The sequence below is a fragment of the Cryptomeria japonica genome, chromosome 8 (assembly GCF_030272615.1).
Source record: "Cryptomeria japonica chromosome 8, Sugi_1.0, whole genome shotgun sequence".
Taxonomy (NCBI): domain Eukaryota; kingdom Viridiplantae; phylum Streptophyta; class Pinopsida; order Cupressales; family Cupressaceae; genus Cryptomeria; species Cryptomeria japonica.
Window position 1 is genome coordinate 310264710 of NC_081412.1, and position 144179 is coordinate 310408888.

Consider the following 144179-nt stretch of genomic DNA (forward strand, 5'->3'; position numbering starts at 1 on the left):
CGTGCTGATCTGGAATAGATAACACTTGCCAGTCCATAACCTAGACCCATTTGTCGGTAATAACAAATATGTTAAACCGATTAGACCAATAACCAAATCTCCAAAACCAAGTGATCTCCAGATGATAACAAGTCATCCTTAGTGTCGGTGAACAATATAACCTGTTGGTGAACCAGATACTAGTGACTGTGCATAAGTCACTGAGTGTTGTCGGTGAACATAACCAAAGATCTCCAGAAGGATAAGTGTTGATAAGTGTTGACATCAATGACAAAACCAATGCAACATATCCATAATACCAACAATCTCCCCATTTGGCATTGATGGCAACACAAGATGGAAAAACCATCTAAGTGCCAAAGCAAAAATGCCAAAACCCAAAAACCAGCAATCTCCAGAAATCAATACCAGAAATCCTTAGGATAATGATTCCTAAATACAAAGTTGTTAGGACCCGGAGGCAAATGAGAGGGGGGGTGAATCAGTTGTCTATTAATTTCAACCCAAATATATTTTAACCAAACTTGATACTTAATACTGGTAAACCAAACTTAATGTCGGTAAACAGATTAACAATTAATAACAGTACCAGTGAAACTTAATGTATGAAACAGAAAGAGAAACAATATCCACAACACATAACACAAATTTGTACGTGGAAACCCTGTAAGGGGAAAAACCACGGTGGGAAACCTTACCCACAATCAAATGATACTATTACAGATAGTATGTGTATACAAATGGGGTCTGCACATGCAGATAGGCCAGCTGCCTAGAGCTCACTGCTCAATCAAAAAATGAGAGTCACATTGACTACAATTGGATGATTAAATCCAATGATAATGTACTACTCAAAGTAGCATCTTCAATGCTGGATTTAGTACTGGTCAAGCTCTGATTGTCTCCTTCAAACATTCCTTGAATCTTCAAATGATGTCTGCATGAGTATCTCTTCTTATATTCACATATATCGAATATCACAACCTTACAATACCTTATCTCATGTCCTATATCAATCTCACAATTGAGATCTTACATATATACCAAAACCTAAGACCAAATGTGTAGGTCGGCTTACTAAGAATAATATAATAAAATCTATTACAAGTAAGTCAAGATGTGATGCATCATGTTGGCTCAACAAAAATATTAATTGATTAGACCATATCCATAACGTGTCGTGCTGATCTGGAATAGATAACGCTTGTCGGTCCTTAACCTAGACCCATTTGCCGGTAACAACAAATATGTTAAACCGATTAGACCAATAACCAAATCTCCAGAACCAAGTGTCCAAACCATGTCTTCGACATAACCAAGTGATCTCCAGATGATAACAAGTCATCCTCAGTGCCGGTGAACGATATAACCTGTCGGTGAACCAGATACTGGTGACTATGCATAAGTCACTGAGTGTTGTCGGTGAACATAACCAAAGATCTCCAAAAGGATAAGTGTTGATAAGTGTTGACATCAATGACAAAACCAATGCAACATATCCATAATACCAACAATATCCTCCTTTGGCATTGATGGTAACACAAGATGGAAAAACCATCTAAGTGCCAAAGCAAAAATGCCAAAAACTAAAAACCAACAATCTCCAGAAATCAATACCAGAAATCCTTAGGATAATGATTCCTAAATACAAAGTTGTTAGGACCCGGAGGCAACTGAGAGGTGGGGGGGGTGAATCAGTTGTCTATTAATTTCAACCCAAATATATTTTAACTAAACTTGATACTTAATACTGGTAAACCAAACTTAATGTCGGTAAACAGATTAACAGTTAATAACAGTACACGTGAAACTTAATGTATGAAACAGAAAGAGAAACAATATCCACAACACATAACATAGAGATTTGTACGTGGAAACCCTATAAGGGGAAAAACCACAGTGGAAAAACCTTACCCACAATCAAATGATACTATTGTAGATAGTATGTGTATACAAATGGGGTCTGCACGTGCAAATAGGCCAGTTGCCTAGATCTCACTGCTCAATCAAAAAATGAGAGTCAAACTGACTACAATTGGATGATTAAATCCAATGATAATGTACTGCTCAAAGTAGAATCTTCAATGTTGGATTCAGTACCAGTTAAGCTCTGATTGTCTCCTTCAAACTTTCCTTGAATCTTCAAATGATGGAGTCAAACTGACTACAATTGGATGATTAAATCCAATGATAATGTACTGCTCAAAGTAGAATCTTCAATGTTGGATTCAGTACCAGTTAAGCTCTGATTGTCTCCTTCAAACTTTCCTTGAATCTTCAAATGATGTCTGTGTGAGTAGCTCTACTTATATTCGCATATATCGAATATCACAACCTTATAATACCTTATCTCATGTCCTATATCAATCTCACAATTGAGATCTTACATATATACCAAAACCTAAGACCAAATGTGTAGGCCGACTTACTAAGAATAATATAATAAAATCTATTACAAGTAAGTCAAGATGCGATGCATCATGTTGGCTCAACAACAATATTAATTGATTTAACCATCTCCATAATGTGTCATGTTGATCTGGAATAGATAACGCTTGTCGGTCCATAACCTAGATCCATTTGTCGGTAACAACAAATATATTAAACCGATTAGACCAATAACCAAATCTCCAAAACCAAGTGTCTGAACCATATCTTCGACATAACCAAGTCATCTTCAGTGCCAGTGAACAATATAACATGTTGGTGAACCAAATACCAGTGACTATGCATAAGTCACTGAGTGTTGCCGGTAAACATAACCAAAGATCTCCAGAAGGATAAGTGTTGATAAGTGTTGACATCAATGACAAAACCAATGCAACATATCCATAATATCAACAAATGATGGACCTACTACCAGTTCCCTATCGGATTCCCCTTTCTTCTCCTCTGACGATTTATCCTTAATAGCTTCCTCACTCTCACCAGTGGCTTTGCCACTTGGTGTAGTCTTTGTAACTGTCGGTTCCTCTCTAAGAAAAGGAACCTCAACCTGTACATTTGTATCCTGTGCATTTTTATCCTGTACAATATCAACCTTTTTACTCTTTGTATTTGTCGGTATTTTAACATTTGTCTATACACTTGTATCTATCGGGGGCTTAATTTCCACTATCTTAGTGTTCTTCAAAATTGAGGGTGAAGTACCCATAATACCCTTTCCTTTCCCTTCAACTAGGGTGTCTGCAGTGTCTGTCTTTGATTCCGGTGAAGTAAAGAAACCTCTATTTTCCTCAAAGAACTTAGCCCATGCCTTTTGAGTCTCCTTTATTATCTCATTTACCCTTCCTAGCATAAGACTGGTTATTTTATGTTTGCTATTAAAGACTTTTCTATCTACAACCTCAAGTGTCTTATCCATTTCCTCTGGAGTAATAGAAACACAAACAGATAACAGCTCTTGAATTTTAATATGCTCGTCTTCTTGTATTACTGATAGCCTTCTAGCATCTAACATATCATACAATTCTGTCGGTATTTGGTTTTCAATTTCTATCAAGGCTTTCTTATAAATATCCAAATATAACAAAACTACCTCTATCTCTTTTTGTTCAACATTATCTAAACGATGATAGTAAAACTATACATTCTTTAACATGTCATCCTTAGTGATTTCATCTACTAACTTTGCACAAGTTTTTGGTGGAATGAGAGTTACATTACCAGTTTGAATAGCCATGTCAATGTCATTCTTATTCTTCCTTTTTGCAGTATCAGATGGAGTTGAAGTGGTTACTTTTGGTGCTTGCTTCTGTGTCGGTAACTTGAATGTAACCTTTCTAACCGGTTGCTTTTTAGCTTCTACTTTTGTTTCCTCTGTTTTCTTCCTTACAACCCTCTTGAATGCCAGGGGTGTGTCATCCTCAGATCTAGACTTTGTTGTAACAGGCTCGATGTGTACTTTTCGATCCTTCCTCTTCCTACCTTTCTCTGGGACAACATCAATTAATGCTTTGATGTCTTGTGAAACCTTCTCTACAAACTTGCTTTCTTTTCCTTCCTACTTCTCTCTCTTCATCCAGTTGAACTATGTTTCAACCTCTTGTGTCTTTTGTTTTGTAGTACAATAGGGCTTCTTAGCCTCATCAATAGGTGCATCAATCAATATTTTTGCATAAGTATCAAGGATATGTGCATCAACTTCATAGCCCATTTCCTCAATCCAAATCTTCTCAGGCTTAACCGCTTCCATAAGTGTTTCATCTTTCTTCACCATGAAGCATATGTTGGTTGAGTATTTTTCAACAATATGCTTAGGAACCCTTTCCCTAGATTTCATAGACTTCTGGAATCCCTTAAAATATCCCCATACCTTATCATCTCTCTGACTACCTAAAGTAGCAATTGACTGTTTCAATTGTCTCCCTACCAGGATATCAAATGCCCATTGTCTCTTCCCAAAACCGGGAGTGTCATTCATGAAAAATAACATTAAGCAGACAATTAAGTTGCCATACCGGAAATTCCCTTTCTTTTCACCTTTAATCTTTCCTACGTTTATTAACTGTTCATCTAACATCCAACCGCATAGATCCAATTTCTCATTTTCTCTCATCAATTTGTAAGCTGGGAAAATGTAGGAACTAGAAACAAAATTCAGTCGGTTTGACTGAGTTACCTTATAACTGATGATCATACTACCGAATCTGATGTCTGTATCGATAATAGTGCTTATTCTCATAGATCTCTTGTCTCATGTTGCGCTAGTAATTTTGTTGACATAATCATTAGAAACCTTCTTGTCTGGACGTTACCCAACCTGTGGTAAACCAGTGATTGCCCTGATGGCTTCCTTGGTAATCTTGTAAGGTCTATCCAACTAGATAAACTCTCCATGTACTCTTCTCAAAACATACCTTATGATTTCATCTTCAAATTCCAGAATGTCGATAAACCCTAAGTCTTCAATGTGCTTGTATGTCGGTTTAACCTTTCCAGAATCTCCAATAAGCTCGCTCATGTACATGCTCTTTATATCAGATTTCCCCAAATCCTCAATGTGACAATGTATGTATTCCCTAACATCTTCGACATAAACAACTCCCTCCGGAACACGGGAAAATGCTCCATCGAGTCATCTAGGATAGCCACATGCAGATACCGCTTGAAAGTTGGTCTGGGACGGTCTTTGACCTTTACAATAGTCATATTTGCAACAAAGATAGGAATAGATGATGATCCTGCTTCTATGATTAAATAAAAATACTTGTTGATCGCTTCCAGTGAAAACCCTTAACAAATTCTTCTAGTCGCCTGTGAAATCGCTCAAGAAGAAATCTTATTGCTTTGAAATGCCTTTGATCGCTCTTAGTCGCTCTTAATCACACTGAATCACTCTAAATGCAAGGTGATCAATAATGGAGTGAATTCGACCTTTTAACCTCCAACAAAAACCCTAATCTTCTATTGACATCAATGACTGTCAGTGAAAGATACCGAATCTCGAACAGAACACCTCCATGCCGGATAAGAATCTCCAATGTCTGGAACATCTTCCAGAACCTCTTCCCAAGTATATGTAGTATCCTCATGAATTTTTCCTACCCATAAGGCATCTACCTTAGTTATCAGATGAGCTACACGTTGGTGCAGGAGCAACCTCCTCTGTCGGATAAGTAATCGGTACATTCCCACCTGTTGATTGTTCGTTAGTCTTCCTGACCCATCTCTGGATATGATCTTGTCAAATTTCATTGACCTTTTATTTCCCTTTCTCATTTGATCCTCCATTACCAACCGGTGGATTTATGCTTCTACAAAATTTAACAATATGTCCAACCTCATTACATGCGTAACATGTAACATTGTTCCTTTGAATTGCTTTGCTAAAAATAGTGAAATTGCTTGACTTGCACTAATTAGCCATATGTCTAAATTCTCGACATGCATAGCATTTAGCCATATGTCTAAATTTTCGACATGCATAGAATTTAACATTCATTTTGCAATCTTCTACCTTATGACCATACTTATTGAATTTAGAACATTTGTCGGGAGCAGAATCAGGGTTTTGATTTGCTTTGTTTCTACATTGCCTAGCCATGTGACCAAATCTATTGCAAACAAAACATCTACCATTAAATTTATAAGCGTTAAATTGCCTTACCGATGCCTTATGGTTTTGATCTTCATTAGCAGTATCGAAACTCTGTCCTTGCTCAAATCCAAGTCCACTGGAATCTCCAATCTGCCTTTGTATCTTCAATAACTTATCTAGTTGTACTAGACTAATCTTGAATTTCTCTTTGTAATCACTTGTAGTAGTTAGATCATCTCTCAGAATTATCATTTGTCTCTCAATCTCTTATTCATTACTATGGGATTGTACTAAATCAGTTCTCAACATATCATTCTCATGAACCAACCTACTACATTCTTCAAATTTGTACATCAAGATTTTCTTCCTTTTTCTTTCAGTCCTCAATCTCTATAGACATTCTCATAGTTATATCCTGCATTTCATTTCTCATAACCATGTTCTCCCGACTTAGTTTATGACATTGTTCCTTAAGTGCATCTTTCTCTTCATCATCCTGATTTTGCAAAAGTTCCTTCATCCTAGCTTGAACAGATGATAGCCTCTCATGTAGGACAAGAATGAATTCCTTAGCAGAATTCAATTCATCTTGTAGCTTTAAGTTCTTCAATCTTTCAGTATCATAATCTTCATGTGTCATCTCAAATTGCTTCTCCAAGCCCATGTCCATGGATTCCGGATTCAAGATCTTCCTCAAGTTGTTAAAATTTCTCCAAGGCACAAAGCTCTGATACCAGTTGTTGGAATCCAATAACACTAAGAGGGAGGGGTGAATCAGTGTTATACCATAGAGTTCAATTTTAGCCTTATTAAAACATGCATACACCAACCGGTATACCGGTACATGTAGAATTGAAAGAAGTAAAGCAACCAATAAGCCAATCACATAAATGAGAACCATAACATACAAAATTGTACGTGGAAAACCTCAAAGAGGAAAAAACAAGGTGGAATTTGTGACCCACAATATCAATCCACTGGCCATATGAAGAGATATTACAAAATATAAGGAGCGGAAGGCTTACAGCCTAGAGCACACTGCTCAGTCACAAAAGGAGCCTCAATGAATACATGTAAATACATACTACAATCCGGAGAAGTGGTGAACTGCAAAAGATAGCATCTTCTATGCCAGAATACTGTTTCTGTCTAAAACCCTAAACCCTTTGCTGGAATAACCCTTACATAAATATCCTCACATACACAATCTCTCTAATATATTTTGCATCATGTCACATCCACATATTCCATTACATTTTCATTTCCATGATTATATCAAAATGATCTAATCCAATTGACCTATACACCCTATACAACTTATCATGCCTTATGTTAGCTTACAAAGATTATTACAATGTTAAATTACGTGTCAGCTAGATAACATAAATACATGAATATCAAAAACAATTGCCAATGTCGAATCCAAGAGATGTCAGCCTCCAATACCGATAACCATATTCTAAACCATGTCGGCTTGCATTGCCAGTAACCAAATAAATCCTTCTATCATGTTGGTGTCGGTGTCGGTGCCAATGTAGTGTATGTGAAGTGCCTGGCGGTACATAACTGAACCAAAACATGAAGCCAAAACAAGATACCATGTTGCCATCAATGACAACATGGTGAAACCAACCAATTGAGTGTCAATTGCTAACAGAAAAATCACTCAAGATAAATTACGAACCATTGGATTTTGGTGTAAATTTTCCTTGTGTATAGATCAATTTTTCAAGGGAGTATTTATGCGGATATTTGAAAGGCTAAGGTGGAGTGTGGGCGTAGTGGCAACACATGAGTGTTGCTACCCTAATGACAGTATGACAATGGCTATGCAACTTTGGTGATAATGGTTGCAACTCTTGTGGTAAGCGTCCATGCAACTCTAGTGATAATGGTGCAACAAGTGGAACCATTGCTATAGTGCATACTACACATTAAAATTTTGTTATTATTTTTTGACAATTCTATATTCTACATTATATGGAGAACTATAGAACTTGAATAAAAAAAATTGTCTCTTAGGACAATTTTGTCAAAGTGGAATGAACTTTATATGAATATAGGGTTTCTTGTCTTTTTATCATAATGGTAGGGTCTATTAGACCTCAAAATAGCCTATAAATGAATATTTTGGATCTAGTAGAAAAATTCTAATCTTCAAACCTTTGTAGATTCATCTTTTGGTATGCTATTGGAACCAAATAAACTTAATAAAGTGTAGAACTACCTATAAACTTAATGAAGCGGGGAATTAGATATAAGAAATAAACTAATTAGAAAATATACTAATTGACATTATCATATGTTTTTATTTGTGTAGGAAAACTTGCATCATGATTTGGAGCCAAAATAAGTTTTGAATCTTTTAAACAATAAATTTAATTTCCAATTGGTGCCTAATCATTATTGCATAGTTAGTTGAATAATATAAAATCAATGGATATTTTTTTAACAAATACAATTTCTAGTGTAGTATCATAAAATTGTGACCCTAGCAATTTTCGATTGCATTAGGGTCCTCACGCATGCGAATTCGAATCCTCTAGCCTAATCGAAGACTAGAGATTGCTCAGCTTGCGGAAACAACTTCTTTCTTGGACTCTGCATCACCATGTCCACACTTTTCCCTGGAGAAAGGGGTAGGAAAGGGGCGTGGTGCCACTGTCCCCCCTTGGATAGGGATGTGGTGCCCCTTTCCCTTCCCTATTTTGGGGCAGGACCCTTCCTAGGGTTGGATTGTTGGTTGTGCCTCGAGCAAGAAACTACCCTAATGTCGGCCCGTGACGAAATTCAAATCCACTAACATGTATTTAAGGGAGATTTGTCATCTCATTTGCATAAGTTGAATTTGGATAAGTGGAAATTCGATAATTTGGATAGGTCGAAGTTGGAGAGATTCAAGTGTGCACAAGCGATCAAGCATTCAAGCATTCTTTTCCAGCATTGAGCATCCTCAAGTCTTCCTTCAAGGCTAAGTGTTGCATTCAAGTCAAGGATTCAACCATTGAAGAGGAGATTGATTTCAACATTCAATTCCACACAAGCATTTCTATCAACATTGCTACTACAACCTCCCTTGAGGTGATTTACAATTCAGTCTTTCATTTGCATATACTTGCAAGTACTTTCTTTCATTACTTGATTAATTCCAAAACTGGGGTTTGACCTAAAGGCAAACCCCCAATCCCAACCCATTTTCCTCTCTTTTATGTGTGTAGGTTGTAAGTGCACAACTGTACTTTCGGATTCGGGCTTCATTTGTAGAGGCGAAAAAACCCTTTTCGTTTTGTGGATTTTTCAGAGGACTGTGTACATTCCTGCCACGGTTCGAGCAACTTTTCCTCAAATTTACAAGGCAACTTCGTCTCGACATTTTACTGCCAAATCCATGTGCACAGCTTCATCCCATATTCCGATCTCAACTTATAATCAATTCTTTGTCACTTTTGCACTACATAATTCAATCAATTCCTTTCCAAATCAAACAAGAAAAAGGGAATCAACATAACATTCGGAATTCAATCTACCATATTTGTGTGGAGAGATTGAATCTAGTGAATTATCCTCTCCTCTTTCTAATGTAACATGGTGAAAAGTGTTTGAATGGTAATCAATAGTGAGACTCTCATCTCTCTTTGAGGGAAAGGGTAGTTTTCCTCTTGATCTATCATTCACCATTTTCCCACCATTACATTTTGGTGAACCTGACATCTTGAATGCTTTCCTTGGAACAACATTGCATATTTTTCATTTAAAAGTTTCAAATTTCTGCAAACTTAGTGATTAAATCATTAAAAACCGTTTTTAAAATTAAAATTGAACTTGTGATTTATAAAAATCGCTTGAGGTTATCTTAGATCTGAAAATTGTGTTGATTGTCAAATTCAATTTCCTCATTGTCTTGTTCAATTTGCAATTAAAATTTACAAAATTAAGAGGTTACTTGTTAAAACCCTAATTTTCAAAAATCATCTTGAACTTGTGCAAAAATTGGATTTCCATTTGATTTTCAGATTTCTGATTGTTCTCAGATTTGTCTTCAATTGTAATGCCCAAAATTTAGGGCAAAAACGGGATGCTTTTTTTTTTTTTTTTAATACTAACCAATTAACAAAGTTCGCTAACTCGATATGCACTATCATGTTTGCCATATCTATATTCGAGCTAACTCTGATACTAACCAAGTAACGAAATTACTTAAAATTTATTTGCGGAAAACTAAATGATTTAATTTATTTTCTCATCAAACATAGACAATAGTTTAATTAAATCAAATTCATTAAAAATAGTAGATGAGGATCAAATTAATCGTCAATAAGACTATATTGTCTAAAAAATTTTTTTTTTTTAAATCAATAATTAAAATAATCGATTAAAGTGTCAATTAATTTACACGAGCAAAATTAATTACGGGTAGCTATTAATCGATTTTTAGAAAGCTAATTTAAAATTATTTTTCTAGCATGCATTCTAACCTCAAATGAAAGGTGCTTAAATTAATCCCTTTTAAATCCAAACTTAAAAATAAATACTCTAATCAGATTAACTAAGGCACATTTAAGTATTTACCACACTAAACAAATTTTAAAATATAAGGTTAGGCTTTATTCTTTAAATTTTCCCCAACTTCCTATTGAATATCATATGTGGATATTTAAATACTTGTATCTACATATAAATACTTACCCAAATATATATATATATATATATATATATATATATTAGCCTTCTTAAAAGATTTCCCAACTTAATAACAATTAAGCCCTTCCAAACCTTAATTAGGGGTTTTCAATTATAAAATGGCCCTAATCTAAATGAGTTATCATTTTATTTTATTTATTTATTACCCTAGCCCTACTCGGACTAGGTTTTAATATATATATATTTTTTATTAACACTTTGAAGCAGGGCAAAATCTAGGGGAGATCCGGCGGCGCAGAGGTGGAGATATGGGAGGCGGGGGTTTTCTTAACGCAACGCGGTCATGGCCGCCCACTGTGCATTGCACAGTGTTCGGCCTTGCCGCCCACTGTACAGCGCACAGTGTGCAGCCCCACCGTCCACTGTGCAGTGCACCGCCATCCACTGTGCATTGCACAGTGCGCAGCTTGCACGCCGATCACTGTGCGATGCACAGTGCTCGGCCCCTTTCCCCCCATATTTTTTTTATTTTATATTTTTTTTTTGTTTTATTTAATATATATATTCCAATATATTTTACATGCAATTTTTTTTTAAACAAAAAACAAAGGTAATTCATTAAGTTTAGTAAATCTATATATATATTTTTATATATATATATACAATTTCATATATATATATATATATATAGGTTTACATCTACTTTTGTTTTGCAGGTTATTTTTATGATATGTTTTATATATAAGTATATATAAATATATACATGAATAAATATATATATATATATATATATATATATATATATATATATATTTATTTATTTATAACTTATATTATTATTTCTTTTCTTAAAATAAAACCGAAATCATGGAAGATTCTGATTTACAATTGTAGGAAAGGAAGTATAGTAATAAATCTGTTTAATGGAAGGATATTTTCCAGAATTATATTGTACTTTATTCTTTTTTTACAGAAAACAGAATTATAAAATTTATTTTTAATCTACAATATGCATGCAAATCTAGTTAATGCCTTTCCTATTTATTTTTATTTTAAATGCCTAAAAATTGAATAAATTTCTTGCTAAACTATTTATCATAACACATCGGATATTTTTTTTTCTGAACTTAGGGAATACATTATTCTTTTCTGCAATAAATACATTTACTGATTCTGCAATTTCTACTGCAACTGAATAGATATTTTTATTTAAAATCTAACAACAACTACAACTCAACTTTCTGCAATTAAAATGAATACAAATTCACAGATAAAAGAAAAACACAGAATTAAATAAAACTGATTTTCGTATTACAATGACTATTGCATGCAATTCAAAGGTATTTCTTTTCAAATAGAAAATATGGATGTATCTATCTTTTTACAATCCTAAAGATATTCTGCAAAATTTACAAGATGTTTCTTTATTTAAATACAATAACAAATCTCATGTCTATATTTCAAATTTGCAACTTGCCTCTCATTTCAACAATGAGGGTATATTTCTCCTTTTAAAACTAATAATTATAACTGCAAATAAATTCCTGCAACAATAATTCCTGCAACCTTCCACTTGTTCTATTCTTTACTCCCGACATTCCTGCATATTAAATCACAACTATGACCATGGAGTGCTCACCTCCCAGCCTAGGCTAACTCGTAGCCACCCCCGAGCTCGGAGAACCAAGCCCTAGATGGGTAACAAACATGCAAACACATAGAAGACAGAAAACACACAGATTTCAAACACACTCCCAACTTGGCTACACTGCACCACACTTTGGTGATGACCTTTTCAAGGGTGGTAGTGGACCAATACCCTGAGGAGAACTACAAGTATGGAAAACATGTAGCCACCTCATGGTACCACAAATACATCAAGAATTTCAACCCCTTATTCCTTATGCCCCCCAAGGTATTCTAGCCTTATATCCCTCCTTATGACCCCCATTGCACAAACAGGCCATGCAGCAAGGGTCACACAAAAATCCCTTGTGATCGCTCTCATAACGAGAGTCTCTCACTCGAGGGTTGTCACTGCTACCACCTACAAGATCCTCCTCTCTCCCAAGAGTAAGAGGTCTTGAAAACTCCCAAAAACACATGCAAAACAATATACAAACTATACCAAGTGAAATTTCCAAAAAGGACATACAAGAAAACAGATTTCTTACACCAACATACTTTCAAACACATGCAAAAAGAAGTCATTTTAAGAATAATGTAACCAACCTTAATCTGCCCAAAGGTAGGATAGTATTTGAGGAAGAGCTTCCCAATTCCACGGATCTTCTTCTTCTACCCTTAGCCAAATTTTACTATTCAAATCTATTCTATTCTTTTTCAAAAATTCTCGTCTCCAAAAATGGAGAGTGGGTGGTTACCCTCAAATTTTCAAATTCTTGCTTAAGAAGCTCATTCTCCCAGTTCTCACAAGTTTCTAAAAACTAAAGAGGAAGGTAAGACAGAATGGGAAAGAGAACTCTCATTCGAATAGGAAAGTTTACAACTAGGTTCAAACTTCTAATTTCAATTTTCGCACAACTCAAAAAAGCCAAATTTTAGAGTGTCTAAAAGGTCACTTAGGAGTAGAAACTTGCCTAAAATTACCCCTAACCCTTAGGTATACCTTATGGGCTTTAGGAAACCCTATTAAACTACCCCTAGGTGTTCATTTAACCCATTTTAAACCCCTCTGAAGTTTATTTTCGGGTCAAACATATGTTGACCTCTCCAAAGATTCTTTTCCCAAGGTATTAATGACATCACGTTACACTAAATGAAAAAAAAAACTATAGTTGAACACTTTCCCACCAAGAGACAAAAATAAAACATTTAACTTAAATCCACACATGTGTCGAGTGACACAAATAAAACACTTTTACAATTTAAAACATGAAAACGTCCCTTGTGGATTTTACACAATAATTTTAAATAACACTTAACACACATGCAGCATATACTGTTACAAATAAAATACAACACAAATGGAGTGTTGTCTCTCCAAATAGACAACCCCTGGCTTACGAACATACATAAGTCTAGGTTTGGTTCTCCGTAAATTTTCCATGGTCACATGGTTATTTTCTTACGCATCTCAATTTACACATTAGTACTTTCAAATATCCACATATAATATAATTCAAAGGAATAACAATACACATCATCACTTGCATACAATTTACATCTGCACAGATTAAATACATCTTTTATCAAGCAATTTCACATAAGCAATTTCATCCTAATTCACATAAACTTAACCATACATCATAGTTCTATTATCGTAGTAAAGTCCTGCAAATTCAATAACGACATCTATCATCACAATATCATCTTATCTAACAATCATGTAGTGTTCTATCTCATAAAGCATATAAGTAAATCATCAAAATTTAGCAATGTTATCCAAATCCTGAAATCATATAAGTTCTAAGTTTCAAAATGCATCAAAATAAAGTATCCATAATAGTCTAAATATAAAATCCACTGAAATGTCAGACTGAGTCAAGGTGAGGCCTCACATCAATCCTAAAATTCAAATTTTAATTTCCCCCCTTTTTCCCAAAATTCAAATTCCAAAATTAAGTGGTTGGGTCATCAAACCCTAATTTTTAAAATTAACTGGATTTTGTGTGAATTTCAAGTCAATTTTATTTACATTCAAATTTCTAAACATTTTCTAAGGTGTCCCTATCCATTAGGTTTGACCCTTTTCAAAATTACAATTCAATTCCTCTTTTTCTTCAAAACCCTAATAGGGTCCTATTTTCACATTTGCGCCTTCATTTTGCCCATCCAGAGATCGTAAAATTCGCCAATTTTTTGGGGGTTAGCTTTAAAATCATCATAATATCCATCCCTGAAAATTTCAAAAAAAGTTGGTAGGACCATGTGCGTTCCCACCACGGTCCTCGACTTTTTTCCCAAAATTTTGGGAGATTGTTATGACTATATTTAATAGCCTAAATCCAGAAGATTGGCTGATTTTATCAATTTTTTATCCCTCTAGAATCAAAAATACCTTCAAAATTCAACATTTCAAATTTCAAGAAAAATTTTAAAATTAAGAGGTTAATTATAGTCTGCCCTGATCTTAAAAATTCTGATTTTAAGATTAAGTGGTATCCCCTTGGCCCTAATTTTAAAATTCCAATTTCCTTTCATTTTTGGAAATTGTATCACCCCCTTCCTCCAACAAAGTTCAAATTGTGTAATCATTATTTTCTTGAATTTTGCATTACTCAATTTTGTAAGCTTTGTTCTACAATTCAAAATTTCAATTTATCCTCTAGTGCATGAGTTTTACAGCTATTAGTCCTACCTATCTTATCCCCGTTAGACGAAGTATTAGAATTAAGGTTTCCCAAGGTTTAATTACTGAGGAGATGGAGCCTAATTTGGGTGACTTCTTTAATGAGGATCATGCTAATTCTTCACATCCTAATCATGTGCCTAATCACCCCATTGATGGATCCCATGATGAAGAAGAATTTTTAACTAGGGTTTATTTAGATCAACTTTCTGCATTGGACGATCAATTTGATAGCTTTCAACAATGGATGTCCCAAGAATACCCTAATAGTGAAGCTCTTCCATTAATTTAAGGTCTTAAGTGCATGCCTCTAAGTGACAAGAATGTAATTGATATATTGTGTGGCATTGCACATATTGTTGATTCTAATGCCATGCCTATATTGTTGATTCTAATGCCATGCCTATCAAGAGTTGTGTAGAAACCCTAGGCTAATCACAACCTTGAGCACATGTCAATTATTCTATTCCTTTAAATAATCCTATGACTAGTACTCCTACTTTCACATCTAATATCATGGCCACTTCAACTCAAAATGTCATTCCTACAACCATAGGTCATGGGGGTAATCCCTCTTCTTCATTTAATCCTTTGTCCTTACCCATGTCTTCCATGAGTGTTCCTATTATTCCTCAACCAATCAGTGTGACACAAGGGGGCAATTCCTTCAACAACTTTATTCCTCCTTTAAGTGTCCCTTTTCCTACCCAATCATCACCAATGCCTACTTATCATAATGTCCCACCACCTTATTCTCAGTCCATGACTTCTTTTAATAACATCATACCACCTTCTCAATCACCTATGTCTAACATCAATTCTTCTACCAAAATGACAATTAACAATCTTGCTCAAACCATGTCTTCCTTACAACAACAAATTGCTTCCATGAGTCAATCAAAGTTTAGTGTGCCCACCTTTGATGTTGTGAGCCCACTTTCTCTTGATATTGTTAAAGTCATGCCACCTAAACATGTTGAGATCCCTCAATTGGAACTCTATAATGAAAAAGGAGATCCTCTTACGCATGTCAAAACATTTCAAACCTTGTGTACTGATTTTGCTTATGATCAAAGATTGCTTGCAAAATTGTTTACAAGAACACTAAGAGATAAGGCTTTACAATGGTATTTATCTCTGCCTTCTTATTCTATCACTTCCTTTCAACAAGTAGAAAATGCTTTCATCCAACAATTTCAAAACAACATTGGTCCTAAAATCACTTTGATTGATTTAATGCATTGTAAACAAGGTGTTAAAGAAAAAGTGATTGATTTCATTGGTATATATAAGCATTTGTGTGCTCAAATTTCTTCTCATGTACCTATAATTATATTCAAAGAATTTTTATTTCTAATTTACAAAAAGATATTAGGGAAAAGCTTATTTTGTCTGAGTTTACTTCCTTTCCACAGTTGTGCGCAACACCACACAATTATCAATTGGTTGTGAGTCAAATGGAGCAATCCATTCCTATGGCTTCAAGTGATAAAGGGCAGAGTGTTCAACAACCATTTGTGAAGTTCAAACCAACAAAAACCTTCATCAATTTCAATGATCCGATCAACAACAACAATGTGAATGCTACAACAGGTGTGCCTTCTATTTCTAAATTTTTTTAAAGAGAAAGACAGTTTACTTCCTTGAATAAATCTCTTCATAGTATTATGTCTCAGTTATTGCATAGAAATGTTATCAAACTTCCTCCTATAAAAAAAATTGATCCTTCCAAACTTGCATCTCCTTATTTTGATAACAATTCCTTTTTCCAATTTCACCGTCAACCTGGTCATGATAAAGGGAATAAATCAGTAGCTCCTCCTGATCAAAATCTTAATATTTTCACTGATCCCTTGCCATCTCATACCTCTAACGTTATTGAAATTGTGCCTAATTCTCTCTCTTCTGAAGAATTCACCTCTATGGTTCCAAACTTGTTTAATATGGTAGAAACACAGGATATGCTTAAGGATCCTTGTATTTCATTTGACCCTAGCGAGACCATTAGAGAACCCGATGGCCCTTTATACATAGTTGCAAAGGTTAAGGATATCCCTTGTCGTGGTGCCATGATCGATCCCTCTTGCATGGTTAATGTCATAACCAAAGAGTATCTTTTCACTTTATGATTGCATAAACCGCTATATGATGCTTCTAATGTGATTGTAAAATTATTTGATGGCTTCTATTGTCCTACCATTGGCTCTATCACCCTTCCTGTTGAAGTTCATGCTAAATCCATGGATGTTGACTTTGTTATCATACCTTCTTCTGAGCAATTTTGTGTGAAGTTGGGCTATTATTAGCTGTCTTCCATGAAGGCTATTGCTTCTCCAATCCACACATGTCTTAAATTTCCTCACAATGGATAAATCATTACCATGAACCATAGCTTATTTCATCCATCTAAAAGAAGCCCTAGCGTTCCCATTGATCTCTTTTGGCCTAAACAATTTTAATCTCTTCCATCAAGGAGCAATGCTCTTTTTCAATCTTATCAAAAATGGAAGAACGATATGATCTTATCCTTAAGTCAACCTAGATCTCCAACACTTGACATTTCTATTATTCTTCAAGATGAGTTTCTTCCCCTCATAGATAGAACTAATCTCCCTCCTAAGAAAGATCGTCCACCTACCCCTGTGGATGTGACTTTACCTTCTCTTAAGAAAAACAACAATATTCTTCCTAAGGTTAGACCTATACCTCCTCATGATGGACTTGATCTCCTTCCTACACCTAATATTCCTCCTTTCTATGGCGCAGTTCCACCTCCTTCCTCTTATCGAGAGAAGGGGTCTGCTTCTCCTATTGTTCAACCAAAAAGACCTCAACCTAAACCTTCCACTATCAAGGAGAGAAACGTTCCTACTTGTTTAAGTGTTCCTCCTTCTTCTCAGCCTTCCACTAAGACTCGACAGAATCGTTGTACGAGAGAACACTGACTAAGACGTCGTGTTCGAGCTCATGAAGCTATCCCTCAAAATACTCAATCTCCTTAGACTTCGACAGTTGACATGATTCCCTTTTCTCCTAAACAAGATGTTCAACCAACATCTCCAAATCATAAGTTGCATAAAGCATGTGATGGTTTTACTCCTATTTGTGTTCTTGCTCCTCTTTCTCTAAACTTTAATGAAGAAATGGGTGAAATTGTTATTCATAATGGTAATACAACTCCTAATGCTTCTGACAGTGAGTATGAGTATGTTGATGTGGACAAACATTTATCAGATGAATTTTCACAAACCCTAATCCTAGCTCCTAGAATCGAACAAAGAGACTTGCAACATGAGCATAGTCCTTGTTTGGATATTGTGATAGCTCCATCTGTTGCGCTCGATGTTGCTCCTCTGGCATGTTGCTCGCCTTCCCGAAATAGTGATCAGCAATATCGGGAACCTTGCTTTCATGACTCATAGTAAAGGGAAATTTTCTACTTGCAATCATGGTACTCCCCTTCTCGATCTTCCCTTTTACTTTGTCAATCGAAGTCGTAAGATCCTAAGTCTACTAGGGGCTTGGCACATCTTGCCTCCTTGATGTGGTAAAAGTCTTTCAATCTTGTTTCCTTGTACTTTACTGATAGTATTGGTGTATGCTTATACTACCACTAAAGTGGGGGCTAAATGTAGTGTCACAAAATTGCGACCCTAGAAAGTTTCGACTGCATTAGGGTCCTCATGCATGCAAATTCGAATCCTCTAGCCTGATCGAAGACCGAAGATTGTTCAGCTTGTGAAAACAGCTTCTTTCTTGGACTCTGCATCACCCCGTCCGCACTCTGCCCTAGAGAAAGGGGTGGGATAGGGGTGTGGCACCACTGTCCCCACTTGGACAGGGGTGTGGTACCCTTGTCCTCCCAGGATAGGGGGCATGGCGCCCCTGTCCCTACGCTATTTTGGGGCAGGACCCTTCCTAGGGTTGCATTGTTGGTTGTGCCTCAGGCAGGAAACTCCCCCGATGTCGTCCTGTGAGGAAATTCAACTCCACTAACATGTATTTAAGGGGAATTCATCCTCTCATTTGCATAAGTGGAATTTCGATAAGTGGAAATTCGATAAGTTGGATAGGTTGAAGTTGGAGAGATTCAAGTGTGCACAAGTGATCAAGCATTCAAGCATTCATTTCCAGCATTGAGCATTCTCAAGTCTTCCTTCAAGGCTAAGTGTTGCATTCAAGTCAAGGATTCAACCATTGAAGAGGAGATTGATTTCAACATTCAATTCCACACAAGAATTTATATCAACATTGCTACTACAACCTCCCTTGAGGTGATTTACAATTCAGTCTTTCATTTACATCTACTTGCAAGTACTTTCTTTCATTACTTGGTTAATTCCAAAACTGGGGTTTGACCTAAAGGCAAACCCCCAATCCCAACCCATTTCCTCTCTTTTATGTGTGTAGGTTGCAGGTGCGTAGCTATACTTTCAGATTCAGGCTTCATTTGCAGAGGCAGAAAAACCCTTTTTCATTTCATGGATTTTTCGGAGGACCATGTACATTCCTGCCACAGTCTGGGCAACTTTTCCTCAAATTCGCAGGGCGACTTCGTCTTGACATTTTACTGCTAGATCCAGGTGCATAGCTTCATCCCATATTCTGATCTCAAGTTATAATCAATTCTTTGTCACTTTGCACTACATAATTCAATCAATTCCTTTCCAAATAAAACAAGAAAAAGGGGATCAACTTAACATTCCAAATTCATTCAGAATTCAATCTACTATCTTTGTGTGGAGAGATTGAATCTAGTGAATTATCCTCTCCTCTTTCTAATGCAACATGGTGAAAAGTGCTTGAATAGTAATCAATAGTGAGACGCTCATCTCTCTTTGAGGGAAAGGGTAGTTTTCCTCGTGGTGTGTCATTCACCATTTTCCCACCATTACAGGTAGGTGTAAAATCAAATTCAAATATCCTCCCCCCCTATACTAAATTAGAAGCTTTCATATAGGTTATGAACATACACCAAAGTATAATAATCATTTAATACTTTCAATAATTGTCTACATGCACCAAAGCATAGAAATCATTTAATACTATTAATAATTCTCTCTAAAAGGTCAAAGTATGATAATGTGACATAAGGGGATTAAGTTGAGTAATATGTAATTATATATACCAAGAGACCATGCAAAAAATAAAATGTATATATAGGATAAAATAATTTATTTTTAAAAAAAATCGTAAAATAATTAAAAAATTAAAAATTATAGTGCATTTTAGCATTTAATATAACTTTTTTTAATATAAATTCGTACTATTGATATGTTTTGTATATACTTGAATATATGTTAGAAGGACAACCTAAATAAGTTGCTTAGGTTTGTTAAAGAATATTAAAAAATAAAAAAAATAAAGAAGACAAATTATAAAATTCTTTTAAGTAGATAAAATAAAACAATTCTAATAATAGTTTTAAATAAATAAATAGCTCTTCAAAAAATAAACATTATATATATAATACAATTGTTAAATAATTATAATACAAAATAACTCTTAAAAAGGAAAAATAACTCTTGAGTAAATAAAATAACTCAAGACAAGATGTATTCAATATATCTATACTAATTTACATAGAGAGATTGTTAATGTTGTGTAGCTTCGATCAGATAATTCTGATCGTCAAAATCAAATGCCTAAATGGCCAATTGGCCTTAAGCATTTGATAGTTGCTTTATCCTTACAAGTTATGTTAAATTAGCTTATATGTATTGTCACCGAAGTATTTGTAATTGATGATTGGATTTAATACTCATATATTAATATATATTACAAATGTATATATGTATCTATATATCTATGTATACAATAATGTTTGTGATTTACATTATTGATATATATGTATATATAATATATACATATGTTTTCGTAATAAAGAAAAAGCTGATTATTAAATATGTTTATTAAAACCAGTAGTCGATATAATCTACTTGTTACATTTAATCGCTTGACAAACATTAGTCGACTTAAAAGTCGAATTGGTTAATTATACCATCTTGCATCTTAGCATATTGTCTTCAATTTTTATCAGTCTAACCCTCACGGGTTCGTGGAGACATGTCTCTACGTGGATGCTATGCCTCTACGTAGGCATGCCTCTACGTAGGCATGCCTCTACGTAGGCATGCCTCCACACCATTGTATATATGGTGTATAGTTGCAGTTAAGGGACAATATAGAAATAGGAAATATTGAACCAACAGACCTGCACAAAAAAATGAACATTGTTGTTACATATTCATTAAAATACAAATCATAAATTCTGATTGTTGTTTCTTACTTGCTTATATCCAAAATAGATCAAATCAATGTATGATAAAATAAGTACTTTGATAAATAAAATAACCCTTAGCATTCTCAAATCTAATAAAATTAACATGGTATCAAAGCCAGTCTAAGGAAGATCATATCATATTTAAATCAAGAATAGAAATTATATTGAAATCACATATAAACTCCCCTATCTCTTACTTACCTCAAAATGGCAAATGGGGTTAGATTTGAGGACCGCCTTAAAGGGGCATCAAATTTCGTTTCATGGAAATTTAGAATCATGACTACACTAAGAGAACAGGAATTAGAAACCCCAATGCACAAAGATTCATCCATGCCAGAAGATGAAGATGAGCAAAGACTATGGATAAAAAGCAATAACAAAACTATGAAGATATTGGTAGATGCAGTGAAAGATCACATAGTGCCTATCATCTCCAAATTGGATACAACAAGCAAAATGTTTTCAACATTTGAAAACATGTATGAAATTAACACCACTAGCATGGTACTATCCTTAAAACAAAAACTTCATCATATAAAGATACATAAGGGTGAATCTATCGCCTCATATTTCATGAGAATTACGGAATTAAAAGACCAACTCTCTACAATTGGTCATACCGCAGATAATAAGGAGCTAACCCTGTTAGCACTAAATGGACTGCCAGGATCATGGGAAGGATTCATACAAGGAATTAGTGCTCATGTCGAACTACCTGATTTTGATAGATTAAAGATTGGTTGCATCCAGGAGGAATCAAGACTTATTGTAAGGGGAGATAATCAAACCACTTCAAATGAAGACATTTGTGTTCTAAATTCTTCCTCACACAAAAAGAGAAAGAAAAGAAATTTTAAAGGGAAGAAGGGCAAAGAACCTAAAGGAAACAAAGGAGAATACTCTCACAAAAGGAAACGAGATATGACCAAAGTCCAATGTTTTAGATGTGATGAATATGGACACTATGCCATTAAGTGCCCACACAGATTAAAGACTCAAGTCTCCATTACAGAAGTTGGAAAATCAAGGGAAGATGAAAAATCAAAAAAGCTTGTATTCTACTTTGCCCTTTCAAGTCAAGTTTCAACAAACCCTAATACTTGGGTAATTGACAGTGGAGCATCCAGGCATATTACTAGATTCAAAGAACATCTTGATGACTTAAAAGAAAATTCAAATGAAGAAGTAACCATTGGGAATGATTCAAGCTACCCTGTGAAAGGGATTGGGACTTGCACCATAAATATGAAATCAGGGATTTCTCTTCAACTCTCAGGAGTACCATATGTACTAGGGATAAAAAGAAATCTAGTCTCCATTTCAGCACTTGAAGACAAGGGTTATAGAGTCACCTCCATGGAAGGAAAAGTCTTGGCTTGGCCAAAGAATTCAACCATAAAGAAAGCCTACACAATTGCAGTAAGGCACAGATACCTTTATAAACTATGCACATCTCTCCCTCAAGCTTTGTTACATGAATCACCAGACTCAAATGAAATGTGGCACAAGAGGTTAGGGCATCTACATTTCCGAGCTCTTCCCACAATTGAAAAGTTGGTGATTGGTCTACCCAAATTAAAACAAAATCATGAAGGTATGTGCAAAGATGTGCTCTTGGAAAGAACACAAAAGGCATGTTTCACTCCAGCACTAGCAAAACTACAAATATATTAGAAATTGTTCATTCTGATTTATGTGAACCAATGTTTGTAACCTCCTTAGGAGGATTTTTATATTACATTTTTTTGTTGATGACTATTCTAGGAAGACATGGATCTATTTCCTAAAATGTAAAGGGTCAGAAGTAGGCCTGGAATTTGACGGTCACCCCTACCTGTCATGAATTTTTGATGACGGTTTAGTCATTTCAATGCCTTTCATTTGACGTTTTAAGAAAAATATTAACTGTCAAAAAATATAAAAGTAGAAATTGAAGCCACACCAAAATGCAATGCACAACTTTCTTGGGAAAAAAAGGAAAATCATTGTCTTAATGAGAAAATAATGATAAATTAGTAATATATGCAAAAAATTTAAATTTACTAAATAAGTTTCTAAATTAATACACTAATATATATATTATGTATTAACATTAAATGATAATCAATTAATAATTACTAATTTAGTAATAATAAACATTAAAATTTTAAAATTATATATATTATAACAAGTTTCTATAACAATCTTATTAAATATATTTAAAAAATTAAATTGACTAAGTTTCTAAATTCATATATTAAAAAATAGAATATATTATAAAAATTCATATTAAAATATTTTATCAATTATATTCTATCATTTCAATTATGACAAGTTTCTAAATTCATATGAAAAAATAGAATTATCCTAAAAAATTATATTAAAATATTATAAAATTAGAAACAACTACATCCTTCCATATTCTAAATCCTTCCATTTCAAGATATTCTAAATAAATTTGTATTTTTATAATAAACATTCTAAACTAGTATATATATTACCTACTATATCATTTTACGGTTTATTTATAATTTGAAGTGTCATATATACGGTTTTATAAAAAAATAGCATGTCAATGCATACGTTCTACTAATTTTTTAAGCTATCAAATACGGTTCAAAAGTGAAAAAATGGGCATTTTGCCTATCAAATTCCAGGCCTGGTCAGAAGAAATCCTTATGAGATTTAAGGAATTCAAAGCCCTAGTAGAAAATCTATCTTGTAAGAAAATAAAAATCTTAAGGACAGACAATGGGGGGGAATACACTTCGAAAATATTTAAGATTTTTTGTAAAAATGTTGGGATTAAGAGGGAGTACATTGTTCCCTACAACCCCCAACAAAATGGGGTAGCAGAAAGGAAAAATAGGTCTATTGTAGAAGCTGCTAGAGCCATGATGTATGACCAAAATTTAAACACCTTCTTCTGGGCAGAAGCATCTACCACTGTTGTATACATTCAAAACAGGAGCCCTCACTCTCTCCTAGATAATAAAACCTCGGAAGAAGCCTTCTCTGGAGTTAAGCCTGACATAAGTCATCTAAGAATATTTGGTTGTCCTATATATATTCATATACCAAAATAAAAGAGGACCAAGCTAGATCCCTCAAGCAGAAAGGGCATTTTTGTAGGTTATAGTGAAAACTCCAAAGCTTACAAGATTTATATTCCAGGTCAAAAGCAAATTGAACTTAGAGATATGATATTTGAAGAAGATATTGCCTTCATGGAATCTAAAAGCTCTCGAGATTTAGAAGACCCTCATCCTCCTCAAAACATGGAAGAAGATCTAGTTCCTGGGATTCAGAGGGAGACTCCAGAAACTATAAACAATGATGATAATGAGAATAACTCAAATCCTCAAAATCCTATCCCCCTTGAGAATCGTAAAAGGCCTCTTTGGGCCAAAAAAATGATTCAAGAAGCAAAAGACATATGTTACTCAGTTAATGCACTTAGTCAGTTCATGTGTGAACCAAAGGAAATACATTTGATGGCTGCAAAACATATTCTGAGATATCTTCGAGGCACTGTTGGTTATGGACTCAAATATGCTAATGTTGAACTAAAACTACATGGGTTCACGGATTCAGATTGGGCTGGAAGTGTGGTAGATAGGAAAAGCCCATTAGGGTGTTGTTTCAGTCTAGGATCAGCTATGATATCCTAGATAAGTAGGAAGCAATCTTCAGTAGCTCAGAGTTCTACAGAAGTCTAGTACATTGCAGCTTCTATGGGGACCAAAGAAGCAGTATGGTTAAGGAAACTACTTGTGAGCCTGTTTGGTCAACCACTGAATCCTCCTCTTATTCATTGTGACAACCAAAGTTGTATAAAGCTATCTGTTAATCCACTATTTCATGATAGATCCAAACATATAGAGATTCCTTATCACTATGTTAGAGACATGGTTGAAAGGAATGCTATCCAGCTAAAATATGTGAGTACAGGCAAGCAGACTGCAGACATTCTCACCAAACCTTTATCTAAAGCAAAGGTTGATTACTTTCGTAAGAAACTTGGCATGGTTGAAAATATAAGTTAAATTGATAATGTAATTTTTGATCTGTTGTACTATTTCTTATTTGTCATGTGTGAAACTATATGACTATTTTTGTGTGACTTTGAAAGATGACGATTTTTCAAAGTTTCACTTATTTTGGTTAATATTGTAGAGTGACGACTTCACAGTACTCTAACCTTCCTATCATGAATAGATATCATGAGACTTGATATCTACAACTTTGTCATGATAGTTTGCATCTCTGCAGGCATTATGATTGATATCATGAGACTTGATATCTTGAGAAATCATAATGATTGAGATGATCATGGCGAATATTATGAGACGTAATATTCATGGATAGGCCATGATTTATATCCCCATGATAGCTATCATGCGACTTGATACCAGTGCACATATCATGGATCTTGGATACTCTTTGAGAACCATGACAAAATATCATGAGACGTGATATTTGTGGTTATGTCATGATTCTTTGATATCATAAGAAGGTAATGTCATTTGTTGGGGATAGAAATAATCTTCCCTAGCTAAGAGGGAGTGTTAATGTTGTGTAGCTTCGGTTAGATAATTGTGATCGTCGAAATCAAATGCTTAAATGGCCAATTGGCCTGAAGCATTTGATAGTTGCTTTATCCTTGCAAGTTATGTTAAATTAGCTTATATGTATTGTCACTGAAGTATTTGTAATTGATGATTGGATTTAATACTCATATATTAATATATATTACAAATGCATATATGTATCTATATATCTATATATACAATAATGTTTGTGATTTATATTATTGATATATATGTATATATAACATATACACATGTTTTTGTAATAAAGAAAAAGCTAATTATTAAATATGTTTATTAAAACCAATAGTCGATATAATCGACTTGTTACATTTAATCGCTTGACAAACATTAGTTGACTTAAAGTCAAATTGGTTAATTATACCATCTTGCATCTTAGCGTATTGTCTTTAATGTTTATCAGTCTAACCCTCATGAGTTTGTGGAAACATGTCTCTACGTGGATGCTATTCCACGTAGAGGCATGCCTCCACACCATTGTAGATATGGTGTATAGCTACGGTTAAGGGACAATATAGAAATCGGAAATATTGAACCAGTCGACTTGCACAAAAAAACGAACATTGATGTTACATATTCATTGAAATAAAAATCATAAATTCTGATTGTTGTTTCTTGCTTATATTCAAAAGAGATCAAAACAATGTATGATAAAAGAAGTAATGTGATAAATAAAATAACCCTTAGCATTCTCAAATCTGATAAAATTAACAGAGATTAGGAAAATGGTGTAAAGAATATCAATACGTTTAAAACTTCATTTCAACAACTTAAAAAATTAAATCATATATGATAAAAAATAAAAAATTTATATGAACAAAGTATAATATTTATATATTATCTCAAAATAACAAATTATAACATGTAACATTTATATTAAAGTTCCACAACCATCCTAAATGAATTTTGTATTTATTATATCATATGTATATATCTTTATATGTGATACATATATAAGAATCTAAATTTAATTATAATTTCATATCGTTATATAAACTAACGCTTTAAAGAATGCTTAGAAAATGGTTAATGATTCAAAAACCTAAATAAAATAATTAATTTTTTGTAAAATACAATAGAATTTTTAATGTCTTATAAGGTTCAAAAAATTATTGCAAAACACACATTTACACAAAGATAACTCGCAAAGCATTATTTTACTATTAAAACACTTGTATTATTCTTTATATCCAACGCACAAAATTTATAAAAACTTCATTCCATTTCCATATGACCACTAAAATCTCTCGTAGTCCACATTCTTCAATGATTATTATACTAGATATATTATTAGTAACTAGTAATCGCACCTTAGTGTGCAATGGGTATACCGAAGAGGTGTGAAAGGTCAATTAGGACAAAATTGGTCAATTTTTTGCATAAATTTGTGTAGTACAGAGATCAATTGGTAGGCCAAATTTAGAAAATAATGTTGCTTGTGCAACAAAGGTCTCAATGGAGAAGTGATAGTTTCAAATCCACTTTGCATCCTCTTACAAGGTTCCAATTATAACCGAAACAAAACTTTTCAATTAGGAAGATAATCAAGTTCCATAACCAACAGACTCATGTTATGCTTGCAATCAGGTGTGTGTGTGTGTGTGTGTGTGTGTGTGTGTGTGTGTGTGTGTGTGAGAGAGAGAGAGAGAGAGAGAGAGAGAGAGAGAGAGAGAGAGAGAGAGAGAGAGATGAATATGAAGATGGAGAAAAGGAGAGAGATATGGAAGGAAAAAGATAGAGAAGAGATAGGACGATATATGTGGAAGCTCAAAAAATGAGAGAGAGAGAGAGAGAGAGAGAGAGAGAGAGAGAGAGAGAGAGAGAGAGAGAGAGAGAGAAGACATAGGATTAGATATATGTGGAAGCTCAAAAAATGAGAGAGAGAGAGAGAGAGAGAGAGAGAGAGAGAGAGAGAGAGAGAGAGAGAGATGTATATAGATAGCTCGATAGAAAGGAAGATAGAGTGAGAGAGGAAGAGGATAAAATAGATAGAGAGATAAAGAGATGTAGAGTTCGAGATAAAGATATAAAGATAGGGGGATAAAGAGGTTTATAGAGGAATATGGAGTGATAAAGAGATATATAGATGGTGAGATAGAGTGATAGAGATATCAAGATATAAGGAGACAAAGAGAGATACAAAGATTGATATATAGATATATAGAGAGGACTAGAGATAGACAAATAGATATGAAGGGAGAGGGAGTGAAATATGGGGAGATAGAGGAAGAGATAGACATACATTGGAAGAGGAGCGAGAGATAGATATATACAAGAAGAGAAAGGGAGAGAGATGTAGTGATAAAAAGATAAATTGTGGGATACAGAGGGAATGAGGGAGGGAGAGAGAGGGAGAAATAGAGAGAGAGGAAGATATATAGATAGAGGGAAATATAAAGAAATGAAGAGAGATAGGGAGAGATATAAAGATAGAGAGAGGGAGGGAGAAACAAGGAGTGTGTGTTTATGAGTTAGAGAGAGAGAATAAGAAGATAGAGATATAAAAATAAAAATTTAAAGATAATTATTCTACAATAAATTAATAATTAATAAGACAAATGCATAAATTAAATTAATTCTATTATATTTTAAAATTATTATTTGTAACTTCATAAAACAAAAATAATTAAAATTAAATTTTAACTTAATGTAAATTAAACCTTAAAAGAAGAAATATAAAAGAAGATTAAATTAAAATATATTCTTATAAAAAAGATAGAAATAAAAGATAGATTTCTAATTCAAAAAATAAGTATTCTACAATAATTAAAATTTTAATAAGACAAATAACTATAAATTAAATGAATTCTAATTATTTGAAATTATTATTTGTAATTTCATTAAAAAACATAAATAATTAAAGTAATATTTTCACTTGAAAAATTAATCATTTAAAAAATTTAAAAAAATAGCCAATTCTTTTTTTTTTTTCAAATAATTTTGTCTATTCCACTTGTCAAACTTCAAAAAAAAATATGGAATATCTAAATAAAAGAGGATACCATTAAATTTGCATAACTAATGTGCATGAATGAATAGAGTTATAGTATTTATTTGCCGATTACGTGCAGCACTCAATAGTATGTCTATCAAAGGTAAAATGTCACATCTGTAACTAATCCAGATAAAGGATTCGTTAAATGGATCCAAAGCCCAACCTTCAGTGCGCATTTTAGCATGTACACTTGAAAGCAAAGACAATGGTAGACAAGCAAACACTATTTAATCTGAATGCTGATCATAATGTCTTTTCAGATATTTTTTATTTGGGTTGATGTGTTTTTTTTGGTTGGTGTTCTGATTCTTGAGGTGTTTTCCCTGTCAACTTTGTTATTTCTTTTGTTAATTGACTTTCCTCTGTTTTTTTTCAGCATAAAAACAAACATTATGTTTGATACTCAAAACCCTGAACAATCTTGAGGATAGCAAGAGCTTATACCTTTGTCTATGGGTTTGAAGAGTTCCCTCTGTCCTACTAATTGTTTATTTTCAGTTTGATAGTCATAACCCTGAACAATCTTGAGGATAGCAAGAGCTTATACCTTGTCTGTAGGTTTGAAGAGTTCCCTCTCTCGTACTGATTGTTTATTTTCAGTCCATCTGAATTTTCAAGATGTTTTAGAATTGGTGAACGGGTAGCCTTTTTAAGACTGACAGACCCATTTTGTAATGGGTTGTTGTCTTCACATTATTTTAACTTTGTTCACTATGTTGTTTTTTATATAGACAGGGTGAATGTAGGCTCTTCCATAGGCAAATTCAATACAGCTTCCTGAATGGTAACAAACACTTTTTCTTGAAATAGCAGCAAATAACAAACTGTAGAAATATATGTCTATTAAGTACTAAATAAATTATATTTACAAAAAAATGTTTAACCCGCCAACTAAGGGGTAAGGTGACAGAAGACCAAGATAGTTCTGATAACAGGTAAAGATTGTTTGCACAGGAATAGCAGTTGCCGGTAGAATAGAATATTATTTTTCTTCGAAAAAGACCTGTCCTTGTAAAGAGAATTTTAGTCCGAGTATTGCATTAAAAAACCGCAATCAAATTATCTTACTGAAAATAATCTCATTCGACAATCTCCATAAAGTAACATACCGTAAAGCCTTACTAAAGCCTAGGGCAGTTATTTCTATCAATCCATTCATAGAATGATTTGTGGGGAAACCATGTTGCTTGAAAATCTGGCGCCAAAGAAAGGTCTTTACCATTGAATGAACCCAATGAGTGGCTCTATGGACAGTTTTTAGTCCATGTATTTCACATCACTCTCACATGAGCTTTTAAGATGCTTGGTCATGTTGTCTGGTACCAGTGAATCTGAGGCTGGCCTCTTTGACTTCAACTGCAATAAGCGAAAAAAAAAATTGGGTTACAAGTTCCTGATTAAACAGCTTGTCCAAAGCAATGATATCTATTTAAAATCCATTTTACAACTTTTCCAATAATGTGGATGCACCTTTTCCCTAGCCAGTAAAGATTTATTTTGAAACAACGTATGCTTATTATATGTACAAGATTGAAATGAGTAATAACCATCAAGAATTTAAAGCATCAAACGTCACAGAATTTCTGTCCTTTCTAGAGTATATCATCTAGTACCCAATCTGGCTTCTTCTATGTCTTTTCACTAGGCAGAATCACCAGCTACTATAGCAAGACCCCCAAAATGGAATTGCTGTAATCTAAATATTATTTGTGTGCATCAGCAATGCTTCATATGCAAGCACAATCCCAGTTGAGCACGTTCTTCAGACTAATTTTCTATCTAAGGAATTCTTGCAAATATCATTGTCTCTGTAGAAATAATCAGCTTATAAGGTTACGTTTTGCCTAGTCTAGCCTTCTGACTTCAAGTTCTCACCTTCAATTATATTACACCGACCAAACAATGCAAATCTTTCTCGACATCACTAGCTAGTTACACTTGTATAATATCATAAAACATTCCTTATTTTCTATCAAGTATTTATTTTGATAATTCGTGTGAAATCAATTGTACTTTTTTGCAATTAACAAAAATCAGTATGAATTATAAAATGCATTTGTAATGGCACAAAAGAATGACATAGTTTAAAAAATCAGCAAGTAATCCACCAACTCATGACCCTGCAAGTCACTCACCAACAAGTACTTGCCGAGCAACTTGCCTAAAAACTCACGAGCTACAAGTCGGCAGAAAACTCGCTTGCTGGCAGAAAAATAAGCAGCAAGGATATGCACCATGAAAGCCCATGTGATCTTGAATGCCTTAATTTGGGTTTGGTGACAGGCTCCACCCCTTGACCTAGCCCTGTATTGTGATAGGAAACATGCTGGGAATCCTGCCCCCAGACCCCAGGAGGGGAGTTGCTCTTCAACCCCATTGGGGGTAGTGTAAAAATAAAAATAAAAATAATTTTGGGCTGTGAGGATGGAAAAGCAGCATGCCTTGAAATTTTAGAAATAACATTTGTTTCTTTTTATGAATTTTTTTTAGCATTTCTTACTTTCCCAATTAAATCCTAACTATTGAATTTCATTTATATTTTTGAATTGTGTTGGTGTAAATAATTATTCATCATAGATATTATTACACTATACTTAAGTTTACTTAGGATAATGCATGTCATAGTAGTTTGGGTATGAGACACTTGGGTGTTTGTGCCACATTAGGATAGTGTGTAGGAGAATTTTCACCTTTTATAGTGTTGATTTTGTTACTACTTTATCATATCCACTTATTGTGGAGTAATAATTCCACCTTCGGTGGGTGATCCACCTCATGTGGAATATTTTATTGTTTCTCCTACCTACCACACCTATTTCCTACCTACCCTTGTTTCTTATTGAGTCACATGTCATGTGTGTGTGCTCACATATCCATATAGCCTTGCCTATATAAGCAAGCTCATCTACATTGTTTGTACGGACATTCATTGAACAACGATTGATGATCCAGTTGATCACATTTTGCATCTTGATAGAATACAGTTTATTCCTATCATCTATTTTGTTCTCTCTTATTTGTGTTTTCCATTGCCTCTAGATCTTGGCAAAATCTCACATGATATCAAAGCCATTAGAGTGTCATTGGTTTGCCAATTGAGAGAAATTTGGGGTTTTCCATTTTGGAGCTTTCTATTGCAGGTTATTATTGGAGTTTGTTGGGTCTAATCTGAGGTCACCATTGGATTGAGGAGGTTCGAGAAAGTCAAAATCGCCTTTTGTTTAGTCCAAATCCGACATCCAAGGCCAAATCTAGAGCCGTTTGAAAGTGGAGGGTGGTGACTTGTCCCGACAACGATCTGCAATTTTGGAGCATTTTTTGCCAAATCCGTCATCGCCATTGCGCTCAGAAGGCCCAAAAACCTCAGGATCGATTGTCAATTCGTCGAAATCGGCCTCCATTACCCCAAGTTGAAAAAATTCCCCCTCCTGGCCTGCCGTACGAACTTGCAGGTACAGGTCTGAAAAAAAAATTTATTTTTTTAAACATAAATTTGCTTTCTTTTTTTATAATTTTTTAGAAATTAAAAAAAAAATTAAATTCGAATTTAATCAGAGGGAGGGGTCGTCACCTTTTACATTGTTTAAAAAAAATTTCAACTTTTTGTGGGGGAGGCTCTGCGGTCACCGCAGAGTATCTGAGGTGGTCCTGCATGGCTCTACGGGTCCCTTCCCATTGGGGGGGGGGGGGAGGGGGGGTGTACAAACAAATTTTTTGTTTTGTTTTGTTTTTTTGAAGTTTTTTTTAAATTAAAAAAACAAAAACTTTTTCTTATTTTTTCATAAGTTTTTTTTAATTAAAAAAATAAAGTTTTTTTTATAAAGTTTTTTTTCTTTAATAAATTTTTATTAAAAGTTTTTTCTCATTTCAAAAAAAAAAAATTGCCTTTTTTATTTTTTAATAAAGTTTTTTTTTATGGGCATAATAAATTGTTTTTACTTAGTTTTTTAAAAATCTTTTAAAAACACAAATATAATTTAATAAGTGAAATTGGGAACACAATTTTTTTCTTGTCACTTTACACCTGTCTTGCAATGCTTCCAACCGGCAGTCAAGAGGGGGGGGATTGATTTGCTCTTTTATATCTCTTGGCCACATCCCAATTGGAGACATATTTTTCTGCAGCATTCTACAGGGCTTCTTGGTGGCATCATTTTCATGTTTCCAGATTTGCACTATCATGTGGTATGCTCTTACATGAGCAATGTTGTACTCGCACTATCATAAAGTGTCACACCTCTTTGTATCTTATCATTGTTGAATATTTGATGTAATCTTCTTGTACACGTAGATTAGGAATATCTTGTGAGACTTGGTGCATGGCTCCAGTTGAGACTTAGATTGTACACATTTGTGCATGGCTCCCATGAGACTTTGATTGTACCAGTATTTCTGCCATTTATGAGTATCCAGATGATGCTCAAAGCAACTTGTCTCCATGCCAGATCTTCATTTTTTGTTGTAGCGAGTGATTCATCGTCATCGACATTGGTACCTGGTTTTGTCACACTTTGACATTATTGGTGCAGCATTGGCTATCTTTCTTCCTAATGGGAAGGTATTTTGGTCAAAATCATTGGACCATCTTTGCAAGAGATTCGACATTGAGGGGGGGCTTCATGGTCTCTTCTTCTCTCTTATGGGGGGGACATATTTTGTTCTTCTCATTCATCATTGAGAGCATTGTGTGCTTTCATCATCTCTTTTCTGGTGGAGGGTTTTTTCCCATTGGGTTTTTTTTTTTTTTCCCCACTTTGTGAAAGATTTAATTGCATTGGTTTACATGCATTTGCATTTGTACATGGGTACCTAACATGGCCTCGTAGTCGAGACCTATCTTGCATTGCTTAGTTGCATTGTAGACTTAAATGCATTCCCCTAAGTTGCACTTAAGGGGGGATGTTGGTGTAAATAATTATTCATCATCGATATTATTACATTATACTTAAGTTTACTTAGGATAATGCATTTCATAGTAGTTTGGGTATGAGACACTTGGGTGTTTGTGCCACATTGGGATAGTGTGTGTAGGAGAATTTCCACTTTTTATGGTGTTGATCTTGTTATTACTTTATCATATCCACTTATTGTGGAGTGATAATTCCATCTTCGGTGGGTGATCCACCTCATGTGGAATATTTTATTGTTTATCCTATCTACCACACCTATTTCCTACCTACCCTTGTTTCTTATTGAACCACATGTCATGTTTGTGTGCTCACATATCCATATAGCCTTGCCTATATAAGCAAGCTCATCTACATTGTTTGTACGGACATTCATTGAACAAAGATTGATGATCCAGTTGATCACATTTTGCATCTTGATGGAATACGGTTTATTCCTATCATCTATTTTGTTCTCTTATTTGTGATTTCCATTGCTTCTAGATCTTGGCAAAATCTCACAAATTGCTACGTCAGCCCTAATTATAAGTAGTTCTACTATGATCAAAATAGACTTCTGTGTTCTCTAAATTCATTTTTTTTGGGTGCATTCTCTAAGTTTATTTTACTATTGTGCATTTTTTTAATGTGCCTAGTTTGTGGAATTTTTCTTGAGTCCCAGCCAGATATTAGGCCTGCCAAGTTTGCATTGTACAATATTTATTTACAAAAGTTTCCTGACAAGCATATTTTGAGAATTGCAAAGGTAATCTCAGAGTAACTAAAGGAATTAATTGAGGACCCATAGCCTATTCTCTATTTCGCATAGACTAAGGGATAAAATAAGGGAAATAATGTAATAATAATATTTTAAGTTGGGCTCAATCACTTTATTTTTCAAAAATAGCAACTTAAATATTATTATAGGGCCTACATAATATTTAAAAAGTTTATGTAATTCAAAAAGTATTTTTAAATACATGGAGGGAAAAAGTGAATTCAAATAGAGGGCCCCAAAGACTACAATAAAAGAAGGCATTGTTACAAGCAAATTATCCAATTTTGTCATTTTGCTATTCCTTCCAATTTGGAGATTGAAGCATTCAAGCAAGAAAATCCTTGGTATTGTGAAAATTGGGGGACAAAAACCACCTTGGTTTCCATTGTTGGACTTGAGGACAAAAACCCTCTTGTCTATTTGACACGATTCCATCTGGGGATCTGGGGATTGCACTGTAGTGATTGTTGAGATTTAATTGAAGATTTCAGTTTGAAAGGGTTTTTATAGAATTTTTGTTGCTACTGTTGTACTTCTGTATGCCTGCTACAATACATCCATACTGCTACTACACTGCTGATTTTGAAAGGTGGTAGTTAAATAATTGCTGATTTAGGAGTTTTCAAGGGTTCAAAGTTCAAACTCAAAGTGTTGTTTCAGTAAATAATTGCTGCACCCAGGCTTTAACTATTGTTTGCAGCCATACTTAATGTTGTGCCTAGAGTTTCAGACTATTAACCATTGTTGATGAGGTTTTCAGTCATTGGATCTGCTAATATATCATCATCATTTCTGTTGTACCTTGTGGGTTTCAGAGATTAAGGTCAGATCTATTAGTTACACTAATTTGATAGAGGTTTCAAGGTTTACCAGCTGTCATTAGTCATTTGTGGCTGTTGAAGAAGGCTATCAGATCTATTTTCACCTAAATCAACATCTCTCAGACAGCAACATATCCTCCCAACTGATCACGGCCCCTTCTCATGCAGCTGTGCTTCATCTAACATCAGCTCTGATGCTTCAGCATTCATTCCAACTCAGTCACAGGGTATTGTGTGAGTACATTTGCTGATTTGTATATAACAGTTCATGTGTGAAGGTTTGTTGATTTGTGTGTTCAGAAAATTGGCTTTGGGATTGGCATATCAGCACCTTGTAATCAATGTTCAGCTGCAAAAAAAATTCTATTGGCATTTTATAGCTGCAGTCAGAATAATTCCAGCAACTAATCATTCAGATCTACCATCATATAAGGTTAATTTTGGTGCATGGGGGTTTTGTATAATAATTTATGCATGTTACTGTTGTTCAGAATTCATTAACTGGGGTTTACATCCATATCTTGTATTTTACAATTGATTTCCTGCTAGTATAATCAGAAAATCCCATGACAATTGTCTATTTCCTAAGGAAGTCCAATCAGGGGCATTATATAATAGAATTATAGACCATCTACAAGAAGGATACAACATTAAACATCTAACTGAGAACAAGGCATGCAGTATATATAAAGAAATGCCTGATTTGTGATAGGTTCGAGATACGTTGTCCATATACAAGCATTTGTGCCAGAGAGATTTATTACAGGGATTTTCAGTTCAAAATTTGCAATGTTCTTACATGCTTTAAGCCAAAAAAATCTTATTGTATTAATTTGCACCTCAAGAGAAATTAGAATAAAACATGTTACCCACAGAATAGGTCAACTAAAAATCAAAATATATATAAAGAAATATATTATATTTCTACCTTAAACAGCAATGTGTATTGTCGTTAATGCTATCTACAGAAACTGATGCTATCACAAATTGCAAAAATAAGTATGATATGGTATGTTGAGTATTAAAATTGAATGCATCTGCTATAAACATCAGTGGCATTTTACTCAAGGCTCTCACTATCAGGTAAAATACACAACTTTACACATTCTGCTAATGTTTGCATCCAAATCATTTAAATAAAACTGAAAAAAATAATAATAATCTTTTAACCCCTTTAGCCATGTCCCTGGAACCATTTCAGTCATGGCTAAAATAGTTAAAAATAAAAATAAAAAAATTTGTCCACAGTCAAAATGGTTGTTAACTGTTTTTTCCTTATAGCTGGCTGACATGTCTCAACAAGTTCCTAATTCACCTTTTCCAAAGGACAACCACAATTTTTTCTTACTCACATTTACAGCAGATGGCTCCACAGACAACTGACTTACAAGGACATAGAGACTTTATCAAATGAATACTGACCACTAAAATGGAGCTTGAACCCAAGAATAGAGAAATACCAACAACATTCACCTAAGGCATAAGAGGAACCCAACCTGATCTATTAAGCCTTTATTATCCCTCTCTAAGATCAAAGTGGCAACAAGTCTTCTTGGTAAGTACCCCTTTTCCCTTCTCCATTCTAAATGTGATTATCATAGGGTAAGCCTGTAAGGCACCTTGCTGGTATAATAAAAGCCAAAAATAATGTACCTCTTTCCCTATCCCTTGTCAATTCTATAAATTCTTCCATTGATTACTGCTTATTTGAATGTAATATTACTTCGTTTGGCCTCTCTTTATACATTTAGAAACTTACTCGAGATCCTTTTCTATATGCATAAGCTTTGATGAACCCACATGAATTCTCCTTTTTGCTAGGTATGCAACATCCCTTACAACCACTTCAACTTTCAAGCACACCCTTTCATCTATTTTGTTGCATTTTTTGTCATTTAGAACTCCTAAAGGTTGCTCATCTATCCCTACAATGGAAGCTATCAATAGAATTGGAAACACAGCTTGCATTGACTTTACTCAATTTCCCATGAAATTTAAATCATTCTTGGCATCTCGACACCCACAATGATCATAATACAACCTCTATTAGGAATCACACAAATCAGCCTAAGAACATGCTCAATCGTGTAGCACACTTACCAAAAAAATGTCACCATTATTAATTTTGAACCAAATTATCCCATCAAACAACCAATTCGTGTCTTGTATAGGGGAGAATCTCCCTCTCCATAACAGTGCCAACATATCAACGAAGTGCCTAGTGCAAACCAGAACAAAATCTGTTGGCCTTTAGGGTTCTAACCTTGGTATAACTCTAAAGATTGCTACCGCCTTCAAGGCCTCTAAACCCTAGCCTTCCAAAACCACCACCCCATCAGCACAATTATAACTGATTCATAATTAATATATTGTAAGTATTCCATTATTAATTCACCAACCTGAATCTTAGCATATAAACTTGTTGCCTTATCTTCTTTTCTTGGAAAACAGTAAAAAGCTGTGCTGGAAATTAGTTGTCTGAATGCCGAAAGTAGCAGGAGCAATAGAAACATGTAATGAACAAAAAAAAGAACTGAAATACCACAAGAAATTGATTAAATTTATTAATGAATTTGATTGAATATTTTGATTAAATTTGTAAAGCCCATTTCATTTTGATTTGTAACAACAATTGGATGGCATAGCTGCCAAAAGTTGATTTATATAATCCACCAATTTAGCATTGATCCAGTTTTGCATGTTATTCGCCATTTGGCATTAATCGAACCTATTGTTTATCATTGTAAACTAGATGGCTTGCCACCAATATCTGAAAGTGATTATTATTACTCACCCACATCTTACTTCCGTATGCTCTCCTCTTGCCCACATCAGGATCTACGTGATCAGAAGGAACATGAAATTGTGTTGATTTTAAAATTTGGTGATTTTTCAGTTAACAATCTTGCTAAGAGCATTATAGTGGTATTAGAGTTGGTGGTCTTGCCAGCCTATTTTTGGAAAGCTAGTCATTTTCATGCAGAGCTATATTTTATATGCATCACAATGACAAATCAAATAGATAATCTCAAAGGGAAATCATAAAAAAGTTTCAGTTTCATAAAAATACAGAATTAGAGTTTTTGTCTACAGAATTTTGGGGACAATAGACTAATATGGTAGAAATAGAAAAGAGAACCATGGGTGGTGATGATTTGGTAGAACAGACTTGTGAAAGGGTAAGAGCGCCTTAAAGACATGCTGATTTAGTTGATTCACACCATGCTGAGTAATATGAATATGCTAGGAATCATGAGAATAGACTTCATAATGGTCAAGGGTTCACTTCTAGGGCCTATAATCACAATAACAATCAAGGGATTGTCATTGGTTCTACGGCTATACCTTTCCAACCTACTTTCCTTCATAGGAAGGAAGAAGTTCCTGAAGTCGAAGCTTAGAATTTGGTGGTGGATGACATCACAAATTGATATTTTGAACATAGAGATCTTCTAGATGAGATATGAAATGAAATGTCTCTTACAAATTTTATGAATACAAAGAAGACAAGAAATGGCCCTAGACCTAAATCCTGGGCCGCAAAAAAATGAGAGAGATCTACTTAGAGAAAGTTATCACTTCCCACTTTTGATGGATCTGGCAAGCGTATAGCGTAAGCATGGATACAAAAGCTAGACACGTAATTGTCACTAAAGCCACTGTTGGAAGATGAGACCATCAACTTTGCCACTCTCCACCTTGAGGGTAGCACATGAATGGTGGCATGGGCTGATTACTCATGGACACAATCTTATCGACTCCTACAATGAATTTATTACGAGGTTGATTGAAACGTTTGATAGAAACAACCTTGAAGTTCGTTTCTAGGAGTTGGCACAATTCGAGCAATATGGATCCGTGGAGAGCTGTGTAGCTGATTTTCAAAAGTTGTTCATAATGGTTCCTGCTATGACAGAGAGAAGGCTGATTATGCTATTCACGGAAGGGTTATCTGAGCCTCTCAAAGACTTGGTCAAAGCTTTTGAACCTCCATCATTGTAGGAGGCCATAAAGAGGTCTTTAGCACTTGAGACTTCTTGAACCTCCATCATTGCAGGAAACCATAAAGAGGTCTCTAGCACTTGAGACTTCAATTGCAAAAAGAAAATTTTAGCAAAAGTATTTTCCTCCAAATAAACCTTTCCACAAGGGTTTCAACCAACCAAAGAATTTTCCTTCAAGAAGGGACGAGGAAGCTAAAACGAATTGAGGAAAAACTTTGCTTCACTTGCAAAGCACCTAACCATAGATACCTCGGGAAGGGGCAAGTTAATTACATCAAAGTAGTTTTAGATGAAGAATCTAGAACTTGATCTTGAAAGTGAAGAAGTAGAATCAAAGCATGAGGTTCAGCAAGAAGAAGAAGATACTTCAAAAGGTACCCTTGTCAAACTTTTTAGCACTCCCAAGTACAATCCTTTCAGATGTTGCAAGGTCTTGCATGGCCAAAGAGTCACTATGCTCATCGATAATAAAGCTACTTCATTGATGAGGATCTTGTGGCTAGAAAAGGTCCCAAAACTATAAAGACTTCAAAGAATTCAACGTGATGGTTGCCAATGGCTTCACCATATAATGGACAAAATTTCCCAAAAGAGTCTCACTTTAGGAATCCATGAAATGAAATATGACTCCTATGTAGTATCTAAAAATTCTACATGCTCACCCAAAGAATGCAACCATTGCACTCCCAAAGGGTTGGGTATTGATTCTTAATCGTCTTCTTGTTTAGGGCTTGGTACTCAATGCACATCCTCATGGTTCTATCCTTCTTATCTACCAAGACCACCAATAAAGAGATTGGACATCCACATGATATGATTTTTTGCTTTTTGGAGAGTTTGTAGTGGTCACCAAATAGTGGGCAGCCGATGCTACTTGCCCAGGACAGAATGTTCTCTCCATCCTCTTAGCTAAAACAATTCTTGGTATTACATTCGTCATTCCATGAAGTGCCATCTCTTTTCCATTGAATTGGCATGACCTCTCCCAAAGAATGCAATTGTTGCACTCCCAAAGGCCACATCTATATCAGCACATCCTCGATCGTCTTCTTGTTTAGGGCCCAATAGCCAATGCACATCCTCATGAACCCATCCTTCTCTTTGACCAAGACTATTGATGAAGCAAATGGGCATGAATTAGGTCAATTGTGCCCCATATCGAGAAGCTCCTTGATGGCCTTCTCTATCTCATCCTTATGGCATCTAGGATGAAGCAAATGGGCTCCCAAGACCACATCTATATGTCCTAGGCTAACAACAATAATGTTTTCAGCAATCCCTCTAGGGAGACCCACTCATAGGGGCTTTAAGAACAACATAGAGTTGGAGGAAGGTCCTAAGCCCATAATCACTACATCATATTGCCATCCTAGATGACTTAAGGAAGAGGTAAAGAAGGCCATCAAGGAGCTTCTCGATATGGGGCACATTCAAGCACATTCACTTGATTGATAATCTTGGTCAAAAAGAAGGGTGGGAGCATAAGGATGTGCATCAACCATTGGGCCCTAAACAAGAATAAAATCAAGAATTGATACCCACTCCTTTGGGAGAGATCATGTAAAATTATCAAATACACGTGTAACTATTTTGCTGACCTAAAGAACAATGCAACGATTGAAACAATTAATCACCCTATTGATAGTACGTCATCACAATAAGCCATAAAAACAAGTGATCCCAAAGCAGAAACATGGTGCCTTATCAAACTAAAGCAGCAACAAGAATTCAACAACCAAATCCCATTGTTTTATGATTATAATTTTCTAACATGTCTTTTTTGAAATTTTTGTTTGTAGATATGTTTGTTCCTTCATCTCACCTCTTGTAGATGTCATTAGATATGTTAATATGGAATCTCCTAGTCTTGGAGAGGCTTATCATACATATGATCAGAGAAGCATAAATCCTCAAAAATTCCCAATTTTTGCGATTTAAAAAAAATCTAGCTAAAACAAATTTTTCCCCAAAAAATCCCGATTTAATCAGCCGCAATTTTCAACACCATTTAAAGGTTTAAAATGCAAAAAAAAAGGCCAAAAAATCGCCCAAGAAACGCATTTACTATCCACCAACCTATCGTGTTACACTTACCACGTGAAATCACTATTTAATCAAGTTTTTTCATTGATATTTAACAAAATATTGAGCGCCAGCCACTAGGACGTGGTTTACCATCAAAGATTCACCAAATCTCATCAGGTTGTTGAGGCAAATGATAGGTAGGCGACCTTAAATGGACATATATTTCTAATAGATGTTAAGGACACTAAAATAGAGACACATTCTTTGGTATGCTTCTATGTTTGAAATTAAGGACATTAACATGGAATGGTTGAGAGATGTGTTGTTTCTTTCCTCAATATTCCACACTACCGTCATTTGTCTTAGGCTCGTAGTAATGCTTTCCATGTATATAAATCCAAAACACAATCTAGAGGGAAATCGTAGACAATATCATAAATACTAAGTAAGACTTCTATCTGGTTTTTTAAACATATCTGAACCATATAAGAGTACTTGCCAAAAGTAAATATAGAAAGCCAGACGAAACTGTAGACACCCAAAAATGGTCAACGCTTGCAAGGTCATATTTTAACATTTGCGCATTGCCTCATTTTAGGTTTTTGCGTCGCATTAACATTTCTCCTATGATTTGCACTTGGTCTTTATCATTTGTGAACATCGAGTCATTCTTCCACATTCTTCATTCATCTCGTCCTCAAATTTGGTCTTGTCGACAACAATATTCAGTCATGATTTTGATCGATCTTACTCTGTCGCATCAATGTGCGTATTCATTTGTCATCAATCATTGCTCTCTCATCAATGTTATCATTTTGGACATCGTCAATCCTAATTAGGGTTTTGTCCTCTTTTCAGTCTTGTCATCACGCGATCGATTTGTCATCAATCGTTGTCATGTTCAATCTTGTCATTTTGCGATCGATTTGTCATCGATCGTGGTCATTTTCAATCTTGTCATCTTGCAATCCATTTTGTTGCCGATCCTTGTCCTCTTGTCGATTTTGTCATTTTGCGATTATTTCGCTATCGATCATTGTCTGTCTCAATTATGTCAATTTGGATCAATTTGTCATTGTTCCTCGTCAATTGGCGCATTTATCGATCAAATCATTTTGTTGCATTGATCATTTATCAATTCAAAATCATGACATTAATTATCTTCAATCAAGACCTAATTGTCATTTTCGCATTTCTAATTTGTCTTCTAGGGTTTCATGATTTATTCATTTAACCTAATGTGTCATTTCTTCCTTTAGGATTACTAAATTATTTATTAATCCTAAGTTTCCTCATTACAATTAAATATTCATTTAATTGGCTAATTATTCCTCTTTGTGAGTGAATTAATTAATAAATGAAAAATTATTGATTAATTCACTAAATTCTAATTTTCCTTCAATTTCTAATTCCTAATTTGTCATCAATTTCAATTTCCTATTTTCTTAATTTCTAACTTCTTTTCCCTCCTATTTCATCTCCTAATTTTATGGGAATGACATTTCAATTTGTCATAAATTGTCATAATTGACAATCAATCAATTTGACATAGAATGTGTCATAATTTGTCATCAAATTGTCAATCAATCAAATTGTGCATGGAAAGTGCATAATTTGTCATAATTTGTCATATTGATTTGCAATTTCCATTTGAATTGCATCATGCCAATCTTGTCATTTATCCAATTTCTCTATAAATTGGATGTTTTTTTCAATCAAATCCCTTCAATCCCTTCATGAATCCCGAATTTCTATCAAACTACCGAACTTTCGTTTCTAGTACTCTTGAGCATTTTGCTTTCAATTGCGTGAGCACTTGTAGGTGAGATCCACAAACCCATTGAAGAGGAAAGAACAACAATGGAGCTGCATGGAAGAAGCATCCGAATTGTTATATGGTTTGCATGACATTTTCTTTTAAATGCTTTGTTTTTGTGCCTCTATTGAATGTGCTTTGGAATTAGGTTCATTTCAATGAGAGTTCTTTTGATTGAGCTAGCATGTCTTGTGTTTTGATTGATTGATCTACTTGTTTTGATGATTCCTAATTTCAACAAAACTCAATTGGCTTGATATCAACCTAAGGAGGTTTGTTTTCTTGGAATTCTTGTGATCTTGACTAATCAAAATAATTTTAACATATAATTGTCAACAATAATACCAAGGTAATTTTTTAGATTATCAAGGTTAGGTTGGGATAAATTTCTTTTTCAGATGCTAACAAAATGTGATAATTTGGAGCTTCAATTTGACATTGGCCATCAAGTTTTAATGACAAGCAAGTAGGGTAGTGACAATTGTATTATAAAGTGGGAAGTAAAAGTATAAACCAGAGTTACCCGGGGACGCGTCCCCGACCTAAAAACCCCCGTCCCCGTCCCGGGGACATTTCGGGGACTTGGGGACGGCCAAGGGACGTTTCCCCCCATCCCCAAATTGCCCTGTTTTTTGAGGGGACGTCCCCGAAACGGGGGGACGCCTGCCCTAGCTCTGGGGGACGTCCGTACGTCCCGGGGACGGCTGGGGACGACGGGGACGTCCCCAATCCGTCCCCGGGACGGCCAGACGTCCCCCATTCTAAGGCCCTTAAAAAATATTTAAAAAATTTAAAAAGTTGTATTTTTAATTTTTTATTTAAATTTTCTAATAGAGGCCCCTTATTAATTCAAATTGTTATTAAAAATAAAAAAAATTAAAAGATAACATTAATTAAATTTTAAATTTATAATTTAATTCATAATTTTGACAATGAAACTATATGGCAGCAGTGTAGCCTTTGGGCATTTTGACACAGAGATTAGAAAATCTCCAAACTCGGCGAGTCAATAGAAAAATAACACCCAACGCCTTTATTAAAGAATAAGTTTTTTTGGCCTCGTGGGGCGCTGCCCCTCGACCCCACCCTGTATCGCGACAGGGAGCGCGCAAGGGGTGATGCCCCTTGACCCCACCTTGGGGACGCTACCCCCAAACCCCCGTTGAAAAATATGGGGGGAAACTGCGTCGATAGAAGTAGGGAAAATTTAACCTCCGAGTCTATTGATATGCATATTGACAATGTGAATGAATTGAAATTCTAATTTATGAATGCATAATTGCATATTGTCTATTGAGTATTAACAATGTTGTATGTTCAGAATTTACATTCTGAAATGTTTTCAACTTTTCATAGTATCATACACATGCTATATCCATGTTTTATTGTTTTCATATGAATATAATGTATGTATGCATGCTTTATCCATGTTTTCATATGAACATTTAGAATTTGAAATTTTCCTATATATTTTAAAATTTTCCTATATTTTATATAGCCGTCCCCTTTGCCGTCCCCCGCCGTCCCCAAATTTGGCAAAAAAATTTGCCGTCCCGGAAACGCGTCCCGCCGTCTCCGTCCCGGAAACTCGGGGTGACTTTGGTATAAACATAATAGTATATAGACATTGTGGAACTAGAAGCAGAATGGCTCCTATCAGAAAGATAAAAATCAGATTTTAGTGATGAAAAAATGAACTGTAGCAATATTTTATATCAAAATGAAGGATTTTTTTGGTTATATTTAACTTTCCTATATATTCTATAGGCTTAATGCTTTGTTAACTAGTGGAACTCATTGCTTAAATGCATACCCTACAATTGTTAGGGAACTACATTCCATTTAGGCTCATCCTATACATGGAGGTTCAAAAGGCCTACGAGGAGTACAATAGCAGTACATGAATTATTTAGACATCTAGAGTAGCATTCCATGCAAATTAAATAGGTATTAGGCAAACTAATACATGCCTTGAGAGAAGTCATGCCCTAGTCTTGTGGGTATATCTTAATCCCTCCTGGTGTAGGCCTCATATTTTCTTTTTAACGATCTAGATAGATTTCCTCATGCTTTGATTTTTCATGGAAACTTGTACCTATGATCTCTCAAATTCTCAACTCGAAATCCATCAATGTTTTAAACTCCATCATCCACTTATACACAAAATCAAGAGAAATTTACTTGAATAATAATAGCTAAATTTGTGGCTCAAATAGTTGATCTCTTCTTTTGTACTAGCAGGTCTTTATTATCTAATGGAGAAATATTTAATACTCCCTTTGTTGTTTTACAAATCTGCTAAAATAGTTATCAATGAGAACATTTCAATATCATTTATAGTCTTTTGAGATGTAAGATTCTATTTCAAAAGCCTTTTCTATTACTCTATCTTGAGCTATTTAATTCAAAACCTATTAAAATGAACTTTGTAATTGCTTCCTTTGTAGTATTATTTCCCTTTCACAATCTTAATATAGTTCTCTTTCACATTGTTCTAGAAATCACAAGTTGATTCCCATTTTGTAATTTATGATGTTTGCTTAGCAAAGGAAAATTGTCTTTTTAATGACTTTTCTTGAGCTTGAGGATTTTGAGATCCTAGAGGCCAACTTGGATAGTCATGAGGTTGGGCAACTTAGGAGAGGCTTTGAACTAGGAGCTTCATCATTTGGACCTGCAGCCCTCTACCATAGCTCTATTTGTAGTAGCAAGAGTCATTGGCTACATTTGATTTTTGGAACTTTGTACTTAGTATATAGGTTGCTTTGTACAAACTAAATTGTTATTGAAATTTTATCTATAACCATCTAGTTATTATTTATGCATGATGAAGTATGCTTTGTGCAATGCAATGCAATTAATGATGTGAATATAAGCAACAATATCCTATTTTCTATAATTTATGGGTTAAACTCTATTTTATTTGCTCTCTATATCTCTTTGCTATGGAAACACCGTTAATTTTTTTTAAAGAAGTATTTTTCTTTTTTTCTATATTTTTTAAAAATTTTAAAATCTAATTTTTCCTCAATTTTTCCCCCATTTTTTCAAAAAATCTTATACTTTTGGTTTGCAATTTTTTCCCCAAACGATTCTTGCGACTATGCATTTGATAGCATGCTTGGGTGGATGAAGTAAGCAATTTGTAACAGGGATCTATTGGTGTCTGTTTTATCATCTACCAAACATTAGGATAGGATACCCGAAGGTATTCTATCCTCTCCTGAAAAATTACTACTGATTCCAAGGTCTATATGTGCGAACAAGCGACTTTAGTGGAATAGCTTCTTGGGTAGTGTATGCTGAAATTTCAAGGGGGACTTACGTTTGACAAGTATCTTGAACTACTGGACTTAGATGGGTTTAGCAATTTTAGGCTCTTCTTTCTTTTTTGGAATTTTCTGGGATTTAGACTTTCACAAGAAAGGGAAAAAGGGATAAGGTTTAGGAAGGCTAATCTAATCCTACGAATTCTGGAGACGATATCAACTGGGTGTTCTCGAGAAACCAAACCTTGCTTCGCCACACTAGGGACAACTACACAAGGCCGGTGCAATCTTCAATGGGTTGTGCTTATGATCGAGATGTTGGGATGCACAAGGGATGGGCTCAGACTAACTTTGCATGGTAGAATGGAAATCATCCATTTACCAAAAGCATGAGCGGAGATACACCGTCAATTGATACTTATCAAATCCTTCATTCAAATTAACAACAATGAAAGCAAATCTAGATTAATATTAACTAAGTGTTGAGGCAATTGAAACCATGCAAATCATTCAAATAATAGAGATTACAAAGCAGCGCACAGGCAATATATTATCTGGAAATGACCTTAAGCAACAATACATCAAAAACCTCACCCCTCCAAATGAGAGGAGGCAACCTTATATAGTTTTTCAAAAATCAATGAATGGCCGAGATCGAACAGTGATCAAGGGCCAAGATTGAAAGCTACAAACCCTAATTAGGGTTTCCCAAAACTAACTACCCTCGACCAATGAGAAGATTACATTTGGGACACTTGTCCTTCTTGCTAAAAATAAACCATCAATGAAAATAGAAGGTTGTTGCATTGTGAAGTGTGCCTTTCTAGAAGCTTCTGGATAAGTCAGGTTCATTGAACCTGGACATGCTAACTTGGAGCAATCTGATTGGTCGAAAGATGACGAGGCGCCACCTCAACGTGTTGGATGTCTTCCTTGAATTCTTCAATTTGTGTCAAGAAATTGTCCAAGTATGGAAATTTGATTCCTTCTTGTCACCATTTGATTTTGCTTGGGAGCTTGTCCTCTTCAGGAGATGAAATCCTTCAAGAAGTTGGAAGTTTATCTAACTTTTCCATATTTTCACCAAGTCTGAGAACTTTTCTTTCTTGATGCCTTGAGATTCTTTCGAGTGCCTTGAATTTGGAGAAGAAATCCCCTCGTGAAGTTTTTCTCATACTTAGCCAAATTTTGGCCCTCTCTATACTCGGACAAACCTTGCCTGTGGTCCCGTCTTCAATTCTGAATTTGGCTTGAAACTCCATTCGTGTTTTCTGTGATGATCCTGCCTTCAGTTGCCATTTTATGTTGCGTGGGAGGAGGGTAAAAGCTCTAGATAACCCCTTGCAAATATGAAATGATGGGATCAAGTTGTTCAGGCATTCGCTGTGATCATGTCCTCCTTCTCGATACCCTAACATTTGGAGAAGAATTTATCCATGCCTTCATCATAATTGAGGAAATTGGAATTTTCTTTGTGAAACATTTCCCATACTTAGCCAAATTTTGGCTATCTTCACGCTCGGATGAACCTTGCCTGTGAACTTGTCCTCAATCTTTCGTTTGGCTTGGAACTCCAGCTGCGATCTCTATGATGATCCCACTTCTATTTCCCCCCTGCGACCTGTAAAACCAAAGGAAAATAAGTTAGAAATCGATCTTGGATTAAAGAAAATTGAGGCCGCAAACGGCAAGTGTTTGGAAAATTTCACTTCATTTTCATACTTAGCCATATAAATCGAATTTTCACCTTAAAACCCTCAGTCTTAAGGCTGGTTGTGGTTACCACCAAGTGTCAAAACTTTCAAAAAAAATTTCATCCTTAGCCAAAAAAAAATGATTTTCTTCCTCCAAAATTTTCGAAAAAAATCATTTATTAAATTCTGGAAAATATTCAGAAAAATCACAATTTTAATTTCACCTCTGACTTGGATAGAAGTAAGGCTAGAATTTTCTCCAAAATATTCAGAAAATTCAGAAAAGTTTGGATGATTCTTCCTTGTACTAGTTGCCTTTCTCCAAAAATCTGTAAACCTTTTGCCAAAAAATATTATCCAACTTCCAGCAATATCTAGAATTTTCTCCAGATGACATACTTTACTAAGCTCTCCTTAGTAACTTTGAGCTTCTTGGTGTAATAATGAAGTTGATAATGAAACATTTGTAGACAAGGTTAAATCTTCAAGTAAAACCCCTAAAATCATCCAACTCATACTTCTAATTTTAAAAAAAAACTTTCCATTTTGATTTAAGTTTGAAGATATTCATCAATTCTCCAATATTCCCTTTCAACAAAACTTTCCATTTTGGATTTATTTTGAGGATTTTTAAATAATCCTTAGATATTTTCTTCATTTTGGATTTAATTTTGAAATCTCAGTGGATTTTGTGACATCATGGCATCTTTGTTGATTTTGTTTGACTTTTCAATGCGTAGGTGGACTTTTGAAATTTATCTCCATCTTCTCCAAGGTATGGCGGACTTTGGAGACCTTTCCTCATGGCTCTCTTCAAGGCGAAATTTTTGGCTAAGGCATGGGGTGGACTTTAGCCTTTGCTCCTCCATGGTGAAATTTTAGCTAAGGCATGGGGCGGACTTTGAAGGTCTCTCCTCATGGCTCTCCATCAAGGCGAACTTTAAACTTGGCACCTCCTACCTTGCTCTCTTACTTTGGCGGACTTGGGAGACACCTCCTCATGGCTCTCTAACCTATGGAGGAGTTTAGACTTGGCTTCTCATCACTTGGCATGCTTGGGCGGACTTTAGGCTACACCCCTATGCACCCTACACATACATGGCGGACTTCAAGCATCTCTCCCACCTTGGGCGGACTTTAGAGTGTTGGCCATCATGGCCTCTTCAACACATCGTGGTGGGGTTTGAACCTGCAAAAATACTTCAAAACCCTTGTTAGCCAGACTTAGAATAATTTTCAAAGAAATTTCAAAATTTCACAGTTTAATCTCATTTAACCGGATTAACTTGAAATTTGAAATCCACGCCTAGGTGGATCATCTGGGAAAGCAAAAAGCCTAAAATCTAGGGAGTTAGCTTTTCTAGGTCAAAACTTGGAATTTTTGAGTTCCGGTCGGAGCTGGTCAGTAGTGCAGGTGTAAACCCTAGGTTTGCATCCCGAAAAAGCAAAAAGCCTAAAATCTAGGGATTTAGCTTTTCTAGGTCAAAACTTGGAATTTTTGAGTTCCAGTCGAAGCTGGTCAGTGGTGCAAGTGTAAACCCTAGGTTTGCATCCCGAAAAAGCAAAAAAGCAGACATCCCTAAAAAATAGGAAAAACTTTCTAAAAATAGCCATACTGGGGATCGGGCTGAAAATGCCAAAAACAAAACTTCCTAAAAAATAGGAAAAAGCAAAAAAGCAAACTTTCTAAAAATAGAAAGTTGTCCAAATTCGTCCAAATCAACTGTGATCTTCGTCCTTTGGCCTCTCTAAGCACTCTGGTGGTGTTCGCATTTCGGAATCACATAACTTGCAAAAACTAACTTTCAATCGTCAAGGCCTGAAATGCTCTGAACTGGACAAGGCTTGGTGAAACTGCAGCAAAAGGTCATAGGACACTAACAAAACCCTAGAAAGCAGGAAAAGAGAGGGTCCCCATTTGGAATGGGGTGATGTGTGAAAAAGGTCACAACAGGATCCTAATTTGAGATTATGAGCAGCATATTAAGCCCTTTGTGATGCGGTGGTGGAACAACATGAACACCACACTTCATATAAACCCCAAATGGTATGCACTAAAGACTAGTAGGTTGCCTCCTTGTGATGATAAAGTGGTGAAAGGAGTTAATGAAGGCCCTTCAAAAGATGTATTCAAGCAAGGAGTTGACTATACTCACACAAAATGGCTTGCCTTACCTAATCTTCGTTAATTAACATTCAACAAACCAATTGCAAAAAAAATAGAACTACACTAGCTTAAATTGATCCTATTGGATGTTGGACATAGCACAACATTGATCCACATACAAATTCATCCACTCTATCAAGAGGAATAGGTTTATCTCTAAACAAGAAAAAAAGTCAGTGGCTATGCATAGTGCTTTGCAACTTCAAGATCGTCAGACTTTCGAGTATTGATTTACTCTAGCTTTACGGTGAGATGTTGATCTCGAAGACGCTGCCTAGATTGATGAGGAGACACAAGACGGATTGGTTGGAGTTCCTTTGGATGAGGTAGTCTCTCATAGTGGTAGTGGCTCAAAGCCAAACTCTGATTTTGATGTAGTGTCGGTAGATGTTGATTAGGGACAGCATCATACTCTCAGTGTTTATGTGACTTTGCCATCTTGTATTTTGTTGTAGTTTTTTATTTTATATTATTGCACATTGATAATGAATTATGGAAGCAATTAAATTTTGATTTTTGACTTTTATTAATTTGTTGAACTCTCAATTCAACTCCGATATTGTGTATTAAGGATCTATAATGTATATGATGAATACCTTATCAATATTATCATATGAATATTTACAATTTCCCTATATTTCAAAACAAAAAATTTATATAGCTGTCCCCTAGAATAGCTTAAAATTGTCCTTCCCCAAAATGTGTACCCTCATGCTCTACCATCCTTGACCTAAAAACTTGGTGGAATATAGCTATAATGCCAAAAATAAAAAGTATCAAATCAATTGAGCATTGTTTATCACTTCTGAAACATGTGGCTTTTCTCGCTTGTGATCATGTTTGTAGCCTATCCAACATTGTATAATTGCCATCAAATTTTAAAGCAGGGGCACCTTAAGCTCTCCCCCTCTTCTATTTGTCACTTTTTGGTATACATGGATTATATACAAGATATATCATCCTTAATAAGGTACAATTCTAAAGGCATCTCAGTTTGAAATCTTGGGGTAATTGACCTAAGTATGTCCAAGCTGTTGTGTTCTAAAAATTCATGCCCCATAGTTTGCAGTTCAATTTTGTATGGAGAGAACCTATTTGTCAACATCATCCTTTGCGAATCTATGAGAAGGACAACTCAATACAAAAGTCAAATCATAAAATCAGCATAAATAGGTAGACATTTTATGTTCAATCTAATTAATTGACCTCACAAAGAGCCAGGGGTCTTGAGAAGCAATACACAAGTAGATCAAGGCAAAATGTCTCAAGAGTCGCATATATCTTTTATAGAAAAATCAAATCCAAATTATGGCTTTCGGCTTGGTTAAAAATATGAGGAATAGGGGTACAAACATTATCATTACTTTATCAACTTGCATGTAACTTTTATCCTATTCTCTTGCTTCAAATTTGATTCTCATATAATGGCTCTTGGCTGTAGAATTATAAGATTTGGGGTATGCATTTAACCATCCTGCTTGATCAAATAGCATATTGACATTTGTAGTGTCATAAATTGTAACTCTTTACAATTTTACACTCCTTTTTGTGCCCTTGCCTTAGTGTGTTTTCTCCTAGCTCTATTCCAAGCCTATTTCTGGCCTTTGCACTGTCAAACTATCATCATATGCTCAAATGGTGATCTAGGTCTCTGTCCTGAGCCTGAGTGCACCAAAACCACCTTTGAATCACCTTGTTCTTGGTGGACAAGGATGCTAGGCATACTTGTCCTCCAAGATTGGGCTCATTTTTAAATATGTTGATTCCCCAATTCCTACCAATTGATCCCCAATCCCAATATTTCAACATGACTATTGAAGGTTGGCCTAATTTATGAAATACCTTGGGAACCCTATATAAGAGCATCTTTCCTCATATTAGAATAATATTTGAATATTTAATTAATTAATGGTCAATAATATATTTTTCGTTTGTTTAAGTTACTTTAGATATTTTCTAAATTTACTTCTGTAAACGATTGTTTCTTTTAGTAACAATGCTTTGCAATTGCCTATATGTACATTGTTCCTTCAATCAATAATTTAAGCAATTACCGAAACATGGTATCAGAGCGAGAATTTTTTCACCTATTCTAAAAAATATCTCTTGAATTTTTTTCGATTTTTTACACAAATCGAATTTGAAAAAATAGCGGTGTCTTTCAAAATTTTCAAGCATCACGTGATTTTTGAATCATGTCTGTGGATCATATCTACTATTTTTTGGTTTTGGTTTTGCGAAAAAAAAGTACTCAGTTTTTTTTTGTGAAGGAAAAAATCGTGAGTTTCTTTTATCGTGTGGGTCTTTGCTACAGGTCGTGGTCTCTGCTTCACAACCTGCGTCCAGGCCATGCGACAAGTTTATTTCTAGTGGCATGTTTCTATTCAAGGGCCCTTCACATTTTTTTATTGACTTGTTTTCTACGTTCACATGGGTTCGCGTTTTTTTATTTCCGTGGCCCACGTGCCTCCACATTTTCTACCTGTTCGATCTGTTTTTTTTGCACCGCGATTCATCTTTTGTGTGTTGTGTTTCCTTTCTTGCCTGCAACAGATTTTCTAAAGTGACAAGCTTTGCCCGCATCGAATCAAGGCGGCTCTCTGTAACTCTTGCGCGATGTATTTTTAGTGTTTTTTGAAGATCGCGTGGTTGTTTGACAGGGTTCTTCTCTAATCGTCGGGATTCTTTTTTTTTTACAATTTTTACAAAAAATCGTGGGTTTTCACTCTCAGGCTAGGGTTTTTTGCTATTCATGGCACATTTTCTATTCCTGGGTTTTTTTGACCTAGGGTTTCATGAGTTTTCCTGTTCAACAATGCTATTTTTTCAATTCGTGGATTTTCCTACATTTCAACCTAAGGTTTTTTGGGTATTTTTTTGCACCTAAAATCAATGATATTTTCTACAATCCTCTCTACATTGGGATTCATGCCAAAATTTTGAGCCTATTGTTTTTTGAGACTTGGGATCTGTGTTGATTGTTTCTTTGATTTTTTTTGTCTTGTTTTTTGTGCCTTCACAAGGTTGACTTGCTTTGACCTCAGTGTTTTTAATGGCATCTTTGACCAACATTATGTTGGAAAGCAGTCAAAAGTTCAATGGCTGCAACTACAACACATGGAAACAACGGATGCTCACCATCTTCAAGCATCGGTGCCTAGATAAAGTCATGTTGGGTACTATACCTCGTCCTACCGCCGCCGATAAATATCAGGACAAGTATGATGAGCGCAACCATGAAGTTGTCATGCTCCTCAAATTATCCGTCATTGACAATTAGTTGCCACAGTCTCTTCTAAGAAGATAGCTGCAGAGATCTTGACCCACTTGAAGGATCTCCATGAAACGCCAGACAAGAGCAGAGCATTCTTTCTCAAGAACATGCTCTTTTCGATCATGATGGACAAGAAGATGTCTCTCCAGAAGCATTTGACAAAAATCAAAGATATTCACAACCAACTAGAGGCTATCGGTCGAAAAATGGAGGAAGAAGATATGGTGGTCATCACTTTGAAAAGTCTACCTCGGTCCTATGAGCATTTCATTGAAACGCTCAATATCACATCCACCAGTGTTGATCTCAAGTTTCCTAGCCTCTGCAATAAGCTTCTATAGCAGGATAGATGGAAGGAACAGTTCGAGACTAGCACCAATACTTCCTCATCTGAACAAGATTTCACAGCAAAATCCTCGGCTAAGGACAAAGGCAAAAGTCAATCCCCAGACACCTCCAAGAAGAAGAATGTTCAGTGCAATTATTGCCACAAGTATGACCATCTGAAGAAAGATTCCATGAAAAGACTAGCGTCTGAGCAATCTAGACAGGGAGAGTCTCAGCAAAAGGCCCATGCTGCCATGCATTTTGACCAAGAGTCAGCCTTTTATGTGTCCATGGCCAAATGCCCATTTGATCATGTGAAATCATCTACCTGGTACATTGACTATGGCGCCTCTCGACACTTCACACATTGTCGGGATTGGTTTACAAAATACACACCTTCCACTAATTCAATGATCTTTGGAGGATTATACTATTTTCGGAAAGGGCAATGTGCAAATTCAATCTGGAGGGAGAAATTTGATATTTCTCAATGCATACTTTGTACCTAGCATGGAGCTGAATCTACTGTCAGTCAGTAAAATTATGCGGCATTCTCCTAAGCTGGATATTGTCTTTAGTTTGCACAAGTGTAATTTTGTTGACAGGGAGACTCACACTACAATTGTTGTGGGTCTTGAGGATCATGGTCTTTATAGACTTGTTGACACTAGTGATTCTCAAGAGCATCCCATGGCAGCCAAAAGTACTTCCATCAACAATTTTTGGCATCAGTGATATGGGTACCTGAATGTGCACTATCTCTCTCAGCTGGTTCGGGAGGGTCTGGTTGTTGGCTTACCTAAGATTCAGACTCCGAATTGTGGAGTTTGTGGAGCTTGTCAGGTTGGAAAGCAACATCGGACTCCGTTTTCAAATGGTGATTCTTGGAGAGCCTCCAAAGGATTGCAGTTGGTTCATGCAAATGTCTATGGACTGATGAACACTCCCTCAATCACTGGATCCATGTATTTTCTATTATTTGTTGATGATTTTAGTAGAAGAATGTGGGTGTACTTTCTTAAAAACAAATCAGAGGTGTTTAGCATGTTTCAGAAGTTTAAGGCCTCAATAGAAAAAGAGTCTTGTTGTCAAATAGTCACTCTTAGGTCAAACAATGGGGGGGAATTTTGTTCTTCTGATTTCTCCAACTACTGTGCAACACATGGCATTAAGTGTCAGCTTACCACACCTTACACCCCTCAGCAAAACGGTGTTGTTGAGTGGCAAAACCACACAATCACTGAAATGGCCTCGTCTATGTTGGAACATAGGCATGTCCCAAAGAAATTTTGGGCTAAAGCAGTTTACACTGCAGTCTACCTTCTGAACCGGTCTCCTACACAGGCCATTAAGAAGATGACTCCAGAAGAAGCATGGTTTGGACATAATCCTAAAATCAGCGACCTAAAAGTTTTTGGCTCCACTACTTATGTTTGGATTCTAGATGCCAAACGTACAAAACTGGATTCCAAGTGCCAAAAACTCATGTTCACAGATTATAGTGATAATCATAACGCTTACAGACTGATTAATGTAGACACTGATCGTTTCATCTTCAATCGTGATGTTGTGGTTGATGAAGAAAGTGGGCCCTTTTATCTCTTCTCTCCTACTCTGAGCCCTAAGGATCAACCTCTGAAGGCTAAGGATTTGGGTGTTCGCCTTCCCCTAGCTCCACTTGATGGGAGGGAATCCAGTGACTCTGACTCTGAAGTTGTGGAGTCACCCGAGCATGATATTGCGCCACCCAACTTTCCTCCAGAGAATCTAGATCAGCATCCAGATGAATTTATTCCAAGTACCCCAAGTGATGTTGATCCTCCTGAATTGGATGTTGGAAATTCTACTCTCTGACCTAAGTGGTGGGCCAAGACCATTGGTGATCTTCATGATGATGAGCTTATTGAGGGTAGATCAACTAGAAGCAAGCGCAAGTAAAAGAGCACAGTTAACTTTGCACTCATGGCTAACATTCACAGTGTTTATGAGCCTCAGACATATTCAAAGGCTAAAGGAATACCTGAGTGGGAACAGGCTATGGAAGCTGAACACCATAGTCTTCTGAAGAACAACACTTGGATCTTGTTCGATCTTCCACATGGGAAGAAACCCATTGGCTGCAAATGGATGTATAAAATCAAGTATAAGGCTGATGGAACCATAGAAACGGGACTCGCCCAGACTCGGCGAGTCCGAGTACGAGTCAGGCTCGGCGAGTCCCAGGAGCACGGACTCGGACTCGTCCGAGTCTAGCGAGTAAACTCGCCAAACTCGGCGAGTCCCGAGCCCCAGACTCGATCGGCGTCAAGCCAAAGAAAAACACAAAAAAAAATTATTTTGCAATGTTTTTTAAGTCCGTTTTTTTTTTTATAATTATCTTCTATCCCTAAAAGTGACTTTCATTTCATTCACTTGCAAAAAAAGGAGTTAAGTGAGTTGGGAAGAAAAACAAGGGTGCATAGAAAAAAAACCAGCAAGGAGGAAGCTCAAGTTTTCTTCAATTTGTCACATTGGAGCTGCATTGTGTTTCGATTTGGTGCATCAAGAGTTGGATAGGAAGACTTTGCAGCTCGTTTCAAGCTTGTTGTAAGAGGTACGATTGTTTTTTTGAAGATTAGTTTGTTTCTTGTATGCAAAAAGTCCATTTTCTATTCATTTTTTTTGAAAGTTTTACATTTTCTTTCAAAATCTTTTGTATGTTTGTATGTAGCATGTAGTATGTAGTTGTAGTGTTGTACTATGTAGGGTTTGTAAATTTTTTTTTTTTAAAAGTAGTGTTTGACAAACCCTACTTTAGTTTTTTTGAATGTATGTAATATGTATTAATTTTATTTTGTATTTGTAACGTTTTATTGCAGCAAACTTCACTTTATTATTTGCCTCAACTTCAAGTTTCACAAAACTATCCTAAAATGTCTACTTCAGCTTCTAGACCCCCCATTAGAAAGGACCCTGCTTGGAAATATCATGAGGATTTTCCAGGGCAAGGAAAGGGGCAAACAAAATGTATGTTTTGCAAAACAATATTCCATGGAGGTATATATAGGCTGAAATACCATATTGTTGGTGTGCGTGGACATGATGTCGAACCATGCCTAAGAGTAGTCCCCGAGGCCGTACGTGAATGTTATGTAATGGTTGAGGAGATTGAAAGGAAAAAGAAACAAAAGGAGGATCGAGCGGCCATTGGGAGAGAGACAGTTTTAGGAAGAGGGACACAGTTAGGTTGTGTTGGAGGCCCTTCTTCCTTACCTCCATATTGTCCCACTCAGTTTGCTATTGCTAGTGCTTCCGTTTCTGCTTCTGCTTCTATAAGTGGTAGTGCCACCGCCACTTCTCATGCTCCTAGCACTAGTAGTTGTAGTGGGAGTGCTACCATTGGACCTAGGATTCGTAAATCTAGGTTGGATTCCTTCTTTGTGCCTCGCACTACTCCTGGGTCCCAACCGTCGCTTGAGGGCATGGGTTGGAACAAGGAGGTCCATGATGCTACTAAAATGGCAGTTGGCAGGTTTTGGAGCTACAGCTGTATTCCATTCTTTGTAGCCAGGTGAATGTTTTACTAACTTTTATGTTTGATAACTTTGATTGTTTTAATTTTTATACTTAACTTATCTCATTAATTTTTATACTTAACTTATCTCATGAATTTTTATACTTAACTTATCTCATTGGGTTTCTTTGCAACAGGCCTCCTTATTGGCAACAAATGGTCGATGCCATTACCATATGCGGGGCGGGGTTCAAAGCCCCTAGTGAGAGTGATTTGAGGGGACCCATTTTGTCTCAAATGGTGGATGATGTGAAGAAGGATTTAGATGAACAACGCCAGATATGGAGCACTAAAGGTTGCACCATCATGACTGATGGTTGGACGGATAGGAGAAATAGAACTCTCCTTAATTTTCTTGTTTCTTCCGCAGGTGATTGATTAATTTTAGTTTCATATAGTCTTTAATTTTTTATTTTTTATCTAATGGTTTATTGAATGATCATTGACCTAGCTTTATTTTTTTATTTCAGGGGGCACCGTTTTCATCAAGTCCATTGATGCCTCCGCCCATTGCAAGAATGCCACCTACCTGTGTGAGCAGATAGAGGAGGTGATTGAAAATGTGGGTGAGGAGAACGTGGTACAGGTGGTGACCGACAATGCAGCAAATTATGTTGCTGCGGGTAAACTTTTGATTACAAACTAATTTTGTTTGCAAATTAATTACTATCTTGTAGTTTGTACCTCCATTAATTACAATTTACAATGCAACAAATTATGTTGCTGCAGGTAGACTATTGATGGAGAGGCACCCATCTATAGTTTGGACTCCATGTGCTGCTCATTGCATTGACCTCATGTTGGAGGATATTGGAAAAATCCCATGGGTCAAGAGATGTGTAGAAAGGGCAAGAAATGTCTGCAAATTTGTATATAATCATTCATGGGTGTTGGCTCTTATGAGACAATACACAGAGCAGAAGGAGTTAACTCATCTAGGAATCACAAGATTTGCCACAAACTTCCTCACATTGCAGTCCATGCTTAGGTCTAAGTCTGCCTTGAGACGTATGATTGTTGGTGAGGAGTGGTCTTCCTCATCCTATGCTACCACCCCAGCAGCGAAAGATATGGCAGACTGCATTTTTGATGAGCAAGGCTTTTGGGTCCCTTGTGATGAGATAGTGAAGGTAATTTTTTTATAAATTCTACAATTTAACTTCATGTTTTATAACTTATTATATGTATTCTCTTATTTGCTCATTTTTCTAAATTACACAATATTTTCAATTTTGCAGTTTGTTAAGCCCTTGGTGGTTTTGTTGCAAGTTGCGGATGGAGATAAGCCTGCAATGGGCTATGTATATGAGGGCATGGATTGGGCGAAGGAGGCCATCAGATTCGTCTATGGAGGAGATGAGAACAAGTATGGTCCCATTTGGAAGATCATTGATAGGAGATGGCATCATCAACTTCATAGGCCCATCCACGCGGCAGCCTATTATCTGAATCCGGCATTCCATTTTATCCCTTCTTTCAAGGCTGATGTGGAGGTCCTTAATGGGCTATATGCAATCATGGAGAAGATGGGACCTGCTGGTACTTCTCTGATAGACCTTTTTTGAGAGCTACAGTTGTTCTCAGATGCACAAGGGGAGACCTTCTCTCGTCCTGTTGCCAAAGACGGTAGGACAACTATGATGCCAGGTAAAAATAAATTGTAAGACTTAATTTTAGTTTTATTCAATACTATATTGTAACTTGTTAAATGAGTTCATGAGTGAGACTGATTTTATTTATTTTTCCCATTTCAAACTCAGATCATTGGTGGAACGTTTTTGGCCCAGAGACACCAAATATTCAGAAGTTGGCCATTCGCATCTTGAGCCAACCATGCAGTGCATCAAGTTGTGAGCGCAATTGGAGTATGTTTGAGCACATACACTCCAAGAGGCTCAATAGATTATCTGTGGAGAAGATGAATGATCTCGTCTTTGTTCACTACAACCTCCGCATGAGAATGAGAAAGAATGCAATAGTTGACATGTCTCCTATCATTCTAGATGAGGTTGATCTTGAAGCAGAGTGGGCCAATGAGAATCAGACAGCTCCTGGGACTCCTACAGCTGTATTTAGTGATGATGATATTGATTGAATCGACCAGGTAGATATAGAGGTTGAGGCTGTAGCCATGGCAGAGGAGGAGCAGAGAGCACGAGCAGAGATAGGAAATACTGAGACTCAGAGTGACACAGCTGTTCCTGATGTTGGTGAGCATGACACAGTTGTTCCTGATGTTGGTGAGCATGGCATGGTGTCACGGGGAGCGACTATGGCTGTTGAATCATCCAGGACCTACTTTAAACGCCTTCGCAAGGGGCCAAGGCAAGAGGGTGCACGACCCTCTGAGCCATAGGCTTGTACACTTGTAGTTGTATTTAGTATTTACTATTTACCTTTGGTATTTGTATGAAACATTTGATGATGATCATATGATGACATGGATTTTTTATTCCATGAGTTTTGTAATATTGTATACATTTGACAATATTTATATATCTATGTTTGTTATTTTCTTCAGCTACAATTTGCGTTTATGCTTATGTGATTGATGTATACTTGTGTATGTAATCAAATGAGCCAAGTTTAATGATGTTTTTGTGTCTTTAAGGTGTATTCAATAAAGGGTGTCTGAAACAAGTTTTAAATCTTTAAAAATCTCTAAATTTCTTGAGTTTTTCACTTTCCCGAGTCCAGCTGAGTCTGACGCCAAGTCCCGAGTCTGAGTCCGAGTCGGCCTTGCCGAGTCCGAGCCGAGTCCGAGTCCCGTTTCTTTGGATGGAACACTTGATAAGTATAAGGCTTGGCTGGTTGCTAGAGGGTTCTCACAGAAAGAGGGAATCGACTATGAGGAGAAATTTGTTCCCACAACCGAGATGAGCACCATCTGGCTTGTACTTGCCACTGCAACTCAGTTTGGTTGGAAAGCCCATCAAATGGACGTTAAAACTACCTTCCTCAATGCTGATTTGGAGGAAGAGGTATACATGATGCAACCTCCAGGTTTCAAGGTTGCTGGTAAAGAATACCAAGTATGTCAAGTAGTAAAAGCTCTCTACGATCTCAAACAAGCTCCTCGGGCATGGTACATGAAAATTAATAAGTACCTAGTTGATGATGGTTTTCAGAGGAATCCTTATTCTAATTTGTATGTCAAATAGTTTGGTGATGATATTCTTTTTCTTGTTGTCTATGTTGATGATCTGAGTATTACGAGGAGCTTGGCACATTTGATTGAAGAGATCAAATAGAATTTGTGTCACTCCTTTGACATGACAAAATTAGGACTTCTGCATTATTGTCTCGATGTAGAGAAAGGGCTGATACTATCGGCCAAATCAGATTCACCCGTGGTTAATGAATCCGCATTTCGACAACTAGTAGGCAGCCTCATTTATCTCACTACTACTAGACCTGATCTTAGTTTTGTTGCGAGCTACATCTCTCACTTGATGACAGCCCCTAAAGCTAAACATTGGGTTGCAGCGAAGCGTGTGCTGAGATATGTGAAGGCCACTCCTGACTTTGGCATTTTGTACAGCAAAAGGAAAGATCCCAAGCTCATTGGTTTTACAAACTCAAATTGGGTGGTAGGTTCTATTAATGACAAGAAATCCACCTCTAGGTATGTTTTCAGTCTAGGTACAGGTGCAATCACATGGACCAGCAAGAAGCAATAGGCAATGGCTCTCTCCTCGACCGAAGCTAAATATTGGGGAACTAAAAAGCCACCATGTGAGGCAGTTTGGCTTCAAAGGATGCTTTCTAACATGCAAATGTCTCAAGCAGGATCATCTCTCTTGTTCTGTGACAATCAAGAGGTGTTGAAACTTGCCAAAAATCCAGTCTTCCATGAGCAAACCAAGCATGTTGAGCTTCGTTGTCATTTCATTTGCAAGTTTGTCGAAGATGGATCAGTTCAGTTGCAGTATGTTCAAACTAAGGATCAGACTGCAGACATCCTCATCAAGTCTCTAAGCCCGAATAAGTTTGTAAAATTTAGGGGCAACTTGGTGTAGTTGATAGATTGACCATTAAGGGAGGGTATTACAATAATATTTGCATATTTAATTAATTAATGGTCATTAATGTATTTTTAGTTTGTTTAAGTTAGTTTAGACAATTTCTAAATTTACTTTTCTAAACAATTGTTTCTTTTAGAAACAATGCTTTGTAATTGCCTATATGTACATTGCTCCTTCAATCAATAATTTAAGCAATTACCGAAACACCTCATTCATTTTGATACCACAACATTGAGCATTATTGAGATCAAATCTAAGAGAAAGTATTATTGGCAAATTCCTCCAAATCAAGCATTATGGAGCAACAAGTTGCAACAATCTTCATGCAAGCAAGTTTTCATGATTGATCTAATTGATCCTTTTTATGTCTTGTCATGTCATGTTATTATATCAACACTCGTGGGTCATATTCAAAGAGCATTGCATCATGATTATCAACTTTAGCAGCTTGAGGTATAATATTGCAGATCCAACATTTTACTTCAGAGCTTTCCTTTCAATCATTTCATTAAGGGTTAATTCCAAGCTCGGGATTTGACCTAGGCAAACCCTTATCAGCCCATCACCTTTTTCCCCTCTTGTGTGTGCAAGTGATAGGTTCTGGAGACAACAAATATAGATCTGAAAAGAGCAAACTAAGACACACAAGACCTGATTTTAAAGAAGTAAAAACACTAGGACAAGGTCGCCTAGCATCAGTGTCTGACGCTTTTCTAATGAAATTTCAGGCAGATACTCAGAGCGAAATCTTGATTCTGAAACTATTTTTGTTGTTTGCATCCGATGATTTTGGGACAAGGACCCCTACCATCTCTGTCCTAGATTTTCGAACCCAAATTTCAGCCATGGGTTCCTCTTAGTTTCCCATTTCTAGATTTGTGCTCAATTGTAATATTCCCCTTAATTTTTTTTTATTTTTAGCAATAAGAGTTACAAGAAAACACCATAACCCGTTAAGGTTAGAGAAATAATCCAAAATGCTGAAAGGGAACCCTTCCACCTTTTGTTCATCGAGAGCCCAATCTGGGAGGGTGAGAGCATACGATGTTTCGAGGATCGTTAGCACCATAAATCAAACTGAAATTACAATGCATGGGCGGCAAGCCAGCCCCTTCTGCTTATCCAGCAGGATAGAAACTGAACTCTTGGCAGTAAACCAGCCAAAGGAAATAACAAGAAACTGAAACTCAATCACTCTACCGTGTATTTCAGCGAGAGGACATTACATTTAGCTATCACTCTACCACATATTTCAGCGGGAGGACAATTGCATAAAACTTATCACTCGAACACTTATTCAGTGGGAGGACTGAGTACATAAACTAAATTACAAAGAAAGAAGGCGACTAAGCCAGCCTCTTCCACTTATGCAGTGGGAATTACAAATAAGAACAGCAAGAATGATTGATCAGTACTACTGAAACAATCTTACAAAAAAGAGATATGAGATAAGATAAGAAGCTTAATGTTGATCTCAAACAATCCACTATCAAAAACACACCACACTTGAACACTACTGCTGTTCTAATTCTGCAAGCTAGAAAACACACTATCCAGCCACTATCGGAAACACCAAAACACTCATAACTTTCTCAAAATTAACCGGAGTTGCACCAAATAAAATGCAAATCACTAATATAACATAGGCAACCAATCCAATACCTCAAACTCGCAACTTGGAAGCCCCAAATGTGTTGCACACATCCCAAGGTAAGTCTGAAAATGGCGCTACAGCAGCAAACTTTGATTTGCAACCAAAAATTGTGATGACCACCAAAAGCCACGCCAAGAGAGGAGAATGATTGGCTTCCCAATACGCTTCCAAAGAGCCGATACCCAAAACGATGCAATCACTTGGTCAAGAGGTATGAGCAAAATATGGTTTCAGCAACTCCGCGACCAGCAACAAGGAAACACTCCAAAATCCACACAAAACTCTCCACAATTTGCAGAACACTCACGGACAGCACTAGAATTACAGGAACACAACTAGGTACTATCTTCCAAGTACGAAACTGAAACTTAGCTAGGAAGCCACACTTCGAAGCTCAGATTTTCAATCGCCAAACCAGCAGCATAACAATGCAATTTCATAAGATATCAAATGAGAGGCCAAGCACCTGTATTTATAGATTTTTCCCTATGAAATTCAAATGCAAATGGTGCCCAACAATTGAAATTCAATTTCATTTCATGTCGTAGCCTCCCCTAGACAAGGCGTTAATTTTCCCAAACTCCCTAGGCAAAGTTCAAACTCTTTCCTAGGTGACAACTTTGCAATATAAAAATAATATAAACATGAAATATTTCATCTTTCTCAACGCCACCGTTTTAATGCCACTGACTTAGGAAAATAACAATATTGATGGCAGATAGATATTTTTCCTAAGTCGCCCACAACACAATTAATCAGTAATAAAAATAATTAAATATTAAACCTTAGGATAAGGAAATAATATTTAATTAAATAACTTATAACTCCAATACTGATTAATACCAAAATCAAGGATGAAGCTGTGCGATGAAGACCACTGAACTGTGTTGAGTCGAGACCCTGACCGAGACTGCTAAAAATAGAAATCCTTAACACAGCCACTTACTAAAAATAGTAAGTCAAGAAATACTACTCTAAAAAACATAATCTTTGCACCCAAAGAAAGAGCTTGGAAAGCTCAGTAGAACTGCATCATCCAAATAGCCAAACCCTAACTTCCTAAAAATAGTAAGTTCTGACTTCACCAAAGAATCAAATGCATGTTATGCCACCCTGGAGTTCATGGAAAACCCAAAAGGAAACCATAGACAAAACTGAAGAATTCCCTCCTGATAAACCCTAAAAAGCTCGCGCAGAACTCCACACAAGTTGGAAACCCTAATTCTCCTTTCCAAATAGCCTACGGATCTCCAGAATAGGCCAATGGACCACTGAACTAATCACTGCGGAGAAGGGGACATTACATCAATGTTTGCATATTTGTTCTGAAACTATCTATGCATGCTAATCATTGTCAATTTCACATCATTAACCTTAGTTCTTGCATTCAATTCACATCATTTCAATAATCATTTTCAACTCAAACAAGGTAAGTGAGTTTCAATTTGTGTTCAACCCCTTTCCTAATAGGTTTTGAGGCTGAACCCATTGATTTTCCTTAACCTTAATGTTATAGTAGGAAATGGGTTTAATTCCTAGCTTGCATGCCTAAACTAGTAAATCCCATTTTCCAACCTAATCAACATTACTATGTCATAATTCTAGCATCTCATTAGCATTTTTGAGTCCATTTATGCTCAATAGCTATTTTGATCATTGCCCCAACAATCATTTAAGCATTCACAATTGTTTCCATCATGGTCAAAATCATCTCATTTTAGTCATGTTGAGACATGGACCAGCTAGGACTCGAACCTAGGACCTTCCATATGTTGCTGGAGTGCTCTACCACTGAGCTACTGGCCCCTCTTGGACCAGTCCATCGTCGGTCCAGGTGTGGCTTATTTCCAACACCAACACCCCCCTTAAGCCACACCTCTCGTGTGCTTGGGGCTCCTAGCCTGGACCTGGCTCTGATACGATGTTGAGACATGGACCAGCTAGGACTCGAACCTAGGACCTTCCATACGCTGCTGGAGTGCTCTATCACTGAGCTACTGGCCCCTCTTGGATCAGTCCATCGTCGGTCTGGGTGTGGCTTATTTCCAACACCAACAAGTCAAAAAGGATAAAATCAGCCCTTACATGCTCTTTCCAATGTTCTTACCACTCTCCATAATCAACACTTTCCTTGAGGTATTAAAGTGTGAGTTCTATCACATTTAACCAATTACAAAGTTGCCAATTACATTTTCCCATCATATTCTGCCGACTACATTTTCCTTCTATAATATGCCACACACAAGTGACAAGTTATATTTTACTATCATATTCTGCCAACTATATTTCACCACTACAAGATGCCATACACAAATCACCAATTACACTTTACTATCACAGTTTTTCACATACATATATTTTGCCAAGACACGTGTCATACATTGATGCTTCTAATTTAGTGTCGTTCCTCAGTTTCTTATTTGGACAAATACCAAATTATCATTGCTCTTGATCCATCATATATTTCATCAAAAACACATATATAGCCTAACTTTCAATGACAAAATTAAATCACATGTTCTATATTAAGATGACATGCAAGACAAGCAATAGTACAGACTTATAGCCATATAATCAGACTCAACACAAGATTTACTCCATAAGCCATATATTGCATGGCATAGCACATTCTCATGTGTCAATTTGCTTCCAAATCATGATGAGATCAACAAAGACGTTTCTTTGTCAACCAGAAAAGTCAGGATTCATTCAAACCCATTTTTATCTACATAAATTCATTTATTAGCAAATTTTACTCTCTTGACTTTGTACAATGGATAGAATGTGTCTCTCACAGGGAATATGTATGGACTGATTTACTAACACTTTTTACCGTCAATGGACTTGTTAGCACACTGATGTCCCTATCAAGATTGGGTTGGCTTGGCTAGAGCAATCCTATCACTTTAAGTTTTTTGTTCAACCTCCTCATTCTGCCCTCATTTAGCATCTTTATTTCATGCCATCAGTACTCATCTCAATTTGTAGAGTCGAATAGTGCATACTTCACACTTTTCCTCCATGTTTTTGCCTGTTTTAGAATTCATCCCTTGTAGACCTGACTTGGCCAGTAAAGAAGATTATAGTCAATTGTAAAAGTTTGTTTGCAGAATTAGAAGGAAAACCTATTAGCCATACAAAAAGGGTTGGGAGTGAGGTGGCCAGTTATATCATAAACCTTGGGGTAGAGTTAGACTCACTAGGAAGCAGCTTCACTATAAACACATCCCTTTTGGGGGGACCCAGTCGTTATAAAATTGCTAAGCAAATGTTTGGAGCCCTTTTCAATTCTCCATATTAACAATCAACGAGGAGCATATATTGCGAATGAATAAGGCATTAATTCTATTAAATGACCTAGGCAATGCAAGTTGGCATTCCCAAAGGGTAAGTTTTTTATGGCTCCTTTCCTTGTTGAGTCCTCATTTGAATGATGGCAGTTTTTGGAGCTCCTATGGTTGGGTAGCAAATTCTTTCAAGGTATGGATTCTACCTCTGCTCCTCCATCGTGCTTGCTATCTACAATGCTTTGCTTATTCTCTTGCAGCCTGCTCTAGCAATGGTCAACCCACAGAGAGGCAAAGCAAAAGAAAGCAAAGGGTTATTGTTGTAACCTTTTCACACATCGCCCCATTGCAAATGGGTATCCCTACTTTTTGTTTTCTAGAGTAGTTGTCAAAAGGTTTCATTTGAAAATAAGATTAATCACATTTAACACCAACTAGAGGTAGAAGATAGCCGACTCTTAAAGGAGGCACTCCATTCAAAGCATAACCGGTGGTCAAAAGGTAAAATAATAAAATAAAAAACATTACCAAGTAGGTCAGCTGTCATAAGGAAAAGCACTCAGCAGAATAGAAACAATAAAATATTTTATTTCTAAGAAATATAAGTCACACTAGTGAGGTTATAGTGAAAGATGAAGAGCCTTAGCACTAAAACACATATATAAGGAGAGATTTCAATTTCATTTAGTCATCATTCAAAACAATTTCCAGCTCTGATCTGAGACACAGCATATTTCATTTGGAGACAGCAATTTTTGGACAATTATCTTGATCATTGCATTTGATCGAAATATACTTAGAGAAGACAATTTTGGAATTGGGTAGCTTAATATCAAGTTGAAGACATTCTTTACCCATTTGAAGGCGGATAATGGGCATCATTCTATAAAAATTCACATAGCATCAGACTTGAAAATAACTTGGAAATCAGAGATGCAGACTTAATTCAAAAATCAGACCTAAAATCTTATTTTCATATTTGAGAATTACGAAGTGTTAAATATTATTGATTTGAAATGTATTTCGTTTTTCAGATTTGATGTGATAGGGAAGGATATCCCACAACTACAGATATACAAGGAAGCTGCTCAAAAGGGAAGATCTCACGATATTATACAAGGCAAGGAAGCAGATTGCTCCACACAACGAACACTCCAATATTCACCAAGTACTCATGATAAGGAAGGAATTTTACAAATATCTTGAATTTCCTCCGGAAATCCAAGAATCATTGCCAATACATCAGGTGATTGTTCCAAAAGAGTTAATCAAAGTCAGAAGATCTGTTTGAACCACCTGATATAATTTGCGAATATGATCTATCACCATCATCAATCGGAAATGTTGAGAATCAAGAGATATTGCTCAATCTCAAACACTTTGTGATGATGTAGCTGATATGGCATCCTAGTCACCACTCCACCAATCAAGAAGTCCCACATCAGCATGTCCAGATGCAATGCACCTGACTCATCATATGGAGGCACAAACTTTGAGCTACCTACTCCCATTTTCTATTGATTCACATTCAATATTGAACCTAAATGTAAATTTCTCATTGGCCAGAGGGAGTTGTTTTAACAAACCCTAATTAGGGTTTCATCTTGTAATCTTGGCCATTGATATGAAATCAATCCAGGCCATTCATTTGTAAAGGGAGCACTCTAAAAGGCTTCTCTCTCTCATTTGTAGGGGTTAATAGTTTAGAAAGAGTTAGTAGTTCAAGAATAATTTAGTAGCAAATAGCAGCTAGAGTAGAATAGGAAGAGAAGGCAGAAATTGTTGCCAAAGTTGTAAATAAACTTCTTTTTCATTGAGGTTATGGTGGAATGTGTTGTTTCTTATACAATAGCATGGTTTCTTGTTGGATCTTCATGTTAGATAATGATAATTAGATGAATGAAAGAACTTTGTGAATGATAGATAGTGAAATTCATTTATCCATAACACTAGCAATTTGTTGATTGTAAGTTTGCCTTGTGTGGTCAACTGGAATTCTTAAATGAGCTTACTTTCAATTGCTATTCACACTTTGATATGCATTGCCTTGATGGTATCTTTGAATTGATAGTGATTTGAATATCACGTGATTACCTTAGGAGATTGCACTAGCTTTGTGGAGTTGTTCATTGATGGTGAAGCAGAGCTTGATTGAATTTCACCTAATTGTTCATTGTCTCTTGCATTCTTAGGACTAGATTAGACTCCCTAAACCATTTCTTTTGCTCTTTTATTTTACAAGCAAGTAGTTAGAATCTAAGTTCCAGCTACATCCAAAACATTCAAGCATTCAAGTATTCAACGCAAGTCCCCTTGGATTACCAGCAATCACATCAACCAATTGAGCTATCCACATGTCATGACCTAACTATAGAAACCTTGGAGTCGTCTTGGTTGATCACATCATTTAGCATCCAAGAAGATTTTGTTCAAGATAGGATAGAACACCTTTGGTATTTTATTCTGTGTTTGAAGTGCATAAAAAACACATGAATAGAATTGGTGCCAGAAAGAGGGCATGATAGCAAATGCATGAATGCAAACTCTTGAATAGGTGAATTCAGTGGAAAGAAAGAACGTTGGACTATCAACCAGACTTGCAAACAAAGGAAGCAGTTCATGCAGTTGGAACCGGTTGAACCTTCAAGCTAAATTTGAGATTTGTTAGATCTCTCTTATTCCAAAAAATCCAAAAAAGTGAAAAACTTGAAAAATCCAAAAAAATAAATACAAAAATTAAAAAATTAAAAAAAGAAAGGTTTCTCAATGGAGCAACAACATCACCAAGATGAGCAACAAGTTGATATCCTTCAACTTTTGTGGAGACTAAATGCACAATTTTACCCACAAAGATTGTCAGAATTTGTAGCGCTAGGACAGTGTAGAATTCATGAGACAAATAATCATGATGAGATGCATTGCTTGACGTTCTTGTCAAGGATGGAATCGGCAGTTCAAGGAAAGATCTTTTGGGATGTTCCCAAGCTAGAAGCAGAAGGCGGCAATTTCAATGTCCCAAAGAGCAATGATCCATTTTTAAGATTTTTAGGGATGCTTGAAAGTCAACTTGTTTTGAAAGGTGAACTGTCCTTAGAAAAAATATTGCTACCATTGTGGTGCAAGATTCATAATGCACCCCACTCTGAATTTACTTGCTCATTGTGCGAAATGGCTATCAACCAAGTCAAATACCAGTTTGGATTGACAATCCTATCCAAGGAAGACTGTATCAAGAATAGATCTTGGAGTGCACACCTTGCAGCCGAATTTAGAAGAACATATGAAAAAGGCATTGCTACATCACCCGACAGTGAAGAGAGCCAATTGCAAGTCAAGGACACAAATCAACTTGATAGTCAATATATTACAATAGATAACTTTCCACACCTTGCACCAAAACAGGAATATGTCGGAATACAAGTTAAGGAGGACAATGATTCACACCTCTTTCAAGATGAGGAATTCCTTGGAGAGTTTAAAAGGAGATCCTTGAGAATGAAGTGCAAGAGATTTCAAGTGTTCTTGGAGAAAAGGACAATCATATTGAGATGTTGAACAAAGAGTTGCAAGTTATCACGAGTGAGCCTAAGTACGAAGAACAATTCGAGGGGGTGCACAAAGACATCATTACCATCATGCTATTTGAGGGGGCGCTGAAAGATCTCATGGAGGAAGTACAAGACGAGTTATTGTCGACATTGTTCCAGGACAAGCGAGTTGCTGCAAGAGGCATGATTCATCATCAACTTTGACCTCTCGAAGCATTATTGGATGATTTGCAAGGAGATAGTGTGAATGAGATAAGTGATCAAGAAGTCACAGTCGAAGGTAACCTCGTATCCAAGGAAATTGAAGAAATGGCTGAAGACATTCAAGTCAGCAAGATGGTGGCAAGTGAGGACCGTCAAGAGATTAAGAAAGAGAACATAGTAGAAGGCCTAGTTGCCTTGCAAGATTATCACACGCCTGATGCTTCACCATTCCAAGAAGAAGGAAGTGAATAGTTGCCACCTATTCAAGAGGAGGACATCCTTAATGGACACTCATCCTTGCTAGAAGAAGAAGAATTTCAAGTCATCCTAAAGAAAGAACTTTCAAGCTCCGTTGAAGATGAACAATCAGAACCAGAGAACCAAGATCACTTTGAAGTGGTGCTACCATCAATGCCAACATTTGAGAAACCATTTGAGGAAATTTTTGAGGATTAATCATTTAAGGAGACTCTCATTTTTGAAGATATGCTCATGGAATTTCATAAGGATGCATGGTTTATGCAAGATATTGAACCTCTCGTGAAGAGTGACAAGCAATTCGAGGTTGCGCTAGCTCCAGTCCAAAGGATTCAAGAAGAACATACAAATGAAAATCAATATGTTGTGGATGCCCGTGGAATAGTACATCATCAATGGCGACCTCCTGAAGCCGCTGATGATCTCTCTTCTTATGATGCGAAGGTGTGGAGAGCACGCAAGAATTTTTATTGGAGCCTAAAACATGCCAGGTTGTCTCTTTCCTTGCTCTTAATTTTGAATGCTATGAATTTGATTATGGGGATTATGGGAAAAAAACTTGCATTTGGATTGATCATGGACCTAATGAGTTGCCTCAATTGCTTATTTTGTGTGAGGGGTTGATTGAATATGAGAGTTGCCTTGTGAGAGCTATCTTCTCTATGTTTAAGGATGAGTTTGCCCAGCTTCGCACCATCACTTTTGCCATACTTGTACTACATATCCTGAGAAATTTTTTTAAAGCCATTTGCATATGTCGCTTCTTTGAGTCGTGTTTGTCTTAGAGGTCTTGTATATAGCTTTAGAGTAGGCTTCCTTTCGTGTGCTTTAGTGTAAGCTTAGATGTTTTGTTGAGCCTACTAATTGGTTTGCCTTGAGTCATTTGACTCATGATTTTGAGTGGCTCAGGTAATTTAGTTTCATGCTTGCTTTAGCTTAGTTTGCTTTAAGTTTTAGTTTGCTTGAGTCAGTCGGTTTGCTTGGTTTAGGTGTCCTAAGTGGGATCTATCACTTGTAAGAAAGGGGATTGTGTTGTTTGCTCACATGTTGGCACATTTTGGATCTTATGTTCGGTCTATTTCTTAGATATCTACTTATGAAGTGCTTTTGAATCCGAGGTTGTTCCTCTCCAGCTTTATCATTTGGTTAGGACTTGTACTTGACTCGGAAGGGAATCACTTTCTATGTCTTGATACCGACATCTTTCAATTACTATATTTTACACACTAATAAACTCCAAGTCGTTATGGCTTTCGAAGAGAAGCCATGATTAGTGAAAAATCCAAAGTCCTGCTTCAGCACCACTATAATCGTCAAACCCAAATGAGCTTCATTGCTTACAAGCCAAAGGAATTGACGGAATATGAGAAAAGAAAGCAATATCAAAGAAAGAGATAAGATGAGAAGAAAAAAGAAAAAATCAAGAAAAGAAAAAGGTGAAAGAAAATGAAATATCAAAATTGGCTATGGGAACATACGAGTAACTCCATCGGGGCTATGGATGCCCGGCTGGAAATGGAGCAATATTCGTGAGATTACAGCAATAACCTCGTCGGGGCTATAGATGTCTGACTGGCAACGAGGCTCTATCGATGCTTATGGAGTTTAGACAAACTATGTAGCTAATCATGATGGAACTTGGAAGTTATGATCATCCTGTTGAGAAAAAATGAACGAAATTGCACACATGGGTAATCAAAGACTAAGTGCCTTGATTCATTTTGGGATTCTTCTTCCTTTTTGACTATACTTTCTAGTCCCTTGAGAAGTTGAGTTGAATTTTCCGAAGGTTCTAAGTATGGATTGAGTCTTTATCTTTAAAATATTCAGTAACATTTGTTCAAGGTGGCGCTAGATGTTGTGACGTTTTCACAATCGTCCCATTGCAAATGGGTACCCCTACTTTTTTCTTTCTAGAGTAGTTGTCTTAGTTCAGTCACCTAGATTAGTAGTAATTTTGGAGATTTTAAACCTCTTACTTGAGAGAGGATGCAATGCAGTTTCCAGGTTGTGTGTCAAAGCATGAATTCCATGATGAAGGTTCGGGGTGATTGAATAATCCTCAAGCAAATCTGCATTTCAAGTGAATAATGATAAACGATAGGTAAGGGATGTATGAATGAGTGAAACTTGGTATATTAATGGCTTTCCTTGGATTTCCGAGAGGAAATTCAAGGATAAAATTACGAGGGAGTCCGCCTCTCCATCCTTCCCTCCATCCCATATCCTCCTTCTATCCATCCCTCCCTAGCCACGACATCCTACCCTTCCATCTTTCATCCTTCCTCCTCATCTCCCATCCTTCCTTCCATCTTTCTCCATCCTTCATTTTCTACTCAATTCCTATCCTTCCATCCTTCACTTCCATCCTTCATATCTCTTATGCCTCCCTTCCACTTCGTCTTCCTTCCATTCTACCACATCCTTTACCTCCCACTCATCCTCCTTTCATCCTCCAAATTCCATACCTTATCCCTCCATCCTCCTCCATCCTTCTTCCTTTATCACTACTTGACCTTCTTCACTCCCCTACCTTCCTATCCTTCTATCTCCCACCCCACATCTTTCTCCATCCTTCATTTTCCACTCCATTCCTATCCTTCCATCCTTCACTTCCATCCTTCATATCCCTTATGCCTCCCTTCCACTTCGCCTTCCTTCCATTCTACCACATATCCTTTACCTCCCACTCATCCTCCTTTCATCCTCCAACTTCCATACCTTATCCCTCCATCCTCCTCCATCCTTCTTTCTTTATCACTACTTGACCTTCTTCACTCCCCTACCTTCCTATCCTTCTATCTCCCCCACCCCCTCCTCCATCCTTCTTTCTTTATCACTACTTGACCTTCTTCACTCCCCTACCTTCCTATCTCCCCCACCCCACCCCCTTATCCCTCCATCCTTCTTCCTTTATCACTACTTGACCTTCTTCACTCCCCTACCTTCCTATCCTTCTATCACCCCCACCCCCACCCAACATATCTTCACTCCCCTACCTTCCTATCCTTCTATCTCCCCCAGCCCACCCCCTTATCCCTCCATCCTCCTCCATCCTTCTTCCTTTATCACTACTTGACCTTCTTCACTCCCCTACCTTCCTATCCTTCTATCACCCCTGCCCCCACCGCCACCCAACATATCCTAAATTTAATTTACTGCCCCTACCACTACTTCCCTACCCTCCACCTATCCACATTTCTGAACTTCCTTCATTCCCTAACTCCTTTTACCCACCGCCAACTCCTTACCTCCCTTCACTTACCTATACCCCATCCCTTACCACCCTCTACCCCCGGGCACCTTCCTTCCTTCCTCACTTCTTACCCCACCACCTTCCTTCACCAACATGCCTCCCTTGCCCTCTACCACGGCATGTTCTTAAATTTCACATCATTCCCTTCCTCTCCACCGCGGCATCTCCAAACCCCACATCCTCCACTTCTTCTTCCCCACGGCATATTCTCTCCACCAACATCGTTCACTTCCTTCTCCACGCGGCATGTCTACTCCCCACATTCTCCATCCCTCTCCTACCACGGGATGTCTTAAACACCGACCTTCAACAATACCCCTCCATCATGGCATGTGCTTTGTCTAAGCCCAAAATACCCCAGCAAGCAAGGAAAGAATATGTGGGGCCAGTAAAGAAGAAATGGGGCCCACTTATAAAAGGAATATCCCACACATAAAAGAAGGAAGACACAAGTATGTGGCGCCAGCAAGATAAAAGAGAGATCCAACATTTGAAAAGGTCTAATGCCAGCCAGGATGTCAAGGAGGGCCCACACACCAAACGGAAATGTTTCATTTAAAAATAAGATTAATCACATTTCACACCAACTAGAGGTAGAAGATGGTCGATTCTTAAAAGAGGCATTCCATTCAACGCATAACCAGTGATCAAAAGGTAATATAATAAAATAAAATAAATTATCAATAGGTCGGCTGGTCATAAGGAAAAGCGCTCAGCAGAATAGAAACAATAAAATATTTTATTTCTAAGAAATATAAGTCGGCCTAGTGAGGTTGTAGTGAAAGATAAAGACCTTTAGCACTAAAACACATATATAAGGAGGGATTTCAATTTCATTTAGTCATCATTCAAAACAATTTCCAGCTCTGATCTGAGACACAGCAAATTTCATTTGGAGACAGCAATTTTTGGACAATTATCTTGATCATTGCATTTGATCATAATATACTTAGAGAAGGCAATTCTGGAATTGGGTAGCTTAATATCAAGTTGAAGACATTCTTTTATCCATTTGAAGGCGGATAAGGGGCATCATTCTATACAAATTCACACATCATCAGACTTGAAAATAACTTGGAAATTAGAGATGCAGACTTAATTCACAAATCAGACCTAAAATCTTATTTTCATATTTGAGAATTACGAAGTGTTAAATATTACGGTCATCTTTTGATTTAAAATGTATTTCGTTTTTCAGGTTTGATGTGATAGGGAAGGATATTCCACAACTACAATTAGACAAGGAAGCTGCTCAAAAGGGAAGATCTCACAATATTATACAAGGCAAGGAAGCAGATTGCTCCACACAATGAACACTCCAATATTCATCAAGTACTCATCATAAGGAAGGAATTTTACAAATATCTTGAAATTCCTCCGGAAATCCAAGAATCATTGCCAGTACATCAGGTGATTGTTCCAGAAGAGTTAATCAAAGTCAGAAGATCTGTTTGAACAACATGATATAATAATATGATCTATCACCATCATCAAGCAATCGGAAATGTTGAGTATCAAGAGATATTGCTCAATCTCAAACACTTTGTGATGATGTAGCTAATATGGCATCCTAGTCGCCACTCCACCAATCAAGAAGTCCCACATCAGCATGTCCAAATGCAATGCACCTGACTCGTCATATGGAGGCACAAACTTTGAGCTACCTACCCCCATTTTCTATTGGTTCACGTTCAATATTGAACCTAAATGTAAATTTTCCATTGGCTAGAGGGAGTTGTTTTAACAAACTTTAATTAGGGTTTCATCTTGTAATCTTGGTCATTGATATGAAATCAATCCAAGCCATTCATTTGTAAAGGGAGCACCATAAAAGGCTTCTCTCTCTCATTTGAAAGGGTTAATAGTTTAGAAAGAGTTAGTAGTTCAAGAATAATTTAGTAGCAGATAGCAGATAGCAGAGTAGAATAGGAAGAGAAGGCAGAATTGTTGCCAAAGTTGTAAATTAACTTCCTTTCATTGAAGTTATGGTGGAATGTGTTGTTTCTTATACAATAGCATGGTTTCTTGTTGGATCTCTATGTTAGGTAATGATAATTAGATGAATGAAAGAACTTTCTGAATGATAGATAGTGAAATTCATTTATCCATACCACTAGCAATTTGCTGATTGTAAGTTTGCCTTGTGTGGTCAACTCGAATTCTTAAATGAGCTCAACTTCAATTGCTATTCACACTTTGATATGCATTGCCTTGATGGTATCTTTGTTGTTGATAGTGATTTGAACATCACGTGATTACCTTAGGAGATCGCACTAGCTTTGTGGAGTTGTTCGTTGATGGCAAAGTAGAGCTTGGTTGAATTTCACCTAATCGTTCATTGTCTCTTGCATTCTTAGGACTAGATTAGACTCCCTAAACCATCTCTTTTGCTTTTTTATTTTCCAAGCAAGTAGTTAGAATCTAAGTTCCAGCTACATCGAAAACATTGAAGCATTCAAGTATTCAACGTAAGTCCCCTTGGATTACCAGCAATCACATCAACCAATTGAGCTATCCACATGTCATAACTTGACTATAGAAACCTTGGAGTCGTCTTGGTTGATCACATCATTTAGCATCCAAGAAGATTTTGTTCAAGAAAGGATAGAATACCTTTGGTATTTTATTCTGTGTTTGAAGTGCATAAAAAACACATCAACAATTTCCTTCAAAAGGATCTTCCAAACAGGCAAAAGATAGGGGGTCCTCCGAAAATATTTTGATAAGACATGGAAAAAAATTATATCTTTTATTATTTGAAGGATATTTACAGATCATATGTTGGTTTGGTTGAGAACTTCAAGTTAAGGCAGCTCCTAGAAAGCGGCATCATGATGGATGAGTTCACCAATGCCGCTAAAGAAGAAGCTTTGTAATATGGAACTCTGTTCTCCTTGAAGGAATAACAGATGAAAAGGTGCTCAAATGGGCAATTATGAACCCATATAGAGCAAGCCTGTTAATTTGTTGGAGAGAAAATTGCATAATGGACATGGTATTTTAGGCCATGAGAGACCCTGGTCAATCAACAGCAAGGTAGAACACACTCGAGATGGCTCACACAATTGTCATTCAAATTGTGTTTATAAATGCTAGCAACAACCTGGTTCTGACTGATAATGCTGCAACTGGGTAACATGTGAAAAGTCCAAAAGCAGTTGCTATGAGACCATGGCTGGGAATAAGATGCTGACTGAAGTTTGTAAGATGCCCAGTATTGACCAAAAGCTTTTGAGGTGTCAGCAAATGATGTCAGAAACCAGGAAGCAGTGATGGCATAAGTACCTTTGGATGAACAATATCCCCTGATGGAGGTCTACTGGAAAAGGAAGGAGACAGAAGTGCAGATTATGCAGCGGGCGGTTCACCCTATGTTTTGTTAAGTTTCAAATTATGCACGTCTTTGTTTCTGTTTAAAGCATGAAAAGGGATGGCAGGTTAGCAGCAACATTTTACCCCTTCCCTAGCCTCATAGTTAGACATACGTAACTGGCTTGACTGGCTGTGAATTCATTTATGCTATTACGATGATAAAACTTCTCAGCTTATGTTTCTTTCTGGCTAAGGCAGTTGTTTTGTGTATATAGATAAGGAGTTAGAGGATGCTTTTGATATTCACTAAAGCAAAAAAAAAAAAAGTAGAACTGAAGGCACTGAAAATCAATTAGTTGATTCATGCAATATTTTTTCTCAAAGCATGTTTGTAAATGTGCATGACCTCTTTTCATAGTTCTAAATTCTTCCTAAGTTTTCATAACTTCTTCAAACTTTTTGACGCCCACTTCCATTATATGCCAACATGTAAATCTATAAATATAACACAACTATCATAAAGAATGTATTCTACATAAATCAGAAACGCATAAGCTTAAAAACATGAGCTGCAAAATTTCATTTAGAGAGCATTAAAATAATTCAGACCATATGGAAGTCAATAGTTTGATGCAAACAACAAATTCTTCTGCACAATTTTCTCATTCAACATGAAGGAAATAGTAAAGTTATTAACAAGATGAACATGAAATGAAAACCTTCTCTTCTGCTTGCTGATAGAACTGCCTTAAAAGGATATTTGTGGTCTCCGTTGAAATTACTGTAACAGGAAAATGTGTAAAATGTTAAAAGTAATAGTACTGTATACTTATTCGCTTCCATAGAAGCAATTATTAGACAGCATTTGTTAGCCCTATAGTTATTAGGGGAAAATATGCATATTCTGTAGCTTCCAAAATTATAAACTTGGCTTTTAGCTTTTATACTATAACCCATGGATGAACAAAGTGTAGAGGTCTATTAAAATGCTGTAGTTCCAGTTCTGTTTCTATAATCCTACAGAACCTCTGGTGAGTTAAAGTGATATTTATAACTAACTTAATGTTTAAACTTTAAATATAGTTCTTCCCAAAAAATCAGGAGCCCCTTTTTGTGACAGTAGTTAACTATTTTCTCATGATTAGTAACAAATCTTGTCAATGTCTAAATGTATGGGCTCTTCTAAATGTATGGCAGATGACATTGTATACTTGGATATATCTTCGAATAATTTTCTTTGTGAGCCACTTCACCACATAAACCTTAAATAAAGCAGTATATCAAAGAAAATCGAAGCGAAGTATACACAATTGAAAATGACAAACAGAAATATAAGTTCAAACCATTAACGTATATAGTTATGATACAGAATGGAAAAAATTAATGTCAAACTAATAATATGGATATTGTAAGTCTACCTTAGAGATGTATTAGAGAACAAAAAGCTCCTTCATGCACAATTTATACATGAACTATGTAAACTATGAAATTCTCACCTTGGTGCGGTGGAGGTGTTGTTCTATTGTGAGTAGGATGGTAAGTGACAGGTGTCAATTGCTGCACAATGTAAGAAAAATATTGTTTTACATCTCATCCAAACAAAATATCAAAAACTTAAATTTTACAAATTTGCCTGCCAATATGTTCTCTACAAACTAAAAAACACAATATTTATTAGTTAGTGTAATTTTATTAAAAAAACGGCTGTCAATAAGATTTAAAGTCACTGCCTTTACTTTGTATAATTTACTGTGAATACTTTTAACGTAAACGGTTATTTTACAAATTAAAACCATTCCAGAATTACTAACAAGCAAATGATTACAAAGTAGATTATAAACATTTAACAACTTCTTTGAAGATGCTAATACAAACTTACTTGATATACTGCTGCTAAGGTGACATAGCTGTATGATAAGGTATTTCAATTGAACTTGATTTACAGCTTCCCTTTAATAGTTCACACTCTTCATCTTCACCTTGCAATATATTTATACATTCAACATGTCTTTTTCCATTTGAAAAACATGTTGACTTGTCCAAGCATTGTGATGTAATCATAATAGAAGATATTGCAAGATCATTAACTAGGTTTTAATCCAATAAGGCAACCCATAACTCTAGTAGACAAATGCAGAGGTTGTGATGAGATGTTTATAGGGTACATTCACATGCAACCCATGTTTACAAATCTGGTCCAAGCTTATCCCACACCATGTTAAAGGCAACATAAACTTTGCCCAAGACCTACCAAGTCCCCAATAAACATGATGGCTCGTTAGTCAAGAGGGTGCACCCCTGCAAGCAAATGGCAGTGAACTATGGAAAGTTATTTTTTTTGATGTAGAAGATGAAAAAGACATGGGTGAAGACGGATCATTCTACTATCATGGATGAGTGTGTAGACATTTGGCATCATCCACTCATCAATATCATTGTCAAATGTGATACAGATCCTTCCTTACAGCTATTGATTGTTTTGAAAAGTGCAAAGACATCACTTGTCATTTTGAGATAGTGAAGGATGGTATATGGGAGGTTGGCCCCACCAAGTTTGTGCACTAGTTGATACGGCTTATATGTGCTGGAAAGTAGGAAAGTGGGAAAGTTAAATGATGCTTCTTATAGGCACAAGCAAAGTACTCCTATTCATGAAACAGTAAAATTAAAAGGGGAAAGTGGTGGCAATTGCTACAAGGTGCAAAAGTTTCTACACAACTATCATAAGCTCAATGGCATTGTCTGGGTCTTTTTGAGGAAGCTGTTCCTCACACCCATAGGGCCAAAGTTTGTCTATAATTTCATATTGTTGGAAAGGATGCGTAAGTTTTAACATCCCTTGGAGATTATAGTTGTGACTTAAGGGTGATCAAGATGGGTGGAGTATAAGGTAGCATAGGCAAAGAGTGGAAGATGTGGTGGTTAAAGATGATTTTTGGCAGACGTGAGTTATAGTTTGACCTTTGTAGAACCTTTTTACCATCATTCATTATGGCAACTCTAACTCGCCTAAACTTAAAGACATCTATGAGACTAATAATTATATTGCTTGGTCACATGAAGGCTATAATTAGTGAAAGACTACACTATAGCATTGTTTGATGGACGAATTCAATCAATTATTCAGCAGAATAGACATAAGTTGAATTTCTAGTTCAAATGGTAGCATATCTAGTTAATCCTAAATGGTAGTGAAGAGGCCTAAGAGAATAACTTCCATTGTCGATGAGGAGGCAAAAAAGGCCTTCATGAAGACCCTTAAGAAAGTGCATTCTTGAAAAGAGGCTACAAAGCTACTGCCATCCATAGTCTACAAGTGCACAACTGGATTAAAAGAGATATCTCTAGCACATGAGGACTCTACATGATGTCAACAACTACATGGAGGTCAGATGCTATGTATATAATTTCTAATTGCCTCTTTTAATAGGTTGCCGGTTCCTATGTTTCTGAAGGAATTTTTCCACTTGTAGTTTATCCACTCTACCAAGTTGAACAAACTCATCATTAGGAGATTGGAGAAGTTAGTTATGATACACCTTGCCTTGCACCTCTAGGATCGTAAATGACCAATTACAGGGAGAATCCAACAACATTATGGGATGAAGAGCCTAAGGAACCAAGGTACATAGATGAGGATCAAAGTCAGAAGTGGTTGGAGTCCTGCTTTTGGAGTCAAATGCTTCAAAGTTGGAGAACAGTAATAAGGAGTTACTGGAGCTCTTGGCAAATGTGTGATGTCAACTTTGATGTTGAACTTGCTTTTCCATTCTTGCAGCTTAACATTTTATCATGGCTCATTTATGACACTTAAATTTTTCAGATCTTTATTTCTTCCTGTGGGACTTACACTTTTGTCACTGTTATTTTTGTAATAATATAACAACTTGATATTCTGTATTTATATTTTTTTAACTCAATTTTCAATTTTATCGTTCGATGTCATGTATGAATGGAAGTTTTTTATTTATATTTTATTTGCAATGCACAACTTATTGGAATGCTTAAACAATTATGTTTGATCATGAAAATGAAAAGCTTTAAAATGTATAATTTATCTTGATATCCTTAAAATTCAGAATTGTTTTACCATACTAGAAACATGTGTCTTGTACTGGATATTCAGAGAAACGTGGGAGAATTTCAAGACTTGTCAAAAAGTAGCTGTAATAGAGATTTTGCAAGGTATTGAAGAAGATATGATCTCTGAAAGTTGACCATTCAAAAATTCAAAACTACTACTGTGAAGCATGAAAATGTGAATCATGTAAAATAGAAATAATGCAATGCAAGAACCAAATTCACATCCACACTCACTCAATAAAGCCTAAGATCTATGCATAAAGTCAAATAATGAAACAATTATACCATTGCAAAGACCTCAATTTGCTCAATTTTTTCTTTGATGTTTGCTTGAATGCTTGATATGTGGGTTGCTCTTCAAAATAGGATAACCATGAGAGCACAATGATAGTATGATAGCAAGAGATTGCAAATGATATGTGCTCCAAGATATGAGATATAAGATGATAGCTTGTGTAGTAGATAGCTCAAGATAATAGAGAGATACGCTAGCTAGAGATGTGTTTGCAGAATAAGGTGGTGGAAGATTTTATTTATATGCTTCACTTGACATTCGATCAATGGTGGAGATAAATTACAAGAATCAAACGATGAGAAAAATTGAGAAGATAGGATGGGAATCATGAGGTAAAATAGTTGGGGCTGGGGGCCTAGCTCGATTGGTGAGAGCTTCCAGTGGTGAAGCATGAGGTCACGAGGTTGTCTCCCCCCAACCCATGTGGTATCGGAGGATGTGTCGCGCTAGTGTCACCAATCACGTTAAAAAGTTTACCCGGTGCATTGTAGTTTATAGAGGGGTGCTATACCCGATTCCTGCAGTTTAAAAAAAACAAGAGGTAAAATAGTTAAAATAATTAAATGCGCAGTTGGAAAGATAAATAAAATATTGATTTTATCTATTTTGGAGGGACAAAGGAATTAAATAAATTATTCTAATTTATTTAATTGTGGGATGGGTGTTAGCTAATGGTCCAATATAATTAAATAATTAAAATTAATTAATTGATAATGAAGAGAAAATGATAAAATGAAATGAGGAAATGTTAGCTTAATTAAATAAGTAAAAATTATTTAATTAATATAGATAGAAGAATTGATGAGGAAACAATGAAATGACAAGATGGAAATGCAATAGTCATTTTTAGATGTCTACAACTGCTTTTCATTGGGAAAAAGGGTTTGTCTTGCAAGAAATTTGTGCAATCATGGAGATACCCTTGTTTTTTAAATGAGAAGAATGATGTTGATATTATCAAATGGTTGTTGATTTAAAGATAAGAATGAACATAAACATCTAAGATAACTCATTATGGATGAGGCTTCAGCTTTGGCGGAGAAGCCTTGATAGAAGAGATAAATTAGCTTAGTAAGAAACTAGAGCAGCATTTTAGTTAGATTGAAAAGGAAAATGAGCTTCATGAAGAAGAAAAGAAATAAGCTTCAAAACTGAATTGAGAAAATCTCAAAGAAAGATATAAAAGATTGGGTTTTCCATCCAAAAAATCTCTAAGATTGTACATAATTGTAAGGATTAAAATTCCTATCATTATTTCTGTTGACCCCAAGTTATAGATATAACTTCATCAACATTAATTTGGCAAGTCTACTATGGCTTTGCACAAATAACTTCAAGGAAACTCAAGTTTTTTGCTGAAACAACACGTCTATTCACATTTTTTACACTTCAAAGAAAAGTATGTTTTGCACTAAGACATGGAGAATGAATGTAGGCACGAATGGTACAAATATAGCTTTTCCTTTTACAAGTACTCCCCTCAAGAAGGGAGTTTTCCACCAAGACATGAAGAACGAATTGATGGAAGCAATTGATACTACAAAAATTAAAGATAAATCAAATATGAAGGATTGCTTGATTTACCTTGTTAGGGAGCATAATTGTTTGGCATATTTGGCTTTTTGAAAAGAGTCAAGCTTCTCTTGATTAAATGACTTCAATGACATTTGAGATTATGAGACATTCTTATAAGACATTAATCTTATACGACATTTGTTCAACTTTTGATCAAATTAAAATAGATTATGATTCAAAAGGTTATACCATCAATATCAGTCCTTACATAAAGGCACTGCGAAAAGAAATAACTGATTGCACAAATGATAACATACTTATTATTTGCCTACTCACTCAAAGAATAAGAAAGGAGGTTCTTGATTTGCTTTTCTCCTAGAGACACATAAAGATTGACCTACTTTATATGCCTTATAATGGAAAGTTTCCTTATAAGAAGTAGACCAAGTAGCATTCGCAAAGAAAAAATTCATTGATGATTAAAATAATAAAACCTTAGGAGCTAGAAAACCAAGCCTTGAGCTCAGAATTCTTAGAAGGAACCCTAAAAGAAAAGGTGTTGCTACTAGATGCAACTGGAGAAAAAATATCTCTTTCCACAAGCTCCTCATTTCATCTCTCCTCAAGTGCAATTTTCTACAAACAATTGACCCTGTGACCTAGCATGAACACATTAATCCTAGTAAGTCTTCCATTCCAATCATGATTGTAAATATTGCATTGAACATGGTGACTTCCCCTTGAACTTCTCAGCTAGCTTATGTCAAGCACGATCATAAACTAAAATAGGGGTTTGAATGGTTTGAATGGTTGAATTGGTTGACTGGACCGGAATACTGAGAGGGGGGGTGGGTGGAGGAGGGGGAGGCGGGGGTGAATCGGTATTCCCACACTCTTAAAAACTTTTATTGATATCAATTTCATCAATTAAACTTATCAACATGAAATAGCAAATGCAAAATAAACAAATAACACAACCACAAATTGAACACTAGATTTTATACGTGGAAAACCCAAATGGGAAAAATCACGGAGAGGGTTAATTCTCAAGATAGTATAACTAGTTATATGGTGATTACAAAAAGGGTGGCTCACTGCCGGATTACAAAGCGGGTCATTGTCGAAATGCTCACTACAATAGAAGTAAATGAACCGAGGAAAACTGTATCTCCAAATGCATGAAGTCAATTCCAGATTAAGCACTCACAAAACTCACAGCAGATCCGATACGGGATCACTGTACGACTGTCCACAATTGCTTGCAGCGAATTCGGTAAGGGATCACTGCACCACTGTGACTCCACCCTGCTAAACCAACTACATGTAGTGGATCCAATAAAGGATTACTGCAACACTGTCTGCACTCTAACTCTACTTCACACACCTTAGCTCATATACTACTCATACCATATACAACTCACATACTAACTCTGTCGTTTGCACACTTCTTATTCTGCTACACATCACAAGCATACTCTACTAAATACCACACACACACACTCTCTCATTACTCACACACACACACACTCTAACTCTTCTTCAATTGCCACACAATGCTGCTTTCTGTAATGTCCCCTTCTTAGTGATGATGCATTCAATGGTCCATTGGCCTATTCCGAAGACCCGTAGGCTATGTGGAAAGGAGAATTAGGGTTTCCATCTTCTGTGGAGTTATGCTCGAGCTTGTCAGGGTTAGTCAGGAGGGAATTCTTCAGTCCTGCTTGTGGTTTCCTTCTAGGTTTTCCATGAACTCCAGTATGAAATAACATGCAGTTGACTCTTTGATGAAATGTGAACTTACTATTTTTATTAAGTTAGGGTTTGGCTGTCTGGATGGTGCAGTCTTACTGGGCTTTCCAAGCTCTTTCTCTGGGTGCGAAGATCATGATTTTTGGAGCAGTATTTCATGACTTACTATTTTTAGTAAGTGGCAGTTTGGGCATTTATATTTTTGGCAGTCTTGGATATGGTCCTGATCCAGCGCAGTTCAATGGTCTTCATTGCTCAGCTTCATCCTGGATTTTGTTGATAATCAGTATTGGAGTTATAAATTATTCAATTAAATATTATTTCCTTCCTAAGGTTTAATATTTAATTATTTTATTACTGATCAATGATATTGGGAATTGTGCATAATATGAGTTATCCTAAGTCTACTAGGCGAATTATTTGTGCCATGAAGGGGGATGCCAAAATGATTAAGGAGACTTTATTTTATGTGACAAAGTATATTTTATGCCAAAAATCGTGGTCTCCTTTGCTAGGCGTGGGTTTGACTTAGGGGGGACGCCATACTTGGGTCCACCATTGGAAATGAAATGCAAATTGGAGAGGTGGATTTGGTGGGAGTTAAATTTGAATTTCAGACTTGAAAATCTATATATACAGGTGTTTGGCTCCTCATTTGGTTATCCAAAGAAAATATAATGTTATGCTATCGGATTGATTCTAGACTTCTTTGAGGGTGAAAACCTCCTAGACTTTTCAATTGCAGTTTTGAGTATGAGACATCACTCCTAGCTAAGGCTCTTTTGTGTGGATTTTGTGGTGTTCTTGCGGATTGCGTGTGTGGATTTGAGAGAGTTGGTTTGCTACTGTAATTTTTAGTGTTGTTAGTTCCTATGTGGCCAAAGCGAAGTTTCGATCTTACCTCCCTGCCTGTACGACCTATCATTCTGGGTTTGGCTCAAACAACTTCTATGTTGTAGGCGATGTGTTTTGTAGGTTTGCAGCCTTTAATTTGGAGTCTTTGTTTTTATATTGCAAATCGTACTTTTCAACTTGGGCGTGAGTTTTTGGGAGTGCATTGGGATGTGTGCTTGGTATTTTGGGATGTTTAGAAGCTCTATTTCAGTTTGTTCTTAGTCGCTTGGTTCTTAGTGTACGTTTGGGTGAGTTTTGGGGTGTGTTGAGTGAGTTTGGTGAGAGTTGGAAGCATTTTAGTGTGATTTGGTGCTGCTGGTTATGCATTTCCAGCTTGCTATTATTTATATCAGATTTTAGGAAGTTGGTGTTGAGCTAGTTTGGTGATAATATCTTTTGTGATCAGCATTCTTCTTCTATTCTATCTTTCCTATATTTTGTAAGGTTGAATAGTAGTACTATCAACCAATTCTGGACTGTGAGCATACCCGCTGAACAAGTGGGAGAGGCAGGCTTGCCACCTATTTTCTGGTATTTGTAACTCAGTCCTCCCACTGAATAAGTGGTCGAGTGATAAGTTTTATGTATTGTCCTTCGGCTGAAATATGCGGTAGAGTGATAGATTTATGTAATGTCCTCCCACTGAAACACGCGGTAGAGTGATTGAGTTTAAGTTTCTTCTTGTTTTCCTTGGTTGGTTTACCGCCAAGAAGTTTAGTTTCTATCCTACTGGATAAGCAGAAGGGGTTCGCTTGTCGCCCGTGCATTGTAATTTCAGTATTGGTTTATGGTGCTAACGATCCCTAGAAGACCCTATGCTCTCACCCTCCCAGAATGGGCTCTCGGTGAACAAAAGGTGGAAGGGTTCCCTTTCAGTTGTTTGGATTATTTCTCTAACCTTAGCAGGTTATGGTGTTTGCTTTGTAATTTCTCATTGAAAAATCAAAAAAAAATTAAGGGGAATATTACAGTGGTATCAGAGTTGGTCTTCCTGCTAACCTGTGAAATTCAAAGTGATTAGAGTTCTCCATGAGTGACAGAGACGTCTGTTACTACAACAGAGAAGACAACAGTTTCAGGTTCCATTAGTGCCAGAAGAAGATGCCTTTTCAGAGGTATTGAGAAACAGAGGGAAGGAAGTGGATTCTATAGATTCAGTAGATTCAATGGCAAAGAAGGCTGCAGAACAGAATGAGGCACTTGACAAAAAGGCTGGGAGACATTTCAATGCCATGATGGATATGATGTCTCAGTTGCTGGCCAAACTTAACCAGAATGTTGTTGGGACCCCTAATCAACCCAACAATGGCCTGAAAGCTAGTACTTCTAATACTCCTGGAGGAAATGGAAACGGGAGTAACAATGAGAGCAACAATGGAGGTTCAGCTCCAAGACCTCTACAACCCATCTTTCTACCTAGAGAAGCACCACAAAATGAAGTTGAGATACCTACAGCTGATGAGATAAGGAGCAGCTATATGAAGTATGCTTCTCTCCATGCAGAGATCCGAGATATCCTCACCTTGGATCAATACATGAATCAGAAAATGAAGAGAGGAACAAGGAATGACAATCGGTACTCCACTCCAAGAGATTACCATCAAGCTCTTGGGAAGGTTACTCTAGCACACTTCGATGCACACTTTGATGGAAGCAGTAAGAGCACAGCTAGAGCTAGGGTGCAGAAGTTGGACAATTACTTATCCTTGAGACCTATGCCCGAAGAAGAGGCCATCAAGTTCACTACCTTGCACTTAGATGGAGCTGCTCATGAATGGTGGTACCATGGGTTGGTCAGCCTTGGTCATAACTTGATCCATATCTATGCTGAATTCACCAACAAATTGATAGAAAGATTTGATACCAAGGATCCGGAGGTGAAGTTTAGAGAGCTTGCACAACTCAAATAGCAGGGTTCTTTGGACACTTTCATAACTAAGTTTCAAAGTCTTTCAGTTATGGTTAGTAGTATCTCGAAGAAGAGGTTAGTGGTCCTATTTACTGAGGGACTTGAAGAACCATTGAAAAGTTGGGTAAAAGCCTTTGACCCACCCACCTTGGCTGATGCAATCAAGAAGGCTAGAAGCATGGAGTTGGCTGCCCCTAAGTCCAGATTCCAGTCAAAGCCTTTCTCATTTCGTAAAGGCAAGAAGAAATTCTCTAATCAGCCTAAGGAGTTTCCTTCCCGGATGGATGATGAGCTCCATCAAGAGCTTCGGAGGAAGAATTTGTGTTATTCATGCAAAGAACCTTGGGTTTTGGGTCATAGATGCCATGGGAAGAGTAATGCTCGGCAAATGAAAGCATATTCAGTTGATGGATCAGATTCTGAAAATTCAGAACAACAGCTTGATTCGGAGGGAAGTGAGTATGAAGAGGCTCCAGAAGGGCCTGAAAGTGATCAAGAAGATAGGGGTATAGTTGCCCAACTCTCTAGCTTCCACAAAAAATGAATCATTCAGAGTTCGAGGAGCATTGGGAGAGCATCGACTTGTTTCTCTAATTGATACCGGAGCAACTCACAACTTCACTGATGCTAGGATTGTCGCCAAGAGGGGCCTTATCACTGATGATGTAGAAGACTTCAAGGTCATGGTGGCTGATGGATCAACCATTGGTTGTAAACAGATGGTGTCAAACATGTCAATGAAGCTTGGTAACTATGAAGTCAAGGATGACTTCTATGTTGTCAATATTGGAGGGACTGATGATGTAGTCCTTGGCATTCAGTGGCTGCGATCTCTTGGTGAGATCACTCTTAACTTGCAAACCATGGAATTAAAGTTCATGTTTGAAGGAAAGAAAGTGGTTTTGCGAGGGATGTCTAATGGAGGCCCGCGAATTGTATCCTTGAAGAGGATGGAGAGGTTGATCCGTCATAACCAAGTGGAGTGGGCAGCAAAGTGTGTGATAATGCCATCAAATCCATTTGAAGACAAGGACAGCTACACTACTGATATTCAAGCTCTAATCACAAACAAGAGCAAGGTCCTTAGAAATCTGCCACTAAGAAGACCTCCTGAGTGTATGGTTATGCCATCTAACTCACTTGAAGAAAAGAGAAGCTATCTTGAAGATATTCAGGTTTTGATTTCTAAGAGGAGTAAGGTGTTTGAGAATCCACCTCCTAGTAGACCTCTTGAAAGAGGTGCAGAGCACATCATTGAGCTAGAAGAGGGAGCCAAGCTTGTTATGACGACTCCCTATCGGTACCCCAAGAAGAAGAAGGATGAAATAGAAACGGCTATTAAGGAGCTTCATGACATGGGATATATTCGGCCAAGTAAAAACCCTTTCGCTTCGGCTATGGTTTTGGTGAAGAAGGATGGGACCATGCGTATGTGCGTGGATTACCGAGCTCTGAATCAAAAAACCATCAAGAATCGGTACCCAATTCCAAGAATTGATGAGCTCATTGATGAGCTACATGGAGCCTTGTTCTTTTCAAAGATAGATCTCAAATCGGACTACCACCAAATCAAGATGAGGGCGCCAGATGTGGAGAAGACTACTTTCAGATGCCACTTTGGGCACTTTGAGTTCCTAGTCATGCCCTTTGGCTTGACTAACGCCCTAGCCACATTCCAGTCATGCATGAACAAAATCTTCCAAAAACAGTTGAGGAAGTTTGTGCTCATATTCTTTGATGATATACTCATATTCACCAAGTCTTGGAATGAGCATTTACAGCACTTGGATGAAGTTTTGAGCATACTAGAATCCAAATCCCTGTTTGCAAAGGAATCCCAATGTGAATTTGGAATGGAAGAATTGCTCTACCTTGGTCACATTATCAGTACAAGAGGTGTGAAGGTAGACCCTGAAAAGATTAGAGCTATCATTGATTGGCCTCCTCCTGAGAACATAACACACTTGAAGGGATTCTTGGGTCTTTGTGGTTTTTACCGTAGGTTTGTAAAGGGTTATTCTCAGTTGGCTTCCCCCCTCACAGATCTCGCTAAGAAAGGAGCCTTTGAGTGGTCAGAAAATGCACAGACAATGTTTGATCAGTTCAAGGAGATCATGAGCTCATGCCCTGTTTTAGCCTTGCCAGATTTCACCAAGCCTTTTGAACTGCAGTGTGATGCATTAGGAGAAGGTGTTGGTGCAGTTCTTATGCAAGACAAGCACCCAATTGTCTTTGAGAGTAGGAAGTTGAGAGGACTTGAAAGGCTATATTCAATATATGACAAGGAGATGCTTGCCATAATGCATGCCCTTGCGAAGTTTAGGCAGTATATTGTGGGGAGTAAGTTCGTTGTTAAGACTGATCATAACAGTCTTAAGCACTTCATGCACCAGAAAGACTTGAACGAAAGGTAGCAGAAGTGGGTTAGTAAGCTTCAGGCTTATGACTTTGACATTGAGTATGTCAAAGGGAAGAACAACATAGTGGCAAATGCACTTTCCCGGAGACTCCATTTGAGCTCTATGAGTGAGCTTACTGCTGATTGGAGGGACTTGTTGCTTGCTGATTATGCCAAAAATTAGTTTGCAACCAGCATTATTGAGGAAACTTTTCATGAAGAAAAGTACAAATTGGTTGATGGATTGATGGATTGATTATGTACAAGGGTAGGATCCTTCTTCTACCTGAATCTAAGCTGAAGGAGAAGGTATTACAGACTTTTCATGGCATTCCTCTTGCTGGTCACCAAGGGTTTTTCAAGACTTACAAGCAGATCCGAGAGAGATTCTCTTGGAAAGGGTTGAAAAAAGATGTCTTGAGGTACATTAGGGAATGTCATACTTGTCAGAAGAACAAGGACAAGCACACAACACCCACAAGTTTATTGCAACCATTGCCAATTTCCAATCAAAAATGGGAAAGTATCTCTATGGATTTCATCACTGGGTTGCCGAAAGCTAGTGGGAAGGATTGTATTTATGTGGTGGTAAATAGATTAACAAAATTTGCTTTTTTTTTTGCCATCACCAGCTCATTTACAGCAGCTCAGGTTGCTGATTTGCTCTTCCATGAGGTGTTTAGGCTACATGGGCTGCCTAAAAACATTGTGACTGATAGGGACAACAAGTTCTTAAGCTCTTTCTGGCAGGAGATTTTCAGATTGTGTGGTACTGTGCTCACCCCAAGCACGAGTTACCATCCTCAGATTGATGGACAAACGGAGATAGTTAATAAGTGGTTGGAAGGTTATTTGAGAAATGTTTCAGAACAGCAGAAGGCGTGGGTAAGATGGCTACACCTTGGTGAATACTGCTATAATTCCACTTATCACATGTCCATCCAGATGTCTCCTTTCTTGGCACTCTACGGTTACAAGGACCCTAGCTTTGCTGACTTGGTGTTTGGAGATAGCAGAGCACCTCAAGCTAGGGATATGGTTCAACAGTGTCACGATATTCTGAAGGCATTGAAGGACAACCTCCAGATTGCACAGAATCGGCAGAAGTTGTATGATGATCAGCAACGTATTGAGCACTCATTTGAGGTTGGTGATATGGTCTACTTGAGACTCCAGCCCTTCAGACAGTCTACTCTCAAGAAGAGTGGAGCAGAAAAACTCAAACCACATTTTTATGGACCATTCAGGGTCATCAGGAGAGTGGGAGTTTTGGCTTATGAGTTGGAGCTACCAGCGAGTAGCCGAGTACATAATGTCTTCCACGTGTCACGTCTCAAAAGGGCACTTGGGCACAATGTGATAGTCTCTTCTGATTTGCTTCCTTTGGATGAAGAAGGAGAATTGGTGCTAGTTCTTGAGGCCATCCTTGATGTCAGAGAAAGAGTGTTGAGGATGAGGACCATCAAAGAGTATTTGGTTAAGTGGAAAGACTTATCAGTGGAGGATGCTACATGGGAGAGTGAGGAGATTTGATAGCATCCTGGCTTGTGACTGCTTGAGGACAAGCAATTTTGGGAAGGGTGGACTGTAATGTCCCCTTCTTGGTGATGATGCATTCAGTGGTTCATTGGCCTATTCCAGAGACTTGTAGGCTATGTGAAAAGGAGAATTAGGGTTTCCATCTACTGTGGAGTTCTGCTCAAGCTTGTTAGTGTTAGTCAGGAGGGAATTCTTCAATCCTGCTTGTGGTTTCCTTCTAGGTTTTCCATGAACTCCAGTAGTTGACTCTTTGATGAAATGTGAACTTACTATTTTTAGTAAGTTAGTGGTTTGGCTGTCTGGATGGTGCAGTCTTACTGGGCTTTCCAAGCTCTTTCTCTGGGTGCGAAGATCATGATTTTTGGAGCAGTATTTCATGACTTACTATTTTTAGTAAGTGGCAGTTTGGGCATTTATATTTTTGGCAGTCTTGGATATGGTCCTGATCCAGCGCAGTTCAATGGTCTTCATTGCTCAGCTTCATCCTGGATTTTGTTGATAATCAGTATTGGAGTTATAAATTATTCAATTAAATATTATTTCCTTCCTAAGGTTTAATATTTAATTATTTTATTACTGATCAATGATATTGGGAATTGTGCATAATATGAGTTATCCTAAGTCTACTAGGCGAATTATTTGTGCCATGAAGGGGGACGCCAAAATGATTAAGGAGACTTTATTTTATGTGACAAAGTATATTTTATGCCAAAAATCGTGGTCTCCTTTGCTAAGCATGGGATTGACTTAGGGGGGGATGCCATACTTGGGTCCACCATTGGAAATGAAATGCAAATTGGAGAGGTGGATTTGGTGGGAGTTGAATTTGAATTTCAAACTTGAAAATCTATATATACAGGTGTTTGGCTCCTCATTTAGTTATCCAGAGAAAATATATTGTTATGCTATCGGATTGATTCCAGACTTCTTCGAGGGTGAAAACCTCCTAGACTTTTCAATTGTAGTTTCAAGTATGAGACATCACTCCTAGCTAAGGCTCTTTTGTGTGGATTTCGTGGTGTTCTTGCGGATTGCGTGTGTGTGTTTGAGAGAGTTGGTTTGCTGCTGTAATTTTCAGTGTTGCTGGTTCCTGTGTGGCTGAAGTGAAGTTTCGATCCTACCTCCCTACCTGTACGACCTATCATTCTAGGTATTGGCTCGAACAACTTCTATGTTGTAGGCAATGTGTTTTGTAAGTTTGCAGCCTTTAATTTGGAGTCTTTGTTTTTATATTGCGAATCGTACTTTTCAGCTTGGGCGTGGGTTTTTGGGAGTGCATTGGGATGTGTGCTTGGTATTTTAGGATGTTTAGAAGCTCTATTTCAGTTTGTTCTTAGTCACTTGGTTCTTAGTGTCAAATTGGGTGAGTTTTGGGGTGTGTTGAGCGAGTTTGGCGAGAGTTGGAAGCATTTTAGTGTGATTTGGTGCTGCTGGTTATGCATTTCCAGCTGCTTGTTATTTATATCATATTTTAGGAAGTTGGTGTTGAGCTGGTTTGGTGATAATATCTTCTGTGATCAGCATTCTTCTTCTATTCTATCTTTCCTATATTTTGTAAGGTTGAATAGTAGTACTATCAACCAATTCTGGACTGTGAGCATACCCGCTGAACAAGTGGAAGAGGCAGGCTTGCCGCCTATTTTCTGGTTTTTGTAACTCAGTCCTCCCACTGAATAAGTGGTCGAATGATAAGTTTTATGTATTGTCCTCCCGCTGAAATATGTGGTAGAGTGATATCTTTATGTAATGTCCTCCCGTTGAAACACGCGGTAGAGTGATTGAGTTTAAGTTTCTTGTTGTTTTCCTTGGCTGGTTTACCGCCAAGAAGTTTAGTTTCTATCCTATTGGATAAGCAGAAGGGGTTGGCTTGCCGCCCGTGCATTGTAATTTCAGTATTGGTTTATGGTGCTAACGATCCTCGGAACACCGTATGCTCTCACCCTCCTAGATTGGGCTCTCAGTGAACAAAAGGTGGAAGGGTTCCCTTTCAGTTGTTTGGATTATTTCTCTAACCTTAATGGGTTATGGTGTTTGCTTTGTAATTTCTCATTGAAAAATCAAAAAAACTTTAAGGGGAATATTACACTTTCCCACATCCTCACATCTTTTTTATATATCGGTAAGCACATACACTAAGATAATGTGTCGGCCAAGCACTTAGTGATTTACACGATAATGTACTGCTTGGATCAACACGTTATCCAAAACATGCCTCAACCAAAAAAATAGGATAATCAAGTCGGCCTTCACAAATCTTCCATACACTTCCATCACACACTTCATTTACTAAAACGTACGCCTCAATTACTAGAACAAAACAAAGGTCTACCGGACCCATAGGTTCAAACCTATAAGCACACAACTCCCAACTCCAAGATACAGATGCCACAAATTCTGGAACATAAAGCATGATGCAACATAATCATTTAGATAGCAATACAATAGATACAACTGATATAATTGATATAACTGATACCGAAATTGGATACAAACCAAGATAACTAAAACTCAAGATTCCAAAGAAGAGGATCTTCTGAAAATGACTCCAGTAGATCATGTGCATACCTATCTTCCATTGATGCTCAACTTGCAATACCAAAACTGCTTATGCCACATCCGTTTCTAACCGGATCACCGAGTTTGACATCACACAAATCTAACAATCTCCCCCTTTGTCATTGATGGCAAAACATCTCAAAAAGAATAAACTCGGAAACATATCTGCATATAACTCCCCCTTACTCATATATCTCCTTATTTCTCCATTTACCTTTCTTCCCCTTTGACATCAAGGACAAAGGGTGCCTTTAATGAAAAAGAAAGAAAGAAAAATAAATGCGTTCAACTACAAAAATAATGTCAAAAATGCATACCAACTCAAAAAGATTCTCAATTGTTTTTCTTCTGAAATATCTGCTTGTATTTCTCCTTAAGCTCTGGAAGGAGAACCTTCCAAGAATGAACAGAGAACTTAATGATAACCAATAAACTCCTACACTCCACCAACACATCAATAGCATGAGAAAAACTATCCAGAGCAGACAAATTCTGTTCATACTCAATTGCATGACCACGCAATGTTGAAAAGTGCTCCAATTTAGCTTCAACCATTTCCTTAACTTTCCAAATAATACTCACATAGTCTTCCCTCTATCTTTGCAGAAGAAACAACTCAGCATGCAGGGAATATACCTTTTTCCTTTGCTCTCCATCCTTGTCGCTCAGAAAATCAAATGACTTGCCAATAGAACTCAATTCTTCTTCAACAATTTCAATCTTTTCTTTGTGCTTCACCATAGTTGCTGACCATAAAAGACAATATCTGTAAACTTTGTTGGCACTATTGATACAATCTCTCATCTCATCTATGCATTCGGATAAAGTCTTCCTAGCATCTTTGCATTCTTCCAACATTTTTTGCATGTTATCAACTTCTTCTTAATCTTCTTCTTCCTACTCTGCAACCTCCAATTCTTCCTTAGCCACAAGGGACTCCGGATCTTCCAACTCAATAACTTCTTGCTTCTGCTCTTTTTGCTTTTTCTTGGGTTCCGGAGAACCAGAGGACACAATCTCCTTACGCTTCCTCTTTCCGGAGGCCGGACTGTCCTTTTAGCCGAACCGATAATCAGGGATAACAGACCGAAACTCCACATATCCAAGAATGATTTGAAATTAGCATCACATGCATCTTCTCTCTTATCCAACCCATTAAGATATCGAAAGATTTGCCTAGCAACTGGGACTCGAAATTCCCACAATACATTTTCATTCGCCAGAAGAGATCCCAGGCAATACATACCCAGACACACAAGCAACGATCCAAACCGGAAAGGGTAACCTTGATCTTTTGTCATTCTAATATTTTCTAACAGTTGATTCTTTAACAATTCACACAAATCGAACACAGCATCTTCCATAGCAATCATGTGCGCAACATATACTGCAATAGCTGATGTAGAACCTTCCCTATTTCTGAAATAGATCTTACAAAATATACCATATGCAACATACCTCACAATAGGATTGATGATTTTGTCGATCAACAACGCTCTTTGATCACCCATCACACCGATTAGGGTTTCAACCTCCTTATTCTTCACCGTCTTCTTGACCGGTACACTCCCACTGTCGCACAGACCAGTAACAGCTGAAATGATGTCCTTCGTGATCGAATAGGGTTTATCCAAAACGATACATTCATTTTGCACACTACTCAAGATTAACCTAATCACATCCTCATTGTCGAACCACAGAAACTCACTCCATAAATCCATTCCTTTATGACTTAACTCTTTAATCTTCCGCAAATCTGCTTCACTTAAACTCCTTTCCATTTTTCTGAACTTCTTTGTGTCAAACTCATCTAGTCGTACCTTTTCCATAGACTAAAACCTTCCGCTGCTCGGTTCTTCGACAATCATTTTCAATTCCATGCTTGATTTGTTTCTCTGCTCTACGCTCTTTATTTGCTGCTCTTGCTCTTCTAACAGTTCTTCTTCACATAATGATGAAAATGATCTCAAATTCCCAAATTTAACTTACCAATTCCTTCTAGGGTTTTGCCGCCAAAATATGTCTTGTCGATGATGTCAGCACAAACCTTGAATTACCAAATTGCATCTCAAACACAATCATACCGAACCGACGACATGAATTACCTCATAAGGAGGGACCAAAAGATTTTTCTTGAAAACTCCCCCGGAACCAAAGCAATATGCTCAGTTACTAAAGGAAGAGATGCCTATACCAGATTCCGATATACCAAGCATGTTCTCATTATTCACCTCCTTCTTTCTCCAAACCATGACTTCCTTTTTCATCGATTCGCTAGCCTTCACCACATTTTTCTCTATAGACTTCTCCATACCAACTTCATTTCTACACTAATTAGCATAATGTTTGGATTGCTTGCACTTGTAACAATTGATGTTTCTCTGCATTGAATTTGCTGAATTTGTTCTAGATTTGCATTGATTAGCTTTGTGACCATAACCATTGCATATATGACAATATTCGTGAAAGTTATTATTCCCCTTATTCGCTCCAACCGGATTATGATTCAGACTCATAGCATGATTTCTACAGTAATTTTCTTTATGACCAAACCTCTTGCCATTAAATGATGGGTGCCTTTGTGCATTCAGTTGTCGAACTAGTAGTCTCCTTGCAATAGATTTTTTATTTTGGGCTTTGCTTGCATCTTCAAGCTTCTTTTCTGCTTCAACTTCGACTTTCTTGCCTTTGACTTTATCATTCTGATTTGAATATTCACCAGTTTGAAATCCTAGTCCTGTCTTGTCTAAATGAGCTTTCTGCATGTTTATCAGATCTTCCAACAATTTGCTACTTTCAAGAACTTTACTTTCTACCTTCAACTTCTTCACTTCTTGTTTCAGCTTCTCACATTCTTCAGTCTTTGGCTTAATTGATTCTTTCAGGGTTTCCTCTATTTTGTTCTTCTCCTCAATCTTCAGTATCAGATCCTTAACAATTTCTTTCACCTGCTTCAACTGATTATTAACTTCCTTATGCCTCAATTTGAACTTTTGGATTTGTTCTCTCAGCTTCTGCACACATTCATCTGCTACCTTCACATTCTCTTTCAACTCTTCATTCTCAGATTCCACGCTTTCCAAATCTTCAAGAGTTGTCTTCAATTCTTCATCCAAATAATATTCTTCAGTCATACTCAACAGTGCCATTATTCAACTAGCAAAGATCTCCCTCAAGTAGTTAAGCTTTCAAGCAAGGGACCAGGCTCTGATACCAATTGTTGAATTGGTTGAATGAACCAGAATACTAAGAGTGGGGAGGGGGGGGAGGGGTGAATCAGTATTCCCACACTCTTAAAAACTTTTACTGATATATTAATTTCATCAATTAAACTTATCAACATGAAATAGCAAATGCTAAATAAACAAATAACACAACCACAAATTGAACACTGTATTTTATACGTGGAAAACCCAAATGGGAAAAACCACAGAGAGGGTTGACTCTAAAGATAATATAACTAGTTAAATGGTGATTACAAAAAGGGTGCCTTACTATCGGATGGCTCACTGCCAAATTACAAAGTAGCTCACTGTCGGAATGCTCACTGCAATAGAAGTAAATGAATTAAGGAAAATTGCATCTCCAAACACATGAAGTCAGTTCCAGATTAAGCTCAAATAACAATTCGCAAAACTCACAGTAGATCCAGTAAGGGATCACTGTACGACTGTCCACAATTGCCTACAACAAGTTCGGTAAGGGATCACTACACCACTGTGACTCCACTCTGCTAAACCAACTACTTGCAGCGGATCCAGTAAAAAATTACTGCAACACTATCTACACTCTGACTCTGTAATGTCCCCTTCTCATTGACGTCCTTCCAGTGGTCCATTAGCCTATTCCTGAGACCCGTAGGCTAGGTGGAATGAAGAATGAGGGGTCCAGCATTGATGAAACGAGGACTTAATATTTTTAGTAAGTCAGGGAATGACTATTTTGGTGACACTATCCTACTAAGCTCTCCATGCTCTATCTCTAGGCGCAAAGATCATGCTTTTCGGAGCATTAGTTCTTGACTTACTATTTTTAGTAAGTGGTAGTATGGCATAATTCTATTTCTAGCAGTGGATAGCATCCTAATTCTGCAGCAGTTCAGTGGTCTTCCTGGCTCAGTTTCATCTGGGTTTTGGCAGTCATCAGTACGGGAGTCATATGTGACAAATTAAATATTTTTTCCTTATCATAAGGGTTAATATTTAATTAATCTGATTAATTGCTACTGATTTATTGAATTTGGGATTAATGCTTATTTTTGGCGAAATTCTTGTGTAATAAGGGATGTCGAATTTATTTGGAGGGATATTATTTTATATTGCATCTCTCTTATTTGCCAAGTAATTAATGTGGGTCCAAGCCTTGGGCGTGAGGTTTGACTTGTGGGGAATTGGCGCCACACTTGGGTCCACATGTAGTGGAATGAAATGCAAATGAAAGGCATTGAAATTGAAGGAATTTGCATTTGAGTTTGAGGTGTGTGAAGTTATAAATATGAGACTTGGGCTCCCATTTGCATCATCTTGAAAAATTGTAATGTTATGCTGCCGGTTTGGCGACAGAACTTGAGGCTTCGGAGTGCATCTCCCTAGTGCTACCCGGTTTCGTACTTGAAATACAGTACCTAGTTGTGCATTGTGTTCTCTTACATTCTCAGAGTTGGCCATAGACATTTTTGATGCTGAAGTGATTCTGGAGACTGCTGATTTAGCCTGTGGCTGAAGCACATTTTTAATCACACCTCTCTGTTGGAGCGACTGACAGTTATGGGTATCAGCTCTATCCTCCTTCCCAGCAATGGTGATTCATTTTGTGAGTTTTTAGCAATTTTCATTAAGCAATGAATTTCCTAGACAAAATCGAACTTCCTAGGCATAGCGTGGGTTTCTGTACTTGCATTGGGATGCGTGCCAAATAAATATTGGGTTGTTTGGATTGTAGTTTGGATTGGTTGCTGTTGTGAGTGATATATTGTGGGTTTGGGACTGATTTGAGTTGATTCGGGTGAAAAATGAGGGAGTTATGAGCATTTTGGAGTTTCCATAGGCTGCTGATTTGTACTTTCAGCCTGCAAATTGGTTGTAAGAGAAATTTATATTCTTGCTATAGAAATCTGCATTACTCTTCTCATCTTATCTCTATTTTGTAAGGTTGTTTCAGTAGTACTGATCATCCATTCTTGTTGTTCTTATTTATAATCCCCACTGCATAAGTGGAAGAGGCTGGCTTGCCACCTTCTTGCTTGTAATTCAGTTTATGTACTCAGTCCTCCCATTGAATAAGTGGTCGAGTGATAAGTTTTAATACAATGGTCCTCCCACTGAAATATGCGGTAGAGTGATAGCTTAATGTAATGTCCTCCCGCTGAAATATGCGGTAGAGTGATTGAGTTTCGGTTTCTTGTTATTTTTCCTTGGCTGGTTTACCGCCAAGAGTTTGGTTTCTATCCTGCTGGATAAGCAGAAGGGGCTGGCTTGCCGCCCAAGCATTGTAATTTTAGTTTGTTTTATGGTGATAACGATCCCCGGAACACCATATGCTCTCACCCTCCCAGCTTGGGCTCTCGGTGAACAAAAGGTGGAAGGGTTCCTTTTCAGCAGTTTGGATTATTTCTCTAACCTTAACAGGTTGATATGTTTGCTTGTAACTCTTACTGTTAAAAAAAAAAAAAAAAAAATTACTGGGATATTACAGACTACTTCACACACCTTCGCTCATATACTACTCATACCATATACTGCTCGCATACAAACTTGGTCACTTGCACACTTCTTATTTTGCTACACATCACAAGCATACTCTGTTGAATACCACACACACAAACTCTCTCATTATTCACACACTCTGACTCTTCGTCAATTGCCACACAATGCTGATTTCCCACATCCTCACATCTTCTATATATACCGGTAAGCACATACACCAAGATAATGTGTCGGCCAAGCACTTCGTAATTTACATGATAATGTACTGCTCGGATCAACATGTTATCCAAAACATGCCTCGACCAAAAAAATAGGATAATCAAGTTGGCCTTCACGGATCTTCCATATGCTTCCATCGCTTCATTTACCGAAACATATGCCTCAATTACTGGAACAAAACAAAGGTCTACCAGACCCATAGGTTCGGACCTATAAGCACACAACTCCCAACTCCAAGATACAGATGCCACAAATTCTGAAACATAAAGCATGATGCAACATAATCATTCGAATAGCAATACAATAGATACAACTAATATAACTGATACCGGAACTAGATACAAACCAAGATAACCAAACCTCAAGATTCCAAAGAAAAGGATCTTCCGGAAATGACTCCAGTAGATCATGTGCATACCTATCTTCTGATGCTCAACTTGCAATAACAAAACTGCTTATGACACATCCGGTCCTAATCGGATCACCGGGTTTGACATCAATGACAACATTCACACAAATCTAACATTTTCATCTGCATATAATCCTCTAGACTAGTTTTGTAGATTGTTCCAATGAAAATTACAACCCTAAATAAAATACTTAAATGTAATTAAATGCATCAAGCAAATTAATAGAAACATGTGTTATTACCTCTTGAGTCTACTCCCAATGTGCTACAAATTTCTCTCCTCACCCTCAAACTTTTATCTTCTTTCATCTTTGTTCTTATTGCATGTAAATTCATTTAAATGAATGAAATAAGTAGGTTGTCAAGGACATTCATCCCAAGACTATCGAGGAATGTCCAAGGGCGAGTTTGGACATCCCTTAGTTGTTCCTATGATGCCTAGATGTCACAAAATTGTGTAAGAAGAGAGGACTATCCAAAAACAGCTCTTGAAGGAGCCAAAACAACTTAGCCACACCAATGCCAAGGTCTTAGGAGGCCAAGGAGCCCACAAGATTCTTCATTTCTATCCCTAAATACCCATAAAGAAAGGGATGCATCCTTGTGGAATACAACAGTTTGTAACTTTCTTTCAAAGGGCATCAACAAAATCTTAATCAGCCTTAGCAAAAGAAAGATATCCAAATAACAAGATTGTCATGTCCCCTTTCTCCATAATCTATGTTGTAGTCCAATTCGCCCATTTCCTATCTCCAAAATCTCCCCTTATCCAAACTTGTAACTAGTTCTTCCCCTTCATGCCCCATAAATCTACCTAAAATTTCTAAGTATGAAGGCATGGCCAAGCTTCTAAGTCCATGTAAGTTATTGGTGTTGTGGAGTCTCCCTTCTTGGCATGACTTTCCTCCCAAGTCCACTTTCTCTTCTTTCCTTGTTAGAGTATCAAATGTCTTTATCCAAGCATTCAATTTGTCCATTCCCTACTTATTTCCTTTGCCTTGTCGTAATTTCAAAGTTTCACATGCAACCATCCCTTGTTGCCAAATGTTGATCCTCCACATGCCATAATCTGGGCATTAGACTCCTTCGCTCCACATACTCACCCTCAAACCTTGAATTTCAACAAAAGGCACAAACCATGAGACAACCCTAACATTCAAACCCTAGAACTCCCACCATTTTCCATTATCCATCTCCACCAACAACCTTGCACATCAGGAGTGCCATTAATGTGTAGAGACACAATATGGCTCCCTATGGGATTCCACTTGGCATTGACATTCCACCTAGCCATTTTGAAGCTAAACCACATGGACTTCCAATAGGGCATGCTATGAGGATGCCAATGACTATCATCGATGCAATAATTAGGGTTTAGAACACAAAGGGACTCCTCACCATACTTGCTCCAGGCAAGTTATAAGTCACAGGGGACCTTCCTCCACACCTTCCAAGCCCATTTCTACATGGTAAGATACCATTACAAGCTTGATGCAAAGGGAAACAACACTTAAAAGGAACAAAAAGCTATTTCTACATAGAAAAGCCTAGGACAAAGAGTATTGTATAGTTTTTGACACTCCTCCCAGTTGTCTTTAAGGTTGTAGATACAGGATTGAGAGGCATTAGGAAAAAACCACAAAAAAAACTAACCAAAAATTACAAGCACTTGTAATTCAAGCATCTAGATCTAAGGATAAAAATTAATGCAAGAGCATCCAGTGGTGTAAGGGCAATCTTGCATCAACCAAAAAATATTTTATTTAATTTTCATGCAATGTCTGGAATAATGTTCTGATAAATAAATTTAATGTTTTTGGGGCCTAAATATTTGATAAATTATTTGGCCAGATCCTAAGCTTTCAGCTTGCATAGGAGTTGGACACATGTCAATGAAGGTTACAAAGCAAAATGAAGGAATTCTTGACCAATGCACCCACCTAATGTAGGGAGACTCTCCCTCTCAAACCACACGCATGCAAATCCACAAATGATTTGACTTAAATAATGTAGGGTACTCCCGTATCACAAATTAACTCAGAAACAACAAGGAGATTAAACAGGAAACAAAATCTTTACTTTCTACTGATTATCCGAAAAGAAAGTACAACAGTGTTATTCTGAAATTACAAGATCTTTAATTTCTATTGAGTGTGTGCAGGAAGAGAGCCGAACGTGAGGCAAATTTGCACCAAGACCTAAGGGTGGAGTGTGTGTGAGTTTTGTTGCATATGGATATGCAACTTGCAAGATGGGTCTACTTTTTGGATTTGAGGAGCTGAGGTTCCCATGGTTGTGAACAGATCATCGAAGGAGGCAATTTGAAATAGGATCTATGAATGTGTTAAGAGGAGATTGTAAACAAATCACCGAATGTGAGGCAATTTACATGTGCAGAACTTGAGGGTTTGAATATTTGTGCTGAGGCTTTGTGAGGCCTTGAAAATGGAAAGAGAAAGAGATGATTTGTTACTGAGGATTGCAGTAGTAGAAGCAAAGTGGGATAAACTTATTGCAGGTGGAGCAAAAGTTGCAGCAGAAGGTAATGAGGATGTGAAGGTGAAAGTGAAGTTTTCTAATGATTCCTTGTTTGAGAGTAGTGAAGATGAAGACTGCCTGGTCAGAGAGCTTTATTATTTGTTACCAAATGCAGATGATTAATCTCAGGATTATTGCTCTAATGTTGTCTTGGAGGTGGAAGATAAATTTGCAGCAGCAATATGCCTTTCTAAAGGCATTAAAACGGTAACATATCATATTGACGACAAGGTTGAAGTTGCAGCAATGAATGGAACTAAGGTAAAAAAAAAAATCTTAATATTATTCTAAAGTTGGATGTGAGAGTAATGAGATTGCAGCAGAAGAGAATAGTGATTAATATTTTATTAAATTTGAGAATGATGATGATTTGCATGTTATGGCTGAGTTAGTAGAAGGATTTTGCTGGTGATGTATGGTATGCAAGAGATTTGTATGGTGTTGCAGCGTTTAGTGCGGGTGCATTTTGGTGGAGATGGCTGGACCATGGTGGGTTGAATCCCCACGAGATTGGAAGAGAATGTGAGAAACATTTTGAGGAGGTGGATGGTTTATGGTGGAATTGATTCCACATTCAGGAGGTTGAGTATAGAGCTAAGTTATCAAAGAAGAATGCTTGTTTCAGCTAGGTGTTGGAAGAGGAGAAAAAAGAAATTATCAGAGATACTTGTTTTAGTGATGGAATTTGTTGTAGGTTGTTCACAATCTGAAAGAGTGGTACTACCAATCAACTCCATTTTGTGAATCCATATTCACAAAAAAATTCTTACCTTGGGTGTCCGATGCAAGAGCATCCAGTGGTGTAAAGGCAATCTTGCATCAACCAAAAAATATTTTATTTAATTTTCATGCAATGTTTGGAACAATGTTCTGATAAATAAATTTAATGTTTTTGGGTCCTAAATATTTGATAAATTATTTGACCAAATCCTAAGTTTTCAGCTTGCATAGGAGTTGGACACGTGTCAATAAAGGTTACAAGGCATAATGAAAGAATCCTTGACCAATGCACCCACTTTGGAAGGTGGAAGTAATTTGTGAACACTTGTCAGCAGTGGTTGAAAGAGCATCTTGGAAGAATACTAATAACTTAGGTGTCTATTTTGGAAGTTGGTTACTTTTGTCATGCATGCCTATGCATATTGACACATGTCACTTGCATGCTTCCCAAATTGGGGAACCCAAGCTTCCATGTCTTTGCATGTGCTATTTTTGGGGTTTGGAGGAGTTATAGAGCATCTTTATGACAACCACTCGATTGGATAAGAAAGTGGTGGCTATGTGGAGGTCATGTGAAGAAATTGATTATGTTTAGAGGTTGTCCACTAAGTTGGGGTCGTATGGATTTTTACCATGGTTTTTCAGAACCCTGTTTTGACCCAAGGTAATGCTTTATGGTGGTATTTTGGGCTCCCATGAATTTATATATTGAAGGATTGAGTTGGATATTTCAGTTTTTCAGTTTGCGGGTTGAAAATCAGAGTTAGAGGAGCAAACTGAGGCTCAAGAGTGGTAGGATTATTTTCAGATTTGAAGGTTGATGGATTCCCTGTAGTTTCATCTTGCATATGTTATTGATATTATATCAAGTGTTCCTGACTTTGAAATCAGATTTCAGATTTATGTGTGTCCTTTGAGGCTGAAAACTTTGTCATTTCAGAACAACATTGTTGTACTTTCTTTTTGGATAATCAATAGAAAGTAAAGTTCTTGTTTCCTATTTAATCTCCTTGTTGTTTCTGACTTAATTTGTGATGGGAGGTACCCTACATTATTTTCAAGTCAAATCATTTGTGGATTTGCATGTGTGTGGTTTGAGAGGGAGAGTCTCCCTGTATCAAAAACCCACGGGTTTGTGGAGTTCAAAGGACAAAACCCCTGTAGATCTTGCATCAAAGAACAAAAAACCTTTGGCTGAAGGAGTAGTCTCACCTAGAGGTCATGTTAGAGCTTTAATGGTGGTGGCTCTTCAAAGACATCAAGCTGGTTTGATATGCAAGTTACCTTGGGAGTAAGCCATTATATTTCCAATTGTATTGTGGTTCTGCAGCCAATAATTAGATTATAAGGGCACATACTGTGGTGCTTTATTTACAATTGTTGCTATATCCATGTTTTGTAAAAGGATTTCAATCCACCGTGTAATGTAAATGAGGATTATGCAACTTTGTCTTGTTTGTAAACCCAATTTGTAAATCTCGATATTTTTGTGAATGTAAAATTGTGATTAAATCTGGTCCAACTACTTGCATAATATATTTCAAGATGCCATCTCTTTTCTTTTTTGGAACTCAACCCATGATATTAGGGTTTGTCATTATTTGTATAAACGTAAGGCGAATATTTTAGGTTTGCTAGAGTTGAATAGTAATTGATTAGGGCTTCTCATTTTAGGGTTAAATAATGAAATTTGAAGCATAATACTGAGTTATAAAAATTGTGTAAATATTAATTTAATCTAGTGTTTTTGAAGGTTCTAGATAAATATTTAAGCTAGAAATTTAAACAGACAAAATATATTACATTAATATTTATCAAGAACATTACAAAAGATAGATCCATGTTTTAATAGAAAGAAAACTCAAGATCTAGAAGGTCAATTTCCCAAGCAATATCTCTATGAATAATCCTACAAATTGCTATTCTAGATGCAAAACAACACATCAGTTTTATTATTTAATTACCAAAATATGATAGCAAATCACGTTTTTGAGGAAATATATCGCATGAATTATTATTATAACCACTTTTTCAGAATCTCTTGAAACTTTCTTATAGATTGAAGAAATTGCATGGCAATCAAGGATCAACTTTGTGAGATAAATTTGTCTTGATCTACAAACTATTCTCAAGCCAAGATTGCAATCACATGTTATTCCATTGCCACAACAATAGCACAAGTATCATTGCTATGAACCCAAATTGTCACGGTAGATTGATGTATAAAATAAGACCTAAATATATCTAAAATTAAACTAATGACAATCTAAAACAAACACAATAGTAAAATAGAAGAGGATTGCACAATGAAAGATATAATGTGAGCCTTAAAGTAAATTTACACCATACAACTAACCTTGAGTGTTATTGCTGCCATATTTTGTATCATTTGAATATTGTAACTATGCCAACACATCAAGTGTGTTTAGATAGGGCATTGGAGCAATATACTAGGAAGCATCATGGAAAATCAGTTAATTGTTTTTTATTAGGAAATGCAATGGCATTTAATGGTTGTAACCAACTAGGAAACTTAGTATCAAAAATCTAGTATCACTCGTAAACAGGAGGATTCTAAATAAACCTTTCCACAATGAAACAGTTGATAATGAATGATTAATGAATAGAAGCACCAAAGTTCTCCCAATTTGTGAGTACAACATGCCTATAGTTTATGTATAAGCTTGGCATGGTTATGATTACATTACCACATTGCATTAGTCACATTAAGGGTGAAGGTCTCAAACATAGTTCAATTGAGACGACAAATTTAGATGTCAATTCATATGAGTTAAACAAGTGTTCAGCCATAAGTCACTACACACATGAAGGAAGAATGGCTAGCAAGTTCTAATGCAATAGATTCTCTTAATAAAGAATACAATCTGAGACATCTCCCAAGAAGATAATTATATGAACCGAGACCTATACAAATATCCTAAATTTAATCAGATTCAAGTATCAATATCATTTAAACCCTATTTGATTCACCATACATGTAACCCAACTAACCCAAACAAAATCAAGGACCATACACAAAATCTTACACCTTAATCTCAACCAAATATAATGAAGGTAATGCATCCAGGAACATTTCCTCAATATATTTCTACCATACCAAACTACATCCAACATATAACCTAAAAATTCATGTGTGTAATATCCAATGAGTATAAATATTATTTGCCCAAAGCCATGTATCAAATTAAAAAAAATATCTACTCTTAAATGCAAAACAACTTTGGTGAGCAACGAAAATGCAAAGCAAATCTCTAGAAAGAAATGTTCCCAAAGGATGTTCGAGTGTAGTGGGATGAGGATAAAACATCCCATTGCCATCCCCAAGTGCCAATCCCAAAAGGGGAGATCCCTTAGGGCATTTTCCTCTAGGAGGCATTTGAGGATGCTCATGCCCTTGCATAAAAAGACAATAACTACAAAAAACAGAAAAAAAAGGACAAAACTCTAAACTTAAACTTAAAAAAGGGACCAAGAAAGGCACCCCACCTTAAAAAATTTATAAATATGCTAGCCTATGCTCTATTGCAATTATCAGATGAGGAAGAGAGGCAAAGCAAGTCCATTGTAGGCTGTTAAAAAAAAGCCATTTAACATTAAAGAAATTCAATACAAAAGGATTGAATGTGCCATGAAAGTCCTATGGCCTCCAAGGCTTTGATTTGGGCTTGGTGGCAAGGGTTCCGCCCCTCAAGACATGCCCCTAGGAAAATCCATTGTTTTTCAGCATAAGGATGTCTTAAGAGCAGCGGGATGGGGATACAACATACCCTTGTCATCCCCCAAGTGCCAACCCCAAAGGGGGACATCCCTAGGGGCATTCTGCTTTGGGGGGTGTTTAAGGATGCTCATGCCCTTGTGAAAAAAAAAAAGATAGCAACCTAAAAAATCAGAAAAAAATAAAAGTTAAAATCCTAAACCTAAAAGAGGAGCTAATCAAGGTCCCTAGCCCTAAAAAATTATAAATATGCTAGTCCATACTCTATTGCAATTACAAGAAGAGGAAGAGAGGCAAAGCAAGCCCCTTTAGACTATGAAAGAAATCATTTAACATTAAAAACAATAAAAAAATAAAAAAGGTTGAACATGCAATCAAGGTCCCAAGTCTTTAATTTGGGTTTGGCAGCAAGGGTTCCACCCCTTAACCCCACTCTTCATTGTGATAGGGAATGTGACAAGGGCATTGCCCCTTGACTCTGCTAGGGGCTGCTAACATCAAAGCCCCAATCTGATTTTACAAAGAAAAAATTATGAATTGTTTTGCATTTCACTAGATTAGATCCTAAGTAATTGAATTCCATTTTTAGTTTCAGTTTGCCAAAACAATCTCAATCACAAATAATGCTTACAAAAAAATGACTTAAAAACTAAATATAATGATCTCAGCGATGATATTTGGATTGCCAGCACATGTACATTGGCACTCCAACTTGTTGGGTTGACCTATTTATCAGGTTCTATTCTCTATAGAACACGTTGCTTGGAAGCATGTTGAAGCTTGTGACTAATATTACCATATAGCATTATATTTACACATGCAGAAACAATACGACAAACTATAAGTGTAAATGGAATTCAGTTACATGGGTTTAAAATGGAAAAAATCAAAATGAGAAAAACACCACAAATTTTACCCTAAATCCTAAAACAACTATTTTTTGGAATATGTGAAAAAAGGAGAAAAGGGGGAAAAAATGGGTGGGGTATCAATTAATATAACTAATCTCATTTTATTCTTGTTTTTTACTTATATGGATTTATTATAAAACGGTTCATTCAAAATTTGGTTGGCATTGGTATATCTACTTTTATTTGTTTGGTGAGAGCTTGGTATTCTTTTTCAAATGATGAATGACCACAAGTTTTATCACCTTTGAATATAACAACTACAAAATGAATTTCCTCAAATTGTTAACAACATTGGCTGAAATTGAGACATAGGACAATACAGAAATGACGCTCCTATGAAGTGTTAAGCAATGCTACAATTTCCAATCAAGATAGAAGCTAAGACATTTTACGACTCATCTTCAATGTACCATACATCAATGTACTCAAAATGTTTACATAAACGATAAATTGCAACTTTTTTTACTGTTTTTTGTATTTAATTTTAATCCATCAATTAATTTTGGGAAAATAATTGTCATCCCCCCATCCTAGAGACTATTGAAAACTGCCAGAAAGCAAAACATATCAGCACTCCTAATTTAGTTCAGCTAATGGTCCATGCAAAATTCTCATTCTAGGATTGACATCAACATTAGAAAGAATGGTGTTATCAGTTATGGCCTATGAGACAAGCAGCAATTTCAAATTCAGCACCAACATTAGTGTAAACATCTATTTTCAACCATCACCTAGTACCTTGTCACATCCTAGTCACAAACATTCCTATTTCCTAATCCCATTCCAAATTCCCCTTTCACTACCCATCCTTGATAGAATAATTATCTCCTTAAATTCTCTTTTCCATTAAATAATTAAACAACCATTTTATTACCCATTTATCCATGTCCAGATGAATATAATATCTATTATTCATAAAATTCCAAAATATCCACTCAAGATTCCTCTGTAACCACCCCCTCGTCATCATTGCCACCACTAACTTTACCCTATGCACACCTATTTATCCAAAATTTGTGAAAAATAGGAGATAATTATCCTCACTCGTTTGCAACTCCCCTGACTATTCATGATCAATGAAGATTCCCCATTTTCTTTCATTTGATCCGACTGTCCATTGAGATTGAATCTCCACCATTCACATTCCTCTCAGCAGCTCTATAAATCAACTTCTTCATCCTTCTTTCCCATACTCAAATGATCATTTTGCAGGTACATGCTGTTGACTCGGGAAACCAACACTCCATCTGAGAGCACATCCAACATATCTAAGGTTTGCATGTGATAATGGCTTTCATATTTATCTTTTGCTTTCCCATTTCTCATTGCTCTATCTGAGGTATTTCTTGATTTGGAATAGGATCTTAGTTTGCGTTTTTTTTTCTTGTTTTAATTCCGAAACTAGATATACATTTGGAATGGTGTTGTGAAATACCATTGTTTGAAGTAACTTTGAAAAAGTGTTTGATCACTTGGGTGTCAATTCCCTGTTGACAAGAAAATTAGGCCAGGGGTCTGATAAGATACTGTTAATAATTGTCGAAGTCTTCTTTTCATGCAATTAGAGTCTCGAGAAATTATGCTTTGTATATACATATATTTAAATACAAATTCATTAAATATATCTCCTATATTTTCCATCCATTTGAATTATGCTCTTATTTCACATTCTTCGCCTACTTATATAGCCAGTTAATGGCTCTTCATAGTATCTCTTCATGGTAAATCTTAATAACTATCTTCACTAGATTTACCTCTTCCTTTATTATTTCAACACTTATTATGATTTATTTATACATGTAATGTGGAATTTAGGATGTTTAACTACTCTATGACCCATATAAGAGTCCAAAGTCAATATAGAATGATGTACGACACCGCACAACCCCGTGTGCATCTCTGTTGAATGCTTAGCTCTCTTGTGCAATACCGCTATGGCCTCTGCAACACATGAGAATGTCATATGTGGAAGTAAAATGATAATTTTGGTACCACTTATATCTTGCCAACGTTCTCCACAAGGCTAAAACATTGCCTCGTCCTTGAGAGGTGAAATAACTTGCAACTTTTATGTGCATCCAAGAGGCCAATGAGAAATTCGTACCCATTTCATTATTTTTAGTCCGTACTTATGGGTTTATGCTCTATGACACCCCTTTATTCTTCTATCTATACTAATACTACAAATTACTACAGAAGCTTCTCTATGTCCCAAATACGTAAGGTATTTTCGTCTTGACTTTGATTTTCTAAAATTAGAAACAACTCGAAGTTTCAGGACCAAATTGAAGACCGTATCAGAACTCTGTCGGTAGAGCAAGCAAGTTTCAGGTCAAAATTGAAAACCAAATCAGAAGTTTTCTTATATGAGAAATAAAATTAGCCCTAGCGTTGCAAATGGCATTGCTAATTACAGCTTTAGAAAAAATACGCATTGTTAATTATAGTTTTAGAAAAAAATATAACTTTTGGTACACATTGCCATTTTTTCATAAAATGGAATGCATATTATATTGCACTAAAGAACATGAAAGTTAAAATTGCCGATCACCAAAGGTCCAAGGAAAGTCCCGTTCTTCGATTAGAGCTGGAAAGGTCCAAGAGGCATACTGTCTTCATTAGGATAATTCTCAATTCTGCTTAAAGAGAAGTGGCATATTCTTAAAAAGCATCTAGACATTGGATTTTACAAGGAAGGGATAGTTTATGAACTTGAGTCGGTGAGTCTCAGAGATCAAACGCTAGTGTGCTTAATAAGACTTCCCAAGTTCAAGCTGGAGCAACAGAGGACATACACCAATTACCTAAGGTAGGGGATCCCAACAACCCAACCATGGGAATGGTAAAAGCTAAATATAAAGCGTCTACCCAACCCAGTTGGGTGTAAGTCTGTCAGGATTACAGACCCTGAAAACGTTCCAGTCACTACCATAGGAGCAAGAAAATACTGAATAGCAGAGATTTGATCAAATGAGCAAATTCTTCAGACAAAGTAAAAGTGGGCAAAAATAACAAAAAAGTAGGCGAGTTAAGGTCTCACCGATGGATGGGAGGGATCGGCAGGTCTCAGTTCACTGAAATTATGGGGATTGTAGGAGGGCCAATCTCCTAGCGATGAACCCATTCTTTCTCTTCCCTCTGCAACAGAACACGATTATAAATACCAACAAAATTCACAAATCAGGGCCAATATTATCTAAGAAATTTTACCGCAAATAAGAGTACTGACCGTTAGAAACTTACAGGAATTTAGCTTTTTGATGAGGAAATCAAAAAGCTAAAGACTGGCGACTAGCAGGCCAGAGGCTTCTACGAGTGTGTGGGCTTTGACTATGGCTGCTGCTTTGACCACACTCCTCTCCTTTTGCTAATTCCTATGCCTTACCACTATCAAGTCTTCGAAGTTCCTATTTCATTTTTAAACCCTTCATGCTATGCTTGCTTTAGTCTTCATTATAAAACTATTACTTTCCTCTTACCACTATCAAGTCTTCAAAGTTTCTATTTCATTTCTAAACCCTTCATGCTATGCTTGTTTTAGTCTTCATTATAAAACTACTGCTTTATATGGGTTAAAGCAAGCTCCAAGGGCTTGGTACGAGAGACTTCATTCACACTTGATAAAGATTGGATTTCAAAGAATCAACGAGGACAACAACATTTACTTGAAGACAGAAGGAGACAAGTTATTGATTGCAAAAGTGTTTGTAGATGATATCATATTTGGAGGAGATGATGCCATGAGTTTAACTTTTGCAGAAGAAATGAAAAAGGAATTTGAAATGTCTTTGATAGGTGAAATCAAATTTTTCATTGGTTTGCAGGTCCAACAGATGAAAGGAGGAATCTTTATCAACCAGTCCAAATATGTGAAGGAGGTATTGAAAACTTTTGGAATGGAAGACTCTAAATCAGTTGGAACCCCTATGGTTACTGGTTGCAGATTATTGAGGAAGATGATTTAGATCCAGTGGATGAAACTAAGTATAGATCAATGATTGGTAAACTACACAACTACACTATGTTGTTCATAGCAGATCGGACATTGCTCATGCAGTTGGTATAGTGGCTAGATATCAGAAAAGTCCTAAAGAGACTCATATGGTGGTGCTAGGGTGCCCTAGTCCTAGCTCAAGACCATAGCGCCAACCACCTTGGTCCTCCTAATTAGGACCCAAATTTGGTCCAAACAACAGTTACATCAAGTGAGCGGGAATTTAGGTCTTGTGTTAGCCTACTCCAAAAATTCAAATAATTTTCAAATGGTTAGATGGTTAAGTATAAAAGGAGTCATACCCCTCTCATTTGGAAGCCAAGAACCTCAATAAAGATCTCAATTACACTCTAGCAAATTCAATTCAAGTGAGCAAGCAATCAAGCATTCATCAAGCATTGAAGGAAAGGTTAATTCATATTCAAGCATCAAAGATGGCATACATGATTAAACTTACATGAAGGAATTCTACATGACATCCTAAAAACCTTGTGTGAGGATTCAAGTGAGCTTCATTAAGGTATACACTTTAATTACAAGCACTTGATTTCAAATCTAGCCTTTCCCTTAAAGGGAAAGCATCTTTATACAATTCAATTCTATTTCCTTTATAATTATCATTTCAATTTTGAGGTTGATTCCTAAATCGAGGTTTGACCCAAGGCAAACCCCTATCCACAACCCCTTTTCTCTCTATGTGTGCAATAAATTGATTCATGAGTTGTGATCAAAGATTCAAAAAGAATTGATGATGACAAACAAGTTTAGATTTTGAAGGAGCGAAAAGCAGAGGATCGAGGTGACCTAAGCATGCAAAGTGAAAAGGATAAGAATGCGTAGTCATCATCATGTTTGGCTTGCTAACATGTGGATCCAACAAATTTAGAAAGAGCTAGTTGAAGTCGGAGTGCTTGCTAGAGAACCGACGAGATTTGTGGCATGAACGAATAGTCTCACTGATACAATTGGTGAGATTTGTGGAACGAATAGATTGGCACATAGAATGATTTTTGAGTTCGAATTTTGGAGGGAAAGTTAGTGCCAAGATTGAATACAGCTATATACATGTTTTTCATCTTGATATTTTGTGTGTGTGTGTGTGTCGTGGGAGTTGTGAGTGAGCAAAGATTGAAAATTAGAGTAAGGTGAAGAACAAGCTAAGAGCAGAAGGGTTCCTTAATGAATCAGTGAAGTCATCACCGAGAAGAGATTGAAGCAGATATAGAGTGGATCTATTCGATAGAAAAGTGTCATCATCAGATCAATGATTTGTTGCTCTCTAATCATTGCAGCAGATTAATTCCCTTAACAGGGTGAACCTAAACCGGTTCTATTTGTAAAATCTCCTAACAGGGTCGCTCCATGAAGGAAGTATAAAATCTTTTTGCAAAATGAATCCTAACAAATTCTAAGGTATTATTAATAAGATACCCGTCATTTTTAACAGGGTGATGTTCTCGAAAGGAACAAGATTGTAAGCTCTTAACCAGACACTCTTTTTACTGCACTATAAGAGATTGTGGGTTATCCCCACCGTGGTTTTCTCCCTCTAACTGAGGGTTTCCACATATAATTGTTGGTGTTATGTGATGTTTATTTGATGCATGCAAATCTCTTTCCTTCAATGTTCTTACCTTCATGATTAATGCAATGTTTTAAGTTAATTTAAAAAGGGTAGTTGCAGACCGGTCAATTTGGAATATTATTGTTTATAAATTGTTTTTACTGATTCACCCCCCTCTCAGTCACTGGTTAATACCAACAACAACAAGGACATCAATGGTGTTGGATTTGAAAAGGGACAATATTCTAACAGTAAAGATTCATCAGGCAAGGAGATACACTTCACCTCTTCAGTGAAAGTGAAGTCAAACAAATATTCACAATCAGCAAGCCCAATGAGAAGAAGACATATGTTGCTGCTACAAAGAATCAGTCAATGAACCAATATGCTGACCCTAAAAGAAAAGCCAATGTTGATAATGGAGGCTTCACAAAATTCAAGGATAGAAGAAGGACGAGCTCAAAAAGACCAAACTATGCTACTCCAAGGAGACCAATGAGAAATAATTTCAACAATGATTGGTATGTATCGCAATTCCATGGATACTACTATAAATGTAATACCTATGGTCATAGAATTATTGATTGTAAGATCATGCATAGATCTCAACCTAGTTTTGAAAGTAGAAATCAGTTTGTTGCTCTTAGGAATATGAGTGTCATGTGTTATGAATGTAATGGGTATGGTCATAGGAGTTATGAATGTAGAAGAAATGTATCTCAGTCCTACAATAGACTTTAAAATTCATCATTCAATGTAAATGTAAAATGCTATCATTGTCAAAATTTGGGACACATAACAAAACACTGTAAGCTTAGGACAGCTAAGCAAAAGAAAATAGAAACCATTAGGAAAGTTAAGAAAAAGAAGACAGTGTCAACATCTGAACCTAATGCAAAACCAAAACAAAATGGGATAACATAAAAGAAAAAAGAAACAAAACAAGCTTGGGCAGAAAATGATAAAGATAAGGTTGAGTCAAGTTTGATTGTTCAAACTGCCCTACATGCTGAAAGGAAAAACTTGTGGGTAGTTGACAGTGGTTGTTCCAACCACATGACTGGTGATAAGAAGAAATTCATTAAGCTTGAAGATTGGAATGGTGGATCAGTGAGGTTTAGAGATAATTCATCAATCAAAATCAAGGGCAGAAGCACATTACACATTGATGGCAAGCTAAAAGCTCATGGTGTATATTATGTGGAAGGTCTGAAACACAATCTGCTAAGTGTGAGTCAAATGTGTGACAAAGGATATAAGTTTACATTTGATTCCAAGGGCTGTGAAATAAAAAAAAAAGAGCAGTGATCAGCTTGTTGCTAAAGGTAAAATGATATATGGCAATGTATATAACCTTAAGGAATGCTTTGAGTCTTAATGCATGATGGGACAAGTTGATGAGAGCTGGCTATGGCACAGAAGGTTAGGACACATTAATTTTAACAATTTGATCAAAGTGAGCAAGAAAGGATATGCAAGGCACATACCACAGATTATCAAACCAGCAAGTACCTTTTGTGATGAGTGTCAAAGAAGGAAAAAAACTAAGGTAAGTTTCAATACTAAAGAATGTTAGGAACCGAAAGGGCAACTGAAACGGGGGTGAATTAGTTGTCAATGAAATTCAACCCAATTATAACTTAAACAAACTTGATACTTAATACCGGTAAACCAAACTTATTGTCGGTTAACAGATTAATAGTTAATATCAATACCAGTGAAACTTAATGCATGGAACAAAAAGAGAAACAACATCCACAACACATAACACAGAGATTTTGACGTGGAAACTCTGTAAGGGGAAAAACCATGGTTGGAAACCTTACTCACAATCAGATGATACTACTGCAGATAGTATGTGTATACAAATGGGGTTTGCACATGCAAAAAGGCCAACCGCCTAGAGCACACTGCTCAAATGGGAGTCACAATGACTACAGTAGGATGGTTAAATCCTAGAATAATGTATTGCTCAAAATAGTATCTCCAATGCTGGATTCAGTACCGATTAAGCTTTGATAAACACATTAAAACCTTCCTTGAACCTTCTCTATAGTCTACTCATATGATCTTCAATATTCGCACATATCGTGTTACAATACCATACCATAACCATATCCTTTTCTATCATCTCATAAATGAGATCTTACATATATACAAAACCTAAGACCAAAAGTGTAGGTCAACTTGCTAAGAATATTATAATTAAATCAATTGCAAATAAGTCTTGATGTGATGCATCATGTCAGCTCAATACATTTACAACAATATTCAATCAATAAATCATCTCCATAATGTGTCGTGTTGATCTGGAATAGATAACATATACTGGTCCATAACCTAGACCAATTTGTCGGTAACAACAAATATGTCAATCCGATTAGACCAATAACCAAAACACCAAAACCAAGTATCCAAACCATGTCTTTGACATAATCAAGTGGTCTCCAGATGATAACAAGTCATCAACTATGTCAGTGAACCATATAACCTGTCGGTGAGCATATATCGGTGATTGTGCATAAGTCATTGACCTTGCCGGTGAACATAATGTGTTGGTTCAACAGTAAACCAATATAACCATAACACTAAATCAACAATGTAGATCTCCAAAAGGATAAGTGTTGACATCAATGACAAAACTAATGCAACACATCCATAATACCAACAATCTCCCCCTTTGGCATTGATGGCAACACTAGATGGATAAACATCCAAGTGCCATAGCAGAATGCCAAAAGCCAAAAACCAACAATCTCCATAATAGATCAGTACCAGAAATCAAAATCAAAATACAAAGAGTATATATCTCTCCCCCAATGAATAGTGTCTTGATCTCTCTCCCAAGAATGTTTTTGCTTCCATAGATCTCTCCCCCCCTTTGACATCAAATGTCAAAGCAGTTAAGTAGAAATACTGGAACATACAACCAACTACTCCCCCTGAGAAGTAGCTCTCCTCCATCAAAGCCGGAAAAAAGATTTCTCTATTAGTTTCTGTCGGTTTGATGACAAACTTCAATTATCTAAGTCTCTATCGGTGAGGGTATTACCCCAAGCTGCTCTCTGAGATATTCAAAGGTTTCCTTAGGCAAAGGCTTAGTAAAGATATCTGCAATCTGCTCTTTAGTATTCACATAAACCAATCTTACTTCTTTTGCTTCAACATTCTCTTTCAGAAAGTTATATTTGATAGAAACATGCTTAGTCTTAGAGTGAAATACCAGATTCTTTGATATATCAATTGCTATTGAATTATCACAATAAATGATTATAGGTTCTTTGCATTTTACCTTTATGTCCTTCAACATTTTCTTAATCCATAATACCTTAGTACAATTAGTTGTTGGTGCAACATATTCTGATTTTGTTGTTGATAATGATGTACAACTCTACTTCTTGCTTATCTATGAAATCAATCTGCTACCAAGAAAGAATTCTCTACCAGTGGTACTCTTTCTATCATCTACATCTCCTTCCCAATTTGCATCGGTATTTGCACATAAATAAAAAATTTCATCTTTAAGATACCATAAACCAAGATTTGTCGTGCCTTGTAGATACCGGAAAATCCTTTTTATTGCTGATTTATGATTTTCTTTAGGATTACTCTGAAATCTTGAAACAATACATACTACATTCATTATATCAGGTCTAGTTTGTGTCAAATATAGTAAACCTCCAAGCATAGATTTGTATCTTGTTGGATTAACGGGAGCTGAGTCATCCTTCAATGGCAGTTTATCAGTTGTAGTCATAGGAGTACTTACCGGTTTGGAGTTTTCCATACCAAATTTCTTCAGTAGTTCCTTCAAGTATTTTGTTTGACATATGAATATACCTCTATCAATTTGTGAAATCTGCAATCCTAAAAAGAATTTTATCTCCTCAATCATAGACATTTCAAATTCTTCCTGCATCTTGTTAGCAAAGTCCTTACACAATCCATCTTCTCCTCCAAAAATGATATCATCAACAAAAACTTCAACAACCAAGATGTCATCATTAGTCACTTTGAAATATAAGTTGTTGTCAGCATTACCTTTAGTGTAACCAAGCTTCAAAATATATTTGTCCAATCTATCATACCAAGCTCTAGGATCTTGCTTCAATCCATACAAAGCTTTCCTTAATCTGCAAACCATATCTTTAACATTTTTCAATGAAAATCCATCAGGGTGTTCAATGTAAACTTCCTCTTCAAGATCACTATTCAGAAATGCACATTTTACATCCATCTAATATACTTTATAGTTCTTATGAGCTAAAAATGCAAGAAATAATCTAACTGCCTCAATCCTAGCTACTAGTGCAAAGGTTTCATTATAATCAATTCCCTCCTTCTGTGAATAACCTTTAAAAACTAATCTTGCCTTGTTCCTGATTACCTTACTGTCTTCATTAAGTTTATTTCTGAATACCCATTTAGTTCCAATTACATTTTTGTCTTTAGGCCGGGGAACTAATGTCCATGTATTGTTCTTTTCAATTTGCTCTAATTCATCTTCCATTGCCTTTATCCAATGTTCATCTTGACGTGCTTCAATAACAGATGTTGGTTCAATTTGAGAAATTAAGCATACCTCTTCATTTTCCAGCCTTCCTCTTGTCATAACACCTTGATACTTATTCCCAATTATCTGATTTTTTGAGTGATTCAGTCTTACATACCTAGGTTTATTCACATGTTGTTGTTCTTCAGTTACTATGGAATTCTTTGATGATGCCGGTGTGACTGGATCCACATTTTGTACTGGTGCACTTTGTATTGGTTCATTTATGATCATCTCAACTGTTGGTTTAGAATCTACAGACCTTGAATTTCCTCTAAAGTGTTCATCTATCTTTACATTAGCACTTCCAATCATCTTCTACAATCTTTTATTGAAACATCTATATGCCTTGCTCTTAGATGAATAACCAAGAAATATTCTTTCATCACATCTAGGATCAAATTTACCAACATACTCATCTCTCCTAATATAACATTTGCTTCCAAATACTCTGAATTATTTAAGAGTACGAGTATTACCAAACCATAGTTCATAAGGGGTCTTACCGGTTTCACCTTTGATGTGAACTCTATTGAAAGTGTAAACTGTTGTATTCATTGCTTCTCTCTAGTACATATGAGGTAGATTTGCTTCCAATATCATGCTTCTAGCTGCTTCCAGAATAGTTTTGTTCTTCCTTTCCACAATTCCATTTCGCTGAGGTGTCCGGGGTGCTGATAGTTGTCTTTTGATTCCATTCACTTCACAGAATGTATTACATTCCTTAGATGTAAACTCTCCTCCTTGATCAAATCTCAAACATTTAATTTTCTTACCGGTTTCATTCTCTACCATTGCCTTGTATAACTTGAATTTTCCAAAAGCTTTTGATTTCTCCCTGAGAAAAGTAACCCAACACATTCTAGAATAATCATTAATAATTAGCATAAAATATCTATCTCCCTGTAGACTTCTTGTTCTTGCCAGACCACACAAGTTAGTATGAATTAATTCAAGAACATTATTGGACTTCTTAGAAATACTCTTAAAAGTCGTTCTAACTTGCTTTCCCATTTGACATTCCTTACATACTGGATTATGAGGTTTCACAATCTTAGGTAAATCCCTTACTTCCTTAGTTGAACTAATCTTTACAATGCAATCAAAATTTACATGACAGAGTCTCTTATTCCATAACCAACTTTCATCAATATGTGTAATCAACCATGTCTTATCACTATTGTTCAAATGAAAGATATTACCTTTAGTCTGATTACTAGTTGAAATCTCCAATCCAGTTATGTTCATGATTTTGCATTTTCCATTCTTTAATTGTAACTAAAATCCCTTTTCAACTAATTGACCAAAACTCAAAAGATTATGCTTAAAACCTTCAACATAATAAACATTGTCAGTATTGTGCTTAGCATCCAAAGATATAGTACCTTTTCCTTTGATTAAACAAGCTTTATCATCACCAAATCTTACTAGACCTCCATTATATTCCTGAAAAGATAAGAATTTACTTTTATCACCAATTATATGATGTGAACATTCACTATCAATGATCCATTTATCTTTTTCTTCAATTTTAGTTGCCAGGGCCTGCTCTACCGGTGGAATAGTAGGTGTCGGTTGATCTTCTTTTATTGCAACAAATTCCCATCCATTGTCTGCCGATTCTTCATCAGAATCATCTGTAACTCCTTCATCTACATAATAATAAGATTTATCTTTGTTCTTCTTAAATCTGTATCTCTGATATTCAGGGTTAGGCATATATGTTCTTTTACTTCCTCTCTCAATCTTGCATGTCTATCAGGACATCTAGATGCTATATAACCAACTTTATTGCAACTAAAACATTCAAACGATGCTTTACCTTCATACTTACTTCCAACTTGACCTTTAGGCATTTTCCTTGCAAATAGTGCTTCAAGTTCTTCCAGTTATTCATTTTCCCTCCTGATATCTTCAAGTTCTTTTGCATAAAGTGCTTTCCAATCAGATTTTTTAGATGATGATGATGATGCTGGAGATGATGATGCTCTGAAGGCTAAATTTGTCTTAATTGTAGCAATAGGACCAAATTCCTCAAGCTCAAATGCTGAAAGTTTTCCAACCAAGGTATCTCTAGATACTGGTGTACTAGGCACTGTTCTCAACTCATTAATAGCAGTTATTTTCATTTTGTATGTCGGTGGCAAAGCTCTTAAAACTTTAGAAACAATTTCATCTTCACTTTAGGATCCTCCACAACATTGTATTCCTAAAATAATTTCATCATCTCTTTCCATAAAAGCAGAAATTCTTTCATCTTCTTCCATTTTCAAATTTTCATACCGGACCCGGTAACATTACAGTTTTGCAATTTTGATAGTGGTATCTCCTTTATTCAATGTTTTCAATTTATCCCAAATAGCTTTAGCAGTAGATCGGTCTGATAATCCCATGATTTTTGATCTGATAATGCGCTCAAAAGTGCTTCTCTTGCTTTGCAATCATTTTCTTCATCTTTACCCAATGTTGGTGGATTAGGTTGATTCGGAGTAGTACCAACATAGCCATTCTTTGTAACTTCCCATATGTCTTTTCCAATGCAGTTCAGATGTGTCTCCATTTTGATCTTCCATATACCATAGTTAGTTCCATCAAGTTTAGGACTATCCTTCCTAAAAAATTTAGTTACCATAGGATCTCCTCAAGTTGTTAGGCTTTTGCAAAAAGAGAACTTTGCTCTAATACCAATTGTTAGGAACCGGAAGGGCAACTGAGGGGGGGGGGGGGGGGTGGGGGGGTGAATCAGTTGTCAATTAAATTCAACCCAATTATAACTTAAACAAACTTGATACTTAATACCCATAAACCAAACTTATTGTTGGTTAACAGATTAATAGTTAATATCAATACCGGTGAAACTTAATGCATGAAACAGAAAGAGAAACAACATCCACAACACATAACACAAAGATTTTGACATGGAAACCCTGTAAGGGGAAAAACTACAGTGGGAAACCTTACCCACAATCAGATGATACTACTGCAGATAGTATGTGTATACAAATGGGGTGTGCACATGCAGAAAGGCCAACCGCCTAGAGCACACTGCTCAAATGGGAGTCGCAATGACTACAATAGGATGGTTAAATCCTAGAATAATGTACTGCTCAAAATAGCATCTCCAATGTTGGATTCAGTATCGGTTAAGCTCTGATAAACACCTTCAAACCTTCCTTGAACCTTCTTTATGGTCTACTCATATGATCTTCAATATTTACACATACCATGTTACAATACCATACCATAACCATATCCTTTTCTATCATCTCATAAATGAGATCTTACATATATACAAAACCTAAGACCAAATGTGTAGGTCGGCTTACTAAGAATATTACAATTAAATCAATTACAAATAAGTCTTGATGCGATGCATCATGTCAGCTGAATACATTTATAACAATATTCAATCAATAAATTATCTCCATAATGTGTCGTGCTGATCTGGAATAGATAACATATACCAGTCCATAAACTAGACCAATATGCTGGTAACAACAAATATGTCAACCTGATTAGACCAATAACCAAAACACCAAAACCAAGTATTAAAACCATGTCTTCGACATAATCAAGTGATTTCCAAATGATAACAAGTCATCAACTATGTCGATGAACCATATAACCTGCCGGTGAGCATATACCAGTGACTGTGCATAAGTCACTGACCTTGTCAGTGAAAGCAATATGTCAGTTCAACAATAAACCAATATAACCATAATGTTAAATCAACAATGTAGATCTCCAAAAGGATAAGTGTTGACATCAATGACAAAACTAATGCAACACATCCATAATACCAACAAAGAATACTCAACTACAAGGCCACTAGATCTTGTACATACAGATTTGCGTGGGCCTACAAGGAAAAGAGCATTAAATGGAGAAAAATATTTTATGCTTCTTATAGATTTTTTTTCAAGAATGACATGGGTCACCTTCTTGCAAGACAAGTCACAAGCATTTAAGAGATTCAAGGTCTTCAAGAAGATGGTAGAAAAGGAGAGTGGTTACAAGATGAAATGCCTAAGGTTAGACCATGGAGGTGAGTTTACATCAAATCAATTTGAAGATTACTATGAGAGATATGGAATCAGAAGACAATATTTAGCTCCTAGGACAACACAACAAAATAGTATTGTGGAAAGGAAGAATAGAACAACCAAAGAGATGGCAAGGACAATGTTAAATGAGGCTAATTTGCCTGATGTCTATTGGAAAGAGGCAGTTCACACATCTATATACACCTTAAATAGAGTAGAACTAAGGGTGAACAACAACATGACACCTTATGAACTATGGTATAATAGGAGGCCCTCAGTCAAGTATTTCAAAGTGTTTGGCAGAAAATGCTTCATCAAAAGAGATGAAGATGGATTGGGTAGCTTTGAATCTAGATGTGATGAAGGTATCTCCTAGGCTATTCCACTCACAACAAGGCCTATAAGTGCTTCAACAAAAGACTAAAAAGGGTAGTTGAGAGTGTACATGTGAAAATTGATGAGGATATGCAGAAAGGAAAGAAAAACTCAGTAAACTGGACTGAAGTGCCATATGTTGAAGATGAAGAGCAATCTGAGAGTGAACAAGAAGAAGAAGCATCAAGTAAAGCCCCAAATAGATATGTGCAAAAGAATCACCCTGATGATCATATTATTGGCAACAAGAATGATGGTGTGCAAACTAGAAGGAGAACAAGGAACACTAAGCAAGTAAATTTTTGCCTCATGACTGAGATGGAACCCAAAACATATGATGAGGTCAACAAGAGTAAGAAGTGGAAAAAGGCTATGGAAGAAGAGTTGCAGTAGGTTGAGAAAAAAAAACATGGGAATTGGTTCCTAGACCTCCAACAAAAAATGGCATTGGGACTAAATGGTTCTACCAGAATAAGATGAATGAAGGCAAGGTAGTAAGAAACAAAGCAAGACTAGTGTGAAAGGGATATGCTTAGGTAGAAGGCATAGATTTTGAGGAGAGATTTGCACCTGTTGCAAGGCTTGAAGTAGTCAGAATGTTCTTGGCATTCTCATCCTACAAGGGATACAAAGTGTATCAAATGGATGCCAAATCTGCATTCTTGAATGACAATCTAGAAGAAGAGGTGTACATAGAGCAACCTAAAGGTTTTCAGCTGCATGAAGATGAGAAATTTGTTTGTAGATTGAAGAAAGAATTACATGGTCTACAACAAGAACCTTGAGCATGGTATTCTAGGCTGGATAAGTACTTACATCAACAAGGTTTCAAAAAGGGAAATGCTAACAACAATTTGTACATAAAGGTGGATGGAGACCAGATGATTATAGTTGTGGTATATGTAGATGACATCATCTTTGGAGGCAATAAATATATTCTATGCAAAAAAATTGCTAATCAGATGCAGTCATAGTTTGAGATGTCCATGTTTGGAGAGTTATCATATTTTCTTAGTTTGCAAATATCATAGCAGAATAAAGACATATTCATCTCTCAACCAGGTATGTTAAAGACATGTTAAATAAATTTAAGATGGAAGACAACAAACCGGTTGGTACCCCCATGGTAACGGGATGCAAGTTAAGTAAAGAATCTGAGTCACCTAGTGTAGAGCAGACCTTGTATAGATCTATGATTGGAAGCCTATTGTATCTTACAACATCAAGGCCTGATATAGTTCAATTTGTGTGCATGGTTGCAAGATTCCAACAAGCTCCTAAGAAATTGCATGTCAATGCAGTTAGGAGGATATTAAAGTATCTGTAGGGAACACTTATGGCTTAAGGTATCCAAAGTAGGGAGATTTCACTTTGCAAGCCTATAAAGATGCACATTGGCCAGGATGTGTAGATGAAAGGAAAAGAACTAATGGTGGAGCTTTATTCCTTGGAGACAAGTTAGTTTCTTGACATAGCAAGAAACAAGAGTCTATTTGGTTATCAACTGTTGAAGCAGAATATATTGCTACTACTACATGTTGCTCATAAGTGTTATGGATGAAGTAGACATTGAAGGACATTCAGGTAGAGTTTTTGAATCCTATTCCCATCATGTGTGACAACTCAAGTGAAATCAATATATCAAAGAACCCTTTCATGCATTCTAGGACAAAGCACATTGCAATCAAATATCATTTTCTTAAGGAAAAGGTTGCTGGAAAGAAATGAAAGTTGAATATGTTTGTACTGGCAAGCAAATAGCTGATATCTTTACTAAGCCACTGCCCAAGGATAGTTTTGAGTACTTGAGACAAAAATTGGGTGTTGTCTCACCCTCCTTTTGCACTTAAAGCATTGATTTGAGGTCCATGGTTCAGGGGGAGCATACTATTTCTACACTTTCTGCCTTGACCCTCATGTATAGTCTCAGGGGGAGATCTGAATTTCTTTTTGTAAGCAGTATTGGCACTACTTTTTATATTGTAATAATGGTTCATCTAACTGGTTATAAGAGAAATTTCTAATGTAGTGCATCTGTGTCATGATCAAAATTGGAAGTTCCATTAATTGCTATAGAAAATCATAGGGGGAGCACTTGCACAATTGACAGTTAGTGTCGAAGCAGGTGGATATTTCACCCTTTGCCATTGTTGTCAAAGGGGGAGAAATTGGCAACAATTTTGTGGTCTACAAGTGTGTTGACATCAAATCCAAAGGGGGAGATTGTTAGCATAATTGTCATTGATGTCAAAATATGTCAAATAGTTCTAGAGAAGCAGGTTGCAGAGAAGAAGGTAGTAGTCATGCATAACATGAAATTTATGCTATGCAACTACGTATAACATGTCATGTTATGATACAAGGGTTTCAACCAAATTCATTGAGCAGTCACCGAGTCCCGAGTTGTGTTTGTGAGCTTTGATTTTTGCGTGGCAGCAATTATTTTGTTCACATGTATCTGTGGGTCCCATGGTGTATTTGAATGCATGGAAGAGACCATGCAGGATAACACTTGAATGAAGGAAAGATCATCTGCAACTACCCTGCAACATTGAGATGGAAGATGCACAAGTACAGATTAAGAGTTTCATTGAGGTTGAAGACCCCCCCACTAACCCACGACATGTTTGGTAAGCCTTGGTTGACCATGAGGGACAATTTAAGTCAAGGGGAAACGTGTCCCCCTCTATCCTGCACCACGCAAGTGTGTGCAATATGGTGTCCGTGCAGGATAATTTCAAGCAGGGCATAGCAACCCCTCTCTATCCTGAGGCTTGTTTGTATTGAGACTGGAGGTCTTGCAGGGTAACACAAGGAGAACCAAGATTTTCTTCTCTCCATCCCGTGTCATGATGGACATGTGAATGTTGACAATGCAGAGTTAAAAGGGCAAAGGCAAGAATCAGGTTTTGCACTATCCCGCGTCATCAAAAGTGACGAGTGATGGTCATGCGGGGCAACGTAAGGTGGAATGAGATATGTATCCCACTATCCCATAGTGCTAAGTAATACAAGATGATGGTTGCATGGGGAACCATGATGATAGTGGTAGAAGGTTCCCACTATCCTGCACTATTCAAGATGGATGGCGGTGGTTGTGTGGGATAAGATAGTGAAGCAAAAGAAGGATCCCACTATCCCACAGCCTGTAGATGGATGTAAAGAGGAACTCATGGGGTAAGTTAAGGCAGAAAGATGATGCATACCACAAGCCCGCATGAGCAAAATAGGCATATGAACAATGATGCGAGGCAAGTTAAAAGGTAAAATGGCGTGCATCCCGCCATCCCACAATGATAGAGTTTAAGGTCATCATGACCATTAGAATTGTTTTTTGTCGACACGGCGGTAACTCAATAAGAATGATTTTCCACATGGTGATTGACCATGGTTGACTAGGTGACTTGGTGTAAAGTAGAAAATTGGATCCTAGTGACTCCCCACTTAGGAGAGAGAAAGGAAGCCACTAGGGTGATTTTCAGTTGGGAAGAACTTTACATTCAAAAGAGGGGCTTGAATCCACTAGATCTAAATCTGAGGGAAACACGGATGTGAATTCTGAGTGGATTGCAAGTGGTTGAAGTATGATTTAACCTCTTTTGTAAATGAGAAAGTTGACTTGTTGACTATGTGGAAAAGAGAGAGGAAAGGAGTGAAATGAGGAGCTACCAGTTCAGGATCACGTTGTAACTTCGGATCTGAGCTAATTAGACTGACATGGATCTACCCTTCAAATTTGGAAAAAAGTCGTCAGGATCGTGGCAAGAATGTAGATGGTCCTCCACAAAATCCACAAAATGAAAAGGGTTCTTTCGTCTCTGCAAATGAAGCCCAAACCTGCAATTACAACTGCACACCTACAACCTACACACATAATAGAGAAGAAAGGGGGGTTGTGGATAGGGGTTTGCCTCAGTCAAACCCCGGTTGAGGAATCAAACTTGAAAGAAAGTAATTGCAAGTGCTTGAATGTAAACAATGGAGATGTATACCTTATAGATCTACAACTTGTTGATGATGATTGCTTTGCTTCTTGGATGTAACCACAAATGTTGTATGAAATGGCATATAACATGACAAAACCCTAACACACACATGCTTGTAAATGAATGTTGTAATGTTGCTCCAATGGAGGAATGAAGAAGACTTGAACGCTTGAATGCTTGATGATGACCTTTAAATCTTGTATCTTCAACTTATGCTCTCTATCTGTCTTTTTGTTTTTCATCCCTCATCCCCTCCATGAATGAGGGTATTGAATTCCCTTTTATACATGCCTCAAGGATTAATTTTCAACCATCGAATACCACAAAGAGGAATAACAAACCCCTAAGACAAGAAATGCATAGGAGATCGAAAAGCCCACACATAGGACCACCCTAGGAGGTGGGGATAGGGGTGCCATGCATTTGTCCTGCCCTATTTTGGGGCCCGGACAGGGTCTAGAGAAGACACAAGACATGAAGGAGAAAGAGTGAAGGGTTTGAAATGCAGAAATAGGTCCCAGTTAAGGAAGGAGATGTCGTCGCCAAGGTGAGGACCGCAAATGTGGTTAAAACTACATGGGTCACAATTTTATGACACTACACTTGGATGTCGATTATGAAGACTGTTGATGACACCTGTGTATGCTGATAGGCATAAGGGTTTTACGTGGAGGCTAATTGACCTTGACCGAGTGATTTGGATGAACAATATGAAGACATGTGGTTTCTTGGTGGACAAAGAACAAATCAGATACGTAAAAGTCAGTGACGATGGAGGTAGTTATCGATCATGTCTGAATAGGTCGACAAAGGATGGAGAATGCATTAATGGCGATCAAGTTGCAAGCTAGTTGTGTGGCTCAAGGAAGGATTCTAGATTGTTTTGGGCAGAGGAAGATTACTAAACTTAGTAATCTAAGTATAGAGAGTGATTTGAAGATATATAGGATGCATTTAATATAGGCAGCCGATTTGAGAACAGATTGAGGATAGAGAATAAAATCACCTGCAATAGAGATCTCCAAGATAACCGACTTGAATAAAATATTAAAATCCTGCATTGGATAAATGTGAGTGGTGCATAGAGACGATTGAATTGAGAAATAGGTGTGATGAGATTTGACATCGGTAGGTGTGGTTGTTGAGATAGAGATAGAAGTGGAAGTAAAAATATCTCAACTAGGTGATTGGGGGAAGAAGTTGAGTAAGTGTGTGGTTGTCGAGAGAGTGTAACATTCAAAAACAGAGAGAGAAAAGAAAGGCATCCACAATCCACAAAAATAGAGAAAGAAGAAGGGACATAGGAAGAAGAAGAAATAGAGAAGGAACTTCAATAGGCAAAGAAATTCATTCTCAAGATAAGAGAAATTCACTCTCAAGGTATGAGAAATTTTTAAGTGTTACAAAACTCATTTGTAACAAGGTTTCATCATTGCATTGTAAACTTTGGTAATTATTGTAAATCTCTGAGTGGGATCTCAGACCAGGAGTAGATGATCCTTTGAGTAGGTGCTCATAAAATCAGGGGTTGGTGCCCTAAAGTTCAGGGGTTGGTGCTCCTTGGGTTGGTACCCTAAACTTTGTAATAAGTTATTTACTGTGAGGCTGGATTGGAGCAGTAGACTCCAATAGCTAATCTCACCGAGGTTTTTTGCACTTTGGGTTTTCCTCGTAAATCTAGTGTTGTGGTTTGTTTTATGCGTGTGTTTGTATTCTTGATTAATTTGTAGTCTCAGTATTAGAACACATAGTTAAAATTTTAAAATACATTGATTCACCCCCCTCTCACCGTCCATTTGTGTTCTTCATAGAAACCCCAAAAAACTACAATTCATCCAAGATAACCATACCTCAAACCAAGGTATATCCAACCTCCTATCTCAAAGAAAAATACCAATACACAAAAGGCCATAGGCAAGGCCAAGTGAAAAATTCTACACCACCTCTAGAAAAATCTCATGGATATAGACAATCCACATCCAAGTCATCACATTGCAACTTGATAGGTGATCAACCCACATAATTTTATAATTCATAGATCCAAATCCAATGAAATATGTAAACTCATCATCACATTAATAATAAAAAAACCAAGATATCATAAAGGATAATCAAGCATATACCCATAAAATCCTACTGCACGAGTAATATCAATTTTAAAAATGATCAAAGTATATCAAGTCTATCTATAGTACTTTTCATAGAGGATGTGGCTAACTCTATTACATAGTGTCAAGGAAACATACATTGATATACAAATCTTGCAACCAAATATGTTGAAATACCTCTCTCACAATTAGTCTCCATATCTCTCCCAATTTCTTCACATTCAACCAAGTGAATACAAACATCTAGGAATAATAACAAGATCAAAGAGAGAACTTGCAAATCAAACCATATCCTTGTTCCACACTAACATGTACAAAGTTGTGTAATGTAAGATCCCTTTCACCATTCAAAAACTGAAAGGACATTAACATTTAGTATTCAAACCAATTTAAATATGGTAGAAAATTATGTAAATATCTCATATTAAAGGTAAATCAAACAAACCAATCCATTCCCATAACAAAGGGAATAAGCCCGAATCCACAAACCATTTCCTGTACCTATCCAAATAAGTCCTCAAAACAATATCCATATCTTAAGACCAACATCAACAAAAATCCATAAAACCATGCACTTCTTCTCATAAAGTCCTTTGAACTACTATATTCAAAACTTACTTGAACATGAGAAAACAAGATACAAAATAAAGAATGCATCTAATTACTAGGAAAAAGAGGGCAATACCTCTTAGATTGTTAACATGTCAAGTATAACAAGAGTGAGAAACAATATTGTCATGTGCATACAACACCAAGCAATAAATGACAATCTTCTCTTTAGGTCCCTAATGGATTCACATCCATAACTAGGTGTAGGCTCCTTGGTCTTTCTACTGAAATCCTCATCAAAGAGTAACTATCTCAACACACAATCCCAAAGTATATCATAATCCCACCCAATTCTCTCTAGTCTCCATGAGCATCCACCAATAAATCCATGCTAACTTCAAATGAAACCCTACAATATCATGAAGCTCCAAGAAAATGATTAATATTCAAAACCAAAGAGAAACAACAACAACACCTCAACAAAGACTCAAGAGTCCTCTATGATAAACCAAGATGTCACCATCTCCAAACCACATGAAGATAACCATCAATCATCAAATGATGAATCCACATCACTACCAAAGTTCATACTTCTCCAACCATCATGACAACCATCTCCTAATTGAAGATCCTCCATGACCCTAGCATGATCAAATAACTCAACCAAGAGCTCCCAAAAGGAAGAGTCAAAATATGATCCGTGGACCAAGAGGATACAAATGCATGTATCCTTTGTCAATAGAACCAAAAATATAAAACTCTCATTGCAATCTAAAGGTGGAATCCAAGAGCTCCACATGACACCAACACCCATTGCAAAAGATAATCTATCTTCTAATAAAGATTTTCCATGGATCATAATAGATTACAACTACAACAACTTAGAACCAAAAACTTGAAAGAAAGAAGATAGAAAACATTATTTGATTGCATAAATATCCCATTGAAAGTGATATCGAGTTATACATGGCATCATGAAAATCATCACCTAAATTCCACAAAAAGTGAACATAGCTTCTCATGCACCACATTCTATTTCCAAGATTTAAATGATCAACTATATCAAGTACTCCACATAAACCTTTTTTCACTCCAACATGCACATTAATGCAATAATAGTGACCAACAACAAGGCCTACAAAACTAAATTTGTTAGGAAAATGGTGTCTCAACCTTGCATTTATGTAAGGTTACTATTTATAGTAAGTTTTCATTTGAGCATTAATCGGTCCAAATTTTTTTGCATAGTTTTGGATTGGCTAGATAAGTATCCCAGTAAATTTTAATTGCAAGATCATGTCTAGATCTGAAGATATTTAAGTTTTCATTTTTAAAGTTATGAACAAAAGTTTTAGAGTCATTTTTTAGAGTTTTAGAGTCATTTTTTAGAGCTTTAGAGGCTCCAAAATATCCCAAAACTTTCCATAACCAAAATATCCTATTATATCTTGATAGAGCACATCGTGAGCTTTCTAGTGCTTTAAAAAGTTCATCAATCAGACACCTAGTTCAAAAGTTATGGCCTTCAAAAGTTGGGTCTCTTGAAATAGGAAATATAAAAAATGTGCCAAACACATAAATGAGTTGTAAAAGGGATGTGCACGTGTTGATGTGTATTTTGACACATCATAGGGCATCTAGAATTGGATATAAGATGGGTTTCACTTTATTGGGTGGTTTTAGCCCATGGTTTTGTAATATCTTTTGACGGTTCATGTATTATATCTCTTATATATGAGGTGAACGAGATGGGCATTGTGTCTTTAAGAGTCTTATAGCTATTGAGTTACCTTTGAATCTCTACTTGGTGATGATCCTATGAAAATATTTCTTTGTAAGTATATTATAATTTGTTATTGATATCTAAATAATATATCGTGTGACTTAAAGGGTTTTCCCCATGTAAATCACTCTATTGTGGTATGCATGTTATTAATGTTTACTTCTATTAAGTTTTTGCACCTGTTGTAATGATCTGTAAATTTTTTTGCATTACACTCCTCTCAAGGTTAGTGTAGGATGTTGTGCCACTACTTAACTTCCTTACATAATCCTCATTAAACAATTTACAAAATCAATACATATCAAAGAATAAATACATAATCATTGCTTCGATCTCAAATAACTGAAAGATTCAACCCCACATTAATATCATGCATAAAAGAGATAATCAAGCATATCATGTGGATTTCCAAGTCTCAAACACCAAAATCAATGATAGATTTGATTTTTCAAAGAAACCCACAAAGGCATAGCCATATATTGATAAGAACCTTCCAAGAAGCCGTGCAAACCTATAATTGTCTCCATCTAGAACACCGTACCCTAAATCCAATCTTATCAAAAAACTACATACCATATATTTTAGTTAGCATCTAAAAGCTACAAAATCATACTTGTAAATCTAAAATCCATCTAAACATCCAAGCATTCACACTATACATGTCATCTAAACAATGAAAATATCACAAATCTAAAAAACCCAATAGATGTAAACAAGAGATTATCGTAACCCAATAAGAGAAGGAAATCTATTCAGGAGTTGAAACCATATGAAATATATCAAATCAAGAAATCACAAAGAGGTCAATGGCTTATCTTCTAGTGATTTCATGTGACCATGAGCTAAAACCATGAACCCAACATAAGTACTCTATAACATAGTCCAAACAGTCAATGTATCTCCATGTGACAAGGATGTCAATACCCATCCAACATGATACCCTCTCACTGCATATGCCCACACAGTAAAGGAAAAAAACTATCAGACAAGAGAATACACACATATTATCAAATAAGAGATCCAAGTTACCAAATTCTAATCAACTCCATGAATATCCATAAGCATGAGCTTTAAATACCCAACATAGATCACATCACCAATATTCATGGCTTCTAATCTCAAATCTACAAAAATAAGCTATCTCATAGAACATTCATTGTAGCCCCAAAAGATTTTAAACAACCTTTAGTTCCTTCTAATATATTCCCACAAACTTTTCAAGCTTGGAAACCAAAAAATATAGGAATACCCAAAACTCGTAACCTTCAACTCTGATACTAAATGTTGAAAAAAAAAAGGTCAATACCAAAGATTATGAAGACCATTCTCTTTCCAAAAAACTAGTCAAAGGATGAGATACAAGGCTTGGATAGTTGCAACATTAAAATATAAAACTCACATGAAAATACGAAAATTAAGTTTCCTTAATTATGTAAAACCAATATTAGATCCTTCTTCTTAATGATGTCAAAAATCAGCCTGTAAACCATGCTTAATCAACCTATCTTATGTGAAACTATAATAGAAATAAATAATGAATTAACATCAACATAAGATAGGAAAAATAATTCTTAAATCAGCAACACAATTTCCACACATAACACAAGATTTACATGGAGAAACCCTTGCGAGTAAAAAATCCACCAAGAAGAGAGGACAAGCTTGTATTATCAGAAATAGTAGTGCTTACAATACAATCACTTTCATTCTCCTCTTTTACTCCAATTTAGAAACACCTATTTACATGTTAAAACCCTTCTTATTCCTCCCATTCATCATTTTTTCCTACATATAAATCTACATTCAATTATTATATATAAAATCTACACCTAAAGGATGAATTTATAGAATGACAAGAGCTCTAAAACCACCAATAAAGGTTCCCAAAGGAACCTCTTTATTCCTTGCAACCACAACCCTTGGAATGCCTCCACAAAACTAAAAAAGATACTAGTTTAGCTTCCAATATTTTACCTCCAATTGAGACACCTATACTTTCAAGATAAACATTACATCAAATGTAATACATGACTGGATACCAAGAGACACATGTTGCCTCTTTCATGCTCACACTTAGAGAATCCAAAAGGTTTCTCTTTTTCCACTTCATTAAGCCATTAATTGTCTTATTCTAGGCATCCATGAGTGGGGAAAATAATATTGATTAATTATGTTCACAACCCACTTTTACTGCTAATAGTGGAACCTGTCAACCCTTATGGATGTATTACACATAATGGTGAGAATTAAATATTATAAATTATTTTCTAGTACATCCTAAGTGCCTAAGGAAGATTTACAAGCATGTTGGAATCATCTCATAGTATTTACAAGGTAGATGTCACCTTATTCCCAAAACTTATATTCCTCCATCTATTTTTTGTGTCACCCCCAGCTCACACTCCTTTTATCCTAGTTACAATCAAGGTCAAAAGAGCCACACATCCTTGAAATCCTTCCAACATCCTACATACATTAACCTATCCATACAACCACTATATTAGTTCCCTCCATTCACCAATCCTATTGCTCTTAGAAGAAATTTGGATGCCAAATCTAACATGCATAAATTAACAAACCCACACAAATCCATGCATTGACATGTACCATTCAAAAGAAATGCCAAAGAAAATAAAATTTCATTAAAATTAAATTAGAAAAATCCAAATGTCCACAAAGTCCCATCAAGAAAAACTCAAAAATAAAAAAACCATGTGAATCCTAAATTAGCTTATAGAAGCATGGCATAATAAAGAAAAATCACAATTAGCATTCCAACTTTCTAATCCAAAATCTTTCTCCCCTCCTAACTCCTCTAATCCCACATCTAAATATCTTTCATTTCTAAATCTATTATTGCAATTCCTCCATCATCTCCTTCATCCATTTTGGTTCACTATATCCCAAAATCCATGCAAACTCTTCTTCATAAATCTCCAACTTCAAATTTCTCTTTTCATTCACAACTCCACTACCCTTCCTAATCACCGATAGACCAATCCTAATTCTGGATACTTAGAACAATTACCAGATCCACTAGTTCAACCTGCCATTATGCCTAATCCTACCAATCCTCTTGCAAAACCTTCTAAGTCCACTCAATTACTAGCCCAACCTGCACCAAACCCAAACAACTATCTAGTACAATAGGCATGTGCTAATGATTCTCAACAATTTCCTACCTATGCACTTTACATTAATAATGTACACCTTCACTTTGGAAAAACTCTGTGTACACCAACATGCCCAATAATAACAAAATTGCCATCAGATGATACCTCACTTGATATGCATCCTCCACTTAGTAGTCAATCTTCCTTCCCTAAGCCAAAGTTGAATAAGGAAACTCTACCTCCATTTTTAGAGAAGTTTAATATACAAAAACCTAAGTTTAAACCTACATTTGATTTCTTGGATCAATTGAAGAATGTCAGTGTTAGAATTTCCTTATTCCAAGCAATGAAGTATGTTCCTATCTATAACAAGACTATTAAGGAGTTATGCCTTAAAAAGTGAGGTAGGAAAAGAAAGGACCATGCAAATATCCATTTAGTGGGTCAGTTAGCAAACATTATGCTAGGAAAAGTAATTGTTCCCAAGTATACTGATTTGGGGGGACCTATGGTAAATGTTACAATCAGAGGTGTATTTATTCCAAACACTCTAATTGACTTAGGGGCAACAATCAATGTGATGACTTGGGAAACCATGTAGAATATGTAGCTACCTAATCTAAGACCTACACCGATTGTCCTCCAACTTGATGATAGTTCTATAGTTAAGCCAAAAGGAATGGTAGAAGATTTGGTCAAAAAATAAACATTGGACAATTGGTAATACCCCGTTGATTTCATTATTCTACAATCGAAATATAACCTTGGAGGATATCTAATTATTCTAGGGAGACCATGATTTGCAACAATAGATGCTTTATAGGATGTGTGTTAGGGGAGATGATCATCTCAAGTGGTAATGTTACAATGAAATTAGTTTTCTATCCTCCCACTCAACCTCATCAATTGGGTGATAAATCCATTTGGCCAAAATTTTGGAAATATAGAAGAAGTAGCCTACAAGCATTGATGATGATAGAAAAGGATCATCTATTGCAAGGGTAGGGTGAGGACATAGTCCTTGATCAGATAATCTAAAATAATTACAATAGACAAGAGGAAGCATTATCATGCTTACCTTGTACATCTTGTCCTTTGTATTCATTACTTCATCTAGCCTATTTTGAGACATATCTATCAACTGCACAACTACTTCACTGGTTGCTACCACACACAACAGTCTCAATTACAACATGCCTAAACACAACCTCAATGAGCCTACTTACCATTTAGGTGGAGATCACCCTTAGAAGGTATCTAAATATCAATCATAAACTCCAGAAAGAACAACAAAAACAACTAGTCTCTTCCTTGAAGGAACATAAAGAATATTTTTCTTGAGATTATAGTGATATGAAAGGATTTGATCCAAACCTTTGTACACATAGGATTTACATCAAAGAAGATTGTAGGCTTGTAATGCCCACCAAGAATACCCTAGAGGAAGTAACCGACTAACTAGGAAAATAGATAATTTTTTTTAAAGGATTGCTACAACACATAAATCGTTAACACATACAACAATTAAAAAATGATCTCATAAATTACAAGTGCATAAGCAGAATTAACTTATATCATTTAAATTACATTCCCTAGGGCAACTCAATGTAATTACTTAAACACGTTATAAAGTTTTGACCAACATCAAATAACAATAGTACATGATTTTTCCTTAATCTAATAGTCATTTCATCTCATAACACATAGGGAAATAACCAATTAACAAAAAAATAACTTAATCATGAATTATAACTTATTTAACACTTCCATAAATTAGACATTCCATAAAACTCAATAACATAGTTGATATAGATGAGGAAAATGGGAATCAGTTCAAAAATCGAAACATGCATGCAATCCATCTAAGCTAATCACATAAACTCAAATTGCATTCTAATCTTCCTAATCCTACCATGAACAAAGTAACCGAAACATAACACAATATAAAAAAATGCACACCATTGGTTTTTCTCCTTCAATTTGACCTCATTGTTCTTCCTTTTGATTCTAATGTTGTCATGTCACTCTTGAGAAGTTAGGTGCATGAAACAATGAAAGCGAAGGTGTTTGATATGCGAACCTTACTCGGAATGTGTGATTACAAATGACATTATCTAAACTAGATTATATGGACAAAATGAAAAAAATAATAACACTAAAACTAGATGATTGTTTGAAAATGTGACAAAATGAAACTGCTCAAAAATTAGATCAAATGATTGAAGGGGAGTTCTCAATTTATAGAGAAACTAGGGACTTGACAGATGCGTAGGATCAATTTTTTTTTGGTTAGATGGACAAACAAGATTGAGTGCACAACAGAGATGCCATTCAAGGAAGGATGAAGGAGAAAGAGGAAAAAAGTGATGACATTGCAAAAAAGTAGATTTTTGGGGATGCATACCTCATTTTCGAATTAAAAATTAAAATTAATGAGATATTTAGGATTTTCGAAAACCAAAGATGATTCATGAGATATTTACCATTTTCAAAATTGGGAGGATATTTATAATTAAAAAACTGAAAAAGTAGACATTATCCTCATTGAAGAAGATAATAAGGAAAATTAAATAAATACAGATATTTATTTAATTCAAAAACATAATTATATAATTGAATAATTATAATGAATTATTCAATGATAGGTTAGGAATGAACCTTTAATTAATTAATTAAAATTATTTAATTAAAGGGGATAAATCAAAATTAATTAAATAATGCAATATTATTTAATTAATTTTAAAAGAGGAAAAGGTTCAATGACATATTAAGGAAGAATAATTAGTAAAATGGGGGTTAATTAATTAATAAATTAATTAAACATAAAAGGGAAAAAAAGTAAAACTGACATCTGAAGACCTGATTAGGATGAAATTAAGTCAACTTGAGTCAAAATAGATGAAATTAGAAAAAATGGGAAATGTTAGAAAGGAAAAGAGGCGATTCGAGTGAAAAACTGCAAATTAGGGCAAACCGGGTAAAACCAAAGAATGCCGAGTAAACCAAGTCAAAATGGGTCACCAAACGAAAAGGGGACAAATGCAATACCATGGGATATGAAAAGAGCTCAAAATGAAACTTTTTCATATGACTAGGTAGGAAAGGGGATCCAACGGGATTGAAAATGGAACGCGAGAGGCGGCGAAACCCTAAAAAGCAAACCTAAAAACCCTAGAAGTGAGATGGAGAAAACGGTCAAAACTGACACTGTCAAAGTGAGGCGAAAAATCCAATGCAATTAGGATAAAGTAGGGGTCAAAATGTAATTTTTTCACTAGGAGTGGGATGAGAGGGGAAGAATCTAAATAGGTGTGAACAAGGTTGAACATGAGGGTCAAACTAGGGGGAAAAAACCCTAATTTGGACGCAATTAGGCAAAACGTTGTTGCAAGAGTGATAAGGAAAAAGTATAACACAAGAGGGGTGAGTTTATGGGTGAAATTAAATTCTATACCTAAAATGAGAAGGCAAGGGATCAATCTAATTGATAAGTGAATAGGGTAGAGTCGTGTGAAAAGGTTAAAAATGGGGAACGAAGGTGATGCAGATTTTAAGTGTCTACATTTTGCCCCTCTCTGAGATTATGTGATTTCTAAGATTTGTTTCAAAGAAGATGTGAATGAGAATTCACAACAAAACATGCCCTAGACAAGCTAGGATACAAGGGTGCCCCCTCTACAAATTGACCAAAAAATCAGAAAAAGAGGTTAATTTGTTGACAAAGAAAGCACTATTCCAATGAATCGAACAAAAGTGGAAATAGAGCTTGGATGCAAAAGATACATGCTCTGGAAGATAAAAAGAGCATGACTAGTGCAAAATGGATGGACAGGAACATCCATCTAGGTAAGGGGAGGGTACAAAAAGGGGCTAGGAAGGCGAAAATAGCTCATTTTTACTCTCTCATTTTGGAATTTAAAGCTCTAAAGGTTGGAGGAAGGATGACGAATGGTGCAAATTATGATAAAAAATCATCATAGGGCATGCATTTGGAGCTACTAACAATAGAGGAGTGCATGACCATAGGTGTGTGCCCTTAGCCTCATTATGCTATGTAGCGCAACGCTCGGGTTTGTGACATGGCTTAACTGCCTCTTGTGGATTCTATAAGTCTAGTGGTTTTATCAGGAATTAACAGGTTGATCTTTTGGTGCAACAACAATAGAACTTGTAACAAGTGATATCAGAGCTTGGTCATGGGTTCAAACCCCTCGCTTGCGTTGGGGGGATTGTTGCAAGGTGTGTACCCTTGGCCTCCTTGTGTTGTGCAATGCAACACATCACCCGAGTTTGTGACATGGCTTAACCACCTCCTATGGATTCTATAAGTCTAGTGGTTGTATTGAGCATTAACAGGTTGATCTTTTGGTGCAACAGAAACCGCACTTGTAACAGTGTAGTCGAATACCCACTTGTCAATTGTTGATTTGTACATGCTTTCCTAGGTTAATTTTCTCATTTTTCTATGCATGTCAGGAGGTCGGGAGAAGGTGTTGCATAGTTGGGGACCCATACTGTGTAGTTGGGGACCTATACTATGCAATTGGTCTAAACAACTACGCAGTTGGAGCAATCTACAGTGCAATTGGTCAAAACCATTATGTAGTTGGTCAAGACAATGATGGGGGAAACAGGAGAAGGGGATAGGGGGATGGGAGAGAAGGTCGTGAGTGTACTTGGGGAATTAGGGTTTGGAGAAAACTAATAAGGGGTAAAATTTAGTAAACTAACAGAGGTTTACTAGTTAGGATTAGGGTTTTGGACTAACCAGGGTTGATTTGAACTTGCCGCAATCACATTGCAGGTTGAACTACCACTTATACAGACTCACAAGAGTTAGCCATCATGACTTGCATCATTTCATTAGCTAGATGAGTGGGTGAGGGATTATTTTCTTGGGTTAGGGTTATATCACGTCACATACATGCATGATATAAGGGAAAATAGGGATATGATTACAACACTAGCAGAGTGATGGCATTCAGAGACAAATTCATTCCATCTACCGATGGGGGAAGCAATGATCACACTGGAGGATATGTGGCACGTCCTTAGGATTCTAATTCATGGGGAGATAGAAATGTGCGATCCATTGATAGAGAGAGAGGCTTTGAGCTATTTATTCAAGGTTGATGAGGATGAGGTATGCATCGTGGATTATGAGATTAAATGGGAGACTATGGTAGTGCAACATCACAGGTAGGAGACAGTAATGGCGGTGGTCATAGCAGGATTGGTTGCATCAGATAGGAGAGGCCATGTATTTCCTATCAAATAAGGTGAGTGTTAGAGTGTATGGTGTTGGAGGGTATGGTATTTGCTTGGGGACCATGCATGTTAGGCATGTTATACTTCCATTTGCATCAGATAGTATACAGAGAGGCTCCAACACTTAGCTGTGGGATGAAACTGCTACAAGTATGGACATATGAGCATATTATTGTATGTCGGCCTATACCAGAGAGATAGGTACGGCCTGGGTTACCATATGTGTATATCTATGACAGGGCCTTAGTATGAGGACCAGTAGGACATACTCTATTTTGGAGGCATCAACTAGACTGCTTGAGAGATTTTACATGGAGACCATACAAGGTATGCGAGGGATGGTCAGATGATGAACATCTTCCATATTGTTAGTAGGAGAGGTATATGATAGGATGGATGATGTTGAGGAAGAGGATCTGTGAGATGCAGCTATTAGAGAGAGTTTGGAGATAGTTTGGGGAGAGACAGGATATCCCTGTTATTTGTGAGGAACCGATTATTAGTGAGAGGGGCGAGGATCAGTAATTACAGTAAAATTTAAAACTTTACCAACGACCAAAAAATTCTTCCAAAAACAACTCATAAATAGTACTGGTAATAACTGAAATCATACTGCAAATCTGATTCATCAAACTTTTCCTCTAAGTGTCCATCAACATGCATGCAATAAAAACATATCAACTCAACACATGAACACCAGGATTTTTGTGTGGAAACCCAAATGGTAAAAACCACGGTGGGAATTGGTACCAACAAGATTTTTGCACTCTTTCAGAATGTGCCTTGTTAGGAGCCTAGCCCAGTTAAGAGCTTACAAATATGCCCAGTTAGGAGCAGACCCTGTTAGGAGTCCCCCGGTTAAGAGATTTCCCTCAGCCTTGTTAGGAGCTTTATTCTGTTAGGAGTAACCTTGTGAAAGAATTTAGAACCCAAGCTAATGAGTCACCTAGTGAAGGGATTTATACAATCAGGCCTTTCAACACCTACTCGGTTAAGGGATTTTGAGTCTGCTGCAACTGTTAGGGAACAACAGATGTATGATCTGAAAATATCACTCTTTCTTGTACAAATCCTTTTCTATTCCAATCTTCTTCTCTCTTGTAGACACACACTGGTTCGACCACACACTCTTCTCTTGAACACCGACATAGTAAATCATCACAGACTTACCCTAAATAGACTGTACAACTTAGTTGGTTATAAAAAGATAAGATTTACATCATAGAATGTCACAGATCTTTACAACTCATTACATATCATCATATGAATCATTAAAATCAATTACAAATCAATTAAATCCATTAAATGATCACCCCACCTCAATCTGATACAATTTCAAACCCTTAGCTCATTCTACTAAGCACTTCGCACATTCCAAAGAAATTCGCTCTTTGAACGCGCTCAAACATCATCTTCTCACTTCACACTAATTCAGCCATGTCATCACCATCTTACAAACATTATGTAATACACTGCCAAACTCACAATCATTACCGGTTATAAGATTTGAATATCAATTATTGAAACCTACTAAAACCCTACATAATACATCAGTCAATCAGAAACATGTCTTCCCATCGCCAAAACATGATGTGGTTCCAATCATAACCTCATTACAATGTTACCAATACACATTCCAAACCGCAACACCAAATTCTTCATCAATCTCAAGATCCAATTACTTAAGCATAACATAGTTTCACATTTACCGGTTAAAGTCCTATTTTCCAATTAACTGTCAAATCCATTCCATAGCTTTCTGGTCAACCATAGACAACTTAGATAACATGATAGAACAATATAACCATAGTTTCCATCAATGACAACACAAACTAATCATCAATTCATCAAATAACATCTCAACTATATCATCACCAATAGTCCTTATACTAGTTCATCAATATCATCAACAATTATGCCAATATGCCAACAATCTCCCCCTTGGCATTGATGGCAACACTGAAAAACCTCATCATGCTCAACTGAACTAATTTGTTCTGTACTTGCTCTTCTCGCTCAACATCTCCTGCCGATTATTTAGTAATTCGTCTCATGGATAATCTTCAACTAATTATTCTCCCCCTTTGACAACAATGTCAAAGGTGCAAATACCTCTCTTGTCTTCATCTCTATTGCTCTCATCTCTATTCATCTCATTATATCTACTCCCCCTAAGGAGTAGTCCACTTTAGGCAATCCAAAACTGAAAGGTATTCAATGAATTCATCGGATTGATGCATCACCAACATCTTAGTTGATCTTGTGTAGGGGTACAACCCCTAATCTACCTCTGAGATGTTTAAAGATTGTCTTAGGAAAAGGTTTAGTGAATATATCTGCTAACTTCTCTTTGCTAGACACATACTCCATTTTTACTTTCTTCTCCTGTACTCTTTGCCTCAGAAAGTGATACTTGAACTCAATGTACTTTTTTATTGCATGTAACACAAGATTGTTTGAAATATTAATAGCACTAGTGTTATCATAATAATAGTCATCGGTTCAGACATGTCTTCCTTAAAAATTTCCAAAATATGTCTCATCCATATAGCCTAAGTATAATTCATTGATGTTGCCACATATAATGCTTTAGCAGTAGATTGTGAAATACAAGACCGTTTCTTGCTTATCCAGGACACCAATCTTTCTCCTAAAAAGAAAGGTCCACCGGTTGTTCTTTTCCGGTCATCAACATTTCCAACCCAGTCTGCATCTATGAAAATTTTTAAAGTAAAAATATCATTATAAGGATACCACAAACCATAATCAACTGTTCCTTTCAAATACCTAAATATCCTTTTTACTGCTACCATGTGTGTCTCCTTAGGATCTTTCTTAAATCTTGCAACCAATCCAACAACATGTGCAATATCCTGTCTACTGTGAACAAGATGATGCAACTTTCCAATCATAGACCTGTATTCTTTCTCATCCACGGATGGTGAATCATCTTGTTTTAACAATTTACAACCTATCACCTTCGGAGTACCAACCGGTTTACAATCGGGTGAACTCACAATACTGGTTCCCACTTTTTGGTACATCCTGATTTTTGCTGAAATCATACATTTAAAAAATATATATAATGATATAAGCTTTAAGAGGTCCCATTTGAAGTAATTAATTGAAGAGAGTTAGATCAAAAGCTCTTGGATCAAAATTTCTTGGATAGAATCTCTCTAGTTCTAAATCATACTTGCAATGGAGTCTCCTTTGCATTTATCAAATGCTGATAAAAATGAATTTTACATTATCTTTTGGGGGGCCAAATGAATTCATTTAGAAGTTTTTTTTAAGTATTTAGTGGTTATTATAAGCTTTCCAAATAGTATAATTTTAAATATATTTAATTTCATTAATATATTTTTGTTTGATTTCTTATGAATGTAGGTTTTTCATTGAATGTGAAATTCTTTGTTCAATGCATTGGGAAAAAATAGTAAACTAATTAAAAAAAAAACCTGAAAAATATCTATGCCCTAGGTATTGATGTCTTCTTTCTAACAAAAAAAATAAAATTGAATTTTGATATATATAGAACAAGTTATGTGTTCAAACATACACTTATATCTAAATTATAATTAGTCTAACTTCAAAACTAAATAAAATAAAAAATATTCAACATATCACTATCAAACCAACTACATGCCCCGAGGATTGACATAACAAACCAAAATTCAAAAAAATTAAGTTTTTATCATTTATAGAAAAAAAGTTATGCGTATCAAGATGCACATCACTCTTAAAAAATGTTGTTTATTGTAAAAACTACTTTTCGAGGGACATGGAAAGATCAATAAAATTTTATTCAATTTTTTTTGAAAAAAATATATTTAGAATCTACAAACAAGATGTTACAAATCACTAGTTTACATCATCTTTAAATTCTTAACAGTTTAAAAGTTATAGGTGTCAGAAAGTGAAGATTTTTTTTCAAAATGTTCGTGTAAGTGTAAAAGTTGGTCAAACAGTGGGAACCAGTATGTGAGTTTACCCAATCTTCCATGCCAAAAGTCTTCAATACTTCATTTACATACTTAGTTTGACAGATAAATATTCCATTCTCCAATTGTTGAATTTGTAAACCAATAAAGAATTTTATCTCACCGATAAGAGACATCTCAAATTCTTTCTTCATTTCATCTGCAAAAGACATACACATGTCATCATTTCCACCAAATATTATATCATCAACAAAAACTTCAGCAAGTAACATTTTGTTTCCATCAGTCTTTAAATATATGTTATTGTCTTCACTGGTTCTCCGGAATCTTGTCTTGATTATATGTGCGTGCAATCTTTCAAACCATGCTCTACAAGCTTGCTTCAATCCATATAGTGCCTTGTGTAGTTTGCAAACCATATTTTCATCTTCACTCAATGCAAAACCATCTAATTTTTCTATATATACTTCTTCTTCCAAGATACCATTCAGAAAAGTTGATTTAACATCCATTTGAATACCTTAAATCCTTTAAAAGCAGTAAAGGTAAGCAACATTCTAACACCTTCAAGTCTTGCCACCGGTCCAAAGGTTTCACCATAGTCTTCACCTTCTTCTTGTACATACCCTTTGCAAACCGACCTTGCCTTGTTTCTAACAACTTCACCATCCTCATTAAGTTTGTTTCTGAATACGCATTTTGT

The 144179-nt window shown here is 36.4% G+C and overlaps 1 protein-coding gene and 1 non-coding gene across 4 annotated transcripts; both read right to left on the minus strand.

Annotated features, from left to right (window-relative positions):
- Nucleotides 1-29680: 29680 nt before the first annotated feature.
- Nucleotides 29681-111602, minus strand: LOC131060576 (DET1- and DDB1-associated protein 1). Of its 3 annotated transcripts, none has more exons than XM_057993864.2 (5): nucleotides 111427-111602; nucleotides 111238-111335; nucleotides 78518-78578; nucleotides 77741-77802; nucleotides 29681-30219 (listed from the first exon to the last, which is right to left on the minus strand). In XM_057993864.2, the coding sequence occupies exons 2-5, from the start codon at nucleotides 111319-111321 to the stop codon at nucleotides 30121-30123; spliced, it is 306 nt and encodes a 101-aa protein (XP_057849847.1). In that variant the 5' UTR covers nucleotides 111322-111335; nucleotides 111427-111602; the 3' UTR covers nucleotides 29681-30120. The 3 variants fall into 3 exon arrangements, with proteins under 3 accessions (XP_057849847.1, XP_057849845.1, XP_057849846.1); XM_057993862.2 differs by having other exon boundaries at nucleotides 111441-111601; XM_057993863.1 differs by lacking the exon at nucleotides 111427-111602 and having other exon boundaries at nucleotides 111238-111416.
- Nucleotides 64891-64962, minus strand: TRNAV-AAC (transfer RNA valine (anticodon AAC)). The gene has a single exon. It is a non-coding gene; the product is annotated as a tRNA-Val (tRNA).
- Nucleotides 111603-144179: the final 32577 nt, after the last annotated feature.

Excerpts from the sequence above, each read along its gene's own strand:
- LOC131060576 (XM_057993864.2), bottom strand. The coding sequence starts at position 111,321 with ATGGGTTCATCGCTAGGAGATTGGCCCTCCTACAATCCCCATAATTTC. Across the intron at positions 77,803-78,517 it reads AACACCTCCACCGCACCAAG|TAATTTCAACGGAGACCACA; the intron begins GTGAGAATTTCA and ends TTCCTGTTACAG. Across the intron at positions 30,220-77,740 it reads ATCAGCAAGCAGAAGAGAAG|TTGAAGTCAAAGAGGCCAGC; the intron begins GTTTTCATTTCA and ends CGCTTATTGCAG.